This window comes from Pelophylax lessonae, assembly GCF_965119305.1.
Source record: "Pelophylax lessonae genome assembly, chromosome: 9".
NCBI lineage: Eukaryota > Metazoa > Chordata > Amphibia > Anura > Ranidae > Pelophylax > Pelophylax lessonae.
The window spans coordinates 244,673,962-244,781,691 of NC_138776.1; the positions used below are offsets into that span (position 1 = coordinate 244,673,962).

General features: G+C 42.9%; 1 protein-coding gene across 1 annotated transcript; it reads left to right on the forward strand.

The window, feature by feature from the left end:
• Positions 1–7,329: 7,329 nt before the first annotated feature.
• On the forward strand, positions 7,330–77,083 carry LOC309564346 (membrane-spanning 4-domains subfamily A member 8-like; the record flags this gene model as incomplete). Its single annotated transcript, XM_082268972.1, has 7 exons — positions 7,330–7,414; positions 36,472–36,755; positions 41,150–41,260; positions 52,158–52,214; positions 58,092–58,253; positions 62,735–62,854; positions 76,976–77,083. The coding sequence occupies exons 2-7, from the start codon at positions 36,477–36,479 to the stop codon at positions 77,081–77,083; spliced, it is 837 nt and encodes a 278-aa protein (XP_082125098.1). The 5' UTR covers positions 7,330–7,414; positions 36,472–36,476.
• Positions 77,084–107,730: the final 30,647 nt, after the last annotated feature.

Sequence of the window (107,730 nt, forward strand, 5' to 3'; positions counted from 1 at the left end):
TTGCAATTTAGCCCTACGATAGGCCTTTTTGAGACAGGTTTGTGTGTAGCCTCTGGTGGTCAATCTTGTTCTAAGTTTATCTGCTTCCAACTTAAAAATGGGATCTTCAGAGCAATTGCGCCTGAGTCGCAAATATTGCCCGTAAGGGATAGACCTTATTAATGGGGCTGGATGAGCACTAGTTGCGTAAAGTACTGTATTGGCAGCGGTAGGTTTTCTAAACAATGTGGTCGTGATATTGCCTAATCGATTTTTATTAATTGTGATGTCCAGGAAGTCAATGGACTCACTATTATAGTTTAGGGTAAATGAAAGATTAAAGTTGTTCCTGTTCATGGAGTGAACACAGTCCAGGAGTAATTCCTCGCTGCCTGTCCAGACAATGAGGACATCGTCGATGTACCTATGCCATGCCAATATGTGCTGGGTATATTTCAAATGTTGTTCCTCAGAGAGGAAAGAACGTTCCCATTCCCCCAGGTACAGATTGGCGTACGATGGGGCACAGCATGTCCCCATCGCAACGCCCTGTACCTGGAGGAAATGGGAACCATCAAAGGAAAATACATTACGGGTGAGGATGTATTCAAGTGATTGTAGAATGAATTTTTGTGTAGCTGGGGAATCTGAATTAGATTGTGTGAGGGCATGTGCGATTGTGCGGATACCCTGCTGGTGGGGGATGGAGCTATATAGTGCTTCAACATCTATGGCCACCAGCAGGGCATCCGCAGGGATCGACATGCCCTCCAACAGCTGCAGAAGATGTATAGTATCCTTTACAAAAGAGGGGAGAATTTGTACAAATGGATACAATTTGCTGTCCACATATCTACTTAGATTTTCAGATATGCTGCCCCTGCCCGAGACGATGGGTCGTCCCGGGGGGTCGTTTTTGTTTTTGTGGACTTTGGGCAGACTATAGAACGTGGGAATAGTAGGAAATTTGATTCTAAGGAAATCCCAAGTGGTTTTGTCTATACAATCTGTTAAGTATCCATTGTCCACCAAAGCATAGAATTCTGCGAAATACTTATCAATAGTAACTCTGGATATTTTGTGATACCAAGTTGAGTTATTGAGGATTTTCCAGCACATATTGGCATATTGTTGGTTATGCATAATGACAATATTGCCCCCCTTATCAGAGGGCTTGATAGTCAATTGTAATTGTTTTGTGAGAGCAGTAAGCGCCTGGTTTTCTTCTATGCTAAGATTGGAGGCTCGAGTCTGAGGAGAGAGTTTGATTTTCTCAATATCTTGAGATACCAACATGACAAAAGCTGCCAAATTGGTATTGCTATTTAAAGCGGGAAATTTGTCCGACTTTTTTTGGAAACGGTTTGTTGCACCGGATTGAGGATGTTCGTTTAGTAATGAGTCCAAATCGATCCTGTCTATTAAGTCAAGTCCATCTTGTTCCTCTAGTAAGGCGATTAGTGTATCTAATGCCTCCGTTTCTAATTTTTTGGTTTTGGGTTGCAATAACTTGGGGTTATGTTTCTGGGCGTGTTGACTTTGTAAAAGAATTTTTCGAGCAAATAAATTTAAATCTTTTTTGAAAGTAAATTTGTCTATCTCAGTAGTAGGACAGAAAGTGAGGCCTTTACGCAGTAGAGATATTTGGGCTGGTGACAGAGTATAGTCTGAAAGGTTGATGATATCGCTATCATCACTAGGGGATATAACAGTATGATGATTAGACATGATTGAATTTCATGAATGATCCTCAAATTCCGTGTTGTCTGCAGCCATAGCATGCGTAGTGTCTGTGATTGCTATGTGTTTAGTTTCTAATGTGTTCTTAACCGGTAAATTAATGTGAGCTAGGCGTCGTGTATCTGATGGGAGTGGAGGCCCTGAGGGGGTTGGGGGGCGTTTGCTCGCATTTGTGTTGTCATCTTGGGCAAAAGATCTTTTTGTTTTAACTTGTTTGCCCCTATTATGGGTGGGCAGTGAGGATGAGGACAGTGAAGAGTTTATAGATGAATTTGAGCCTAGATTATGATCGGCTCTGGTTAAATCACGTCTTTTGGGACGGGGTTGTGTTTGTCGTTGATGCCATTTATAAGCCTTTTTGTCACGGAAGGCTATTCTATCCCTACAGAGCTTCTGCTCCTTTTTGTTGATGTTCAGTTTGATATTTTTATCTAGTTGATTTTTGATATTGTTTTCCAAATTGATAAATTTAGGGGTGTCCAAATGTGTCTCCAATTGTTCATAAAGTTTTTCAATGGTCAAGTCTAATCCCTTTATCCTCTTATGGTATTCTTCAATGAGGAGGCACATCATGTTCTTTGAACATAATTGTAGATTTGCCTCCCATTTGGATTTAAAGATTTCATCGAGATCCTCAATAGTTGGAAAAATTTGGACTCTTAAACCTAAGGGGTTAAGATTTTCTCTATTGTATGTTTCGAAATTATCAATGTGGAGATATAGGTTGGTTTTCTTTTCTACCGCTTTTTTTAATTCGAAAATCAAAGATTCAATTTTAGTGCCCTGAGCTTCTTTTTTGCTATGTTCTCTATAGGACAAAAGAAGACTATCAAAGCCTGTACCCCTGAACATGATGTCTATCTAAAAATTGTGTAGATCGTAGAAATGAAAAAATGAAGATAATATAGCAAGCGTATTTGGATATGATAAACTATGAATCCAGACTATTAATATGTGGGTCAACTGTTGGTTAGAGCAAACTCGGTAAAATAGAGTAGATGGAAAAATTGCTTGTTTTGCCTGTCTGTGGTCGTCCCCGGAGGCGGGGCTGTATATACAGAGTGGAGAAAAAGATTGTATGTTAATCTAGGGCAGATATCAAGGATAATAAGACAGTAGAAGGAAGGAAGGTGAAAGCTTTTTTTCTCACGTCACCCTAATGGACCCTAGGTCCTGGGGGTCCCCCGGGTCTAGAATAGAACTAGGGGGGCCATCCAGGGCCCTGGGTACTTCGGGTAGACGAGCACACAATAAGGTAACCTTATTCAAATAGTAACTAGTATTTCATTAGGGTAGTAACTCAAATGGTAGCACTAAAAGATTTTTCTTTTTGTGCATATAGAAATAATAATCAAGTATAGAAAACACAGAATGCGAATGAGGCGGGGAAGTGGGTGTTTGCCACCCTGGATAGTCAGAAAAGATAAATTCGGATTCTGTGTTTTAAACCTGGAATCTTGCCAACATCCCTAATAAATATGGAACAATGAATAACCCCTGAGGATTGGGACTTTCAACGGCAAGAACCAGGACTTGAGTATGAAAATATATAAATTTTATTACACGTATTACAAAAATGAAACATACATAATCACATATAAAAAATATATGATAAAAACAAGGTCATAGATACGTCTTGGAACCAAGAGGGTCTGAGGTGTCTGGATCGGACTAGACGCGTTTCGGTCCAATTGCCTTTCTCGATAGTCCAGAGAACACCAGAGCTCAGACTAGGAGCATAAAAGGTAACAGTGAGTATGATGCAAATGGTAAGTATGGAGTTAGATTTCACATGTATTAAACAATGTTAGAAACAATATATCACATAATTCATTATACACAGTGTTTGTCGTATTTAAATGTAAAAAGGGGGGCAAAAATGCCTTTATGATAACATACCAGATATGTAAGACCTCCGTGGAATCCAGGACGTAAAACCAAAAGGATGGGCCTTGGTGGATGAGAAAAAGGCCTTCAATTGTCTATGGCCGCAAGTAATATATGTCAATTAGGCTGGGTCTATGCAAGATAGGCCCAGAACAATTTGTTAATATTGTATGTGCTTCCAAAGGGGATTTGAATGGTTATAAGCCAAATACACAGTGGTTTGGCAAATGACAGTGAAAAGAGAGCTCCCCGATCAGAAATTCCCACGAGGATCTCCAAGGTGAGGTCAAAAACACACAGGTCATCTAGATGGTTGTGGAAAAGAAAAAGTAGAAGGAAAATTATATGGAATATATCCATAATAAAGATTAAAATGAGAAAATGGAAAAAAGAAAAGAAAATATTGTTGATAGTGACTACCTGTAAATCAGTAGTAGAATGGAGGTGTCCCCCGATGGATATATGGTGCTGGGACGTATCCAGCACTAAATCCCTGTTGACATAAAACATGTCAAACATAAAAATATATGGAGTGTAAGAGAATTAGCAGGTAGGAGGTGAAAGTAAGGATGGAGAAGGCCTCATTTCCCAACGTAAGTCCTATAGTTTACAAAGGGGAGAGGAGGAAAAAAGGCTAGGTGGTGGGGAGGAATATAGGAGCAATATATGGCCGAGGATAAAAGTCACCAAGTGAGGGAGAGATGGTACTAAATGGAAGTCCCAAAAGGTGCCCAGATACCAGAATAGATGTTAGCAAAGATTCTATGGCAGATGCAAGTATCACAAAAATAGTTCGTGGTGTCCAGAGAGAGGATAACTTACCTGTACAGCCCTGTGTGTTTGAGTAATGGCGGCGCGCTCTGAGTAGAGCGCGGTCCGCCATTAAGTACGCCGGCGCATGCGCCGGAGCCTGCGTCTAAACTCCTCCCAGGACGTGTGTGGACCAATGGAGGTCCCCCGTGTCCGGAACGCACAGACGCCGCCCACACATGGTTGGCCGCGGCGTGCGTTCCGGGCACGCCGACGCACAACATCCGGGTCCGAATCTCCGCCCACGGCGGGATCAGGTGACCGGTGATGGGGCGAAAAGACGCCCCTGTGTGCGCCGGGGGGAAGATCTGTCCGGTGAGCATCACTGTCAATAGTGTAAAGCTGCGGCTGAGGGGGCGGAACCAAAAAGAAAGACATCAAAGCAAGGCAAACTCTGTGTTTACATAGAGGAGCAGATATGAGAAATAGAATACAATTGATATCGGGTACTTTGAAGTGGCATTCTATTAAAGAAGGAGCAAGGACCACAACAAACGGAGTGTATTTGATAGCCACACAATGGTACTTATACGCTGTAATATGTGATATATGGTAGAGGGTAGTAATAGATAAAAGAGCAAGGCAAATAATCCAAAAGGACTAAGGTAAAAGTATATGTAAACAACGAAGTTCACAAATATTGGGACTGAAATAGAATGAAAACGTATGGGATGACTACATCCGTTGAAGAAACAGATCTATGTTTTATTTGTCAGGCAAGATCCATATAGAGATGGATCTATACAGTATAGAAAAGTTTATCCTGTATATATGGAAGAAAGGAAAGGAAAAGATCATGTCCAATATATTGTGGGTATATGGATATATTTAGTGATTTTAAAGTGGAGCAAATATTACATTTAAGGACATTAACCCATAGTGTCGTCACCAAATCATGTCCTAAGGGACTTATATTATGGATCCCATCCTCCTGATGAGAAACCCTCAAGAAAGGGCTTGAAGCTAATGCTTTCATTGAGTCCTGGGGGGATGGTAGCCCTGAGATTATGAATCCATCTAGATTCCCTTGGCCAACCATGTGTGGGCGGCGTCTGTGCGTTCCGGACACGGGGGACCTCCATTGGTCCACACACGTCCTGGGAGGAGTTTAGACGCAGGCTCCGGCGCATGCGCCGGCGTACTTAATGGCGGACCGCGCTCTACTCAGAGCGCGCCGCCATTACTCAAACACACAGGGCTGTACAGGTAAGTTATCCTCTCTCTGGACACCACGAACTATTTTTGTGATACTTGCATCTGCCATAGAATCTTTGCTAACATCTATTCTGGTATCTGGGCACCTTTTGGGACTTCCATTTAGTACCATCTCTCCCTCACTTGGTGACTTTTATCCTCGGCCATATATTGCTCCTATATTCCTCCCCACCACCTAGCCTTTTTTCCTCCTCTCCCCTTTGTAAACTATAGGACTTACGTTGGGAAATGAGGCCTTCTCCATCCTTACTTTTACCTCCTACCTGCTAATTCTCTTACACTCCATATATTTTTATGTTTGACATGTTTTATGTCAACAGGGATTCAGTGCTGGATACGTCCCAGCACCATATATCCATCGGGGGACACCTCCATTCTACTACTGATTTACAGGTAGTCACTATCAACAATATTTTCTTTTTTCCATTTTCTCATTTTAATCTTTATTATGGATATATTCCATATAATTTTCCTTCTACTTTTTCTTTTCCACAACCATCTAGATGACCTGTGTGTTTTTGACCTCACCTTGGAGATCCTCGTGGGAATTTCTGATCGGGGAGCTCTCTTTTCACTGTCATTTGCCAAACCACTGTGTATTTGGCTTATAACCATTCAAATCCCCTTTGGAAGCCCATACAATATTAATAAATTGTTCTGGGCCTATCTTGCATAGACCCAGCCAAATTGACATATATTACTTGCGGCCATAGACAATTGAAGGCCTTTTTCTCATCCACCAAGGCCCATCCTTTTGGTTTTACGTCCTGGATTCCACGGAGGTCTTACATATCTGGTATGTTATCATAAAGGCATTTTTGCCCCCCTTTTTACATTTAAATACGAAAAACACTGTGTATAATGAATTATGTGATATATTGTTTCTAACATTGTTTAATACATGTGAAATCTAACTCCATACTTACCATTTGCATCATACTCACTGTTACCTTTTATGCTCCTAGTCTGAGCTCTGGTGTTCTCTGGACTATCGAGAAAGGCAATTGGACCGAAACGCGTCTAGTCCGATCCAGACACCTCAGACCCTCTTGGTTCCAAGACGTATCTATGACCTTGTTTTTATCATATATTTTTTATATGTGATTATGTATGTTTCATTTTTGTAATACGTGTAATAAAATTTATATATTTTCATACTCAAGTCCTGGTTCTTGCCGTTGAAAGTCCCAATCCTCAGGGGTTATTCATTGTTCCTGTTATTTACTATGATGAGTATGTTACCCAAATAAACATCTTTTCCTCCAGCCTTGGTGTGTCAGATGGTACAGTTTTGTCTGAAGGTTTATTGTCACAAGGAACCAGGGGACCCAATTATCCAGCAGCTCCTTTGGGGGTAGCGCTATCAAGATTTTCCATACATTTTTCACAAATTAGATTAGTAAGAATATTTGTGCTAGGCTGGTAATTTTCAAATGTTTATCCAAAATTCAGTAACAAGACAATGGTTTCAAGCAAAGATCAAAAGGCAGCCTACCAACGCAGGTAAGATTTTTATTAATGGTAAATGATGTAAGGTTTTTGCTAGTTTCAAATGGCATATTTTTACATATACTTTGTACTTTGTACTTTAGCTGCTTTGCATATATTACAAGCTCTGTACAAAGTGTATGAATACTTCCTGAAACCGTTATCATTAATATAAGAGAGCTAAAGGTACTAATAAGTTAATATTTGAAGCTGCTGTAGCTGCATCTACAGCTAAAGAACACTTCCTGAAACCTACATTTGGATCGAGACTTAGAACGCACCAAACAGCGAAGCCGTGAGTATAAAAGTAATGTTTATTATATAGCACTGTTGTCTATGGCCAGCTTTTGGCAAAGTTTTTATCCTTCCTCCAATGCACATGGACACTTAGAATTGATGAATACGACTGACCCATACTAGCTATATGCTTGATCCACAGCCAGGCACTATATAACTATTACTACAGTCCTTAAAGGAAACCTATCACAAGAGAATCACGGAGGCTGTTATTGCTGATCATTCCTTCTGAAAATGCTAGTTCCCTGGCTGTCATACTTGTACATTGTGTGTGTGAACCTGTAGATTAGAGGTGCTGAAGTGTAGCACTGTATTTTGTTTTTTTTTTCTTAAAGCTTGTACACACTATAAGAAAATTGGAGGAACATTTTCGTCTGAAGAATTTTTCACTGATGCGTTTCATCATATATGACTTCCTCATAGGTTATTGCCAGAAACAACCTATGAGGAAGTCATGTATGATGAAACGCATCAGGCCCATGTTATCTGTCATCCGCCATCATTCCTGTTCTTACATGCTGGTTTACATGGATGTTTGTAAGTTGTTTTGATGCCCCTTTTTTATAAATTCGATTGTAAGCGGTATCATACTATGTTTGTGTTGATTGGCTTACTTCCACATACGGATACCATACTGGGAGATATAGCCATCTCTGTTCAAGAGTTTATCGCCATCTTTTGAAAACATCCTTGGGAACAGCCATTTCTTAGGAGATCCATGGATAATTTCAAGTTTGATTGACCCATTTGCTATATGGTACTTAGGTCCATATCGTCTGGTGAGCGCATTGAATATTCACTGTGTTGGTGTCGGAATTCTTTCCTATATGATCACGTGTGCAAGTTTTGATGGTTCCACATTTATGCTTCAATCTTCAATACTTGGGACTCACCATTACTTATCAACATTTTTCACTTTTCTATCATTTTATGATACACTTTTATTGGACTGTAGGAGTCATTTTAGCGCTGCACTTTTTTGTATAAGTGTTTGGACAACTTTATGTTGGTTGATGTCCTGGCAGCTTTATTTACATGTTAGTTCGCGCAGTATGATTTATTATACATTTGCGATTTTTGTTTACTGTGTACGATTTTTGTAGAAGAAAAATCAGAAAAGAAAGACTGCGCATGATCAGAAACAATAAACAACAAAAAAAACTGTCATACGAGAATTTTTGTACACATTTTCGTTCATTGGTTGTGAATTGCTGTGAAACAATGAGGAAAAACAGATGATTGTTCGCCCAATTTTCTTATAGTGTGTACCCCACTTTAGATGATAAGAAAGTTGAACAGAGGGGTATACGATAATAATAATAAACAAGCTGCGCTAAGTGATCAAAAAATTAAATACACAGTAAGTCCCGGTTCACACTAGGGCGACATAGGGAAGCTGCGGACCCGTTCTAATAGGAGAGACACAAGTCGCTCCGACTTAGAAAAAGGGTCCGGAGCTTCTTTGGGGTGACCAGGAGGTGACCGCCATAGACTTCAATGTTATGAAGTCCGTGGCGGCCGCGGTGCGAAGTAGCGTCGCCCCTATGTGAACGGGGCCTAATGGTCAAATACATTGATAAATAAACAAATAGTCTCTAGTGAAAGTCCACAAGGCCCATTTAGAAAGTGTGCCACAGTGTGTGAAGATAAATAAACTGTGCAATAAATCCATCGCAGGTGCTCAATCCACCACCAATATCAATTCTACTTACCAGAGACCAATTAATATGGGGCTTAAAACATCAAGGCAGGGGGAGCAGCCAGATTCCAATCAGCCAAGGTAAGCTTGGGGAGATAGCAAAAAGGGAAAGGAAATATGGGACTTTAAATGAGTACAGCTAGATATATATGTTTGATTGAATCAATAACATAAATATCATATAGGCCCCCGAAGGAGGGGACCCATAAAATGCTGATATTCTATGTATGATTTATGATTAGTAATATCACATACATAAATATAAATAATAAGTCATATGTATAATCCATATAAAAAATAATAATTATAAGAATAACATATTAAAAATCAATAATAATGTATAATAGATTTATTGTGACGGCACATTCTCTATAGGTACACAATCTTTACGTATATAAAAAACTTGATAAGACCCAGAAAATGGGGACCCATAGAGAGCTGACACAAAATCAAATATCTGATTTCTGATTCATAATTAATAATATAACATATATAAATACAATGAACAAATCACATGTACATATCATATAAATGAGAATAAATACATTGGTAATACATTCAAAATAATTTATTTATAAAAAGATTTCATTTGAAATTCTAATTCAATATAGGTATACAATCTTGAAATGTAGAAAGCTTGAATAAATTGTCTGAGTGATTGTAGGCTCGACGCGTTTCTTGGACCTCCGTCCATTCATCAGGAGCATAAGAAAATAGATTGTATATCTAGAAGTGTAAGTTTCAATTATACCGAAATATTAGTATAAAAAAGGAAAGGGGAAAAAATAAAAATAAAAATATAAATAAAATTAAAAATAAATGGAGTAGAACACTAACTTGAATCGTGTCATATCTCCAAAAAAGTTCAATCCCAGAGAGGAGGTATAGGGTCGAACCGAGAAATGCCTGACCCGGGGCTGAGGCATGGACGAACATCCGACAAATATGGGGAGGAGCAGCAGAGAAGTAAAAACTCAATGTGAGAATAGATAGACAGTGGATTGACAGAAGACTCGTCAGGGCATGGTATGGTATGGACTCCGAAATGAAATCCGAAATTATATAATATCATATATTTTTTGTTTGGTTGTAATAATTCTTGTAAAATATAAAAGTGAGGCTCGTATTAATGAAGGGGATACGTTCATTTTCAGAGAGCTCTATATATGATGTATAAATGAATAAAAGTGGGTGAGCCATCAGAGAACGTAACAAAGATGTAAGCAACCAAGAAAATGCCCAAGAGAAGCACCAAGAGAGTAAAAAAGTGAGGTTACAATCTTCTGAGAAGGGAGTAAAAAATTGGAGATGAAAATATTCATGATGAAAAAAAAAATATATATATATATTTATATATATCAATTAGTTCCCGATATAGAGGGTGAATTAAAAAATATAACAAATAAGGAGAAGGTGAAAAAAAAGGTGATAAAAAGAGACAAAGGTGGAGTATGAATCCAAAGTGGGGCATGTATAGGTCCATTCTATGATGACCCATACTGCAAAAAGGAAGGAAAGTGCATAAAAACAAGAAATAAAAAGAAAAATGGGTTAAACACCAGAGTACCACAGAAAAGTGTTCACTTGGAAAGAAAAGTAAAAATAAAAACAATAGAAGGTGTATTCCCACAGTGAACCACACGTTGTTAATTTAAAGGTGAACCATGCTCAAAAGGGTTGTGCATAAGGAAAAATAAGAAAAATCGAATATCAGATTGAAGAGCCGAAGGAAGCACAGAGGATATGTGCAAGAAATCACCTTAGTGTAGTGTGAAAATGAGAGATGAACCTCTAGCCAGCCTGCTTTCCCCAGAGTGTCGATGTGGGTCCACGCCAACGCCATGCTCACCTTTAAATTAACAACGTGTGGTTCACTGTGGGAATACACCCTTCTATTGTTTTTATTTTTACTTTTCTTTCCAAGTGCACACTTTTCTCTTTGTGGTACTCTAGTGTTTAACCCATTTTTCTTTTCATTTCTTGTTTTTATGCACTTTCCTTCCTTTTTTGCAGTATTGGTCATCATAGAATGGACCTATACATGCCCCACTTTGGATTCATACTCCACCTTTGTTTCTTTTTATCACCTTTTTTTCACCTTCTCCTTATTTGTTATATTTTTTAATTCACCCTCTATATCGGGAACTAATTGATATATATAAATATTTATATATATATTTTTTCATCATGAATATTTTCATCTCCCATTTTTTACTCCCTTCTCAGACGATTGTAACCTCACTTTTTTACTCTCTTGGTGCTTCTCTTGGGCATTTTCTTGGTTGCTTACATCTTTGTTACATTCTCTGATGGCTCACCTACTTTTATTCATCATATATAGATCTCTCTGAAAATGAACTTATCCCCTTCATTAATACGAGCCTCACTTTTATATTTTACAGGAATTATTACAACCAAACAAAAAATATATGATATTATATAATTTCAGATTTCATTTCGGAGTCCATACCATACCATGCCCTGACGAGTCTTCTGTCAATCCACTGTCTATCTATTCTCACATTGAGTTTTTACTTCTCTGCTGCTCCTCCAATTTTTGCCGGATTTTCGTCCATGCCTCAGCCCCGGGTCAGGCATTTCTCGGTTCGACCCTATACCTCCTCTCTGGGATTGAACTTTTTTGGAGATATGACACGATTCAGGTTAGTGTTCTACTCCATTTATTTTTAATTTTATTTATATTTTTATTTTTCCCCTTTCCTTTTTTATACTAATATTTTGGTATAATTTAAACTTACACTTCTAGATATACAATCTATTTTCTTATGCTCCTGATGAATGGACGGAGGTCCAAGAAACGCGTCGAGCCTACAATCACTCAGACAATTTATTCAAGCTTTCTACATTTCAAGATTGTATACCTATATTGAATTAGAATTTCAAATGAAATCTGCTTTTTATAAATAATTATTTTGAATGTATTACCAATGTATTTATTCTCATTTATATGATATGTACATGTGATTTGTTAATTGTATTTATATATGTTATATTATTAATTATGAATCAGAAATCAGATATTTGATTTTTGTGTCAGCTCTCTATGGGTCCCCATTTTCTGGGTCTTATCAAGTTTTTTATATACGTAAAGATTGTGTACCTATAGAGAATGTGCCGTCACAATAAATCTATTATACATTATTATTGATTTTGAATATGTTATTCTTATAATTATTATTTTTTATATGGATTATACATATGACTTATTATTTATATATGTGATATTACTTATCATAAATCATACATAGAATATCAGCCTTTTATGGGTCCCCTCCTTCGGGGTCTCCCCTATTTGCTCTGTAAGCTTGGGGAGATGTCCACGACCTAGGTGACAACACTCACCCCAACCTCACGGTCCACAGATGAATAAGGCAGCCGTCATGGAATATAAAACAGTGAAGGCTCCATAGTGTAAAACCATTAGGCAAACTTTACTGTATAAGAGAAAGCACACTTACAATAGTGCAGAGTATACGCACTAAAAAATCAAGGTCACTGGCCGGCAAATCCGCCCGTCCTTCCTGGTTACGTGGGTGACGTCGGCACGCCGCGATCAGACGCGTTTCATCACAGCTGACTGCTTCCTGGGGTACGGGCGGCATGCTGACGCCACCATATATATAGAAGCACAATGCAAAGGTACCGCCTCAGTCTGAACCGCGGGGACTCACCACAGACGCCATCTTAAATCAGGGAAAAGATGCCAGTCTATGTGTAATTATCGTAATAAAAACTAAAAACAAAGGAATTTAAATAAAAGGTAAGGGCCATGAAGGCTCCCACTGTAATTCCAATGCACGAGGTTAATAAAATTATGAAATATCTTGCAATAACCAAACTTTATAAATAAGCTGTCACCTCTGCATTAAGGAATTAATCTGCATATAGTACCAAGTTACTTAAACGGGTCGAATCATAAACCCCGAGCTTGAATACTGCATAAAATATCAATGCATAAAAAAATTACTGCATAAAAAACTAATCACAAGGATGACTAAATAAATTCCAAAAACATTAAAAAATAATAAGACTGGCTGGCACCCTGTGTGGTGGCTGGCACGTACAGGCCCAGGGCCTGTGGCTGGCTAGCTGGTACAGTCAGGAGTCAGGACTCGGGCAGGGCCTGTGGCTGGCTGGCTGGTACACAGTGGGTTTGTGGGACTGGGTTGCTGGCTGGCACCGGGCAGCTGTGGGTGGTCGCGATGGCTGTGTTACAGAACAGATACAGAACGTGTGTCAGAGTGTTGGTCACTGTTATCACTTATCACTCACAGAACAGATACAGAACGTGCGTCAGACTGTTGGTCACTGTTCATTCACTAGATGTAGAAGAACTCACTGTCTTGACCGACCGCCTGTGAAGCATGCAGACTCCAGTGTGGCCGCAGAGGGTAAAAGACACTGTAACGAGGCTGAGGGAGGCGGCCTAAGAGCTGTCCAGTGCGCGGAGTCGCGTGGCGCAACATACGCGATGACGTCACGAAAATATTGTCAATATCGGTAAATACAAAGGCTGATACAGATATATCAGGGGAAGTGCATATCAACCCCCGATATATCGGTGTTGCCAATAATCGGTCAATCTCTAATGTTTACCCACTTGCACTTATACCCCCTTCTTAACCAGGACAATTTTCAGCTTTCAGCACTGTCACACTTTGAATAGCTATTACTCAGTCATGCTACACTGTACCCATATGACTTTTCTTGTCCTTTTTTCACACTTTTTTGCACTATAAATAATAAAACAAAAAAACGAGAAATTTGTAGAAAAATGCATTTTTCTTTATTTCTACTATAAAATTTAGCAAATTAGTAATTTTTTCTTCATTCATTTTGGCCAAAAGTTATACTGCTCTATATCTTTGGTAAAAATCCCCCAAATCAGTGTATAATATTTGTTCTTTGTGAAGGTTATAGAGTCTACAAGTTATGGTGCCAATCATAGAAAATTGATCACATCTGATGTACCGACGACTAGGGATGATCGAACGGTTCGGGTCCACCATCGGTTCGGCCCAAACATTGGGTGTTCGAGGTTCGGCCGAATTTAGAACTTTTTGCCCAAAAAGTTCGGAATTCGGCAACCAGAACCACCCAAAATGCAATGCTTCAGGAAATGGGCTTTAAAAGCCCGTGATTGGACCAGAACCATTAGCAAAAGCCAATTGAGGGGGCAGGAGAATGCTAGGAATGTGATTGGAGTGACTAGGGGGTCCCTAGACTAATCATTAGTGAATACGCCCCCCAGTATATAAGATCGCCCCCGCCATATTCCCAGCATTGTTATACTGGACATGGAAGAGAGTGGAAGCAGTTCTGTTAATTTTACTTGAAAAGTGTCATTTAGCTATTTTTAGTGTGAGGAAAGGGATATCTAGTGTAGTTAGAGTGCTCCTTTACACTTAAGTTAGCTTCAAAAATTTAGTTTCTGTAGGGAAAGTGTTAAGTGTCAGGGGACCGTAGTGTAGTGTAGGGTTAACTGGCAGTGACTGCTATGGCAGGGTGACAAAACCCTTCCATAGCAGGGTGACCGCTATAGAGAAATGATAATTTCTCTGAGTTGCTTCGGGACAGGATTATGGCTTCTCACCAGCAAGCATTTTTTATGCTGCAGGGGCTGCCACTGCCAGTGCTTTTTTGAGGACATGTTTGATGTCAGACATGACATCTGAACATGTGTATAGGGGGTATATATAGACATATATGTCTGAATATATACCCCTAGACATATATAGGTGTGATAGTAGCAGAAATAAATGCTTGCGCTAATGAAATCATTTACAGTAATATATTTCTGCTACTATCACACCTATATATGTCTAGGGGTATATATTCAGACATATATGCCTATATATACCCCCTATACACATGTTCAGATGTTTTGCCTGCCTCAAAAGAACCCCAAAAAATGCCAAAAAAAACGCTAGCGTCAAAAAAAAAAAAATGCCCAGGTGTGTTTTTGCTGGCATTTTTTGGGGGGTTTTGGAGGCAGGCAAAACATCTGAACTTGTGCACAGTACCACTATACACAAGTTCAGATGTTTTTTCTGACTGGAAAGAACCCAGAAAAATGCCTGCTTTGAAACCGGCAAGGTGTTACAGCAGCGAAGCCATATTCCTGTGCTCAAAGTTTTTTAATACAAACAATCCTTTTTTTTCTGGTTCTGGACATGCTACAGAGCTGAAACTTCACAGGTACACCTTTTAGACCCCCCAGACACAAAATCAAACAAAAGAAGTTCTTAAAAATTGTCATTTTTGATAAAAAAAGCCAATTATTGAAAAATTAAAAAAAAAATAAAAAAAATAAAAAAAAGAGATTTTTTGATTTTTACTTTGGATTTAGTATCTGGGGGGTCTAAAAAGTGTACATGTGAAGTTTCAGCTCTGTAGCATGTCCAGAACCCCCCAAAAATTAGCATTTTCTTATAATTTTTATTAGAACAGGAATACGGCTTCTCTACGGCTCTTTTTCTTGCATTTATCGGGCATTTTTGGAGGCAGGCATGACTTTTTTTGGATTTAGTGTCTGGGGGGTCTAAAAAGTGTACCTGTGAAGTTTCAGCTCTGTAGCATGTCCAGAACCAGAAAAAATATCATTTTTCAGTAGAGCAGGGATGGTGGGACCCCTCTTTTACACTTATATGATATTTTTTGGGGGGTTCTAGACATGCTACAGAGCTGAAACTTCACAGGTACACCTTTTAGACCCCCCAGACACAAAATCACACAAAATAAGTTCTTAAAAATTGTCATTTTTGATAAAAAAGCCAATTATTGAAAAATTAAAAAAAAAATAAAAAAAAAAAAAAAAGAGATTTTTTTATTTTTACTTTGGATTTCAGATCTGGTGGGTCTAAAAAGTGTACATGTGAAGTTTCAGCTCTGTAGCATGTCCAGAACCATAAAAAAAAGATTGTTTGTATTAGAAAACTTTCAGCACAGGAATATGGCTTCTCTGCTGTAACACCTTGCCGGTTTAATAGAAGGCATTTTTTTGGGTTCTTTGCAGTCAGGAAAAACATCTGAACTTGTGTATAGTGGTACTGTGCACAAGTTCAGATGTTTTGCCTGCCTCCAAAACCCCCCAAAAAATGCCATCAAAAACACACCTGGGCATTTTTTTTTTGACGCTAGCGTTTTTTTGGCATTTTTTGGGGTTCTTTTGAGGCAGGCAAAACATCTGAACTTGTGTATAGTGGTACTGTGCACAAGTTCTGATGTTTTGCCTGCCTCCAAAACCCCCCAAAAAATGCCAGCAAAAACACACCTGTGGATTTTTTTTTTGACGCTAGCGTTTTTTTGGCATTTTTTGGGGTTCTTTTGAGGCAGGCAAAACATCTGAACTTGTGTATAGTGGTGTATATACACACATACATATATTTATATACACACCTAGACATATATAGGTGTGATAGTAGCAGAAATATATGCTTGCGCTAATGAAATCATTTACAGTAATATATTTCTGCTACTATCACACTTATATATGTCTAGGTGTGTTTATAAATATATGTATGTGTGTATATATACCACCATACACAAGTTCAGATGTTTTTCCTGCCTCAAAAGAACCCCAAAAAATGCCAAAAAAAACGCTAGCGTCAAAAAAAAAATGCCCAGGTGTGTTTTTGCTGGCATTTTTTGGGGAATTTTGGAGGCAGGCAAAACATCAGAACTTGTGCACAGTACCACTATACACAAGTTCAGATGTTTTTCCTGACTGCAAAGAACCCAAAAAAATGCCTTCTATTAAACCGGCAAGGTGTTACAGCAGAGAAGCCATATTCCTGTGCTGAAAGTGTTCTAATACAAACAATCTTTTTTTTTTTCTGGTTCTGGACATGCTACAGAGCTGAAACTTCACATGTACACTTTTTAGACCCCCCAGATCTGAAATCCAAAGTAAAAATAAAAAAATCTCTTTTTTTTTAATAATTTTTTTCAATAATTGGCTTTTTTTTATCAAAAATGACAATTTTTAAGAACTTTTTTTGTGTGATTTTGTGTCTGGGGGGGTCTAAAAGGTGTACCTGTGAAGTTTCAGCTCTGTAGCATGTCCAGAACCAGAAAAAAAGATCATATAGGTGTTAAAGTTAAAGGAGGCTCCCGAACCACATCCCTGTTCTACTGAAAAATTATCTTTTTTTTTTCATGGTTCTGGACATTCTACAGAGCTGAAACTTCACATGCACACCTTTTAGACCCCCCAGATGCTAAATCCAAAGTCAAAATCAAAAAATCTCTTTTTTTTTTTTGATTTTGCAATAATTGGCTTTTTTATCAAAAATGACAATTTTTAAGAACTTTTTTTTGTGTGATTAATAGTTAATGGGGCATGACCCAGAACCCTAGGCACTTTTTAGGGGCATTTATTCGGTTTTGGGGCTTCAAAATGGTGTTTTTTGATTACCGAAGTTCGGGTCCCATTGATTTCAATGGGGTTCTGAAATCCGGGCCGAACTTTCGGGAAGTTCGGATGTTCTGGCCGAACCGAACTTTTCAAAAGTTCGATCATCCTTACCGACGACCTATCTCATTCCTTGAGACACTAACAAGCCAGGACAGTACAAATACCCCCAAATTACCCCTTTTTGGAAAGTAGACATCCCAAGGAATTTAGTAGGAAGCATGGTGAGTTTTGTAGTGGATCTGATGGCACTGTAGGGAACTGTAGGGGCACTGATGTGGCACTGAAGGGAAGGGCACTGTAGTTGCTTTGATGGCACTGAAGGATACTTATTATTAGCATTTGGACATGCCCCATTATTGACAGCTAGGTGGCAACCTAGTCCAACTTGTGAATAATTACGAGCTTAAGCTACTGACATCTGTAAACAACAAACTTTCAGTTTAGTAGGGAAAAATCTAGTCTGGCAAACCTGAGAAAGTTCTCAGAGCACTACCTGCAAGTTAAATATGATATAAGAAAGGTTGGTAATGGTGCTACCCATAAGAATAAAAAGAGCACTGTGTGTATAAAATACCAAATACACAGAAAAACAATCTAAAGTGCAATGTGCCAGTAAATAAAAGAGTCAGGGTTGTGATCTCCACAGACCCCCAAAAAGTGTTCAGTGTATTGTGCTGCTATACTGTGAGAAAACCGAAATGTGCAATAGGTAATAAAAATGGAGGTGCACAAGGCATGATATCAATTTATTATAATAAATAGTGCAGGTGATGAATAAAATAATTATATAGTGCACAAATCTTTATAAAACATATAAGTACTGCAAAGAATAAAACAGATAGGTAGTGTATATATATATATATATATATATATATATATATATAGAATTTTCCTTAGTAAATAGGAATTGTATTGTGAACAAGGTGAATAAGAAAAGTGAGAGATTTATCAAAAAAGTTTGTATATAATGTCCACAAATGAATGAGATTAAACAAGAGATTGTTCCTCAAGATAGAAAATAAGGAGTTTATGCACCTATGTTGACCACTAGGTGTCACACTATCAATACGTCCTGTACAATGAAGCCAAAAACTTTGACAAATCCGAGGGGTTCTTCAGCTTCTGATGAGTAGATGCTTGTGTAGATGAATCGCTCTAAATGCTCAAGCAAGAAGAAACCCCATAAAAATTGTATACTACTCATACTTTTCATAGCCTTGCATTCTCACTCAGTAGGCTGGTCTGGATCAGTAGAACGCCAGGAAGCTTCCGCGTTCCATGGCTCAGGCTCCGATACTGGAAGTGATGTATGACGTTAGACTCCACCCTACGCATTTCGTCATAGGATGTCTGCTGCCAGCAAGTTGCCTGGCTGTTATGCTGATCCATAGGATACAATACTTTGAGTCAATTATCTGGAACAGTAATGCAAATCAAAAATTCAGATTTTTCTCTGACTTTAGGCATACGTGTTTTGGGTCAGTAATCCAAAAATGTTCTCCAATAAACTTGCTCTAGATTTTCTTGAAGAATGAACTATTGTACATGAATAATTTGTATCCTTATGTCCTGGCAGCAGGTGGAGCTGTTGTCTCCTTCTCACATGGCTTCTGGGCTCACCTTATCTGCTTTGGTTAAACAAAAAAAAAAAAAAAAAAAAAACATTCTACTGTTTTCATCACTGGATCGACTTTTGGATCGACTGCCGGGTGCTGCCGCCGCTCTATTTCCATTCACTCTAAGGGAAACCAGCAATGAATCCTTTTGGCTTCACAGCCGATTCCCTACTGTGCATGCGCATTCTCATTGGCTCGGCGACGGGGAAAGGAGAAAGTGGACGGAACTTCTAAGGGACAGCGCCATTGTGCTGTCTCCCGGTAGTGGAGAAGGGTACCTGTCAAAAACAGGTACCTGTTCCCCTCTCCCCCCTGAAAGGTGCCAAATGTGGCACTGGAGGGGGGGGGGAGGAAGCAGATGAGCGGAAGTTCCACTTTTGGGTGGAACTCCGCTTTAACAAAGCTCACACACAGTTCAGTTTATATTTACCTATTTTAGAGTGTAACTTTAGCCAAGTAAAATAATTTTACTAAAAAAGGCAAAACAGTAAAATCACATCCACCCTGCAATCCATTATTGGTTACGCTACTCATACGGCCTACAATTTACAGCAACAATAACGTTCTCAGCTGGTAAGATTTCTGTTTTAAATGCTGTCCAGTTTACTGTCCCCCATTTGCACTTTGTTTCAAGTTGAAAACTCCTAAACATATGTATAAATTATGTAGCACCCTCCTAGATAGGTGCTAGGAAAAAGCATTGTTATGGTCCATCTGCTTATCAGGGGAGCCTGATCTGTTGTTTTTGCCTGTTGCATGTGCCCAGGTGTAAGTCACTTGGCCTGTTGGACAGTGGAGGAAACCCAGCCAGTGGTACACTGGCTTTTGTGGCAGTCCCAGTGGGAGGGCACCCTTGCAGGGCATCTTGGGATTGACCATAAAAGCTGAGGGCACATGTGACAGGGTGTCTGTGGCAGGAAGCAGAGTCCCAGGAGGGTGACGGCTGTCTCTCCTCCTGCTGTCTGAGGAAGGTGGTCACAGGCAGTCGGCCTAGTGAGCCAGGTGTGGAGCTGAGCCTGAAGGAACCTGTAAAGCTGATGGTGGAGCTGCTGGCAGAGTCATCTGGGAAAAACAGTGTCCGTGAGTACCAGGGGGCCTGACAAGGGGTCTGCCCAGCAAAAGGGACCACTCCAGTGAAGTCCGAGACCAGAAGGTCAGCTCACACAGTATTCCAGAGTAAAGGGGGTGCCAAGTAGAACCCTGAAGAGTAGGGTTAAAGGGGGTGGCAAACGGGGCCCTGAAGAGGAATTCACTATGCAGTTCGCTTATTAACTACTTCACTTCAGTGGCAAGGTGAAGCAGCGGCCTTGCCGCACTCAGCATAGTTAGAAGTCCTAAAATTGTGCATGGTTCATCCAGTTGGAGAATCCCACTCATCCCTTCTCCTATCCAAGTTCTACAATAAAACAACAAAAAACAAATCCCCTGGACTGTTTTCTGACTGAGCCAAGCACTAAGAGTACCTTGAATTACTAAGTTGTTGCTATGGGTAACCCGGGGGAATTCGCACTCAGCAGCTCCCACGGGAGTAGTGATACAATTATATAGGGGTTGATTTACTAAAACTTGAGAGTGCAAATCTGGTGAAGCTCTGCATGGTAGTCAATCAGCTTCTAACTGTAGCTTGTTCCATTAAGCTTTGACAAAAAAAAAAAAAACTGGAAGCTCTCCAGTTTTAGTAAATCAACCCCTTACAGTTCGGGATTAAAAGTACCATTTCAGTGTTTGCAGATAATGTAGTTTTTTTTCTAATGGAAATCATATTTACCTAGGTGGATGCAACATCTGCCCCCCCCCCCCCTTTGGCTCTAAGACTGAGTGTCTAAAGACCACTGATCGCTCAGTTCTCAGTGCTGTCTCCTCTCCCTAACCCCCCCCCCCCCACTGGAGCACTAGGCTGTGGAAGGGGCGGGAGTGGCTGGTTAAGGCCTATGGGTGGATCTGGACCACGTAGTCCTGATCTTTCCCCAGCCTGGACTAGCTCTGTTACAGCAGCCAACTGTGGGCTTTTTTGCTGGGTTGTTTTTTCCTTGCAAGAGGGGTCTATTGCTGCTGGCAGACACATTCTCTCGGGGTGTATTTTTTCTGTGGTGGTTCTATTGTTACTTGGGGGACTATTGTTACTGGGGGGTCTTTTTTCGTTGCCTTGGGGTCTATTGTTGATGAAGGGGTGTTTTGTTGTGGGATAGGCTGTTGTTGCTGGGGGGCTATTATTGTTGGCTACAGGGGATCTTTTTCACTGCTGTTCTTGTTATTGTAGCGGTACCCCTAGATCGGGCTGTTTTTTCTTTAGAGGGTCCTGTCCCCACCCGAGCCCAGACCCAAGGTCACCCCCCCCCATTTAGACTAGGGAACTCCCTAAATGGCCACCAGCAGCTTAACACTCCATCCCCAGCTTTCACCTGAACAACTCCTCCACCGCCGGGCTGACCCAGAGTATTTAAGGGGGCCTACCCCCTGGCAACCCAAGTTGGGGATTGGTCAGGGCCTTCAGAATACTCCAGGCAGCTCCACCTAACCTCCTCTCCCATCCTTCTGGAAGTTTCCAGTAAGTTCGAGAAGTAGGGGGGAGGTTGTGAGTCATCCAGCTCTCCCTGGATTTCTGCCTAAACCAGAAAAAAAAACACAGACAGGCTTGGCTGCCAGCCAAGCCTGCACAAATTTATCTACACTAAAACAAAAAAAAAAAAAAAAAAAAACGATATACACTTCTAGCACACTAGAGGGTGCTACATTATCATTAACAAATTCAATACAAAGCAACCCAAATGAAACTTAATTCTGTATTCCCTAAAGAGGGCTATACTGGGAGGTGGAACAAAGGAACGGTGCTCTGAGCTGGGTAAGGGTTGAAGACAAGGGGTAGAGAGTAATAGATGACGTCGCAGCGACGAAACGCGTAGAGCGGCAACACAACGTCATTTGTCACTTCCGGTTAGGTGGTTTCGGTCCGTGGAACGCGGAATCGCCGGACGGCCGAACACCTGGGAACACCCGAGAAGCTGAACGTGAACTTCCTAACAGTGAGTTTATACCATATTTTCCCCAATATACAGTTTTACTATACCATGGAAGTTTCTCTGTCTTTTGTATACTGACCAGGGATGGAGAGGATGATATAAACCCTGATGAACCGTGGGAACTTGCTATACCTACTTGTAAGGATGATCGAACTTTTGAAAAGTTAGGTTCGGCCAGAACATCCGAACTTCCCGAAAGTTCGGCCCGGATTTCAGAACCCCATTGAAATCAATGGGACCTGAACTTCGGTAATCAAAAAACACCATTTTGAAGCCCCAAAACCCAATAAATGCCCCTAAAAAGTGCCTAGGGTTCTGGGTCATGCCCCATTAACTATTAATCACAGAAAAAAAAGTTCTTAAAAATTGCCATTTTTGATAAAAAAGCCAATTACTGAAAAAAAAAAAAAGAGAGATTTTTTGATTTTGACTTTGGATTTAGTATCTGGGGGGTCTAAAAGGTGTGCATGTAGCATGTCCAGAACCATGAAAAAAAAAAGATAATTTTTCAGTAGAACAGGGATGTGGGTCGGGACCCTCCTTTAACACCTATATGATCTTTTTTTCTGGTTCTGGACATGCTACAGAGCTGAAACTTCACAGGTACACCTTTTAGACCCCCCCAGACACAAAATCACACAAAAGAAAGTTCTTAAAATTGTCATTTTTGATAAAAAAGCCAATTATTGAAAAAAATTATTTAAAAAAAAGAGATTTTTTGATTTTTACTTTGGATTTCAGATCTGGGGGGTCTAAAAAGTGTACATGTGAAGTTTCAGCTCTGTAGCATGTCCAGAACCAGAAAAAAAAGATTGTTTGTATTAGAAAACTTTCTGACAGGGGGTTGGCTCCGCTCCTGTAACACCTTGCCGGTTTAATAGAAGGCATTTTTTTGGAATCTTTGCAGTCAGGAAAAACATCTGAACTTGTGTATAGTGGTACTGTGCACAAGTTCAGATGTTTTGCCTGCCTCCAAAACCCCCCAAAAAATGCCAGCAAAAACACACCTGGGCATTTTTTATTTTTGACGCTAGCGTTTTTTTGGCATTTTTTTGGGTTCTTTTGAGGCAGGCAAAACATCTGAACTTGTGTATAGTGGTATATATACACACATAATTATATGTATATAGACACCTAGCCATATATATGTGTGATAGTAGCAGAAATATATTACTGTAAATGATTTCATTAGCGCAAGCATATATTTCTGCTACTATCACACCTATATATGTCTAGGTGTGTATATAAATATATGGATGTGTGTATATACACCACTATACACAAGTTCAGATGTTTTGCCTGCCTCCAAAACCCCCCAAAAAATGCAGGCAAAAACACACCTGGGCATTTTTTTTTTTTTGACGCTAGCGTTTTTTGGGCATTTTTTTGGGTTCTTTTGAGGCAGGCAAAACATCTGAACATGTGTATAGGGGGTATATATACACATATATGTCTGAATATATACCCCTAGGCATATATAGGTGTGATAGTAGCAGAAATATATTACTGTAAATGATTTCATTAGCGCAAGCATTTATTTCTGCTACTATCACACCTATATATGTCTAGGGGTATATATACACATATATGTCTATATATACCCCCTATACACATGTTCAGATGTCATATCTGACATCAAACATGTCCTCAAAAAAGCACTGGCAGTGGCAGTCCCTGCAGCATAAAAAATGCTAGGCTGGTGAGAAGCCATATTCCTGTCCCGAAGCAATTCAGAGAAATGATCATTTCTCTATAGCGGTCACCCTGCTATGGAAGGGTTTTGTCACCCTTCCATAGCAGTCACTGCCAGTTAACCCTACACTACACTACGGTCCCCTGACACTTAACACTTCCCTACAGAAACTAAATTTTTGAAGCTAACTAAAGTGTAAAGGAGCACTCTAACTACACTAGATATCCCTTTCCTCACACTAATAAATAGCTAAATGACACTTTTCAAGTAAAATTAACAGAACTGCTTCCACTCTCTTCCATGTCCAGTATAACAATGCTAAGAATATGGGGGGGGCGATCTTATATATTGGGGGGCGTATTCACTAATGATTGGTCTAGGGACCCCCTAGTCACTCCAATCACATTCCTAGCATTCTCCTGCCCCCCCAATTGGTTTTTGCTAATGGTTCTGGTCCAATCACGGGCTTTTAAAGCCCATTTCCTGAACCATTGCATTTTGGGCGGTTCTGGTTGCCGAATTCCGAACTTTTTGGGCAAAAATTTCTAAATTCGGCCGAACCTCGAACACCCAATGTTCGGGCCGAACCGATGGTGGACCCGAACCGTTCGATCATCCCTACTTGTAAGGAGAGAAGCAGCTTGATAATCCCCATTATTTCACAGATCGCCATTTAAATATCGTTCTGGTAAGAGGCCATCTTGGTTTCTGCATGCATGGTGAAGAGCACATTTCTTTTGTGTGGTCACAAGGAGTGGTTGTTTGGAATAATATATATCTTGCACTTACCTAATATCCGCCCGGTAAGGAGGAATTTCACCAGGTGGAGGGATTTCAACACTATTAATTGAATCATCACCTTTATTTACACCTGTTTATATGTCACCATTTTTATAATCAAAGGAGTTTCATCACTTTGGACTTTGGGACTTTATGATTATATTTGTTTTTGTCACATTTATTTGTTCATGTTTTATTGGATTTAGTGCACCATCCACATTCACACATGGTATATAGACAGGCTAGGGTAGTATATAGACAGACTAGGGTATTATAAGGGCAGGCTAGGGTAGTATAAAAAGCAGGCTAGGGTAGTATATGGACAGGCTAAGGTAGTATATAGACAGACTAGGGTAGTATATAGACAGACTAGGGTAGTATATAGACAGACTAGGGTAGTATAGGGACAGGCTAGGGGAGTGTATGGAGAGGCTAGGGGAGTATATGGACAGGCTAGAGTAGTATATAGACAGGCTTGGGTAGTAAATAGACAGGCTAGTTTAGGATATAGACAGGTTAGCTTAAAATATATACAACTTCTGCAAGCTGACATGCAAAAAGAACTACGCTTCTCTGATAAACGGCTGCATGACAGGATGAATAGCTTGGAAGGCCGCACTGATCATATACAGCAGCACCTATCCACCGCTGCTGTGGCTCATAATAGTGTAGTGAACATACAAGATGAACACTCAGATGCGATCAGACAAATTTGCCTCAAAATAGCCGACCTGGAGGACCGCTCCAGGCGAAATAATGTTAAAGTCAGGGGGGTGCCTGAAGCAATCACACCTGCTGACATCACCCCTTACCTACAACAAATGTTTCGCAAAATCATCCCTTCACTCACTACGCAAGATATGCTCATTGACAGAGCACATAGGATCCATAAGCCACAGCACCTACCTGACTCGGTCCCTAGGGACATCCTAGCCCGGGTGCATTTTTACCACACAAAAGAAAACATAATGAGAGCTGCCCGCTCTATGTCAACCCTGCCTGAGCCGTTCACTAAAATGTCACTGTATAATGACATCTCAGCAGCCACTGCACAAGCCCGCAGGGCCTTCGCCCCGATCATCTCGGTTCTGACCGAACACAAGATAACCTACAAATGGGGATACCTGACTAAACTACTAGTCACTTACCAATGTCAGCAAATCTCGATTCAAGGATGTGCTTAAACGGCTTCACAACTGGGGTTTACTTTCTGGCTCCCCTCCAAAGACCCCTGTAAGCAGATCCTCCTCTAGGATTCCCAATACATGGTCTGGAAGAGACAAACGCTGAACTGCCTGGTACACTCAAGTCCTTAGGTACCCTACTGGGGATGCCACCAGCAATCGCTGGACCACTTCTGTGACATGAGGAACCACTGCACTTTTATTTTTCTCACCCCGCCCTACCGTCTGAGTGTGCGAAGCACAGAAAGTTGTTTTTTCTCAGTTCTACACCACAAATTGTTTGTAACCTAGTTCTTAAGCTTATACAACCTCTACAGGACACCCGTCTGCCCTGTAAACGCCAAACACATTTTTGTTGATTTATTGTATCTTTTGTTTCTTTTTTTGTGATTTTAGGAGATTTATGCACTGCCTACTTGTTTATCTCTTCAGTATCGGATCTTGGTGCCACCTTGACACTCTCTCATTCCCTTACCATGACACTCAAATTCACCTCGCTTAACGTTAAGGGCCTCAATAGCCCATTTAAAAGGTCCCTGCTTTGGCCAGAGGCAAATGCCCAAAAGGCTGATATCCTGTGTATACAGGAAACACACTTCTCCTCAAATAATCCCCCGCTTTGCACCCACAAATCTTATCCTCACATTTTCCACTCCCAGGCTACCAAAAAGGCCAAGGGAGTAATGATAGCAATACGCTCTACAGTAGCCTTCACAGAATCCCACGTTGAATGAGACCCCTCCGGGAGGTTCTTAATTATCTCTGGAACTTTTAACAATATGCCTCTAACAATAGTTAATGTTTATACTCCGAACACACACCAGAAACCCTTTTACAAATTAGTACTCCAAAAACTCCAACATGTCCCCAGAGACCAACTTGTCATCTGTGGCGACTTTAATGGAGTACTGGACCACTCGCTTGATACCTCCAACGCCAGGCGGAGGAGATCCACAGCCCTTTCCTCCATTGTCTTCTTGGAGGACTTATATGATCCCTGGAGGTGTCAACATGGCACTGAGAAAGATTACACCTTTTACTCTAACTCTCAGAGGACCTACTCCAGAATCGACCTCTTCCTTCTGTCTAAAGTACTACTACAGTCCGTTAAGACCTCCTCCATTGGGTTGATTATGTGGTCTGATCATGCCCCGGTATCTATTACACTTACCCAGAGTTGTATAAAGTACTCGAAACCCATACTTGAGTAAAAGTACATGTGCTCGATCAAAAAGTGACTTGAGTAGAAGTGGAAGTGCTCAATCAAAAAGTGACTTGAGTAGAAGTACTAAAGTATTCAACATTTTTTGTACTTAAGTATTGCAAGTAGTTTATTTAAAAATTTTGCTACTCAATTACTTAAAGTAAAAGTACCAGTAGTTTTGAAAAAAAAAATTGCTACTCAAGTACTGAAAGTAAAAGTACAAGTACTGTGTTATGTAGCTATTAAAGAAAGAAGTCAAAAGTTTGAACATCATATTGTTTTTTATTATTTCAAATGCAGCTTTTATTTATACATACAGTAGCATTTATTTTCGTATGCGCTGATAATACACCTTCATGAAACCTGCCATCTACTGTTCTGGCAGTGGTAATTTTTATAATTGTAACGAGTAACCATGCAGCACAAAAAAAAAATATTGGAGTAGAAGTATTGAAATCATCGAAAAAATGTAGTGAAGTAAAAGTGGAAGTAGGAGAAAAAAATTCTACTCTAGGAAAGTACAGATACCGCCTTTCGGTACTTAAGTACAGTAGTGAAGTAGTTCTACTTAGTTACTATACATCTCTGCACTTACCACCCAGCCACTAACCTCCTCGCATCGGCTGTAGCGGCTGAACTCCTCTCTCCTGAGCTCCAAGGCCCACAGGGAACAGGTCGATTTTGCGATTAGGGACTTCTTTAATCTCAACTCTGGCTCTGTCTCGAACTCTTCCTTGTTATGGAATGCACATCAGGGCTGTCATAAGAGGGACACTGCTGAGCCTGGGAGCTCTGGAGAAAAAGAAACGTACAGAAACTCTTAATTCTTTCCTAGATAAAATAAGAGATTTGGAATTCCGTAATAAGACATCCCCCTCATCTGACCTACATGATGAACGAGATGCGAACTTAGCATTCAGGCTTTCATTTCTACCTCCAAAAACTTAAAATGACATGGTACTCTCAAGGAAATAGAGCAGGGAAGATGTTAGCGCAGCAATATAAACGCAAGGTAGCGCAATCCAAGATACCCTTCCTCTTGGACCCCGATGGCCATAGAATAACGAACCCCAAAGATATTGCTAACTGTTTCGGCTCCTTTTATTCTAAACTTTATAATCTTCGCAACTCTCGCACAGAACCACGACCGGACCGCTTAGTAATAAAAGACTTCCTTTCCTCCTTAGACCTCCCCTCCTTGACCGCTGACCAGGTGTCCTCGCTATCCCAACCCTTCTAGATTCAAGAAGTCCAGGACGCTATAAAATCGATCCCTGCGCACAAAGCCCCCGGCCCAGATGGTTTTAGTAATGAGTATTATAAATCCTTCCTCACATCCCTAGCCCCCCATCTATGCAATTCCTTAAATAAAATCCTTGCAACAGGCGAAATCCCTCCCGAATCTCTTGAGGCAGTCATCACGACTATCCACAAACAGAACAAACCTTCTCATGACCCAGCAAATTATCGCCCCATTTCCCTCCTTAACACTGACCTCAAGATATACTCCAAACTTCTAGCTTCTCGTATCGCTCAACACATGCCTACTCTGGTGCACCCAGACCAAGTGGGTTTTATAACCTACCAACAGGCCTCTGATGGAACGCGAAGGTTTGTGGATCTTGTTCACTGGGCAGAGCATTGTCAAACGCCTTCTCTGCTGATCTCATTGGATGCAGAGAAGGCGTTTGATAGAGTACACTGGGGGTACCTGGAGGAGGTTCTGGTGAAGTTTGGTATCACTGGCACCTTCTTGAAGGTCATACTAAGCCTTTACTCTTCCCCGAAGGCTAGGGTCTGGACGTCGGGCATTCTGTCCGACTCCTTTTCTATCACCAATGGCACCCATCAGGGGTGCCTACTCTCACCCCTGATTTTTGCCTTGGTGATAGAACCCCTTGCGCAGGCAATACGGTCAAATCCCCAAATTTCTGGAATCCGTTTAGGAGAGGTAGACCATAAAATAGGCCTCTATGCGGACGATGTCCTTATCGCCCTCACTGACCCAACACACTCACTTCCCGCTCTCTGTCATGAACTTTAAAATTTAGCGCAGTCTCTATGTATAAACTGAACCATTCCAAATCCGCGATGATAGGGATTTCACTATCCCCTGCCCTTAAATCAGAGATCTCTGCGTTGTCTCCCTTCTCCTGGGCCCCAGGCTCCACTATGACCTACTTAGGTATACAACTTACTTCCCCAGCCTCCATGATGCGACGTATTAACCATGCAACTCTGCTTCAAAAACTCCAGTCGACTTGTCGTGCCATGACTTCTATTACAGCATCATGGGCCGGTCGAATAGCCCTGGCCAAAATGTTCCTACTCCCGCATGTCCTTTATTTTTTTCGGACCCTACCATTGCCACTTCTCTCGGATGATCTATCCAAAATCCAACGCATACTTAACAACTTTATATGGGCGTCCCGGAAACCTCGACTGAAAGCAACTGTTCTGTGCATCCCCACTGCATACTCGGGGCTGGGAGCCCCCGACGTCAAAGCATACTATAAAGCAACTATTTTGAATCAGGCCAGGCAGTGGTGGGACTCGCAAACACAGGCCCCTTGGGTCCAAATTGAATCTACTGCAGCAAATGGAGCATTAGACCTACTCCTTGCAAGTGGATGGATATCCACGCACACCCCTCATTTCTTTCTACCTACGATGGCTGCTACTGTCAAGACATGGACAGCTATCTGCCAACAAACCCAAGGGATACATACTGAAGCTCTTCACCGGCTCCCCTTATTATCGCTACAACTCATATCACCGAATTTACCAATACGCCACTGGCATTTGGCCGGTATCACCACAATTGGGGAGCTCTTCCTCCTTCAGACGCTCAAGAGCTTCCTCCAACTTTCATCGCTTTATAACCTTCCCAGTAAAGACTTTTACATATACCTCAGAATTCGCCATCTTCTCTCTGGTAATCGGGGAGGAGGATGTCCGAACACCAAAGAAGTCCTTTCATTGATTACTAAACAGAAAAAGAACTCTAAAGGCATATCTGACTTCTACAAACTCTTGACTTCTCCCCCCTCCACTACCAAGCTTGAAGCAATGACCTTTTGGGAACACAAATTACAACTTTCTAGCCAAGCAACGACCTGGTGCCGCGTTCTCCGGCGGCCACTTACTATATCCAAAAACATCTCACACTGGGAGACGATTATGAAAATTTACCATAAATGGTGCTACACCCCGGACAGACTAGCTGCTATCCCGCCCTCTTGCTCTCTGATGTGTTGGAGAAATTGTACTGCAACCGGTGACATCTTCCACATATGGTGGGAATGTCCAATAATCCGCCCTTACTGGAACATGGTTTCGTCACTCATCTCTACTGTGACTGGCCCTCTTTGGTCTCAGTCCTCTTTCGCTGCCCGACAATTATCCTCCAATCACTCACCATATTCTAAGTGTTAGCTAGGGCCTGGAAAAATCCCTCCTCGCCAACCTTTGAGGCGTTAATCAACTCCATCAATGACCATTGCAACATGGAATACCTCTTCTCCATGGCGCACCTCACAGAGGAGAGATTCCGGGAGCATTGGTCGTTATGGCTATCTTACCCCAAAAGCCTAAACATTTGATTACCATTCTCTTAACGCACTCTGACTCACCCGGATCTGCCCGTCACGGCGATTTAACTCTGGACCAGAGAGGACCATAGTGGCACCCATACTCACGTTAATATCACATTTTCTTACCTATCTATGCATATTCACTTGATACCGGATATAGGCACAGTCTCTCTTTGATTGATTCCTTCTATTCCATTCTCTTTTACTAATACCTGCTCTCCTTATTATTAGTTGTGTTAAACACTTGTACTTTGCATATTGACTGATCCAAGCTATGTACTTTCATTGCACCAGCTGGCTGATTGCCACATTTTTATTCCTCTGGAACGCATTGTTCACTTCTTTGTTGACTTGATGTATCAATACTTAAAACCAATAAAATGCTGTGAATCACGGCTTGGCAGGAAGACTTGACTGAAGAAAGACAGCACCAGGATGTGTGAGTTCAATACCCCGAGCTGTCAATGACTTTAAATGAAGCAGAGGAAGAAGTAGCATAGGAAAACAGAGACAAGGACTTGCACCAACTTTAGACTTCGGAACTTGGAGACAATGGAGGAAAAGGAAATGAATATTGGCATTGTGACTTACACTATTGCTGCATGTTCTGTAACGAATGTTGCGCCCTTCACAGCTCCTGAAATAGAACACAGTGGAAGTCTGACTTCAATAATGATAAAATAAAATCTGGTGTTTAAAAAAAAAAAATCAAAAAAAAAAAAATATATATATATATATATATATATATATATATATATACAACTTACATCATCTGCGGACAGCGGACCAGGCCCTGGTGTCTGCGGCTGCAATTACACCTGTACTGACATCAGGTCGATGGGGTCTCCTCAGCCTCTCCCCCTTCACAGTCAGCTGACATCTGGTACCCACCCCATTGTAGGACACAAGAAGAGGGAGATTGCGTGCTGGATACCAAGATTTTCACAAACTGGTCATTGTTACACCATCTCTCCAGGGTTAATTAAAGCTTGTTTTTCCATGGTTTTATTTTTTCAATAAAGGAATTGTCAAAAACTGCCTCCTGTCATAAACTGCCTCCTGTCTTTATTTTTATTTTTTTACACTTTTTTTGGTGAATGGGTAGGGGTATAATGTACCCCATACTCATTCACATATCGAGGGGGCTGGGATCTGAGGGTCCTCTTGTTAAAAAGACTTCCAGATTCTGATAAGCCCCCCTGCCTGCAGACCCTACAACCACAGCCCAGAGTTATCATTAAGACACCCCCTCCCTATATTGAGGGCATGTGGCCTGGTATGGTTCAGGTGGGGGCGATTGCTGCCCCCCCTTTCCCTACCCTGCCAGGCTGCATGCTCAGGTAAGGATCTGGTATGGATTTTGGGGGGGGGACCCCACACATTTCTTTTTTTTAATTTTGGCATGGGGTTCCCATTAAAATCCATACCAGACCCAAAGAGTATTTTTTAACACTTTTGTATTGCCGGCAATGGTATTTTATTGCCGGTAATTTAAATGTCTTTTTTTTTTTTAATGTCAGTTTTGCTGCAGCAGGTTCTATCCACAGTACAGATGCGCCACTTTACAGGCACAATAAGGGGAGCCCCCAGGCATTATATTTAAAGGATTTTTTATTGTTTCACTTTAAACATAATTAAAATCACTGCTCCTTTAAAAATTATATTAAAAACCTAATTTTTTTTTGCATTGATACATGTCCGCCACGGCAGTACCCGGACCCCCATGCATTTTTTAAGGCCCAGTAGCTTGCATATAAGTCTTTAAATAGGGAATTTTGATTTTTCAAGTTCAGGTCCCATTGACTTCAATGGGGTTAGGGGTTTGGTTCCAAACTTCTGCGATGTTCTAGAATTCTGGCGTGAACTGAACCGGGGAGTGTTTGTTTTATTTCTAATTTCCCCCGGCAGCCGGAGGTTCAACGCAGTCAAAAACCCATTTAGTTCCGCCATTTGCTGAACCCCCCCCAAAACAGCCAAAATTAAGTACGACCCAGGGTGAAAAGCCAAACCGGCTGCTCAGCTGGTGTGTCCCAAATTGGCACAGACTAGCTGTAAAGTCAATTAGCAACTGAGACAGATTTGTGTATTTCAACATTCAAAACCAATCTGAAAAAAGGTGATAACCCAAAGGTCCAAGTCCATGCAGCGCACAACCATAAAAACGTCCATAAAAGTCTATTGGAGCAAAAAGATATTCTTAGACATCAAACGTGCTAGTTTTATGATACAATGTGGGGAGTTTTTAATATTTGGGTCCTTTTGTGTGCTACTGATTCTGGTCAGTGTAGAGAATCAGAGTTTAAACTCTACAAAGAGCAGGATCCATAACTCATACCGGTTTTGACAATTATTATGAACAAAATCCTACTGATACTAATTAAAGTCGTTGTAAATTCTCAGGGTTTTTTACCTTTATGCATTCTATGCATGAAGGTAAAAAACCTTCTGTGAGCAGCAGCCCTTTGTAGGTGGTGCTTGACCATAGCCCCAATGCAAAGGAAAGAAGTAATTAGGAACTTGTTTCCTTTCTAATTTCCTGTGGTCACCAGGGGGAACAGCTGTCAGATTGGATGCAGGTTAACACACTGGTTTTCAGGTTTGGCATGCAGATTGCAAGTGGATAGTGTAGGGACAGTTAAGGAGATTATTTGGAGGTAGGGAAAAGTTCTGGAAGATTAGGGACAGTGCAGGTATTATACCCTTTCTCGGTTTTAGGAAGCCTCCCATTTGGGTGTGGCCAGACCGCATTCCTGCTCCTCATTGCAGATGCTGTCTGCATCATCTCAGATACCTATCCACTTCTACAGTTTCGTAAGTGGTTCCAGTCAGCTGTGCCTACCCGCTGGGCCTAAATGTGCATTGTTGGAACATTCTAAATAACCTGTTCTCATTCACCTTGGCCTCTGAATGTTCTCTGCTTGCCAACATTTAATGCTGCACTGTTGAGCAGTGTGTGATTCTAGCTGATAGAATGGTTAAGGGAATCTCAGAGGAATAAGGAAATCCCCTAAACTACCACACACCCATCTGACGAATTGGGAATTCGTCAATGCTAACAAACAACCATCTGAAGAATGGGGAAATCACACAGGCTACCACACAACCAACACAGTGCATCAGATTAGATGCAACATATAAATTTGCTTGCACGTGTCCAGCCAGCTAGATTTTGGGTCTTTTGGTGGTTGGTGGAAAGATGCTGTGAGTGGGTGTCTGCAATAACTATAAAAGCAATATTGCTTTGTTTAGCAAACCTGTAGCTGATAGTGAGAGTAGTGTGTGTGGTCTGTGAATCCTGTGTACCAGTTTACTTGAGAGCAGAGTGTACCGACCAGAGGTGTCAGAAGTAAGGTTTCCCACAAGCCTGTAAATTCTAAATGTTGGCAGATTAAATATTAGCATGTGCATGTTGTGTTTGTAGCTGCTACCATTGTCCTCATTGGAGGAAGCTTGGGGTTCTAGTAATAATTGGCCATTCTGGTTAACTTCCAAACAGGAGTAACCGTGCAGCTCCCTCGTCTATGTATTCCCTCTGTAACTCCCTGATCCATGACATGCTTTAATAGACATACAATGTCAATATGGACAGCTGAAAATGTTAAATTTAACCTACAGTCACGCCCCTTCTGCACCTCATATGATGTCTATGTCGGCTATTTTAGTGACCACACCTTGGTCTCAAGCTCTACTCCATTGGTATTAGAATGAGAAAGATATTAGAAAAAGTTGATTAAAGAAGGTTGTTCAAATAAAAATAAAATGTTCTCCTTCACACCTCCTAGGAACCATCCAAAATGTGCACTTTCTGTATTGTAGGGTCTATAGTGTAGCTTTGTTTGAGAGCTTGTTAAAGGTTCTCCACCTTTGTCGGGTCCCTGCTGAGAACTGTTTAGAAAAGAGTTGTCTTCCTATCACACACCAGTGCCTACCTGGTAATCCTGGGAAACAGAAATGAACATAAACTGTGACCTTTCATAGAGAAAATGGTTCTGTGGAACTAGTTCTGACAAACCACAGCTTAGCCAGTTCACCCAAACCTATTTAACTCTTCCTTTTGAGGAGTGCTTGGTATGCCCTCAGGTAGGAAGACTGTATTGTACTGACTGTAGGTTACCTGCTCCTTACCAGTGATCTTTGATCACCAGTTTTAGGAGGATCCAATAGAGATCCCACTTATATAAGGACAGGCAATTCTGGGGTAAGTGTACCCACTGTAATGTCAGTGCTCTTAACTAAAAAGTGTTGTATTTATTTATAAGGGTAGAACCTGGTACGGAAGTGGAGACCTTTGTTATAAGAACAGTAATATCTCAGGGTCAGGTATTCCTGTCCTTGTATTCTGTGACCATATTTTTTTACTAGTTCACTTGAAGCCTAACACCATCTTAACTTGCACTCCAAATAGTTAGTTTAGGCCAAGATGGCATGCTTGACGGTGGCGTAGGTGGTAGATTACCAGGCTTGCAATTGTGTGGTCGTGGGTTTGATTCCTTTGGCAAGCAGGTGATAATACATTGCTGGCAGGGAGAGGGACTTTTGCTTTTTACTGTGGATGACCCCTTTGGGGGGTTCGTTACACAGGGAGATAGCCGAGAAGTGGTTGCAAACAACAGTTTGGTTTATTCATGCAATTTTCTTCACACAAGTGCAAGCGTCAAAAACATCCAAAATAAAATAAAACACAAAATAAATCCTTGCCACTGTGGGCGGCTACCTTCTCACACACAGGAACCTACCTAAGGAAGTCTGTCCCCAACCTACTGTTGGGCAGACTTGGCTGATCCTACAGCAGACACTCAATAGTCCATGTTTTATCTCTTCACACAACAAATGTCCATTGAACATGTCCCTTTTCTCTTCACATTGAACATGTCCCTTTCTCTTCACATAGAACACATTCCTTTGTTTTTCTCTTCACCCAGAAAATGTCCTTTTTCTCTTCACATAGAAATAGTTCATTTATTTCTTTTCACATAGAAACAATCCCAGACCTCACCTTGAGTAGTCTTCAGTCTTAATTCATTTTCCCTTCACACAGGAAATGTCCATTGGTTTCTTTTCACATAGAAACAATCCAAGGCCTCACCTTGTGTAGTCTTCACACTTTTTACCCTCCTCAGTGCACATCGCTTCAGGACTCAGGTATTCCTCTCCCATGCTCACACAGTGTCAGGAGGCACACATCTGACTGTCCTCCTCTACTCACACAGCGTCAGGAGACAGCAATCCTTCTCCCATGCTCACACAGCGTCGGGAGGCACACATCTGACTGTCCTCCTCTCCCCAGCTCACACAGCGTCAGGAGGCAGCAATCAATAGGACTTCCTCTGGACAAATTATAGAGGCCTTAATTTCCTCATTCTGAATAGCTGAATGGTTTTCAACTTCTTTACACCTTCCTGCTGCCTTTGCAGCCAACACCCTATAGTAATTGGTGAATTGTCTAAACCAAGCAGAAGTGTATCTCCCATCTGTGACAACATCCACAGATTTACCTGACTTCCTGTCACAATATATATATATATATTTTGTCGCTTGTTGTTGTTGCAGAGCAGTCTGTCCTCCAGGGGGCTCTTTCCATTGCCATTCCCTTCAGGTGCTGGCTCCACCCCCGCGTCATGCAACTTTTCAGTCCCAAGTTGTCATACAAGTCGCACAAGTGTCAAAGGGGCCTTACTGTATCCAAAACTAAAAAATAATTTTTGTATATTGGAATCCCTCTCCTAATACAGTGGCTCAGTAAAATATTGTCTCATTGTTGTGTTAATATTTTTAGAAAGGCATACAAAATTCTGGTTTTAACTTTTTAAAATTTTTTTTATATTTTAGATTTCATGATGTCAAATCCTGCGAGTCAAGGCGTACCTCCTCACTATGAGACGATAATGAGCAGCACTCCATCTGCAGTCCCTGTGTCAAATGTACCTGTGGCATCTTTCTTACAGAACGTCAGTCCTCCACCCCCTACGTTTTACATCACTCCTTCAACCCAGACCTGGAGTGTCCCCACTGTGGCACCACAATGGCAGCTGTCCACCATCATACCCCAAAATATGGACCCATCTTTACCATTTTTCCAACAATTTCTGAAGGGTAAACCAAAGGCTCTGGGAGTAAGTATTAAAGGTGATCAAATGGCACACAGTTTATACAGGGAGCCCAGTAAATTTTGAGAACCACATCTAAAGGTGTACCTGACCTTTTGCAATAGACAATATGATGCATGGGGGGGGGGGGAGTAGAGATGGAGATACAGGTATGTAGCGCAGACCCCTAATGGGCCCTGCAGATTTGTCCCAGGATCTATTCCCAATCGAGTGTGAAGCAGCAAAAAATAGCTCTCACAGCACAATGACCAGGCAGTAAGTATCTTTTTAGGGTTTTATGCTGGTTGAACTTGCTTGGGGTGCAGAGTAAACCTTGGGATGCTGCAAATTTAGTGCACACAGTAGCAGAGGACACTCTGGTTTAACTTGACTTTTTAGGGTAACTCCCTTCTGGACTAGCAATAGGTGAACAAACAACTCGGGGGTCTCCAAACATATGAGCAGTCCTAAGTCAGCAATTCTGGAGCACGCGCTCCAAAGGATAAGAGACAACAGTCACTAGGAACTCTCACTCTAGCCTATACTCACAATGTCCCCATGTACTTGGATGGCTTTGTCCAATTTCATCCAGACACTTTTCCTGTGAGTCTGCTGGCCAGATCCTCAGTGAACCCATTTAAATTTTCTCCAGCTCCACAGCTGAAAACAGAAAACAGACTCCCCAGTTCTCCCTAAGCTTGGGCCTTGATGAACTTCTGCAGACTTCAGCTAATCTGCCCAGAAGGTCAGCAGCCCTACCGACTGGGCCTTCTCCTCCAGAACAAAGACCCTGCAAAGACCCAGACTATTTATGTACCACCCAGGTACTACTAGGTATTCTCTCCCCCAAGGATTGGCTGAGACCACATCAATTTTCAGGCCCAGGGTCCGCCTCTTCCAGCCCACTAAATTCTAGAAGCCACTAGAAGGCAGTAGAAAGTAGTTGAGTCTGCAGCCAACAAGACCTAGAACAGTGATGGCAAACATTGGCACCCCAGATGTTTTGGAACTACATATCCCTTGATGAACTTCTGCAGACTTCAGCTAATCTGCCCAGAAGGTCAGCAGCCCTACCGACTGGGCCTTCTCCTCCAGAACAAAGACCCTGCAAAGACCCAGACTATTTATGTACCACCCAGGTACTACTAGGTATTCTCTCCCCCAAGGATTGGCTGAGACCACATCAATTTTCAGGCCCAGGGTCCGCCTCTTCCAGCCCACTAAATTCTAGAAGCCACTAGAAGGCAGTAGAAAGTAGTTGAGTCTGCAGCTAACAAGACCTAGAACAGTGATGGCAAACATTGGCACCCCAGATGTTTTGGAACTACATATCCCATGATGCTCATGCACTCTGCAGTGTAGTTGGGCATCATGGGAAATGTAGTTCCAAAACATCTGGGGTGCCAAGGTTCGCCATCACTGACCTAGAACATCCGAAAATAATCACACACAACAATTACAGAGGAGCTCAAGAACTAGATTTACCTGAACCTCTCTAACAACCTATTCTAGGAGGGTTCTACAGGTAGATCCTTAGAGATACAGGACCCTGTGCCTATGCATGGCATACCTGTAACTCAGTAATCCATTTATTACCACGCTCCATGCCCGGTTCTTCTGAATTGACTGAAAGCGGCCCCCAGCAGGTACCTCGCTGTCAATCTGCAGCTACCCATAGCCAATACACAGATGGGGAAAGTATTCCCCGCTGGGTGTGAAGGCAGCCCACTTACTATGAGGAATAAGGAAAGTAGGAGACTGCACCATCACATGACCATTGAAAAAACATAAAAATAAAAGTATCAAAAAATGTTTGTTACAAAAGTAATAGTGTTACACTTAAAATGCTGTCTGCTTTAATTTAATTGGCTTGAGTAACATTGTGCTCACAAATGCTTTAAGCTTTACTTATAGCATGGCAGGCCCTACCATGGGTGCCACTGGGTCCATTGGATCCAGGCAGAACTTGGACAGGGGTGGCAAATTGACTCCCAAGATTTTTTTTCCAGCAGTTTTTTGTGTCATCGGTTTGCGGTGCGTCACGGGCAGCATTTCCCCATCTCATACTGCTGCGCGTAGTATAAACTGATGAGTAGGAGGAGGCGGAGCTTCTCCTCCAGCGCATGTCCCTCACGTTATCGTGGTGTGCGCAATGACGGCAAACATCAGCGCACTCCATCTCAGGCAGGGCAGGCTGGATCTTCTGGGGGGTTGCAACGGCAGACACAGGAGTGAAAGGAGGACTGCGGACAGACATTGGGTGTTTGGTGGACCGGTCTGGTGGAAGAAGATAACAGTATATAATATTTTATATTTATAGAAAATATTGGATGTGGGAGCAACATTTTATTCTTGGACCCAGGCAGAACAATGTCTTGGGCCAGCCCTGATTTATAGGGTTTGACAGTTTCTAGAGCTGAAGAAAAAAAGGCGGTATAAATAGAATAACCTCCTACGTTTAGTGCGCTTGCAACTTGTGTATAGATAAATGATATATGTGTATATTATATCACACGCTAAAATTGTGCAAACAATGAAATACGTGCAAATATTATTGTGCAAACATATGTTACATCCAAATATTAAATACAAAGATTTATGGAATAAATAAATAAAAATGAAGTAAATAGATATATAAATAGTGTCCACAGTGAATCAGTCTATATGGGGTATTGCACCATACATATAGGAAAAAAAATTGGTCCAAAGTTCCCAATATTAATATTCCAAATAGAACAGGGATGAGGCGGTGGTAGGAATGTTCATAAGGGTCACCACAGTGCTCAAGAGGGGTTTGTCAGAAGGCTCACCAGAATTGTTGGATCCCCTCTAACCTTACGGTAGGGGGATCATTCAGGCTTATAGAAAGGTGAAGTTTCTCTCTCCAGGGCTTGAAGTAATGTAGCTGGTCCTCACGCTACTTCTGGGTTTGAGATCCCCTTTGATGCACTCCGTGGTCAATCAATATTAAATTAAAAAAATATAGGAAGCCTCATAATGAGATCCATTTAAAAAATATATATTTTATTCAGAAAATAATCTGTCATATAAAAAAATGAGCATGCATAAGAGACAGATTTAAAAACTGGACTAGTGTAAAAAAAAACCCATAAAACAATGGGAAAAAGTTAATAATGAGAAGGCAGGCACGGACGATTGGGATCACTACGATGCAGTGAGAGAGAGAGACGGGGAACGCCAGCTTCCGCGTGCATTCCACTCCGTCCTATCCAACTACCGGTCACATGCCCCCTGCGTGCGTTCCAAAATCCAAAAAAATCTGTCACTGAGAAGACCCGCCTGCTTTGTTTACATAAGCAGGCGGGTCTTCTCACCTTTCCATGACGATCGGGGGAGGGAGGCGGCAATCACCACCTCTGCTCCTCCGGCCCGACTCACGCTGTGTCGAGTTAGCCTCCGGCAGCGCGTTGTAGGTCTACGCCACTGGACCCAGGAGAGCCGCACTGCCGCAGTAGGATTACTGTGAGCAGTCGGCAAGTGGTTAAAGGAGTTGTAGAGTCAGAAGGTTTTTTATCTTCATGCATTTAATGCATGAAGATAAAAAGTCTTCTGTGTGTGTAGCAGCCCCCCCCCCCATCTCCTAATATTTACCTGAGCCCCATCTCTGTTCAGCGATGTCCATGAGTCCCTTTGCCAACCGGGACTCTCCCTCCTGAGGCACAGCAGTGGCACCATTGACTCCCACAGCTGTCAATCAAAGTCAGTTAGTCAATCAGGAGAGAGCGGGGGCGGGCCGAATGGCAGCTTTGTGCCTGAATGGACAAATGGAGATGCAGCTCGGCTCAGGTACCCCCATAGCAAGCTGCCTGCTGTGAGGGCACTTAGCAGGTGGGAGGGGCCAGGAGCACAGAAGAGGGACCCGAGAAGAGGAGGTCAGTGTTAGTATTTCTAAGAGACAGGGTTTAGGAAGGTTATTGTCTTTTTACACTTCAAAAGACTGGAAAAAACATCCTTTGTACTACAATTGTCTTATGTAAGGTTGTGTTGTATTAAACTTCGGTGTCTTATTGAAGAGTTAAGCTGCCTATGGTTAGTGCCAAGTCAGCAAGTGATCATACTGGCTGGACAGAATGGGTCTTAATATGTATGTCAAAGCATTTATGAACAGAGTAAAAAGGCATAGGTTTATACTGGGCTAGATATAAGGCTGTACAGGGATCCCATCAAAGGACACATGAGGGTCAAATTGATTTCTGACTTTTGGTACGACCCAAAAGAATGAGAAAATGTTATTTGTGGAACTTGAACTTGCCTTGAAAGAATCCCCATCTGGGTTGAATCATCAACTAGGCAAATCTATTCATTTATCTCTAGCAGACTATTAGATATCAATGGCACTTAGCAGAGTATTGTGTAAAGCTGCATCAAACTAATTAAACCTCATTCTTTCCCCCCTTCAGATTCTGGTCATTGTGGCAGCCATCTTGGAGATTTGCATTGGCATTGCATTGGCCTTCACCATCTTTACCACCACGTTTGTAATTGGAATTCCTTTTTGGGGCCCTGTGTTTGTGAGTAGTATTACAATTTGCTGTTTGTGTTGTATTCCACTCGTGCAAAAGAACACCGACCTGCAATATCACCTATTGGCCAATCATAGATTAGCTTTCACCAACGTAGCAGGGGAGAGTTTGAATCAAAGTGAGTTGTTGTTGCCTGTGTCCTCTTTGGAGAGTTTCCCCTCACTTCCTGTCCTGGTGACCACTGCCCTTTGATCACTGGGATAGGAATGAAGTTTAATTTCTGAATAAGAACAAAGACAAAAAGAATAGCCTGAAAAAGTTCTAACTATTTCTTATGCTATCCAAAAATAAATGTGACTAGAGTTTAATTTAAGATGATCATAAGTCAGACATCCCAACCTGCCAAAACTCATTTCAGGGAGGTGGCAAAGTCATTTCAGGGAGGTGAGCCCCCCCCCCCCCACACACGCCGCCGCCCCCCCCCCCTCACCCTACACGCACGCTTGTGCCGCACCCCCCCCCTTTCCAATTTAACACTACCAGAGAATAATAAAATGAAATGTAATCAGTATACCTGGTCACTGATGCTGGTACTGTTCACTGGTGCTGGTAACTGGTGCGGGTACTGGTCACTGGTGCTGGTACTGGACACTGGTGCTGGTACTGGCCTGGTCACTGGTGCTGGTACTGGTGTCTGGTACTGGTCTGGTCACTGGTGCTGGTATTGGCCTGGACACTGATGCTGGTACCGGCCACTGGTGCTCGTACTGGCCTGGTCACTGGTGCTGTTACTGGTCTCTGGTACTGGCCTGGTCACTGGTACTGGCCTGGTCACTGGTGCTGGTTCTGGCCTGGTCACTGGTGCTGGTCACTGGTGCTGGCCTGGTCACTGGTGCTGGTACTGGCCTGGTCACTGGTGCTGGTACTGGCCTGGTCACTGGTGCTGGTACTGGTGCTGGTCACTGGTGCTGGTGCTGGTCACTGGTGCTGGTCACTGGTGCTGGCCTGGTCACTGGTGCTGGCCTGGTCACTGGTGCTGGTACTGGCCTGGTCACTGGTGCTGGTACTGGTGCTGGCCTGGTCACTGGTGCTGGTACTGGCCTGGTCACTGGTGCTGGTACTGGCCTGGTCACTGGTGCTGGTACTGGCCTGTCACTGGTGCTGGTACTGGCCTGGTCACTGGTGCTGGTACTGGCCTGGTCACTGGTGCTGGTACTGGTGCTGGCATGGTCACTGGTGCTGGCCTGGTCACTGGTGCTGGTACTGGCCTGGCCACTGGTGCTGGTACTGGCCTGGTCACTGGTGCTTGTACTGGCCTGGTCACTGGTGCTGGTCACTGGTGCTGGTACTGGCCTGTCACTGGTGCTGGTACTGGCCTGGTCACTGGTGCTGGTACTGGCCTGGTCACTGGTGCTGGTACTGGTGCTGGCATGGTCACTGGTGCTGGCCTGGTCACTGGTGCTGGTACTGGCCTGGCCACTGGTGCTGGTGCTGGCCTGGTCACTGGTGCTGGTACTGGCCTGGTCACTGGTGCTGGTCACTGGTGCTGGTACTGGCCTGGTCACTGGTGCTGGTCATTTGCTGGTACTGGTCTCAGGTGCTGGCTCTCTGGTGCTGCTCTCAGGTTAGGTCACTGTGCCTGTCACAGAGTGGGGTGTCACGATGATTGGTCCCCCGCGCGCCAAAATGCCTCCTGGAGTAGAAGATGTGGCTGTAGTAGAGAGCAAAGACGCTGCTTGCTCTCTGCAGCTCCTCCCACAGGCGGAGTGCATGACTCATATCACTCCGCCTGTGAGCCAGCACTATTTCAGCTCCAACATGATTTCTCTGTGCAGTCTCAGCTTGCTGACAGCTGACACACTCTCTGCCTGCATCGATGAGTCATCTCATCTGACTCACTGTGACAGACTCACACACACAGCCGGGATATTGCCCTGAGCTCGCGGGTGTCCGTGAGCTCAGGGCGGAAAGCGGGAGTCTCCCGCGACTTGCGGGAGACTTGAGATGTCTGATAAGTGAACATTTTCCATTTAAATACGTACATGCTTCCAGCATATTAAGTCCCTGTCATGTAATAAATGCCGATTGTAGCCAGGAGCTGGCTAGTATTGCCTGCCTTATCAGGAGACACTTTGCAGCACTTACTGTAGTGTAGGGTGACCAGACGTCCCCGGTTTCTGGGGACAGTCCCTGGAATGAGAACACTGTCCCCAGAGCCAATCTGTCCCCAGATGTGTCCCCGGATTGCAGGGGCGGGTGCTGAGGCAAAGGGGGGGGGGGGTGCCGAAGCCAGTTGCATACCAATGGGGGCAGTCCGCCCCAGATGCCACACTTTGGGGGGGGGGGGGGGAGCCGGCGTCCCCTACTGTTTCAATTTTAATTTGAATTGCCGGGTGCCGCTGTCACCCAAAGTCCCGCCCCCTTGTTGTTTGGCTCCTTTGATTAAGGTGACCAGATTTTTAAAATGAAATCCAGGGACATATTTTTTTTTTATTGGCAAATGGTAAACTATTGTATAAGCATATTTTCCTCAAATGATATATGCAGTGTATGTGCTATTTGTTTATTGAATTATTGTATGATATACATGTTATTTCTCACATTTCCTATATTGAGAAAAAAAAAAGATATTTCTTAGAATTTTTTGAGATATGACTACCAAATGTTATCAAGATAAGATAGAGAAAAAACAGAGTGCAGAGTTCAGGAGTGAGTTGCATAAAGAATGCAAGTCTCAGCTGTGCCCATCTATGCAGCCTGACCAGTGCTCAGCACGGCAGCCTCACCAGTGTCCAGCAATGCAACATCACCAGTGCCCTTCCAATGCAGCCTCAACAGTGCCCTTCCAATGCAGCCTCACCAGTGTCCATCCAATGCAGCCTGCCCAGTGCCCATCCAATGCAGCCTGACCAGTGCCCACCCAATGCAGCCTGACCAGTGCCCAGCAATGCAGCCTCAGCTGAGCCCATCATCCAATGCAGCCTCACAAGTGCCCAGCAATGCAGCCTGACCAGTGCCCAGCAATGCAGCCTGACCAGTGCCCACCCAATGCAGTCTGACCAGTGCCCACCCATTGCAGCCTGACCAGTGCCCACCCAATGCAGCCTGACCAGTGCCCATCCAATGTAGCCTCACCAGTGCCCATCTATGCAGCCTGACCAGTGCCCATCTACGCAGCCTGACCAGTGCCCATCTACGCAGCCTGACCAGTGCCCATCTATGCAGCCTGACCATTGCCCAGCATTGTAGCCTTACCGGTACACAGCAATGCAGTCTCACTGGTGCCCAACTATGCCGCCTGACCAGTGCCCAGAAATGCAGATTCACCAGTGCCCAGAAATGCAGCCTGACCAGTGCCCAGCAATTTAGTCTCACCAGTCCCCTGCAATGCAGCCTCACCAGTGCCCAGCAATTTAGTCTCACCAGTGCCCAGCAATGCAGCCTCACCAGTGCCAATCCAATGCAGCCTGACCAGTGCCCAGCAACACAGCCTGACCAGTGCCCAGCAACACAGCCTGACCAGTGCCCAGCAATGCAGCCTCACCAGTGCCCAGCAATGCAGCCTCACCAGTGCCCAGCAATTTAGTCTCACCAGTGCCCAGGAGTGCAGCCTCACCAGTGCCCAGAAATTTAGTCTCACCAGTGCCCAGCAATGCAACCTTACCAGTGCCCAGCAATTTAGTCTCACCAGTGCCCAGAAATGTAGTCTCACCAGTGCCCAGAAATGTAGTCTCACCAGTGCCCAGCAATGCAGCCTCCCCAGTGCCCAGCAATGCAGCCTCTCCAGTGCCCATCCAATGCAGCCTCACCAGTGCCCAGCAATTTAGTCTCACCAGTGCCCAGCAATTTAGTCTCACCAGTGCCCAGCAATTTAGTCTCACCAGTCAGGCTGCATTGGATGGGCACTGGGCAGGCTGCATTGGATGGGCACTGGGCAGGCTGCATTGGATGGGCACTGGTGAGGCTGCATTGGAAGGGCACTGGTTAGGCTGCATTGGAAGGGCACTGGTGACGCTGCATTGCTGGCCACTGGGGAGGATGCATTGCTGAGCACTTGGCAGGCTGCATAGATGGGCATAGCTGAAACTTGCACTCCTGAACTCTGCACTCTGTTTTTTCTTTATGTATCTCACTCTTGAACTCTGCACTCTGTTTTTTTCTCTATCTTATCTTCATAACATTTAGTAGTCATATCTAAAAAAAACTAAGAAGTATCTTTTTTATTTATTTTTTTCTCAATGGAGGAAATGTGAGAAACAACGTGTATATCATACAATAATTCCATAAACACTTAGCACATACACTGCATATATCTTTTGAGGAAAATATGCTTATACAATAGTTTACCATTTGCCAATAAAAAAAAATATGTCCCAGGATTTCATTTTAAAAATCTGGTCACCTTACTGTAGTGAGACTGTTACTCTCTAGTACCCAGCTTAGACTCTATGTCATTACATCCTGCCAGAAGGGTGAATAATACCAGAGACTGAAACAAAGCATCTTGGGATCTCTAGTCCAAGGAACCAGGTTTTGCACTCAAGTCGGACTGTAATGGACTACAAGTACCAGCCGGCTGAAGAGGAAAAGGAGAATGCTGGGAGAGGTAATAAAAAGCCTGGCTACAGTAACGCACTCAAATATATTTTAATAAACTAACCAATTAAGTTTTGCTATAACTCTCCTACCTCTTTGGAGGACCAAAGATTTCAAGTGGGGGAAGATGTAGCCAGGACCTGGCTAATATTGCCTGCCTTATCAGGAGACAATTTGCAGCACTTATTGTAGTGAGATTGTTTCTCTCTAGTGCCCAGCTTAGACTCTATGTCATCACATCCTGCCAGCAAGGTGAATATTACCAGAGAGTAAAACAAAGCATCTTGGGATCTGTAGTCTAAGAAACCAGGGTTTACACTGAAGTCGGACTGTAATGGACTACAAGTATCAGCTGGCTGAAGAGAGAGAGAAAAATGCTGGGAGAGGTAATAGAAAGCTTGGGCTAGGCCAAGATCGCTCTCTTGGGACCCCGGCCTGAATCTGAAAGCAAGTGACTCTGTGTTAGACCATGCTGTGGCCGAGTCTCGGCCTGTGCTACTGAGAGAGAGTCGTCATTCGTGTGTACAGAAGCATCCACTGCCAGCTACTTCTGGTCATCCAGCAGCAGCCTGGAAGCCACTTTTGTCACATCCACGCCAGGTCCTGTTGGGCAGCAGCGCAGCGTGACATGAGGTCAAGCGCCAAACATTTGAGCCAGGTTCTGCAGAGGCCTGCTGTTGAGTGTTCACATCATTTCCCAACCTGCCCAATTTCCTTAACAAAGGACACTGAATGCAGACACCGTAGCTGTTTGCCTGAAGTAATCTGTAGGAGACAGATTGCTACACTTACATTCAACTGAGCAGCCAATGTTCACCCTGCTCATCCAGACCCTGAAAGCCTACTTTATCTCTTCCTGCTTGTCAAGCCACTTCAAGTGCATCACTAAAGAGCTAGCTTAAGACACAAGATATCTTCTCCTTTTGAGAGACTACAACATATCTTCCCCCCACAGGGAATAGGTGCTATTGACGCCATAACGGCCTAAGTTTACACCCAAGACTCACTGAAAGAGCGAGATTAGACGTAAGGGTCATATTGATTTAAACTGAATTGAATACAGTATCCAAACGGTTCTTGGGACTGTGGAGTTGGGTTATAGAAGGGAGTGGTCTGACATAAAAAAAGGGTCATTCCTCTGTCCTTCTCGGCCTGCATTCATTGATCTCAATTTAGATTGAGTCTGTTTATTTTGTGTAAGTGTTCACTCTATATATATATATATATATATATATATATATATATATATATATATATATATATATGTATACAGTATCTCAAATAAGTGAGTAAACCCCTCGCATTTTTGTAAATATTTTATTATGTCTTTTCATGTGACAACACTGAAGAAATGACACTTTGCTACAATGTAAAGTAGTGAGTGTACAGCTTGTATAACAGTGTAAATGTGCTGTCCCTTTAAAATAACTAAACACACAGTCATTGATGTCTAAACCACTAGCACCAAAAGAGAGTACACCCCTAAAGTGGATATGTCCAAATTGTGTCAATATTTTGTGTGGCCGCCATTATTTTCCAGCACTGCCTTAACCCTATTAGGCATGGAGTTCACCAGAGCTTCACAGGTTGCCACTGGGGTCCTCTTCCACTCCTCCATGATGACATCACGGACCTGGTGGATGTTAAAGACCTTGAGCTCCTCCACCTTCCAGTTGAGGATGCCCCACAGATGCTCAATAGGGTTTAGGTCTGGAAACATGCTTGGCCAGTCCATCACCTTTACCCTGAGCTTCTTTAGCAAAGCAATGGTCGTCTTGGAGGTGTGTTTGGGGTCCTTATCATGTTGAAATACTGCCCTGTGGCCCAGTCTCTGAAAGGAGGAGATCATGCTCTTCTTCAGTATGTCACAGTACATGTTGGCATTTATGGTTCCCTCAATAAACTGTAGCTCCCCAGTGCCGGCAGCATTCATGCAGCCCAGACCATGACACTCCCACCACCATGCTTGACTGTAGGCAAGACACACTTGTCTTTGTACTCCTCACCTGGTTGCCGCCACACACGCTTGACACCATCTGAACGAAATAAGTTTATCTTGGTCTCATCAGACCACAGGACATGGTTCTAGTAATCCATGTCCTTAGTTTACTTGTCTTCAGCAAACTGTTTGCAGGCTTTCTTGTGCATCATCTTTAGAAGAGGCTTCATTCTGGGACGACAGCCATGCAGACCAATTTGATGCAGTGTGCAGCGTATTGTCTGAGCACTGACAGACTGACCCCCCACTCCTTCAATCTCTGCAGCAATGCTGGCAGCACTCATTACTCTATTCCCAAAGACAACCTCTCAATATGACGCTGAGCACTTGCACTCAACCCCTTTGGTCGACCATGACGAGGCCTGTTCTGAGTAAAACCTGTCCTGTTAAACCACTGTATGGTCTTGGCTACCGTGCTGCAGCTCAGTTTCAGGGTCTTGACAATCTTCTTATAGCCTAGGCCATCTTTATGTAGAGCAACAATTCTTTTTTTCAGATCCCAGAGAGTTCTTTGCCATGAGATTCCATGTTGAACTTCCAGTGACCAGCAATAACACCAAATTTAACACACCTGCTCCCCATTCACACCTGAGACCTTGTAACCCTAATGAGTCACATGACAACAGGGATAAAAAATGGCTAATTGGGCCCAATTTGCACATTTTCACTTAGGGGTGTACTCTTTTTTTGTTTCTCTGCCACCAGGATTAATTGTCATAGTAAATATTCTGCAAGTTTATGTTACTAAATTATGCTCTTGAAACCTCAGTAAACAAGATTCATCTGTTTCATTTGACTGTGTGTGTCTCTAAGTGTCTTTGGCCCCAATAGGAATTAACCCAGGGTGTCAGAGATTTCGGAGGACTTGCAAGGTCAGGGCAACCGGTGGGTACAAATCCATCAAGCAGCCCTCATGGGGGTAGTGCTACACAATATACAGGCTAAGCCTTCTAACATGGATTTTTGCTGACAGCTCGAAATTGGCACCGTTGACAAAACTTTGAGCAGTTGGTGGGCTGGCTGTTGATGTATAATGACTGCAGTATATGGGAGGGTCTATAGCAGTCTTTATCAACATTTTAAACTTTAAACAGTTTTCAATTTTTGTGTAACCCTTGCTAGATCCATTGGTGGTGGGTAAAAAAAAATGTCCCTTGCATTGGTGGCCCTTACAAATACAGACAGTTAAAAAGATTATTGGTGGCATGCCATTTACTCTGCCAAATGGTATTGGCTCCAGAACTAAGCAGACACCATCAGATGGGGGGGGGGGGGGTCATCAACTCAAGGAACTTGTAGCAATTCCTGGAAGAACTCTAGGGTTCCATGGAACCTCGGTTGACAATGGCTGATCTAGAGAATTTACTTGAAGAGATTGTTTAGGTTAGAGTCCATTTTAAGGGGTTTTAATACCTGTTATAGGTTTGCAGTAAGCCTGCATTTTTGCTAATTAAGGAGAAAGTGACAGATCCTTTGAAAGCCCATCTCTTCTACTACGAATACTTACTTATCCTGCTAGATCCCTAGCTAAGTAATATTGTGTAAGCTCATTGTCAGCCTGTGTTGGAACTTGCATTAGGTTCAGGACCTTCTCCACATTCCCATAAAACAGAGGCAGGGACTGGTTTTTGGCAGGTGAGGTTCAATTTTAGTCTCATCAGACCACCTTAAATGCACCTTGAAGATTCTGAGGCCACATAAGAAAATGTGCTATGGTCAGATAAGACTGAAATTGAATTATTTAGGCTCAACACCAAATGATATTTCACAAATGCAATACAGCTCACTATCTAAATAACACCTTTCCTACAGTAAAGCATGGAGGTGGTAATATCGTTGGGGTTTTTGTATCCCTGCAGCAGGGACTGGAGCACTTGTCAGGATAGAAGGAAAAATGGATGGGGCAAAATACCGTCAAATTCTTGAGGAAAATCCACTGCCTTCTGCCAGAAAGTTGTCAATGGGAAGAAGGTTTAACTTCCAACATGACAGTGACCCAAAGCACACAGCAAACATGAGCACACAGTGATTGAAGGATAAAAAGTTGAATGTCCTTGCTTTATTTTAGTCAGAGCCCAGACTTAACCCCCATGTGTGGAATGATTTGAAGACTGCAGTCCACTAATGGTCATTGGTCATTATTAAAATGAACTGAACTTGTTAGTAGAGACATCCCACCAGACTAAAGGTTGTAATTAAAGCAAAAGGTGGTTCAATAAAATACTGACATAAGAAGGGTGATCTTTTTTCCAACTGATTCTGTTTTTGAATTTTTATTTTTTTCTGACATGCTTGTGTTGTATCTTTCACTTGGATGGTATATGTTGCACTAAAAAATAAATCTGGATAAAACAAAAACTGGGAGAGATTCTTTCCTGTGCCCACTGTACCTAGGGTTGATGTGTAGCTTATGATGCATGCCAGTTCTAGTTATACATACCTGGAGAAAACTCACTGCACCTTCCTGGGTACTTACACTTAGCAGGGGGTCCCAGAATGAAATCCCCAAAATCCATGCAAAAAACATTTGCCTTGACAAAGGAGCTGCACTTTAAAACGCGTTGCCTAGCAACCTCCCACACCACTCTTCTACCCGGGAGGACCTCTATCTTGATCCCTGCACAGCATGGAAACTGAGAACCAGCAGCTTCAGTGATACCTCTTCCAGCACTCTCACTTCCATTAGCCAGCTCCCCCCACCAGCTCATCTGGCTCTGCCACAGGCCACAGCAAACGGGTGCTTTTTGCATGGAGCTTGTAGCCTTCATTTTGGTAACCCCAGTTAAATGTAAGTGCCAAGCACTATCAGTTTTGATATCTACTTTAAAACTTCACTTGCTAAACCTCCGCACTGGTGTTCTATCTTCTGCTAGTTGCATGAAAGTCAGAAGCATTTGTGCAAGCTGATCAAATGGTCACTATAATTTTTAAAGAGATTAATTCCTGTATCACCAGCTCCATCTACTGTCCAAAATGCAGCACAGTTTTCACATTAAAGTGGATGTAAACCTTCACATAAACCCAGTGAAGTGAACAGCCTCAGGTGTTGAAATGAAACAAATCTCCCTGCATACATTTTACATGTATATCTGCTGTCTTCAGCGTTCAAGACTCTTTAGAAAGTGCACAATTGTGTTAAAAAATGTTTATTTCTGTTTCAGCAGTTAGATGGGAGTCTGGGCATACACTGTGTGTGAGCTGATTGGAGGAAAAGCACACACTCCCCCTCCAAATAGGCAGATGAACGAAGAAACGTGCAGAGCTGTACTGTGAAGAGACAAGCTCCCTGCTAATCTACCTCTAAGTTATCTCCCAACACAAACTTTCAGCTGCTTTTATCTCCTGTGGACAATGTGGGCTATGTGGGACTTTAAGTGAGACACCGGCAGGTATGCCCAGCGTCTCCATTCCTGTATCGGAAAAAAACAAATTGAAAAGGATTAAAAGAGGTGCATGGAAGCCAGCCAGCCCCCAGTCTGATGTACTCACCCTCCAGTCTGCCACTAACCAAGTAGACCTGTCTCGATATAAATAAAGAACAGGGGTTTAGTTGACACGCATTTGGAAACGCATGTGTAAGCTGCAGAGCCACGACACGGCACCCTGTTTTATCTGCAGTCCCTAACACTTTTAAATTTGAGTGTCTCCACTCTGGGAGCACATGGCTGCTAATGGGTGGATAGGAGGCAGGTGGGAGGGAGCAGCCCAAACTTCCCCCAACCCACCCCCATCCATGACTGGTCTGGTATCTCAATGCTCTAGTAGCAATGTTCTTAAGATGGTGCAAACTGAAAACGACCAGCTAAGAAGCATACACCTCCAACCCCTTGGCGGATGCAGTGTAAAACACAGATTGGGACTTTATATGAGGCAATTTGCCTGTATAGCTCAATGCCTCCATCCCTAATTTCATAAAATATTTGGGACTTTACATGAGACAAGCAGGTCATGCTATGGTCTCCATCCCTATATATGAAAAAACTCTTAATCCTTTTCAATTTGCTTTTATCTCCTGTGTCAGAGAACTTGTCAGAAGTTATCTTGCTAATAACAGAGGAACGAAGTAGCAGAGAGACACGGGACTTAGGGCATTGTCAAGAGATAAGTAAACACTACAGATATATGTGCCCAGGTCAAATTTCATGAATGGGGTTAACATCCACTTTAAGGTATTTCAGAAAACTAGACTGCATTTAGGTCACTAGATGGAGCTGACAGTATAAAAATTTCTCTAAAAAAAATAGAGTGACATTTTATTCAGTTTGCTTAGATGCTTCTGACATTTGTGCAACTAATATTTTAGAATAATATGCGGTTGTGTTCTTACTTTTTTTTTTTCTGTTATTGCAGTACATCATTGCCGGATCTCTGACACTTGCCGCTCAGAAAAAACCCAATATCTGCTTGGTGAGTTTTTATTTTTTAAATTTTTTACATAGCTGGAAAGTAACATTGCTATAAGGTATTGGGGAACAGGTAGCGGGTACAAAGCTCCCTGGGATGAGCAGTCTTTCAGGCACAAAATCCAGTGAGATAGTGACAAACAGTGCGATGTTTATTGGTGCTTAATACAAGTCTATATACAAGTGCTGTACAGTGTTGTAAGTGTAGCACCCTCCTAGGTAGGTGCTAGGCAAAAGCATATGTGTGACCCTGTTCTGCTTATCAAGAAGGCCTGATCTGTTAGTTAGCCTGTCACGTGCTTCCAGGTGTGACCTGTTGAGTCTGGGGAGCCTCCCCACTGTATCCAATGAGGGATCTTGTTGGACAGTGGAGTCAACCTAGCCAATAGCACACCAGGGTTTATGACTGTCCCAGTGGGTGGGCATTGCTGCAATGCATCCTGGGATTGGAAATAAATCCTAAGGAAGCATGTGTCAGGGTGTCTTTTGGCAGGAGCAAAGTCCCAGGAGGGGGTGGCGGCTGCCTCAGCCTCCTGCTGAAGTGAGGAAGGTGGTCCATGCAGTCGGCCTAGGGACCAGAGGTTGAGCTGTGCTGCAGAGGATCCAGTGTGTGCTGACCAAGTGGAGCTGTTGGGCAGAACACTTCTGGAAAAACAGTACCGTGAGTACTCAAGAATCTGCCCAGGGGTCTGCCTAGGAGAGGGGACCACTCCAGAAAGGTCAGGGGATCAAGTAGCCAGCTAACCCAGAGTGTTGCAGTAAAGGGGGTGCCAAGTAGTTAAACCCTGAAGATAGGGAAAAAGGGGGCACCAGGAAGGGCCCTGAAGTTGCTCAGCAGTGCAGTCTTCTATAAAGGAAAGCTACCTCAGGAAAGGAGTACCTTAGGAAGCTAACAGGACTCTTACACAGTCAAAGGCAAAAGTAAAGTAAGCGGCCTAGCCGTGACTAGCTCAATCAGCGTTAACCAGCATCAGTCAGTGTTAACCGGTTGCCGACTGCTCACAGTATATTTACTGCGGCAGTCAGCCCCGGCCAGGCAGAGTGATGTAGGTCTACGTCGCTCGCCTGTCACTCCTTTTAGAGCCAATAGCGGGCGAGCGCGCACCCGCCTCGGCTCGTTCACAGAGGAGTGCGGGCGTGTGACCGGCGGACCTGATGTCCGCCGGTCACACTACGATCGCCGGTACAGCTGGAGAAAGACAGAGCGGCTTATGTAAACATGTCATTCTCCCCTGTGTAAAAATGAAGATCAGACGGTTTTACTATGTAGAACCGTTGATCTTTGTTTTTACACTAGGGGACATGTCCCACTACAGTAAGAATCACGCCCCTAGGACACACTTAACCCCTCTCTGTCCAATACAGTTAACCCCTTCCCTGCCAGTGTCATTTTTGCAGTAACAGTGCATATATATAGCACTGATTACTGCAGTGATGTCACTGGTACCCCCAAAAGTGTCAAAAATGTCAGTCAAGGGTCCGATCTGTCTGCCGAAATGTCGCAGTACCGCAAAAAAAATCGCAGATCGCCGCCATTACTCGTTAAAAAAAAAAAAACACCAAAAATGACAAAAATCTTTCCCTTTGTTAGTAAACGCGATAACTTTTGCGCAAACCAATCAAAATACGCTTTTTGCGATTTTTTTTACCAAACATATGTAGTGTAAAACAATGTTAAAAAATTTTGATTTTATATTGTTATTTTTGCAAAAATTACGCTCTTTTTTTTGTTTATAGCACATGATCAAAAAATTGCACAGGTGATCAAATACCACCAAAAGAAAGCTCTGTTTGTGGGAAAAAAAGGACGTGAAATTCGTTTAGGTACAGCGTCGCACGACCGCTCAATTGTCCGTTAAAGTCATGCAGTAAAAAATCGCAAAAAAAAAACCCTGGTCAGGAAGGGGGTAAAATCTTCCGGGGCTTAAGTGGTTAACCAGCATCAGGCTACCTATAGCGCTTGGTAGTATATACACACCTAGGTGATGATGTTTAATACAAGATTTCAAAAATGTAATATTTGTGTACCTGTGGTAAAATGAAATACAATCCTAGTGTTTATGTATTAACTGATTCACACCATAAAAAACATCTAATTCATTAAAAAAATCAATAAATATATACAGTATATATATACAGTGGTGGATAATTAAATAAATATATAATAGTCAGATATACGGTGTTGGTGGCTTATTTTGATCAAGTCCATAAAAAGTGACTACAGTGACAAAGTTCAAAATAGAATATTTCTTGTGCAAATAATGCTTATCCAACTCAAAAAGTGTAGGTGTTTAGCGTGAAATTCGGTCCACTTTGTAACAAAAGTGCAGCTCTGGTTCCTTTCCACCGTGGTAAGGTAAGGGTGGGTCACTTACCAAATAGAGTGGGTCTTGTATGCTTTATAGCATCAAGACCAGTATAGCTTTAATAGCCTCCAGGATAATAGGAATCTCCTCGTGGCTCTGCAATCATGGGATGGATGGGACGGTAGGTTTCCTCCTCTCCTCTCACCTCCAGTGGCGGCCGGTGTGTTGGGGGGCGCAGGGGCGCCGCCCCCCCTATCCATGCGCCCAGCCCCCTAATCTGCACGCGGGGCGTCGGACACATGGAGTTCAATGGGTTTTTTTTTTTTTTTAATCACCTGATTAGAGCCAGAGGCTCTAATAGGCTTCAGAAGAGGGTGGACCCGGGGTGCAGAGCAGTGCGCCCCGAGCCCACCCATTGTGTGACAATAGCGAATGAAAATTCGCTATTGTCACAAGGATCCTCCTGCTGGCCAATCAGGAAGCGGGTCTCGGATTGGCCGAAAGGCAAACGCATGCCATTGGCCGAGGAGATGCCGGGGGACTGAGGAGAAGCCGCCGCTGCGGGTAAGTCTCTCTTCATTGAAGGGGGAATGGCACACTGGTCCCTGCATTGAAGGGGGCACGGCACGCTGGTCACTGGATTGATGGGGGCGCAGCACGCTGGTCACTGCATTGATGGGGGCACGGCACGCTGGTCACTGCATTGAAGGGGGGCACGCTGATCACTGCATTGATGGGAGGCACGCTGGTAGCTGCATTGATGGGGGGCACGTTGGTCACTGCATTGATGGGGGGCACCTTGGTCACTGCATTGATGGGGGCACGCTGGTCACTGCATTGATGGGGGGGCACCTTGGTCACTGCATTGATGGGGGGCACGCTGGTCACTGCATTGATGGGGGGGCACATTGGTCACTGCATTGATGGGGGTACGTTGGTCACTGCATTGATGCACGCTGGTCACTGCATTGATGGGGGCATGCTGGTCTCTGCATTGAATGGGGGCATGCTGTAGTAACTCTGCATTGAATGGGGGCATGCTGTAGTAACTCTGCATTGAATGGGGGCATGCTGTAGTAACTCTGCATCGAATGAGGGCATGCTGTAGTAACTCTTCATTGAATGGGGGCATGCTGTAGTAACTCTGCATTGAACGGGAGCATGTTGTGGTAACTCTGCATTGAATGGGGGCATGCTGTGGTAACTCTGCATTGAATGGGGGCATGCTGTAGTAACTCTGCATTGAATGGGGGCATGCTGTAGTAACTCTGCATTGAATGGGGGCATGCTGTGGTAACTCTGCATTGAATGGGGGCATGCTATGGTAACTTTGCATGGAATGGGGGCATGCTGTGGTAACTCTGCATTGAGTGGGGGCATGCTGTGGTAACTCTGCATTGAATGGGGGCATGCTGTAGTAACTCTGCATTGAATGGGGGCACACTGTAGTAACTCTGCATTGCATGGGGGCACACTGTTGTAACTCTGCATTGAATGGGGGCACACTGTAGTAACTCTGCATTGAATGGGGGCACGATGTAGTAACTCTGCATTGAATGGGGGCATGCTGTATTAACTCTGCATTGAATGGGGGCATGCTGTAGTAACTCTGCATTGAATGGAGGCACGCTGTAGTAACTCTGCATTGAAGGGGGTACGCTGTAGTAACTCTGCATTGATGGGAGCACACTTTACTTTGATTACTAAAGGCCCCTTTCACACTTTTGTGACCTCAAAGTCATGCAATTTTTTGCCACATTTTTTGCATTTTGAGCACCAGCCGCCACTGCTCACCTCATTGGATATGGGGCCAGTATAGGAAGAAAGAAAGGTGCTCCGGATAGTGTAGTATTTAAAACTTGGTTTTTATACCCATTCCATGGGTAAAAGAATATTGCAAATACAAGTAAAATGGCAAAAAAGGTCATTAAAATATATAGTAAGCGCCGTTATAGGCCGTTTGTGATCGTGTGTGCTAGTACCAAGCCAGCTGCAGAGTGGTGAGCGGGAGATATCCGGCTTGCGTTCCACTTGACGTCACACGTCATGCTGTGCGTTCCAAATCTTTATGATTATGATATAGCTGAGCTAGACTGATTCGTAGTAAGTGTAGCACACTCCTAGGTAGGTGCTAGTGAGAGAGTATAGTCTGAGCTCTGTTTGCTTACCAGAGGGGCTGCAGGTAAATATATTGTTCTCTGACTACCAGAGAGCAGGATCTGTTAGTGAGGTCTGCTCATTGTGCTCAGGATGCAACTCATTCTGTCTAGAGAATGTTTCACACTGGTCCAATAGGGAGGCATATTGTCGGCATAACCTATCAGGCTCTGCCGACAACTAAAATATCTCTTTGGGATGGAATGAAGCTTTGTAACTAAATTAAAGCGGTATTAAACCCAAAAGCAAACATTTATTATATGGAAGCTTACCAATTCTTAGATGTGATGGCTGCATTTGTTTTCCTTTTTTAAGCTTTCTTTCATTTCCCCCTGGTGATCTGGCTAGTAAGTCTGTTGTTCTTCAACAGAACAAGCTGTCCTGCAGATGTAGCAGGTAAAGGGGTGGTGCAAACTGCAGCCCTGCAGTTGTTGTGGAACTACATGTCCAATGAGGCATTGGAAGACTGAAAGTTACAAGCATGAGTCCCAGAGGCAGAGGCATTATGAGACTTGTAGTTCTGAAATGGCTGGAGGGCTGTAGATTGTGATCAGCTTTTATTTATTGTTGTAATCACTTTATCACACAAGGAGGAAAAATCAGGGGCGTAACTACAGGGGTTGCAGGGGTTGCGATTGCAACCGGGCCCCATGCTCCAGGGGGCCCGTGTGGCTCCCCTGTACACCTGGATAGGAGGGGGGGCAGCATGTAGAGAAATCACTGTCCTCCTTTTTCCTCCTGTAGTTGCAGGAGGAAAATGGAAGAGATTGGTTCCTCTGTATGCTGCCCCCGCCAGTCCTCCTATCCAGTTCACTTGTATTCAGCTGTCTCTGGGCCCCTGTGTGCTCCCCCCACTGTGCTCCCTCCCCTCTCCTGTTGGCTGCTGCAGGGGATGTGTCATAGTCAGTGACAATGTAAAAAATAAAATAATATAAAATGAATAAATTAAAATACCAAAAAATAAAAACTACTGACACCAGTGGGTGAACTTCCAGGATCGCAAAGGTCACACTTGCAACCAGGCCCTGGCATTCCACCACCGTGGGGAGGCCCCAAGATGGCAGGAAGGAGGCCCACTGCAGACTGTGAAAAAGGGCCCCTCAACGAGAGTAAAGGGCCCCAGGATCAGTGGGACGAGCCCCAGGCTTGAAGGGAAGGGCCCCCGGCCAGGGGTCCGGGGGCCCTTCATGGTTTTTTGCACCGGGGCCCTGAAGATTCTAGTTACGCCTCTGGGAAAAATAGTTTGTTGTATCTGCTTAGAAAGTATTAACTTACTAAAGTCATGATTGATAAGCTGCAATATGTGTCATTTTTGGTTTTGAGTTTAATACCGCTTTAACACTTTGCAACCTATATGAATAAGGCTGTTTATGGTATTGTTGTATTATTAGTTTATTCTTCTTGTTTTCTCTTTACAGATCAATGGATCTCTGGGACTGAACATCATTAGCTCCATTTCTAGCATGATAGCTGTGATCTTAAACATTGCTGATTTATCAAGCATCTGGATCTACAGTGGTTACGATAACTGTAACACTATTGGGAACTATGAACCTCAACAGCCATGCGAACAGAAAATTGTAAGTGCTATTCTGTTGATTATATAAATATAATATACAGTGTTTTATTTCTTTAATACATTAATCACAAAAAATATGTATGCTGATCCAAATATTATATACTATACTAAAATGGACAAGGTTGAATATAATACAACAAATATAAAATCTTAACCGGTTGCCGACTGCGCACAATATATTTACTGCGGCAGTCAGCCCCGGCCAGGCAGAGTGACGTAGATGTACGTCGCTCGCCTGTCACTGGTATTGGAGCCAATAGCGGGCGAGCGCGCGCCCGCCTCGGCTCGTTCAGGGAGGAGTGCGGGCGTGTGACCGGCGGACCCGATGTCCGCCGGTCACACTACGATCGTCGGTACAGCGGGAGAAAGGCAGAGCGGCTTATGTAAACAAGCCGCCGGTCATTCTCCCCTGTGTAAAAATGAAGATCAGACGGTTCTACTATGTAGGACCGTTGATCTTTGTTTTTACACCAATAGACCTGTCCCACTACAGTTAGAATCACGCCCCTAGGACACACTTAACCCCTCCCTGTCCAATACAGTTAACCCCTTCCCTGCCAGTGTCATTTTTACAGTAACAGTGCATATTTATAGCACTGATTACTGCAGTAATGTCACTGGTAACCCCAAAAGTGTCAAAAATGTCAGTCAAGGGTCCGATCTGTCCGCCGCAATGTCGCAGTCCCGCAAAAAAAATCGCAGATCGCCGCCATTACTCGTTAAAAAAAAAAACACCAAAAATGACAAAAATCTTTCCCTTAGTTAGTAAACGCAATAACGTTTGCGCAAACCAATCAAAATACGCTTATTGTGACACTGTCAGAAAAGGGGTTAACACCAGGGGAATCAAAGAGTTAAATGTGTGCCTAGGGGGTGCTTTCTAAAAATGTGGGGGATGGGCTTGCTGAATGTACACAGAGACCCGTGTTCCTAAATAAGAGGAACATAGAATCCCTGTGTTCATTACCGACAGTACAGCGGTCTGTCGTGTTTACAGACCGCCATTTTGTCTCCACGGGGAGCGATCACGGGTGCCAGGCGGTCAATTGGCGGTCAATTGGTGAATGCGTGTGCCATCGCTAGCGGTCCCGCAAAATGACGTACAGGTACGTCATTTCACGGGACAGAGCCGACCTGCCGCAGTATAAGTATGGCGGTTGGTCGGCAAGTGGTTAAATACCAAGATAAATGATAAAATGCACTCACATGTGGTAAGGAAAGCTATAGGCAATGTGCCAAAAACTTCCATCACTTGGCATTGTATCATGGGTTCCAATGGATATGGATGGATAGATGTATAGATATGCCAAGAAACCAGTTGCTGAACTACCAAAGTTGAAAAGATTGCACTTGTGACCGGTGCCTGGCGTTCAGCCACTGTGGGTGGGGGGCCAATACCTGGCATCTCCCCCTGTACCTCCGGCTGGCAGTTTACTATGCAGTTGATAGGGGGAAGGGGAGGATTGGCATCTCTGTGGGGTCCATGGCATCTCCCTTCAGCTAGAAGTTCCCTTCACTCTACACAGTGGAAAGGGGATGTAGCGGCTTCAGTGCACAAGCAGATCAACTCACTTGTCTACTGAATCTGTTGCCTGCCCGGATCACAGGCTTCTCCCCTCTCCACTGTATAGAGTGAAGTGAACTGCTAGCCAGAGGGAGATGCAACGGGCACTACAGAGCTGCCTAATACCCCCTACCCCCTCCACTGCAGAGTCAACTGCTAGCTGAAGGGCAAGAGGGAGATGTCGTGGGCACTATATGGATCAATGGGAAGGGTCCCAGGACCAGTGGCAAGGGCCCCAAATGGGGTCAGGGAGGCCCTTCATGGTTTCTTGCATTGGGGCCCTGAAGGTTGTAGTTACGCCTCTGCAAGAAACACTACAGTATAGCCTCTCATAGGATGAAAACCAGGAAGAAGTGTTTCTTGGCATACATATCCACCCAAGACCATCCAGAATTGACTATCCATTGGGACCCATGATATAATGCCAACTTCTGAAAGTTTTTGGCATATTGCCTGTTGCTTTTTTTTACTACATATGAGTGCATTTTTACTATTTATCTTTTTATTTAATAAATAATACTACACTTAGGGCTCATGTACACATGGCAGTTGAAAACCTCTTCCGAACTCTGGAAACTTGACAGCTGATAACCGATGGTGAAAAACGTCCATTTTACAGCTTTTACATACAGAGGTTTATGTGAGTTAAGCAGCAGTTAAAAGCATTTGAGGTTAGAAATGTTTTTTAAAATTAACATCAGGAGTCCCTCCCAAATGCCCATAATGCACGAAAAACAAGTAATTAACTATTTCAGCCCTTCTGTAAAAGAAGAGAGCAGTGTGCTTGTAGATGTCTTATTTTTTGTGCTTCACTATGGGTCCAATCATGAGCATGTATGAGGAAATGCTGCTGATGATGCTATTGCTGAGGCTCTGAAGACGAAGAAAATTGTATAAGAGAACCAGAGTTTGTCGCTCCTGGACTCATTCATGGATGCAAACAGCAGCATGTGGTGAAATTTGTGTATTTTTAACATTTTTATATGTTCAAAACTTAGCAGAAATGTTTTGCTTGAAAATGTAAACGCTCATAAACACATTTTACCGCGGTTACACACGGTTGCAAGCATTTGGCGTTTGAAATGCCAGTAAACTACAGTCCTGAATGCAATTTTTCTGCTTTCAAAAAATGCCTGTAACCTCAACGGCCTCTAAACTACGATAAATGACTGAGTGTACACATAAGATAATATAGAGGAGACTAAAGGAGACTTCAGAGAGTTCAGGGGCTGCTGAAAAAAAATGCCCAATTGCTCCCAAACTTCCGTTTAGCAGCTGTAGTGTACATGAGGACTTAGAACAACCCACTCTCCCTTTGGCTTGTGTTTGTGGAAAATATAAGGTACAGAGAGGCCCGGAGTAAAGGAAAGAAGAGACATGGATGGAGGGCCGGCATGACAGGGGTTAAAGGGGTTTGGGACAAGTAGGAGTTTTCAGCCCAGTACGATGGAAAATATAAGTGATGGGACTTTTAATTGGTGTTTTGGACAGGAAGGGGTGGAGCTACAGGGAGAGGTCAAGCTAGGGGCCTCAGGAAGTCTTCAGTCAGAGGAAAGCTGCATTGGAGAATATTTCTCACCCTCCCTCCCATTTTCTTGTACTTCTTGTTTTTTCTGACTTTTGGTTGTGCGGTCCATCGTCCTTGTTTTTGGTTTTTGTTTTAACAGAGGCTTTCTTCTTTTGGGGTGGTTCTTTGTCATGGCAGCAAGCGGGGTACAAGGTCCTGGTAGGTTAGTATGGTGCAAACTTATACTTGGTAGGGACCCGTCTGAGGTACGGCTCCCAGATGGTGCAAACTTATACTTGGTAGGGACCCGTCTGAGGTACGGCTCCCAGATGGTGCAAACTTCTACTTGGTAGGGACCCGTCTGAGGTGCGGCTCCCTGATGATGCAAACTTCTACTTGGTAGGGACCCGTCTGAGGTACGGCTCCCAGATGGTGCAAACTTCTACTTGGTAGGGACCCGTCTGAGGTACGGCTCCCAGTAGTTGGTATATTGGTACCTGCGACTCGTTGTCTCCGAGCCGGTGCTTTGGTGGCTGGAGGCCTAATTAAGTCGGACGCAGGTACCTCCTTCTTTTATGGCTACCGGGACCTTTGAGGCTCCAGTAAAAAACTGGGTTTAACATGTTATTTACCTGTTATGTATACAGTTTGTTAATAAAAGGCTGCTATGGCCATTTAACTCCAACCTGTGTTCACGTGGTTATTTATAATGGAGGAGGAGAGTGATGGTCAGAGCAGAATGGAGACAAATCATCTTTAATCCCTAGTTATGAAATTTGTTGTTATTTCACGGGTGCATGCAGTTTATTGGGTATCTATTTACTTGACCCAACCTCATATTTTATATTTTAACAAAACTTTAGTCATTTATTGTGTTTTTGTACCCTAAACTTAACTCTCATAAACAGGTGCACTAATATCGTGTGACAAAAAATTGGAATTACCACTATTTGTCTCCCTAGGGCAGTGATGGCGAACCTTGGCACCCCAGATGTTTTGGAACTACATTTCCCATGATGCTCAACTACACTGCAGTGTGCATGAGCATCATGGGAAATGTAGTTCAAAAACATCTGGGGTGCCAAGGTTCGCCATCACTGCCCTAGGGTGTCTGATTTTAGAAACTATAATGTTTTGGGGTTTTTATGTACAACAAAATCTTCAGGCCTAAAATGATTTTATTTTGGGCATGTAAACTAAAAACAACAACGCAAAAACAGCTCTGGCAGTGAAAGGGTTGAAGGGACCATAACCTGAATAATGGAGAAAGATACCTGCCATCCAGGACACATCCCCATCATCCTGCACAATATACATTATAAACTACAAACTAAAATATATATATATATATATATATATATAAGAATAAACCACTGATTTACTAACAGTTTTTTGTTTGTTTTTTCTACAGAATGGTGGTTATGCTGTTCTTTCTTTCCTGCTTGTGATAAATTTGCTGCTCTTCTGCGTCACCATTTCCACCTCTGTTTTTGGATGCCGGTCTCTCTCAAAAGTACAAAATGTCACCCAGGTAAGAGACGCACGGGATTACTGTAAAATAAAGTTTCAAGTCAAGGCACCAGCATAGTCTATCATCCACCAGCTTTGGAAACCCCCTTTGCTTTGAGATCCTTGTCCCAGCTCTCCTCTGTGACCATAACTAGGATTGTGTTTAGACATCACCCTTCTCTAGGTGCTCATGAATGGTAACATCACATGCTCCACCTCTTTAAATCAGATGATTTATTTCGTAGCAAATATAGAATAGGTTGGGTTGTAAACTTAAAAGTCTACCTGTATGTATTGGACACCTTCCAATGGGGATCTTGTTACTGTGACAACTGTGAGGTTTAATTGTATATAATAAATCATACTGCGCTAACTGACATGTAACAAAAAGCTGCCAGCACATCGACTGAGATAAAGTTGTCCAAACGTTTATACAAAAAAAAAAAGTGCAGCGCTATAAGGACTGATTGATGCAATGATAGTGTATTAAAAATATTGAAAAAGTGAAAAAAGTAAATGAATAATGGTGAGTCCCAAGTGTTGAAAATTGAAGCAAGAATGTGGAACCATTAAAACTTGCACACATGATCAAATAGGAGAGAATTTCCACACCTTCAAAGTGAATATTGAATGCACTCACCGGAGGATATGGACCCAAGTACCATATAGCAAATGGGTCAATAAAGCTTGAAATTATCCAAGGATCTCCCAAGGAGTGGCTGTTCCCATGGATGTTTACAAAGGATGGCGGTAACCTCTTGAAAAGGGATGGCTATGACTCCCAGTATGGTATAGTTATGTGGAAGTAAGCCAAACAACACAACATAATGTAATGCAGCTTACAATAAAATTTGTTAAAAAAAGGGGATCAAAAAACCTGCAAACACCCATGTATGTACAGTATGTAAACATAGGAATGATGACGGGTGACAGATAACGTGGTTCTGATGCGTTTCGTCATATATGACCTCCTCAAAGGTTATTGCCAGTACCATGGTATTTATAATGTCTAGATTCCGGTATTGGTGATCTCACCTGTGTAGGAGCACTTTCATTACTGTGCCTCGCCGTGGTCATCCAAAATGGCATCGGCATGCAGTCCAAGCCTCGTTTTGGAGTGAAGCGAGCCTAGATATGGACATAACTTCCGGGAATGTGCGGCATGCGGCTCAGGCCTCGTTGTGAAACAAAACAAGCCTCAGTATTGCCATTATTACCGGGAACAAACCAGGAAGTCAGTCATTATGAGGACATGTAAACTGAGCCTTGCTCTGGACAAAACCAGCTTTACTTCCATTATAGTTGAAAACATTTTTTTTGCAGCCGTCATCATGCTAACGGATATTTGGGTGATCTGAACCATCCCAAAACATTGTAACAATGTATTAACATACCTAAATAGTGATTAATCTAATAAAATCAAAAAGTCAATTGCATGATACATAGAGAAGAGAATGAGCAATTAAATATTGATAAAAATAAAACAACATTCTCATATAATAGAGTGCTAGAGCAGAGTAAACATAAGAAAGAAATATAAATATATAAAAGAAATCGGTGGTCATAGAAAAAAATCAATTTAATTCTTTTTTTTTAATAAAAAACTTTTTTTTTAAATTGTATAAGCTGTTGTTATCAATATCATGAATCGTAAATAGGTCTAGGAAGCATTAATGAACGCATTAATGTCCCACTCAATGTTAAGTCCATTTGGCTTGTATGACTGTAGGGTGTAGATCCAATAAGTCTCTAAGCGCGAAACTCAGTGCTTAGTAGATCCCCCACTCCATGGAGCAACAAAATGATCAATAATTTGGAATAGAGTACCTTACCTACCAAGAACCTTATAGTAGCAGAACTACACTCAGAATGGGACATAGCATTCTTGGAGCAATATGTTTCAGAATCCATGGTCCCTAGAAGTTTAAGATGGGAAGTTTCCCCACAAAGTGGGGATTTAGCATTAGACGCTTGGTTTTCATATTTTAATGACTCCGGTCTCAAACTTCTAAAACATTTATTGGATATCAAAAAGAATAAATTGGTGACTTTAGAAAATTTAAAAAAACAAAAAAAGTATTCTAGAGATGTCATAGATTATAAAAACAGAGAAGTTTTTCAGTGGGAAAAAAATATCTTAGTTAACAGACCAGAAGGTGAGGTCAATACTGAGGTAACAGCAGGGGATATAATAGGAGAGGACAGGTCATCCCAAACCCCTATGAATCAATCAAACAACAAACCCGGGGGGTTTAACTTTAAAAGGTAATCCTCAAAAAAAAAAGGAGGACGCCCCAATGAATTTGCCCCTAACCATCACAATCAATCTTCCAACTGGAATGGCCCACAGAGGAGGCGATCCAGTTCTTTAATATGCCAATCCACCCAGGGGCAATTGGCATTCTAAAGATAATTTCAGAAGGGCATCGTCTCCACCCCCCTATAGGCCTCAACCCAATCATGATGCTCACACTCCACAACCATACAATTCCAGAAATGATGGGGTCAACACCCATAACAGATTTTCTCCCCTAAGACAACAATCCCATAGAGGGGGATCCTTATCCATATATGGAGGGAGATTATGATGATCGCAATATGTCACCGTATAATTACAGTCAAGAACTCCCAGGACCTAGTCATGGTTGGGGTTTTCCCCGGGAATCCCACAACAGGAAAAGGGGTCCCGAACAAAGGTCCGTTCATGGTTCGGCATTACTGCTGCCAAAAATTGACATATTTATGTGAATGGGACCGTACTGCAAACACAAGCCAAAAGCTAGCCATTCAGCTGTCAGGTAAAAAAAAAAAAAAACGGCATTCAGGAGGTTACATTATTTAAATACATAGCTCCCAACTGTCCCTGATTTCGAGGGACTGTCTCTGATTCAGAACAAAGTCCCTCTTTCCTCTTTATTTGTCCCTCATTTTGGTCTGATCTATATAGTTGTATATAAAATGCACTTTTTATTTTTCAAAAAGTGTTTCCCAGTGCTAAATCTTTCATCCAATTTCTAAATGTCTGCATTTGTAAATTTTAAAAGCCAATATAAAGGAATAGTAACGGTAAAAAAGAACTTGTGGGCTTAACCAATCATTTTTTGTATAATTCTCCTTTAAGGGGCGTGGTAGGGGGTGTGTCCTATGCCTACATACTTTTGCTAATAGATGTCCCTCTCTCCTATTTCAAAAAGTTGGGAGGTATGCCACTGCACCTGCTCTGCTGTGAAAATAGACCCACAACAGACCACTCTTAGGGTAAAAACAAGCCCTAAGAGTGGATCTCATCTCACTTTAGAGAGATTTTCTCCTACTTCCTATTGCATCTCCAGTACAGGAACTGAAGTGGAATCTCCCCAGCAGGACAAAAAATAGGCAAAAAATTCCCTTGCAAGGGTTTTTAGCCTTCTCTATCTGTCCAAGACTTTAAAACATATGTGCTATACTTACACTTTATGGATGGAGCTATTGAAAGTGTAACCAGAGGCTAAGCTTCTTTTTTTTTTTTTTTTTTTTTTTTTTTTTTTAGATCTAGATAGAGTGGTGAGGGGTTGGAATCACTGTTTTTTTTTATTGCTCTCCTCATTAGGGAGATGCAATCTCGTTAATTGTCCTGATCACCTATGTCACCAGGAATGTAAGTTAGGGTAAATCCCAAATTTTGAGTTGCTACCAGAACAGGAAGAGAGGGGAAATCTTCCAATGGTGACACTTACTCCCACAACAGCTATCTAAGAAAGGATTTCCTTAACATTGGAATGAGATCCTCTCACTTCCTACTGAGTCTACAGGAAATGAAGGGAAATCCCCTGAGACACAGATGGTACAAAAAAAATTGGTGGGGGCTTTAACTCTTACTCTACTTACTCTATCCAGAATTATTTTTTTACCTTAAATTTACTTTAAACATACACACCACTAAACAAGACTCCACCTCGGTCCCTTCCAATGGTTTAAGAATGAGTTTGCCAACCATCACCTAAAACTATCATATCAGATTTCAGTAAACTAAAGCCCAACTCCAGCCAAATGTTTTATTCTGTGTTGTATAGAGTTGGGAAGTTAAAACCTTTATCAGATTTATTGCCGATTGTGTCTCTAAGATGGGAAATCTCTCCAATGGGGGCACAAACAAAACAAAAACAGATTTTTAGCAGGATGAGGTCCAGGCCTTACTGATCTGATGACAGCTCCCTTACTTTTCTATGAGTATCACAGGCACAGGAAATGAGGGAAAAATTCCCCAACGTGGTCACAGATGGATATGAGAACCTGGTAGGCTTTAAGATTTATGAAACTTACTGACCACATTTATTTTAATTCAAGGGGGTAATAATTAGGGATGATCAAACGGTTCGGGTCGACCATTGGTTCGTCCCGAACATTGGCTGTTCGAGGTTCGGCCAAATTTAGAACTTTTTGCTGAAAAAGTTCGGAATTCGGCAACCAGAACCGACCAAAATGCAATGGGTCAGGAAGTGGACTTTAAAAGCCCGTGATTGGACCAGAACTATTAGTAAAAGCCAACTGAGGGGGCAGGAGAATGCTAGGAATGTGATTGGAGTGACTAGGGGGTCCCTAGACCAATCATTAGTGAATACGCCCCCCAGTATATAAGATAGCCCCGGCAAATTCCTAGCATTGTAATACAGGGACATGGAAGAGAGTGGAAGCAGTTCTGTTAAATTTGCTTCAAAAGTGTCATTTAGCATTTATTAGTGTGAGGAAAGGGCTATCTAGTGTAGTTAGAGTGCTCCTTTACACTTTAGTTAGATGCAAAAAATTAGTTTCTGTAGGGAAAGTGTTAAGTGCCAGGGTGACCGTAATGTAGTGTAGGGTGAACTGACTCTGACTGCTATGGCAGGGTGACCAAACCCTTCCATATCAGGGTGACCGCAATAGAGAAAAGATTGTTTCTCTTATGTCACATTCAGAGCACTGATATGACTTCTCACCGGTCAGCTTGCTTTTTGGCTGCAGGCGTGTATAGGGATTTTTGAGCACATGTTTGGAGTCAGGCATGACATCTGAACATGTGTATAGGGGTATATATACACACCCATGTATGTATATATACACCTGCACATATATAGGTGTGAAAGGAGCAGAAAACTATACTTGCGCTAATTAAATAATTAACACCAATATGGTTACGCTCCTATAACACCTATATATGTGTAAGTGTAAAATACATATAAGGGTGTGTGTACATATATACCCCTATACAGAAGTTCAGATGTTTTGCCTGCCTCCAAAGAACCCAAAAAAATGCCCAAAAAAACGCTAGCCCCAAAAAAAAAAAAAAAAAAACGCCCAGGTGTGTTGTTGCTGGCATTTTTTGGGGGTTTTTGGAGGCAGGCAAAACATCTGAACTTGTGTATAGTGGTATATATACACACATACTTGCATGTATTTTTACACTTACATATATATAGATGTGAAAATAGCGAAGCCATATCCCTGTTCTATAAGTGACCTAATACAAACGATCTTTTTTTTCTGGTTCTGGACATGCTACAGAGCTGAAACTTCACAGGTACACTTTTTAGACCCCCCAGATACTAAATCACACAAGAAAAAGTTCTTAAAAATTGTCATTTTTGATAGAGAGCCAATTATTGAAAAAAAAATGTCTTTGGATATATATATCTCTTTTTTTTATAAAAATCTCATTTTTTTTTTTCATTTTTTCAATAATTGGCTCTCTATCAAAAATGACAATTTTTAAGAACTTTTTTTTTGTATAGTATTAATAGTCCCTGGGGCATGACCCAGAACTCTAGGCACTTTTTAAGGGCATTTATTGGATTTTAGGGCTTCAAAATGGTGTTTTTTGATTACCGAAGTTCGGGTCCCATTGATTTCAATGGGGTTCTGAAATCCGGGCCGAACGTTCGGGAAGTTCGGATGTTCTGGCCGAACCAAACTTTTGAAAAGTTCGATCATCCCTAGTAATAATATGTGAAGCTTCAGATGTTCCCTAAAAGAAAGGACATATGTGCCCATATAAAAATTTAAAAATCAAGAAAATGTACTAATGTAACAAAGAACTTTATTAAAATGGCTGTATTTCATTCTCAATCCCAATCCCAAAATAGAACCCTCAGATTAAAATGTACAGGTGCATCTCAAAAAATTAGAATATCATCAAAAAGTTAATTTATTTCAGTAATTCAATTCAAAAAGTGAAACTTTATTTCAAGCATTTCCTGTTTTTAAATTTTGATGATTATAGCTTACAGCTAGTGAAAACCCAAAATTCAGTACCTCAGAAAATTAGAATATTACATGATAAGACCAATTAAAAAAATAATTTTTAATAGAAAAACGTTGGCTTACTAAAAAGTATGTCCATGTACAGTATGCACTATACCAATATTTGGTCGGGGCTCCTTTTGCATGAATTACTGCATCAATGTGGCTTGGTTTGGAGGCGATCAGCCTGTAGCACTGTTAAAGGTTTTATGGAAGCCCAGGTTGCTCTGATAGCGGCCTTTAGCTCATCTGCATTGTTGGGTCTGGTGTCTCTCATCTACCTCTTGACAATATCCCACAGATTCTCTATGGGGTTTAGGTCAGATGAGTTTCCTGGCCAATCAACACAGTGATGTCATGATCATTAAACCAGGTATTGGTACTTTTGACAATGTAGGCATCTCCATAATACTGTTCATCAGAGGAAAGCATGAAGTGCTCTAGATTTTTCTGGTAGAGGGCTGCGCTCAATTTGGACTTGATAAAACACAGTGGACCAACACCAGCAGACAACATGTCTCCCCAAATTGTGATGATTTGGGGAGCAATGTCATCAGCTGGTGTTGGTACACTGTGTTTTATCAAGTCCAAAGTCAACGCAGCCTTCTAACAGGAAATTCTACAGCACTTCATGCGTCCCTCTGCTGACCAGCTTTATGGAGATGCTAATTTTATTTTCCAGCAGGGCTCAGCATCTGCCCACACTGCCAAAAGTACCAATACCTGGTTTCATGATCATGGTATCACTGTTCTTGATTGGCCAGCAAATTCACCTGATCTAAACTCCATAGAGTATCTGTGGGGTATTGTCAAGAGGAAGATGAGACACCAGACCCAAGAATGCAGAGGAGCTGAAGGCCGCTATCAAAGCAACCTGGGCTTCCAAAACACCTCAGCAGTGCCACAGACTGATTGCCTCCATGCCACGCCACATTGATGCAGTAATTCATGCAAAAGGAGCCCCGACCAAGTATTGAGTGATTACTATACTGTACATGGACATTCTTTTCAATAAGCCAACTTTTCTGTATGAGAAATTATTTTTTAAATGGTCTTATATACTGTAATATTCTAATTTTCTGCAATAATGAATTCTGGGTTTTCACTAGCTGTAAGCCATAATCATCAAAATGAAAAACAAGAAATGCATGAAATACATCACTCTTTGTGTAACGCATCTATATAAAATATATGAGTTTCACTTTTTGAAATAAATTACTGAAATAAAATAACTTTTTGATGATTATTTTTTGAGATGCACCTGTAATCCACCATATTCCCGGGAAGGAACCAATGTAAGTGGCATAACTGCTTTAACAGTGTATGACCTAAGGGTCCTAAAAGACTGTTGATTTTGGAGAAACTGAAAAATGTAAATTGCTACTAAACCCACAACAGTAAAATCATGTTTGTTATACTCACTGTGGAATCTAAGGGTTAATCCTCCACATTGTGAAAAAAAGGCTGTTTGATCATTATCTTCTCTGATCTTCCCCTTATCCACTGTCCCCAATCCATCTCCTGATAAGGCAAAGCCTTTGGAGTCACTCTGCATATGCTCAGTTTGGTGTGTATTGCTAGAGAGTTTTTTTTTTTTTTTCATGGAAGGATGCATGTGATTGGCACAGGGCCAATCATCACTGTCCAGTCAGAGGATCAGGAGTCCTGCAGCCTCATTGGACAGTTAGAGGAGACTGAAAACGCCTCCTACAAGCTTTAACTAGACACTGATAGAAGTTACAAGACTGCTATATACTGCTGATGAGAAAAAAAAGTATTTAGCAGTTGATATTTACTAAAAGGGTTTCATTTTTATGTTCTGTGGGAGATCAGATGTAGTGAATGCAAGGTCCTGGGTTTAGTAACACTTTATTATAAAATTGCCCAAAAAAAATAATATTCAACAAGTCAAAAGCTACCAATGCTAATTCCTTCCTTCGTCAATCAAAATGTCTCATGAATGCAACCCTTAGATAGTCCATAGAACATGGATAATGTGCATGAACTTGTGCATGTGCATTAATCTTATGCATGAACTTTACCAAGTAGTCCACCACAAGATCAAAAACATTCAGCAAACATCTGCCATGATGATAATTATACTTCACCCCAACAAAAAGTATTTTTTGAGATGATCCATTCTGTGTAAAAAAAGTCTTCCATATTGCATGTCCCTTAACATTGAAATATAAGCTTTGTTTCCGATAGGCTTTGATGAATCTCTTGTACTAGCTTGACCTGTGGTTACCGACTCCCTGATGGCTTTGTCGATCTGAACCACATCAGTGGCCCGGGACTCCCTCCGGGCACCCTTCCTCTCCCGCATAACCCCCCCCCCCCACTGTTTTGCCCTTCCTCTCCCCCCCCCGTCCTTCTTGCCCCTCTTACTCCCTTCTTTTTCTCCCCCCCCCTTGTTGCCTCGAGTTGGCCGCTACCTAATTTGTTTCCCTATTGTGGCTGGACCACAAACTTTTGCTGCACTACGGCCTCCCTTTTTGCCCTACCCCCAGCCGCCCCTGTGCACTGTGTTTATCCCTTGTACCTGTATTCCGGGCGCCCAGCTTGCCCCTTTCCTATTCCTTAACCTGATTGTTATGCTACTACTTGCTGTTCATGATGTAATTTTGACGTGTATTCATCTGTTATGCACCACTGTTACCTATTGGTATTGTTTTGTACTACATTCCTTCTGCCTTAATAAAAACCGTTTGAACAGAAATATAAGCTTTGCATATTTCACGTGATGCAGAGAAGAATAATGCCGCTAGCTGCCGGTATCGCCAGTATGGCAACTTTCTCAAGCGTATCCAGAATTGCAGTGTATAGCATGTGTACATGTGATTTAAAATGACGCCAGACAAGGGGCTTTGTCATACACATAGCATTGTGCCACATATGAATGATGCGATGTAACAACACATGCACGTGGATGAAAAAATCTTGTATATAAAACAAAAGGAAGACAAATCCAATAAAAGGCTTTTAAAGCCAACTAAGTTGCTATGGTGCAGTCATTGGACTTCAAGACAAAACAAAGACTGCATAATTGTAATATTAAAGAAAAAAACAATATACAGTAGAACTTACTGAAAACAATTTTTTTGAAACACCTTGTTCCATTTTCCGCTTCCACTTTTTCTACTTCTAAAAAAAAAAAAAAAGAGAAAAAAATTCTCCCTCCATATTTCAAAATTTTAGGGTGAAATCTAAGAATTGTCTAAGAGACAAATTTATTAGAATTATTTAGACCCAGAAAACTTTGGGCCCCTAATTTAGAGATCCACCTGCTCTCCAATGTCAGAATATGCAGTGCCTTAAAAAAGTATTCACACCCCTTGCAATTTTCCACATTTTGTCATGTTACAACCAAAAAACGTAAATGTATTTTATTGGGATTTTATGTGATAGACCAACACAAAGTGGCACATAATTGTGAAGCGGAAGGAAAATGATAAATGTTTTTTCAATTTTTTTTACAAATAAATATCTGAAAAGTCAATACTTTGTAGAACCACCTTTCGCTGCAATTACAGCTGCAAGTCTTTTTGGGGATGTCTCTACCAGCTTTGCACCTCTAGAGAGGGACATGTTTGCCGATTCTTCTTTTCAAAATAGCTCAAGCTCTGTCAGATTGGATGAAGAGTGTCTGAACAGAAATTTTCCAGTCTTGCCAGAGATTCTTAATTTGATTTAGGTCTGGACTTTAACTGGGCCATTCTAACACATGAATATGCTTTGATCAAACCATTCCATTGTAGCTCTGGCTGTATGTTTAGGTTTGTGTTCCTGCTGGAAGCTAAACCTCTGCTCCAGTCTCAAGTCTTTTGCAGACTCTAACAGGTTTTCTTCTAAGATCACCTTGTATTTTGCTCCATCCATCATCCTATTAACTCCGGCCAGTTTCCCTGTCCCTGCTGAAAAAAAGAATTCCCACAACATGATGTTTCATGGTGGGGATCATGTGTTCAGAGTGATGTGCAGTGTTAGTTTTCTGCCTCACATAGCGTTTTGCTTTTTGACCAAAAAGTTAAATTTTGGTCTTATCTGATCAGAGAACCTTCTTCCACATGTTTGCTGTGTCCCCCACATGGCTTTTCGCAAACTACAAACAGGATTTCTTATGGCTTTCTTTCAACAATGGCTTTCTTCTTGCCACTCTTCCATAAAGGCCAGATTTGTGGAGTGCACAATAGGGATGATCGAACGGTTCGGGTTGACCATCGGTTCGACCCGAACATTGACTGTTCGAAATTCGGCCGAATTTAGAACTTTTTGCTGAAAAAGTTCGGAATTCGGCAACCGGAACCGACCAAAATGCAATGGGACAGGAACTGAGCTTTTAAAGCCTGTGATTGGACCAGAACCATCAGTAAAAGCCAATTGAGGGGGCAGGAGAATGCTAGGAATGTGATTGGAGTGACTAGGGGGTCCAGAGGCCAATCATTAGTGAATACGCCCGCCAGTATATAAGATAGCCCCCGCCAAATCTCCACCATTTTAATCCAGGGCTGTGGAAGAGAATGGAAGCAGTTCTGTTACTTCTGCTTCAAAGTGTCATTTAGCATTTATTAGTGTGAGGAAAGGGATATCTAGTGTAGTTAGGGTGCTATTTTCCACTTTAGTTAGCTTCAAAAATATAGTTTCTGTAGGGAAAGTGTTAAGTGTCAGGGTGACCATAGTGTAGTGTAGGGTTAACTGACACTGACTGCTATGGCAGGGTGACCAAACCCTTCCATGTCAGGGTGACCGCTATAGAGAAAAGATTGTTTCTCTTAGGTCACTTAGAGAACAGGGATATGGCTTCTCGCCTGTCAGCCTGCTTTTTGCTGCAGGCGTTTATAGGGCATTTTTGAGGACATGTTTGGAGTCAGGCATGACATCTGAACTTGTGTATAGGGGTATATATACAAACACACATGTATGTATATATACACATACAGATATATAGGTGTGAAAATAGCAGAACCCTATGCTTGCACTAATGAAATTATTAACACCCATATGGCTCTGCTCCTATAACACCTATATATGTGAATGTGTATAAATACATAGAAGTGTGTGTGTATATATACCCCTATACAGAAGTTCAGATGTTTTGCCTGCCTCCAAAGACCCCAAAAAAATGCCCAAAAAAACGCCAGCGCCAAAAAAAAAAAAACCGCCCAGGTGTGTTATTGCAGGTGTTTTTTTGGGGCATTTTTTTGGGGTCTTTGGAGGCAGGCAAAACATCTGAACTTGTGTATAGGGGTATATATACACACACACTTCTATGTATTTATACACATTCACATATATAGGTGTTATAGGAGCGGAGCCATATGGGTGTTAATTATTTCATTAGCGCAAGTATAGTGTTCTGCTACTTTTACACCTATATATGTGTATGTGTATATATACATATAAGTGTGTGAATATATACCTCTACACAGAAGTACAGATGTTATGCCTGCCTCCAATAACCCCCCAAAAATGCCCAAAAAAAACGCTTGCTACAAAACTGGCAAGGTGTGAAAAGAGCGGAGCCATATCCCTGTTCTATAATTGCCTAATACAAACTAACTTTTTTTTCTGGTTCTGGACATGCTACAGAGCTGAAACTTCACAGGTACACTTTTTAGACCCCCCCCCCCCAGACACTAAATCACAAAAGAAAAAGTTCTTAAAAATTGTCATTTTTGATAGAGAGACAATTATTGAAAAAAAAAAATGTCTTTGGATATATATATCTCTATACACAAGTTCAGATGTTTTGCCTGCCTCCAAAGACCCCCAAAAAATGCCCAAAAAAAAAACGCCTGCAATAACACACCTGGGTGGTTTTTTTTTGCGCAGGCGTTTTTTGGGGCATTTTTGGGGGGTCTTTGGAGCCAGGCAAAACATCTGAACTTGTGTATAGGGGTATATATATATACACACACACACTTCTATGTATTTATACACATACACATATATAGGTGTTATAGGAGCGGAGCCATATGGGTGTTACAGTCAGGTCCATAAATATTGGGACATCAACACAATTCTAATATTTTTGGCTCTATACACCACCACAATGGATTTGAAATGAAACAAACAAGATGTGCTTTAACTGCAGACTCTCGGCTTTAATTTGAGGGTATTTACATCTAAATCAGGGGAACGCTGTAGGAATTACAACAGTTTGTATATGTGCCTCCCACTTTTTAAGGGACCAAAAGTATTGGGACAGATAAACAATCATAAATCAAACTTTCACTTTTTAATACTTGGTTGCAAATCCTTTGCAGTCAAGTACAGCCTGAAGTCTGGAACGCATAGACATCACCAGACGCTGGGTTTCATCCCTGGTAATGCTCTGCCAGGCCTCTACTGCAACTGTCTTCAGTTCCTGCTTGTTCTTGGGGCATTTTCTCTCCAGTTTTGTCTTAAGCAAGTGAAATGCATGCTCAATCGGATTCAGGTCAGGTGATAGACTTGGCCATTGCATAACATTCCACTTCTTTCCCTTAAAAAACTCTTTGGTTGCTTTCACAGTATGCTTTGGTGTTGCTGAGCTTACCGTTGCATTCTTTCTTTTTAAGGATGTTCCAAACAGTTGATTTGACCACACCTAATGTTTTTGCTATCTCTCTGATGGGTTTGTTTTGTTTTTTCAGCCTAATGATGGCTTGCTTCACTGATAGTGACAGCTCTTTGGATCTCATATTGAGAGTTGACAGCAATAGATTCCAAATGCAAATAGCACACTTGAAATTAACTCTGGACCTTTCATCTGCTCCTTGTAAACGGGATAACGAGGGAATAGCACACACCTGGCCATGGAACAGCTGAACAGCCAATTGTTCCATTGCTTTTGGTCCCTTAAAAAGTGGGAGGCACATATACAAACTGTTGTAATTCCTACACCGTTCACCTGATTTGGATGTAAATACCCTCAAATTAAAGCTGAACGTCTGCAGTTAAAGCACATCTTGTTTGTTTCATTTCAAATCCATTGTGGTGGTGTATAGAGCCAAAAATATTAGAATTGTGTCATATTTATGGACCTGACTGTATATGCCACTTTGTGTTGGTCTATCACATAAAATCCCAATAAAATACATTTATGTTTTTGGTTGTAACATGACAAAATGTGAAAAATTTCAAGGGGTATGGATACTTATTCAAGGTACTGTATTTAAAAAAAATCATCCCCTCTTTCACTCCTATGAATCCCATCAAGAACCCAGAAAAGGTGGATGGTATGTTATCATTGTGAATGTATAAAGTATAGACGATTGGAGATTTTTGGAGATTTTAACACCATAAATGCCACTGTACTAAGAAGGAGGTGTTAAATAACTCCCTCTTTGTTGCAGTTAGCAAAATGTCTAGTAGTCAAAGTTTTTACCTTCGATAAATCAATCTATTTGCCAGTGTATACAAATTTGCAACTTGAACTGGCCCCACAGTTATAGGGGCCCTTAGTTCGACAGCATAATTGGTGATTTCTACAAAAGTGACCAAAGACTTATTGATCCCCCATCGAGTGTGGAAGTATACATGTAATAGATGGTAAGGGAAAGGTGTCACAAGTATGTAATAACTGGATAAGGTAATTAGAGCACCACAACATCCACCTACGTTTCCAGCACCAAAAAATACACTACCTCAAACAAGTTCCACTATTACCGGATCTTCCTGGAACCACACCCGGATTGTTTTTAAAAGCATAGTAATACAATGAATAGAGTGAGGCCTCATCTTGTTTATTATTATTTTTTTTGCGGATTATGTTCATGACTATAAGAGCTTTCCTTTAGAAATTTGTCCTCATACCCTCTAACCTTAAACCTTGGTCAATAAATTTTGTCTTCTTTCTCAAAAATTATATCCTTTAATTTAATGTTTTTTTTTCTCTTTTCTGAAGGTGTACATCTTACAGAATCCTGGTGCCGTTCCCATTCCTGGAACAACCACTTATGCTCAATCCCTACTGCCACCACCGACTTATTCAGACGATGTAGTCAAAGCTTGACCAATCCATGAATGAAGAGCACCTGTCACCTACATATTTTATGCATAGATCAGCTTTCTACTGGATTGTTTCCTAATTATACATCACTAATTCAGCAATATCAATAAATTCTTAGGTTGTTTTTCTAAAAGTCATTTCTATTGCCAACAATATTTCTTAATGTGTTGGACTGACCAGGTGGTGGGACTCGACCTGAGAGATGGGGATTGTATACTTCGCCTTTACCAGTACCATTTGTCTGCTCTCAGACTATGTTAGTCCTTCATTTCATAATGTTATCTTTTTTATATTGAATCTTTATCAATTGTCTTAAATATGACTATTCTTTGCTCATAGCTATAGGTAGCAGATATGAGTGTATGTATTGTATGTATTACATTGTTGCTTTCTGTATACTACAATATATTCATCTGACCTTAATTTTAGTGTGCTGGATTATTTATGGTTTTATTGATAGTTCTAGGAGACCTTTTAGAGCAGACCTTATTTGACTTATATTTTGGGCAGACTAAAAAAAACTTTTTGAGATTTCTTCAGAGGGATTTGAACAAAGTACAATAGAAAGAAAAATGTTGCCTTTCTAAAAAAATTACATAAATCAGACTAATTAGTTGGTTTTGGGTTGGTTTTGCCAGGCCTAGACTTCTTAAATATCCTAAACCCTACCAGCAAGACATACTTGCCCCGTGGAAGGAACAAAAACAACTTGCTTTTTACAAAAGCTGTTTTTTAAATTCTATTTATAATTTTGAATTTGAAGTACAACGAAAAAAGGGGAAAGAAAAACCCCTAGGGGTAATAGAACTTTTAAAAGATGTTAAACTGTTAATCTAATGAAGAAATATACAATACTTGAATGTATAAAAACATACAAAATTTATTATGGTGACATATAAGAAAGATTCAATTCATAAAAACCATCACATGAATGAGTAGGCACAAAAGTGCTAGACAGCATTCTCCTGAACCAAAAGAGCCCATAAATGGCCCGACAAATGCCAGGATCTGATATCTGTGGGTCACAAGGACAAACAACCTCCTATGCCTGGGTCAAGAGGGTTCTGATGTGTAGATGCCAATGGATTGTGAAATGTCGGGCCATTTATGAGTTCTTTTGGTCCAGGAGCATGCTGTCTAGCACTTTTGTGCATACTTATTCATGTGAGGGTTTTTATGAATTGAATCTTTCTTATATGTCACCATAATAAATTTTGTTTATTATGGTGTTTATCAACACATGGCTGCACTTCCCCCAAAACCACATGGTCAATTGGATATGCGGCAGCCATCTTTAAATTCACGACATCAAAAGCTCACTAAATCACCTGTGAGTGAGAGATATTATTACACATGTATGGGTACATTTGTCATGAAGCAGTTAAAAATATCCACAACTGATACAGGAGGGATATGATCAACAAGTATAAATACATAAGGGGTCCATATAGTGAACTTGGTGTTGAATTATCCACTTTAAGGTCATCACAGAGGACAAGGCGGCACATTGGGGAAACAAGAAACATTGGGGAATCCAGAGCTCCGAGTTTTTTGTTCCAAGCGGACAAAATACTGTTCTGGAACAGTCTGGAGTGGAATTGCACATAAGGGACTGCTTTGAATGAGGACACCATCTTGCCTAGCAGTCTTATGCACAACTGTATAGAGGGAAACTACCACCCATACCAGACCCTTCAAGGCCAGAACCTTTTTTGGTGGCAGGAAAATCTTGGCTTGAGTAGTATCAAGAATAAGACCCAAATATTCCAGAATTTGAACAGGCCTTAAAGCCGGCTTTTCTAGCTTTTCTAAGTTTACAACCTAACTCGGATTTTCTAAGAACTGGTCGGTCTGGGAAACATCCCATCTTAGACCTGGTCCTGACTGATTTTTGATCAGCAGGTCATCTAGGTAACTTATTACGGAGATGCCCTGAGACCATAGAAGAGCCAACAGTGGGGCCAAGACTTTTGTAAACAACCGAGGGAGGAGCTGTGGCCACAAACTAAAAATGGGACTGCCCTACTGCAAAACGCAAAAACCTCTGATGGAGCCTGAAAATTGGTATATGCATCCTTGATATCTATGGAAGCCAGAAAATATCCTCTTCCTAGAGAGGCTGCCACAGAGCAGATTGATTCCATGCGAAAAGGAAGAATGGTCAGTTACTGGTTCAGACAGTGGCGGCCTGTGCATAGGGGGCGCCAGGGCGCCGCCCCCCTACCCCTAAAAAAAAGAAAAAAAAAAAAAGAAAAAAAAAATTACAAAGCGAACAAATAAAGTTGTAAAAAAAAAAAATTGGGTTCGCCGGCCTCTGTGAAGGAACTGGTGGCTCGGGTGGGGGGGTGGGGTTACGTCCCAGAAGAGGCGCCGATTGGCTGCCTTCTGGGGGCGTAACCTGGGCGCAAGTCTTTGCGATTGGACACCCCCACTTTCTGATATCCTGGCTGTGATTGGTCCAGGTTAACAGCCTGGACCAATCATCATCCAGGACATCCCATGGCCCCATACTGACCCCGCTGACGTCACGTCGCGTGCGTCAGTCACGCTGCCGCACCGAGTCTGAGACTAGTGGACGGACATGGCGGGAGACAGGAGTGACGACGGCACCGGCAGAGAGCGGAGAGGAGACCAGTCACCGGACCGGAATCGGATCGATCCGTACAGACCACCACCGGTAAGTATCTTGGATCCCTCGAGACCGCTGGTCACGGAGTTCCTAGGCAGCAGGTGACAGGTCCTTACAGCGCCATCGCCAGGCCACCGCGGCTTCTTCCCTGACCTGCTCCTCCTCGCTGAGTCTGACGGCGGGCGGGAAGTACACCTCTGGAGCCACTGAAACTGGGTCCCACTCCAGGCCAGCATACGGTACGCACCTCTCCTGCCCGGGGGCCCCCCTTCCCCTATAGTCTCCCCGGAACTGCTGCTAGCTGACTCCCCTGCAGCCACATCCAGCCAGCCACCTCATCCACTGCATTTATGGGGACATGCTGGTCACTGCATTTATGGGGACATGCTGGTCACTGCATTTATGGGGACATGCTGGTCACTGCATTTATGGGGACATGCTGGTCAGTGCATTTATGGGGACATGCTGGTCACTGCATTTATGGGGACATGCTGGTCACTGCATTGATGGGGATATGCTGGTCACTGCATTGATGGGGATATGCTGGTCACTGCATTGATGGGGATATGCTGGTCACTGCATTGATGGGGACATGCTGGTCACTGCATTTATGGGGACATGCTGGTCACTGCATTTATGGGGACATGCTGGTCACTGCATTGATGGGGATATGCTGGTCACTGCATTGATGGGGATATGCTGGTCACTGCATTGATGGGGATATGCTGGTCACTGCATTTATAGGGACATGCTGGTCACTGCATTTATGGAGACATGCTGGTCACTGCATTTATTGGGACATGCTGGTCACTGCATTTATGGGGACATGCTGGTCACTGCATTGATGGGGATATGCTGGTCACTGTATTGATGGGGATATGCTGGTCACTGCATTTATGGGGACATGCTGGTCACTGCATTGATGGGGACATGCTGGTCAGTGCATTGATGGGGACATGCTGGTCACTGCATTGATGGGGATATGCTGGTCACTGCATTGATGGGGATATGCTGGTCACTGCATTTATGGGGACATGCTGGTCACTGCATTTATGGAGACATGCTGGTCACTGCATTTATGGGGACATGCTGGTCACTGTATTTATGGGGACATGCTGGTCATTGCATTGATGGGGATATGCTGGTCACTGCATTTATGGGGACATGCTGGTCACTGCATTGATGGGGACATCCTGGTCACTGGCACTGCATTGATGGGGACATGCTGGTCACTGGCACTGCATTTATGGAGACATGCTGGTCACTGCATTGATGGGGACATGCTGGTCACTGGCACTGCATTTATGGGGACATGCTGGTCACTGGATTGATGGGGACATGCTGGTCACTGGCACTGCATTGATGGGGACATGCTGGTCACTGCATTGATGGGGACAAGCTGGTCACTGGCACTGCATTGATGGGGACATGCTGTAGTAACTCTGCATTGAATGGGGGCACGCTGTAGTAATTCTGCATTGAAGGGGGGCACACTATACTTTGATTACTGAAGGCCCCTTTCACACTTTTGTGACCTCAAAGTCACACAATTTTTTGCCGCGTTTTTTGCCACAAAGCAATGCCTATTCGATTTTTTCTGTTTGCGCCCCCCCAAAAATTTTGAGCACCAGCCGCCACTGGGTTCAGAGCTTTGAGATCTAGAATGGGTCTTACCTCACCATTTGGTTTTAGCACTGTAAAAAGATTTGAGCAAAAACTCGTGAAACTTTCGCTGGTTGGAACCTCCACAATGACGCCCTGCACTCACAAATGTTCCAGGACATGGAACAAGGACTTCTTTTTTTACTGGGCAAACAGGAAAATTTAAACCCAGAAACTGAGAAGGAGGAAACTCTCAGAACTCAATCATGTAGACCCGTGCCACTGTGGACAAGACCCACCTGTCCTCCACCACTCCTTCCCAAGTTTCTGAGAACTGTAGGAGCATCCCCCCCCCCCCCGTGAACGAGTGGGGGCACCCCTTAATAAGGCGGATTTGGAACCTGATTTAACAGGCCTTTGGAGCCAGGGTTTTTTATGACCTTGATTTTGAGGTCTTCTAAAGCCTGATGGCTGAGGCCGTCTGAACTGCTTAGAAGCTGTTGTGTTAGGAGGTAGCATAACACTTGGCGCTTTAAAAGATGGATGTTTAATCCTTCTAATGCACTTTTTCCACCTGAAATCTTCTGGATGTATTTATCCAGATCCTCACCAAAGAGACGCTCCCCATGGAAAGGAAAAGCTGCTGATCAATTCTTAAGCCATAGTAGTCTGCGCGTCTGAACAGAGAGAAGGGCAACTCAGGAAATCTGTTGGGTAGAATCATTAAGGGCATCTACCGCAAAATACAAGGCGCAAGGAAACTCTGCCAAATCTTCAGAAGACTCCGCTTGAATAGGCAGACTTCTAGTCACCCTTTTAAAAGGATCCTTTAAGGATTGGCAAACTCCTATATCCGCTATAGCTGGTCGAACAGCAGAGCCAGTGACGGCAAAGGTAGCTTTAACTAAGGAAAGACTCCAAATTTTTATCTGCAGGACCCTTAAAAATCTGGTATTATCAATAGAACAGGTCAAATTCTTGTTCACATAAGAAATAGCAGCGTCTACCGAAGGCATACACCACTTACTCTTGAATTTCTCCTCCATAGGATAAAGCAAAGAAATCTCTTTGGAGGCATGAACAACCTGTCAGGATGATCCCGATCCTCATACACCAGCTGTTCCAGCAGGGGGTGTAAAGGAAAAGCCTGGGAATTCTACTGAGGGTGCAAAGAACCAAAAGAAGAAAAGGAGGCTTCTGACATTTCCAGAGGAGGTAATTTAAACCCTGCCTGAACCATTTTGGTAAGGGACTGAATCAGTAGCCTCTGAGAGTGAAATTCTGAAAATGGTTCCTCAGAATCTGAGCCCTCAGAACAGAAACCATCCTCAGCCTTCTCCACTTCCAAATCATTAACAGCTACCTCTTTAATGTCTCCTGCCTAATCTGGCCCTAAACCAGAAGCCTCTGCAAGACCTTAAGAGCCTATGAGCTCTGCTGCATCCCTGCTGGGCCCGGGTACAGGAGAGTGGGAACTATCCCTTTTCCCTCCCGCCCTGTGAAACAGAAGCAATCATTCCAGCTAATGTAACTTCAAGCCTAACCAAGGCAGATGCCAGTTCATACTTAGTAACATAGGTAGACACTGAGGCATTGTATGTAGCAACAATACCTGATAAGCGTAATGGCTCAGACTGACCAGTTGCTTCAGGCCTCTCAGAGGAAGATAGTACAGCAAGAGCCAAACTAGAATATGTTGCACAGAAGGTAGACAAAAACTGTGATCCAGCACTGTACAGCTATCACAGAACAACTGCCCTTCTCTTACCATGTAGCCAAGCCCAAGTCTCCAAATTCACATGCCCAAACAGAAACTGCAACCTGCTCTGTGTCCCATAGGTCCCAGTTAGCAGCTCAGCTCACAGTCACATCCAGCCAGCAGCATTGCTTATATGAGGTGATCCACATGCATCCCTGTGACATCATCTGTGTGCGCCCATAGAGATATATGGAGAAATAGCCCAGCTGATCAGACACAGAAGCAGTGTTAATTTCGTCGACTAAAACCGACTAAAACGTTTTCGTCGACTAACACAATTCAGATGACTAAAATACGACTAAAACTAAAATGGCATTTTAGTCTTAAGACTAAAATACGACTAAAACTAAAATGGCATTTTAGTCAAAAGACTATAACTAAAACTAAATCGAAATTTGCTGCCAAAAATTAACACTGGTGCATGCTCAAAGCATAAATAATAACATATTAGATTTTTCACTCCAGGACCAGCAGTAGTATATAATGAGTTTGGAAATTGTAGAGAAATGCTTAAATAATGCATTAAAAATTACAATTGAACTACACCCATTTGATTATAGATGACTAAAATGAGTTTTAGTCGACTAAAATGTAGGGCGTTTTAGTCGACTAAAATATACTGGAGTTTTAGTCGACTAAATACGACTAAAACTAAAACACTTGCAGAAGACTAAAATAGGACTAAAACTAAAATGCCATTTTAGTCCTAAGACTAAGACTAAAACTAAATTGAAATTTGCTGCCAAAATTAACACTGCACAGAAGGTACCTAGGCATGATACATTTCTGCCAAACAGCGACGTATAGTGGGCAAAGCATGGTACTACAGCCCAGGACGGAAAATGTGCAATTCTTTCCCTGCAAACTCTTTTTTTTCTTAAAAGAGAGGGAAAAAGGAACAGGCTTACCAATCCCGCCGCAGGGTCCTATACAGGACCCAAACTTCACCCATCACAACGGGCTTTGTCAATCAGACCTTCAAGGACCGGGTCCCCCTTTTTCATGGGGTCCACACTCTTGGACCTCTAGAGCACCCTGCTGGCAAACTCCTTGGGATAATAAATAACTAGGGTTCCATTTATCAGGGTCCAGCGACCAGATGGGTCAAATTACATGCAAAACCCCGTGTCTTCTTAGCCGAGGCTCGGGTACCATCCACTTAATGCTTAGCCATCTGAATTTATCCGATCAAAACTCCCCCTTACTGGGATATCATTTAAGATTGAAGAGCTTTATGACCACCACCTTCAAGACACTGGCGATAAAAACGGAGGTTCTTCCAGTATGGGAGGGGTTATATAGGAGGAACTTTCTTGTCTATTGGTTGCCAGTGTCCAGTCACCTAAAGGTAGCATATAACCGAGATAGTCATTATTACTGGCTCTGTGTTCCGTGATGTACGATAAAGAAATATATCATAATTTATGTCATATGGGTACAGTGCTGCATGACTGCACAATTGTCATTCAAAGTGTGACAGCTCTGAAAGATGAAAATTGGTCTGGGCTGGAAGGAGGTATACCGAATGTTCCCAGTAAGCAAGTGGTTAATCAAAATACATTGCTCTTTCAGAACAATGTCTGGAACAACCCATTTTACTCCGATTTTCAGCGAGAAATGCACTATACTCAGCATGTATAACATTTGCTGTCTTCATCCTTAAATAAGGGCCACCTGTTTGACACCTGTTATTTCACAGACTGAATGACCTCACTAACTGAACTCCACACTGCTATTTTTTTTAACACGTCCCTTTCAATTAATGATTCAGTTGCACAGAATCAGCAGCATCCATGTCACATAATTTATACCAAAAACAGTGATTGATCTTGTTAGTAATGATGAACTGCTATTATTTTCAACACAACTGTACTTTACTTGTTTTGCATGGTTTACCACCTTAGGTATGTATACAGTGCATCCGGAAAGTATTCACAGCGCTTCACCTTTTCCACATTTTATTATGTTACAGCCTTATTCCAAAACTGATTAAATTCATAATTTCCCTTCAAAATTCTACAAACAGCACCCCATAATGACAATGTGAAAGACGCTTGTTTGAAATCTTTGAATTTTTTAATTCAAAATAAAAAATTAAAAAAAAAAAAATCACATGTACCTTAGTATTCACAGCCTTTGCCATGACATTCAAAATTAGGCTCAGGTGAGGTGCATGCACAACGGCTACCTGCATGGACGTGTGAGTGAGGAGCTCCGTCCCGCACCGGCACACATCAGCCCCTGCTAGCCCGCGCACAACATTGAGCACCCACCAGAGGCTCCCCCACACATTGGGCCACCCCCGGGCACTTACCTATGCCGGGAGGATCCGCCAGAAGAGACCTCTCCCGCGCCCTGGGCTAAGGGCCGCTCCGGCCTGACACCTCCAAGATGGCCGCGCCCATCACTCCGGCGGGAGGACACTGCGGGGGGACAGACACAGAGGACATCTCTGACCCAGTCAGCACCCCACAGCAGCTCCATGCTTCCCCACGAACTGTGAGTAACCCTCCATTGCCTGATTACTCCCCTGCTTCCACCGAATCCTTTATTGGGAGGACCCTGGAGTAACTTCTATTATCCCCTATGGCGGACCCTGCCTCCAGCCCAGGCCTGAACAGTGTCCTGCAACTGGGGTTCCCGAACGCCCCCACTGATATGCACAGCCTCCTCTCTACCTTCTCTAAAATGCCGGCAAGAGGTTTATCACATACTGCTGCCCAGATCATTTCTACTATACAGGGTGATCTTCATCATTTAGGCTCTCGCATAGAAGCAATAGAGCAAAAAACCGACCACACTGTTGCACGGATGAACCAAAACTCTGCTAGAATTCAGGATCTCCAGGACCAACTGGAAACAGCACTCTCTAAAATAGATGACCTGGAGAACAGATCCAGACATTATAATTTTAGGATCCGAGGCCTCCCAGAATCCATCACAGATGCGAAGGCTTCTGTGCAATCTTTCATCTCCCGTATTATCCCGGATATCCCTGCTCATCGCCTGGAACTGGACAGGGCCCACATATCCCTCCAAAAGGAAAGTCGGCTTACCCAGGGACATAGTGGTTAAGCCACATTACTATTCGGTCAAGGAGGAAGTTATGAAACACTCCCAGTCTTCAGACCAACTCACTCTGCTGGGCCACAGTATCCAAATTTTTGCGGATATTTCACCCACCACAATTCAACGGAGATGCCCTCTCAAACCTCTCCTCGCTGTCCTATCCCAGAAAAATATTAAGTACTGGTGGTCTTTCCCCTTCCGCCTGAGTTTTTCCTACCAACAAAAGACTGTCGGCTTCTCCTCCATCTCGGAAGGAGAGAGCCTGCTTTTACAACTTTGCCTCAGCTCCCAGGATTCATCAGCTGTGTCCTCTCAACGACCCTCTTCATCTAAGCGGCCCACCTCTGGGAGCCCCTTGGTCTCGTTGTGGCAGAAACAGCAATCCAAGAAGTCCAAGGAATCCCGTCCTCCATGAGACTGCCCCTGACTCCCTGTTTTGCTCTTCTCTTTCTTCCACCTTGACCTACGTGCCCCTGATTTTTTGGACCCTTTCGCAGTGTTTTGACAATCATCTTCAAGAACTGCTGCCGTTTTCATACCCTTGCGGGTATTTTCTCTTGTTCTCCGTCCCCCCCCTTAACATTTTTAATTTTTTTAGGGGGGCTTTCTGTTCCTTTTTGTCCCTCTGGAACGTTCCTCAATTTTGAGGCACCAAAAGCTACATTTATAGTAGATGTTTAATTATATTGTTTCTTCGGTATTCCTTGGCGAATGCGCAGGAGACTCCCCGGAACTGCTTTGGCCTTCTGGTGACCTCTCGGTATTTACGATCACTCTCCGGAGTCGGTTGGTTGGACCCTCCTCCTCTCTTGGAGCAGTGGGAGGTCCACATCATTTGTTGCTATACTTGATGTTGTTCAGTTGGGCAGCACGGATGGGGTGGTTCCCTTCCCCCCGTCCAGTGCTGTTCCTCCAGTTGTTTTGGGCATTTGCCGGTGCGGTTGCCATGCACCTCCATTTGCTCCGGTCGATTCCACGAGATGGTTTTCTCGTGCCCCTCCAGAGCATCTTCAGGTCTCTTTTTTGGAGACCTGCTTTTCACTTCCTGGCCTTTCCGGCGGGGACCCATTTGTCCCGTGGTAAGCCCAGGTGTGGCTTCATGCCACCACTGTTTTTCCTTTTTTGTACACTTCTTATGCAATGGTATATTTTGTGCATCATGTTAACACTTGTGCTCTCTTTTGTCTTCTTGACTCCCTTTCTCCCCCCCCCCCCCCTTCATCTCTTCCCTTTTCTTCCCCCCTTCCTAGCTTTTCCCTGTTTCAATTGCCTTCCTGTAAAGACAGTCTGGCTCCTCCTGCTCCTCCTCCATCTTCCAGGCTCCCTCTCCTACCAGCTCGTCTTGGGTCTCCCAACAGCGTTCTTCTACCACTGGATGGATGGCATCTCTTGATCCTCATCCACCTTCTCTGTGTGTAGCTTTGCATTATGTCCAGGGACTCAACTCACGACCAAAAGACATAAGTTATTCCAATATTACCATTCCATGCACCTTGACATACTACTTTTACAAGAAACACATTTCCCCAACACTTATAATCCCTCTTTTGTCCACCAAAAATACCCCTTATTCTTTCTAGCAAACTCAGACACTAAAACTAAGGGAGTGGGCATCTTCATCTCCAGTAATGTCAAATTCACCCCTGATAAGACACTAAAAGACCCTGAAGGCAGATATCTCCTCCTTACGGGGGAAATTAATGGGCAACCTCACACCTTCTTGTAATATTACGCACCCAATAAGGGACAAGCTTGCTTCTTCTCTGAATTAGCCAAAATAATCTCTGACAATGCAGTGGGTACCCTCCTTATGGGTGGGGACTCGAACTTGGCCTTCGATCTCCGCCTTGACAAATCCAGACCACGTTCTTCCCCATACAGACAACCCTCTAAACAAAGCCTCCGGGTCGCTAAGACTGTCTCATCCTTGGGCTTAGTGGATATTTGGCGAGAACTCAACCCAAAATCGAAAGACTACACTCACTTCTCCGCCCCACACCAAACATATGCTCGCATAGACCATATTTTAATACCTACCCTTGCTGTTCCTCAGGCCTTAAAAGCTGGCATCAGAGACACTCCCTTATCGGACCACGCTATAGTGTTTCTTTCCCTGACTTCCTATTCCCACACCCAAGGACCTACATTTTAGAGACTTAACGAAGCTCTTCTGTTGAACCTGGTACATTACACTATGAATGACAAGGATATAAAGGAGTATTTCCTTTTGAATGACATAAATGATATCTCCCCTGAATCGCTTTGGGCCGCTCACAAGACCGTAATCAGGGGAAAACGTATACAACTTTCCTCCAAACTTAAACGTGAAAGGCAAGTTGATGTAGCTAAATTGCAGAAATCCTTCCTTTCTATCCGTAATCTTCACAAAAAAAACCCCACCAGAGACACACTGGCGCAACTAGATGCAGCCCACCTAGCTTTAAATTTAGCACTCACTACTGCTGCTGAAAAACACATTAGGTGGACGAACGCCAGGTTCTATTCGGAACAGGATAGAATTGACTAGATAGAAAAGACTCCCTCACCCCGTACCTTGTTAGGTTCTTTAACAATCTGAGATCAGGTGCTCCACTGGACAGAGACCTCAATTTTGCTTTGTTGACTGTTATTCCCAAGCATAACAAGGATGCCAGTGATGTTTCCAACTATCGGCCTATATCCCTGATGAACAATGACATCAAAATCCTTACGAAACTTTTAACTAATACATTATCTTCCTTTATAGCTTTATACGTACACAAGGACCAGTCAGGTTTCATCCCAGGGAGGCAAGGATTTGATCAAATCCGCAGGGCCATTGATATTATCTCCCTCTTGGTCTCAGCTTGGGATGGGAAATCCCCTCGCAAAGGCTTTCTCCTTTCTCTGGACCTCCAGAAGGCTTTCAATGCAGTCTCATGGCCATATATATTTGAGGTGCTTTGGAGATGGGGGTTTGGCCCCCATTTCACGATTACTCTAAAAGCACTTTACTCTCTCCCATCTGCCCGGGTCTGTCTTCAGGGCTGTTATTATGACCCCTTTCCGATTGCCAGGGGCACGCGTCAGGGATGTCCCCTATCACCATTGATCTTCGCAATAGCGATTGAATCACTGGCTATAGCGATAAGACACAACCCGGATGTACAGGGCGTCGTATGCGGAGGGCTGGAGCACAAATGTGCCCTATTTGCCGATGACTCTTCATCACCAACCCCCTGGTATCTGTCCCCAATCTCCTTAAAATTCTACAGGCTTTCAGTAGAGTCTCGGAACTCTCGGTCAACATGACTAATTCTTGTGCCCTGAATGTTTCCCTTGACCCCACCGTCCTTCCTGTGGTACAATCCAATTTTCCCTTTAGCTGGAGCACCAGCTCTATCCCTTATCTTGGTACACACCTGCACACCTGACCCCCACCATTAGCTCTATTTATAACCCCAATTACCCCCCCCCCCCATTAAGAAACTCAAAGCTGATTTGTGTACGTGGTCTTCTCACACCTTGTCTTGGTTAGGCAGGGTCAATGCTATCAAAATTACATTCCTCCCCCGTATCCTGTATCTATTTTGGTCCCTCCCAATCCCAGTTAAAACAGCCCACTTGACGGATCTTCAAAATGCACTTGTTAGGTTTGTTTGGGGATCGAAAGGACATTGATTCTCTAAATCAACCCTATTCGGCTTTGGGCCCAAAAAATGCCCAAAAAAACGCCAGCTACAAAAACGCCCAGGTGTGTTTTTGCAGCAGGCATTTTTTGGGCATTTTTTGGGGTCTTGTGTATGTGTATATATACATACATGGGTGTGTGTATATATACCCCTACACAGAAGTTCTGATGTTATGCCTGCCTCCAAAGACCCCCAAAAAATGCCCAAAAAATTGCTTGCTACAAAACCGGCAAGGTGTGAAAATAGCGGAGCCATATCCCTGTTCTATATTAATTCTAATACAAACAACCTTTTTTTTTTCTGGTTCTGGATATGCTACAGAGCTGACACTTCACAGGTACACTTTTTAGACCCACCAGACACTAAACCCAAAGAAATCTCATTTTTTTTTTCAATAATTTTTTCAATAATTGTCTCTCTATCAAAAATGACAATTTTTAAGAACTTTTTTTTTGTGTGATTAATAGTCCCTGGGGCATGACCCAGAACCCTAGGCACTTTTTAGGGGCATTTATTGGGTTTTAGGGCTTCAAAATGGTGTTTTTAGATTCCAGAAGTTCGGGTCCCATTGATTTCAATGGGGTTCTGGAAGTTCGATCATCCCTACTCAATCACTCTACTAGTAATTTAACTGCTAAGATTGTCTATGTTGTACTTAAGATGTTTCCCTCTATGTATGGGATATTATATCGTCATGTTTTTTGTGATTTTTTTTTTTGATGGTTTTATATAGACTATTTAATAAAATGTTATATTTTTAAGTATTTAGTGCCTCCAAAGTCCACGTTTCTTTCCATATAGTTTTCCAATTTTCCATTAGGATGTGGCTACACAGACGCCCAGGATACCGCTACCTGGGAGCGTACTTAATTGATCTACCTGTGTAAGTGCCTAACTTTTCTTTCTTCATTTTTAGGTTGTATAGAATTCTAGTGTCAGTTAGCTAGGATGCTATGTATGTAAATTACTCACCAAAACAGGATTTTATTGGTGGGGGTTGCATTGCCTATCCATGCACGCAAAGTGTATTATATTGTATAGCAGAGAAACCTATATTTTTTCACTTAATTTATTCTTCTAAATTCATTCTTCCCTCTTTCCAGGTTTGTGGGATACTCCTAACTTTTTGTAGGATTTTTGTAGGGAGCGGCTGCCCCAGAGCCAATGGGACTTGGCTCATTTTGGTGGGGGGTGGATGTAGCACCCTCCTATACAGGTGCTAGATTAAAAGCATTATTATGCTCCATCTGCTTATCAGAGGAGCCTGATTTGTTGAATATGAATAGTTTTGCCTGTTGCATGTTCCCAGGTGTGATTCACTGGGTCTGAGGGAGTGTCCCCACTGTATCCAATAGGGGAGCATGTTGGACAGTGGAGTAAACCCAGCTAGTGACACACGCTTTTGTGAGAGTCCCAGTGGGAGGGCACTTTTGCAGTGCACCCTGGGATTGCTCATAAAAGCCAAGGGGACATGTGACAGAGTGTCTTTGGCAGGAAGCAGAGTCCCAGGAGGAGGGTGATGGCTGTCTCTCCTTCTGCTGTCTGAGGAAGGTGGTCACAGGCAGTCGGCCTAGTGAACCAGGTGTGTAGCTGAGCCAAAAATGATCCTGTAAAGCTTACAGTGGAGCTGCTGGCAGAGTCTTCTGGGAAAAACAGCGTCCGTGAGTACCAGGGGGCTTACCAGGGGGTCTGCCCTGGAAGGGGGACCACTCCAGTGAAGTCAGAGGATAACAGGTCAGCTCACACAGTGTACCAGAGTAAAGGGGGTGCCAAGAAGAACCCTGAAGAGTAGGGGTAAAGGGGGTGCCAAGCGGGGCCCTGAAGATTGATTCACTTTACAGTTCGCTATTAACTACTTCACAACAGTGGCAAAGTAAAGCAGCGGCCTTGCTGCATTCAGCTACAGTTAGAAGTCCAAAAATTGTGCATAATTCATTCAGTTGGAGTATCCCACTCATCCCTTCTCCTATCCTAGTTCTCAATAAAACAACAAAACCAAATCCCCCGGACTGTTTTCTGACTGAGCCATGCACTTAGAGTACCTCAGATTACTAAATTGTTGCTATGGGTAATCCAGGAGAATCTGTATCCAGCAGCTCCCATGGGAGTAGTGCCACATAAAAAAATACATACAATATATAAAATGTCTATCATGACGCTGTGCCATACAAAGTGGCCTGACGCCATCTAGTGGGTATGTAGTTAAATTAAAAAAAGGGGCTCCACAAAGAAATATTGGATAAGAAAGTGAAATAAAGGTGGTGATATGCTAATATACATCTGTGAGTACATTCTAAATAGAGAATATAAAATACATAGAAGTAAATGGATATTAAAAAATTGTAGAGTCCATATGAATAAGGTGTATAGGGGAATAAATATAGATGGCTAACTCTGTCTGGTGTGTGTCACATATATAGTAAATATAGATGGCCGCCGCCATCTAGCGAATGTCTCGAATATTACCAAATAGCTATTACTTAACCTATAAAGGTGTAGTACAGGAGTTCCCAAACTGTGGGTCGCGGCTGCATTTCAGTGGGTCGCCGGCGGATTTTGAGCCAGAGCTGCCCAGGCATCGGCAGCGCACTGTGTTCCGAGCAGGCAGATGGGGCCTTGAGCTCCACTGACGCTCTGACCCCGCCCCTTGCTGTGCGCGCTGTTCTGTATGGGCGGCAGCGCCGTATGGCAGGCGGCGCCTCGGGGAGTGGAGCCATCAACAAAGTGCAGTGCATCGCATCAAAGCTGAGCACCAGGACCACTCACCAGGTAGGCCAGAGTCCAGACACTGCTTGATGGCTTATTTTAGGCCTGGTTGGTGACCCACATTTGCACAGGCATAGCAGCCTATTGATTCAAATGGGCTGCTATACCTGCGTTTTCTGCTAAAAAAAGGTGCATGCAGAATTTGTAAAAATGCAGTGGCTGGGAAATCCATCCTGCTTTTGCACCAATGCGACTTACCTGCAGTTCCTGCACATGAAAAATTTGTTTTTAAATGCTGGGCCCACGTATATAAAAACACAGAAAGCTTGCCAGTGCAGGAACTGCAGGTAAGTCGCATGGTGCAAAAGCAGGATGGATTTCCCAGCCACTGCATTTTTACAAATTCTGCATGCACCTTTTTTCTGTGGAAAACGAGGGCATAGCAGCCCATTCAAATCAATGGGCTTCTTTGCCTGTGCAATTGTGGGCCGCCAACCCGCATACATGTGAACCAGGCCTAAAGCAGTAGTAAAGTAATTTACAAATAGAAACTGCGATGGGCGGTCGGGAACCATTTAAGTCATACCGCACTAGTATAACACTGTGATGTGTAAAGGAGCACTATGATGTGAAAATGGCTGCAAGTGGGTCCCGAAAACATAACTGTATTCAGAAGTGGGTCTCGGCCCAGTAACGTTTGGGAAGCCCTGGTGTAGTAGATATAAAATCCAAAAGCTACCATAATGTATGGATGTTTATGCTAAAAGATATCACAAAAAACCAAAGGCCCAAAGATAATTTAAAAATAAAACATGTGCACTATAAGTGTAAATATAAGAAACTATATGTATTAATATTAAAAGATCTTATTAGAATACATGGAGGTTTCGTTTATTAAATAACTAATGACGTGGTAAGTCTAGGAAGCATGCATAAAACGTTAAAATGCCAACAATGAATGGTTTAAATGAAGCAACTTAATTTTAAAATTATTTCAAATGTAGGATAGTACAAAAACAGTAACTCACCCTAGCTCCACTGCACTGTGGGAAGATAAAGAGCTAAGTGTCGGTGCTCAGGCTGAACGTCCAAACCAAATGTTATATGAATAAAGCCGGCACACGAAAAGTCTTCTTCCAAGTAAAATGCTTTATTCCAACATGGATAGCGGTGACAACATGACAAATGCTGACGCGTTTCGGCTTTACGCCTTCCTCATAGCAATTTTACATGGAAGAAGACTTTTCGTGTGCCGGCTTTATTCATATAACATTAGGATAGTACAAGAGGTTTAAAGGAAAAAAGGGGGTAGATTTGTATTTGTAGGGGGATAAAGTGCAAGATGAATTGTAAATATATGTAGTAGAGGACCTCTTGATGGTAGTGTGTTCCCAATAGGGAATTCATGGGCATAACAAATCCTATAAATCAATAATCATGGATAAAACAATTTAAATCTATGTCTAAGTTACGGCCTAGAGGATGTAAAGTATTGAGCTGGTAAATCCAGTGAGTTTAGTTTTTTTGACACTTCTTTTTTCATATGTAGCACCCTACAAGATAGGTGCTAGGTAATAGTATAGTGGGCCTGTCATGTCTCCCAGGTGTAGTTACTGAGAGGGGAGTTTCCCCACTGGCTCTGTGAGAAGATTTTCATTGGGCAGTGGAGGAAACCCAATCAGTAGCCCATTCAGGCTTTTATCTACCCCAGAAGGCAGATTCTGCCGCAGAGGATTCTGGGAGTGGGTATAAGTTTGAGGGGAACGGATGAGGCAGTGTCTTTGGTGGGAAGCAGTGTCCCAGGAGGGAGAGTATGAATGTCTCTCCTCCTGCCAGAAGGATTGGGTGTCTTGGGTGGCTGCCTGAGAATTCAGAGAGTGCTGAGCTGAGCTGCAGAAGGGATCTGGTGTGCCGAGGACCAGTGGAGGAATAGGGGTTCAGTTCCAGGAAAGCCTGCCAAGGTCGTGAGTACTGTGAACTGCCCCTAGGGGTCTGCCTAGTGTAGAGGGGACCATTCCAGAGAAGGTTCCAGGGATCCAGGAGTCAGCTAGCTGTTAAAGGCGGTGCCTAGTCAGAGGACCCTGAAGTGTTACAGGGGGTGCCCTAGTCAGAGGACCCTGAAGTGTAAAGGGGGCGCCAGCAGTTGGGCCCTGAAGAGTCAGTGTGCAATGTACAGTTAAGAGTTAAGAGTTGCAACAGCACAAGCAGTGACATGGAGCTATCTCAGTCAGTGAAGGCCTGAAGGGAGCTGTTCTGTGACTTTTGAGCTAAATCGAGTGTCGGGAGTCAAGTGTTCTACAGTCCTGGATCTTCTGAGTTAACAAACAAGTTAAAATTGAAGTTCTAGCACAAGTTCAGCATAACAGTATCTTTAAACGCCAGGAAGCGCTGGTCGGCATTCAGCTGGCGTCAAGACAGCGCCAACGGGCATTTTTCTGTATAGTGTCCCAGTGAAACCTAGTTGAACCAGAGGAGTATCTCACTCATTCCCTTCCCCCCCATCCCCAAAATACAATAAACAAAACAAACCAAAGATGCCAGAATGGTAATTGTCTCAGTTCTCACACTTGGGTTCACAACTTAAATGTGTTGGAAGTGTCACCGGTAACAATGGCAGACTCATATCAGGCCCAATGCTTGGAAATATTGCTACACATATCACATCCTCTCCAGTGGGGTTTGATTCTATCAATACCCCCAAAACCTCAGTTTGGATGGATCCTTGTTGTTTTTCTCTTTGAAATGTCTGGATACATGTGTCTGGTTTTTGAACCCTATTTTGATTTTATATATATATGTTCGTTAATTCTCTTGTATAGGCACCTGGTTGTTCTGCCCACATATTTAAGTCCACAAGGGCACATTAGTAGATATGTTACAAATTTTATACCATCTGTACCTCTAAATTAGGTTATTTTTAATCAGCTTTTTTGGTATTTCTACATACTTGGCATTCTCCACATTTAAAAAAAAACATCCCTATGTAAAAAAGGTTTTCTGTTTGGTGGGATTATGAACATTTTTGGCCATCATGTTTCTAAGTCCTGGTGCTTTTCTGTAGATGAAAGTAGGGCTATCAGGTAATAGATTTCTTAGAGTGTGGTCTTTCAAGAGAATTGGCCAGTATTTCTTTATACTTTTTTCCACACTTTTGTAGTTAATATTATAGCCCGTGATGAATGCTAGTTCACCTCTATTAGGTTTAATAGTTTTGTCTTTTAGAAGTGTAGCACTGCCCCCCTAGGGAGCTGCCGAGAGTGGATTCCCCTGGGTTACCCATAGCAACAGTCTGTAAAACTTATCACTTTAAGACTTGGCTCAGACAATGAACTGTCCAGGGGATTTGGTTTTTGTATTTTATTTTAGAACTTGGATGGGAGAAGGGATGAGATTGAGTGGGATACTCCAACTTGAACTATGCACAATTTATGATGGCAACTGACTGCAGTGTATGTGGCAAGGCTGCTGCTTCACCTTGCCACTGAAGTGAAGTAAAAGATATGTTCCTGAATGAATTCCTCTTCAGGGTCCTAACCTGGCACCCCCTTTCTCACTTCTTGTGCATGCTAGCCCTTGTCCACTGACTCTCCACTGGAGTGGTCCCCTTCCTGGGCAGACCCCCGGAAAGTTTCCTGGTACTCACGGAAAATGTTTTTCCCTGAGTTGCTCCACTCGTCAGTATCCTGGACCTCCTGGCTCAGCATCACACACTTGGTCCACTAGGCCGACTGCCTGTGACCACCTTCCTTGCTGACAGGAGGAGAGACAGCCGGCAGGGTGGTCTGCTCTAGGAAGAGTCCTGGTGGTTCCAAACTTCTTCCATTCACGGATGATGGAGGCCACTATGCTCATTGGGACCTTCAATGATGCAGAAATGTTTCTGTACCCTTCCCCAGATCTGTGCCTTTATACAATCCTGTCTCTGAGGTCTACAAACAATTCATAGGACTTCATGGCTTGGTTTGTGCTCTGAAATGCACTGTTAACTGTGGGACCTTGTAAAGACAGGTGTGTGCCTTTACAAATCATGTCCAATCAACTGAATTGACCACAGATGGACTCCAATCAAGTTGCATCGGTAGGATGATCATTGGAAACAGGATGCACCTGAGCCTAATTTTGAGTGTCATGGCAAAGGCTGTGAATACTAAGGTACATGTGATTTTTTTTTTCATTTTTTTTATCTGAATAAAAATGCAAAGATTTCAAACAAGCGTCTTTCACATTGTCATTATGGGGTACTGTTTTTAGAATTTTGAGGAAAATTTTGAATTTAATCCATTTTGGAATAAGGCTGTAACATAATAAAATATTGAAAAAATGAAGCGCTGTGATTACTTTCTGGATGCACTGTACACGTATCTAAGGTGGTAAACCATGCAAAACAAGTAAAGTATAGTTTTGTTCAAAATAATAGCAGTTCATCATTACTAACAAGATCAATTACTGTTTTTGGTATAAATTATATTTCTACATGGCAAATAATTTACTAGTAGTAATTTACTATTGACTGTTTCTCTGCTAAGCTGAGCTGCTAACCCGGGACCTATGGGACACAGAGCACTTTGCAGTTTCTGTTTGGGCATGTGAATTTGGAGACTTGGGCTTGGCTACACGGTAAGAGAAGGGTAGTTGTTCTGTGATAGCTGTACAGTGCTGGATCACAGTTTTTGTCTACCTTCTGTGCAATGGGTTCTAGTTTGGCTCCCGCTGTGCTATCTTCCTCTGAGAGGCCTGAAGCAACTGGTCAGTCTGAGCCATTACGCTTATCAGGTATTGTTGCTACATACAATGCCTCAGTGTCTACCTATGTTATTAAATATGAACTGGCATCTGCCTTGGCTAGGCTTGAAGTTACAATAGCTGGAATCAGTGGCGGCTGGTGCTCAAAATTTTTGGGGGGGCGCAAAAAGAAAAATGTAATAGGTATTGCTTTGCGTCAAAAAACGCAGTAAAAAATTGCGTGACTTTGAAGTCATGGTACAGGCATGGCATACGTGATGGTACAGGCATGGCATAGGTGATGGTACAGGCATGGCACAGGTGATGGTACAGGCATGGCACAGGTGATGGTATAGGCATGGCACAGGTGATGGTATAGGCATGTCACAGGTAATGGTACAGGAGATGGTATATGCCCCCTTTCAATGCAGAGACCAGTGTACATGCCCCCTTCAATACAGAGTTCAGCGTGCGTGCCCCCTTCAATGCAATGAACATTGTGCTGTGCCCCCTTCAATGCAATAAACACTGTGCTGTGCCCCCACAATGCAGAGTTCAGCGTGCATGCCCCCTTCAATGCAACTGTGCTGTGCCCCCTTCAATGCAATGAACAATGTGCTGTGCCCCCTTCAATGCAATAAACACTGTGCTGTGCCCCCACAATGCAGAGTTTAGCGTGCATGCCCCCTTCAATGCAACTGTGCTGTGCCCCCTTCAATGCAATAAACACTGTGCCGTGCCCCCTTCAATGCAATAAACACTGTGCTGTGCCCCCTTCAATGCAATAAACACTGTGCTATGCCCCCTTCAATGCAATGAACACTGTGCTGTGCCCCAACAATGCAGAGTTCAGCGTGCATGCCCCCTTCAATGCAACACTGTGCTGTGCCCCCTTCAATGCAATAAACACTGCGCTGTGCCCCCTTCAATGCAATAAACACTGCGCTGTGCCCCCACAATGCAATGAACACTGTGCTGTGCCCCCTTCAATGCAATAAACACTGTGCTGTGCCCCCTTCAATGCAATAAACACTGTGCTGTGCCCCCACAATGCAATGAACACTGTGCTGTGCCCCCTTCAATGCAATAAACACTGTGCTGTGCCCCCTTCAATGCAATAAACACTGTGCTGTGCCCCCTTCAATGCAATAAACACTGTGCTGTGCCCCCTTCAATGCAATAAACACTGTGCTGTGCCCCCTTCAATGCAATAAACACTGTGCCCCCTTCAATGCAATGAACTCTGTGCTGTGCCCCAACAATGCAGAGTTCAGCGTGCATGCCCCCTTCAATGCAACTGTGCTGTGCCCCCTTCAATGCAATGAACACTGTGCTGTGCCCCCACAATGCAGAGTTCAGCGTGCATGCCCCCTTCAATGCAACTTTTCCGTGCCCCCATCAATGCAGAGTTCAGCGTGTGAGCCCCTTTCAATGCAGAGTGCCACAGCATTGTCCCCAATCACTGCAGAGCGCCACAGCATTGTCCCCAATGATTGCAGAGCGCCACAGCTTTGTCCCCCAATGATTGCAGAGCGCCACAGCATTGTCCCCCAATGATTGCAGAGCGCCACAGCATTGTCCCCCAATGATTGCAGAGTGCCACAGCATTGTCCCCCAATGATTGCAGAGCGCCACAGCATTGTCCCCCAATGATTGCAGAGCGCCACAGCATTGTCCCCCAATGATTGCAGAGCGCCACAGCATTGTCCCCCAATGATTGCAGAGCGCCACAGCATTGTCCCCCAATGATTGCAGAGTGTCAGCGTGCGTGCTCCCTTCAAACTTACCTGGCGGCGGCGCGGCTCAGCTTCTTCCTCCTCTTCTGCGGCGGGTCCTTCTCCCTCGTCGTCTCGGCGGCGGGAACCGGCGGGCGGCCTCTCCTCTTCTCTGAGCGGCGGTGACGGTGAGTGATTGACGCACGCACCGGCACCGCCCCCATTGCGACGTCAGCGATATCCTGGATGATGATTGGTCCAGGCTGTAGACTGGACCAATCACAGCCAGGATATCAGAAAGTGGGGGTGTCCAACCGCAAAGACTTGCGCCCAGGATACCCCCCTACCTCCCCAGAAGGCAGCCAATCGGCGCCTCTTCTGGGAGGTAACCCCACCCCCCCCCAGCCACCAGTTCCTTGGGTTCAGGCCGGCGAACCCAATTTTTTTTTGAACAACTTTATTTGTTCGTTTTGCTTTTTTTTTTTTTTTTTTTTTTTTTTTTCGTTTTTTTTTTCTTTTTTTTTTAGGGGTAGGGGGGGCGGCGCCCTGGCGCCCCCTATGCACGGGCCGCCACTGGGATGATTGCTTCTGTTTCGCAGGGCGGGAGGGAAAACGGGATAGATCCCCCTCTCCTGTACCAGCAGGGATGCAGCAGAGCTCCTAGACTCTTAAGGTCTTGCAGAGGCTTCTGGTTTAGGGCAAATAATTTACTAGTAGGTGTAGCAGAGTCATAGAAAACCAACAGACCTAACGGTCATGACATGCATGCTGCTGATTCTGTGCAATTGAATCATTAATTGAAAGGGGCGTGTTAAAAAAAAATAGCAGTGTGGAGTTCAGTTAGTGAGGTCATTCAGTCTGTGAAATAACATGTGTCAAACATGTGGCCCTTATTTAAGAACGAAGGCAGCAAATGTTATACATGCTGGGTATAGTACATTACTCGCTGAAAATCTGAGTAAAATGGGTCATTCCAGACATTGTTCTGAAGAACAGCGTACTTTGATTAACCACTTGCTTACTGGGCACATTCGGTATACCTCCTTCCTGCCCAGACCAATTTTCAGCTTTTAGAGCTGTCACACTTTGAATGACAATTGTGCAGTCCTGCAGCACTGTACCCATATGACATATATTTATTTTATCATACATCACAGGACACAGAGCTGGTAATAATGAATATCTCGGTTATACGCTACCTTTAGGTGATTGGACACTGGCAAACAATAGACAAGAAAGTTCCTCCCATTTAACCCCTCCCATACTGGAAGAACCTCTGTTTTTTCGCCTCGTGTCTTGAAGGTGGTGGTCATGGCTGTTAAACCTCTTCAATCTTAAATGATATCCCAGTAAGGGGGCGTTTTGATCAGATGAATTCCGATGGCTAAGCACTAAGTGGATGGTACCCAAGCCTTGGCTAAGAAAACCAGAGGTTTTGCATGTAATGTGACCCATCTGGGCGCTGGACCCTGATGAATGGAACCCTGGTTATTTATTATCCCAAGGAGTTTGCCAGCAGGGTGCTCTAGAGGTCCAAGAGTGGGGAGTCAATGAAAAAGGGGCACCGGTCCTTGAAGGTCTGCTTGACAAAGCCCGTCGTGATGGGTGAAGTTTGGGTCCTACATAGGACCCTGCAGCGGGACTAGTAAGTCTGTTCCTTTTTCCCTCTCTTTAAAAAAAAAAAAAAGTTTGCAGGGAAGGAATTGCACATTTTTTCTCCTGGGCTGTAGTACCGTATTTCGATCAGCAGAAATATATTGTGCCAGTGTACCTTCTGTGTCTGATCAGCTGGGCTCTGTTTCTCCATATATCTCTATGGGCGCACACAGATGACGTTACAGGCATACACGTGGATCGCCTCATATAAGCGATGCTGCTGGCTGGATGTGACTGTTTCTCTGCTAAGCTGAGCTGCTAACCGGGACCTATGGGACACAGAGCAGGTTGCAGTTTCTGTTTGGGCATGTGAATTTGGAGATTTGGGCTTGGCTACACGGTAAGAGAAGGGTAGTTGTTCTGTGATAGCTGTACAGTGCTTGATCACAGCTTTTGTCTACCTTCTGTGCAACAGGTTTTAGTTTGGCTCCCGCTGTGCTATCTTCTCCTGAGAGGCCTGAAGCAATTGGTCAGTCTCAGCCATTACGCTTATTAGGTATTTTTGCTACTTCCAATGCCTCAGTGTCTACCTATGTTACTAAGTATGAACTGGCATCTGCCTTGGCTAGCCTTGAAGGTAAAATAGCTGCAATGATTGCTTCTGTTTCACAGGGCGGGAGGGAAAATGGGATAGATCCCCCTCTCCTGTACCCGGGCCCAGCAGGGATGCAGCAGAGCTCCTCCTAGACTCTCAAGATCTTGCAGGGGCTTCTGGATTAGGGCCAGATTGGGCAGAAGATGTTAAAGAGGTAGCTGTTAATGATTTGGAAGAGGGGAAGGCTGAGGATGGTTCTGAGGGCTCAGATTCTGGAGAACCATTTTCAGCATCTCACTCTTAGAGGCTACTGATTCAGTCCCTGACCAAAATAGTTCGGGCAGGGTTTAAATTACTTCCTCTTTTCTTCTTTGGGTTCTTTGCACCCTCAGCAGAATTATCAGGCTTTTCCTTTACATCCCCTGCTGGAACAGCTGGTAAATGAGGATTGGGATCATCCTGACAGGTTTTTCATGCCTCCAAAGAGATTTCCTTTGCTTTATCCTATGGAGGAGAAATTCAAGAGTAAGTGGTGTAGATGCTGCTATTTCTTATGTGAACAAGAATTTGACCTGTTCGATTGATAATGGCCAGATTTTTAAGGATCCTGCAGATAAAAAATTGGAGTCCTTATTTAAAGCTTCCTTTGCCATTGCTGGCTCTGCTGTTCAACCAGTTAGAGTGGATATAGGAGTTTCCTTAAAGGATCATTTTAAAAGGGTGACTAGAAGTCTGCCTATTCAAGGGGAGTCTTCTGAAGATTTGGCGGAGTTTCCTCGCGCCTTGTGTTTTGCGGCAGATGCCCTTAAAGATTCTATCCAACAGATTTTCTGAGTTGCCCTTCTCTATGTTCATATGCGCAGACTACTATGGCTTAAGAATTGGTTGGCAGCTTTTCCTTTCCATGGGGAGCGTCTCTTTGGTGAGGATCTGGATAAATACATCCAGAAGATTTCAGGTGGAAAAATTCATTATTGAAAGTTAAAAGAAGGATTAAACATCCATCTTTTAAAGCTCCAAGTGTTACGGTACCTCCTAACACGTCAGCTTCTAAGCATTTCCGACGGCCTCAGCTGTCAGGGTTTAGAAGACCTCAAAATCAAGGTCATAAAAAAACCCTGGCTCCAAAGGCCTGTTAAATCAGGTTCAAAATCCGCCTTATGAAGGGGTGCCCCCACTCGTTCAGGTGGGGGGGAAGGCTCCTACAGTTCTCAGAAACTTGGGAAGGAGTGGTGAAGGACAGGTGGGTCTTGTCCACAGTGGCACGGGGCTACATGATAGAGTTCCGAGATTTTCCTCCTTCACGGTTTCTGGGTTCAAATTTTCCTGTTTGCCCAGTACAAAAGAAGTCCTTGTTCCAGGTCCTGGAACATTTGTGAGTGCAGGGCGTGATTGTGGAGGTTCCAACCAGCGAAAGGTTCACAGGTTTTTACTCAAATCTTTTTACAGTGGTAAAACCAAATGGCGAGGTAAGACCCATTCTAGATCTCAAAGCTCTGAACCAGTAACTGACCATTCTTTCTTTTCACATGGAATAAATCTGCTCTGTTGCAGCCTCTCTAGGAAGAGGAGATTTTCTGGCTTCCATAGATATCAAGGATGCATACTTCAGGCTCCTTCAGAGGTTTTTGCGTTTTGCAGTAGGGCAGTCCCATTTTCAGTTTGTGGCCACAGCTCCACGGGTGTTTACAAAAGTCTTGGCACCAGTGCTGGCTCTTCTAAGGTCTCAGGGCATCTCCTTAACCACTTTAGCCCCGCTCACTGTGCCTCTACTGCGGCACAGTGGCTCGTTCCCGTCCGTCGCTGGACTCCTCCCCTTGTGGGCGGCGCTCGCGCGCCACCGAAGGCTCGCTCCCGCTGTATTCAGTCACAGCGGGATTTGGGCCAGGGGAGGAGCAGTGGCGATCGCCGCTGCTCTTCCCTGGTCGTCGGGGAATCGAGTTTGGAGATCCGCCCGCTTGTGTAAACAAAGCGGGAGGATCTCCTAAGTGACAGACAGTGACAGATTGCAGGGTTCAGCATAGCTGAGCATGTGATCTGTCCCTGTGTCACTCAGTCACCTCCCCCCACACACGTTAGTAAGCACGAGGCATACATTAACCCCTCCCTCTCCAATAAAATTAACCCCTTTCCTGCCAGTGTCATTTTTACAGTAACAGTGCATATTTTTAGCACTGATTACTGTAGTAATGTCACTGGTACCCCCAAAAGTGTCAAAAATGTCAGTCAAGGGTCCGATCTGTCCGCCGCAATGTCGCAGTCCTGCAAAAAAAAATCGGAGATCGCCGCCATTACTCTTTCCCTCAGTTAGTAAACGCAATAACTTTTGCGTAAACCAATTAAAATGCACTTATTGTGATTTTTTTTACCAAACATAGGTAGCAGAAAACAAATTGGCCAAAAATTTTGATTTTTACATTTTTTGGGGGGGAAATTTCATATAAAAAAATTTGAAAAATATTGTTATTTTTTCAAAATTTACGCACTTTTTTTTTTTATAGCGCAAAATTAAAAATCGGACAGGTGATCAAATACCACCAAAAGAAAGCTCTGTTTGTGGGAAAAAAAGGACGTAAATTTCGTTTGGGTACGGCGTCGCATGACCACGCAATTGTCAGTTAAGTCGCACAGTGCCGAATAGCAAAAAGTGGCCTGGACGTAAGACAGCAAAATCCTCCAGTGGTAAAGTGGTTAATGGGTTACCTAGATGACCTGCTGATCAAAACTCGGTCAGGACCAGGTCTAAGATTGGATGTTTCCCGGACCGACCAGTTCTTAGAAAATCCGAGGTAGGTTGTGAACTTAGAAAAGCTAGAAAAGTCGGCCTTAAGACCTGTTCAAATTCTGGAATATTTGGGTCTTATTCTTGATACTGGCAAAGATCAGGCAAATATTTTCCTGCCATCAAAAAGGTTCTGGCCTTGAAGGGTCCGGTGCGGTTGGTAGTTTCCCTCTATACAGTTGTGCATGAGACTGCTAAGCAAGATGGTGTCCTCATTCAAATCAGTCCCTTATGTGCAATTCTACTCCAGACTGTTCCAGAACAGTATTTTGTCCACTTGGAACAAAAACTTGGAGCTCTGGATTCCCCAATGTTTCTTGTTTCCCCAATGTGCTGCCTTGTTCTCTGTGATGACCTTAAAGTGAATAACTCAACACCAAGTTCACTATATGGACCCCTTATGTATTTATACATGTTGATCATATCCCTCCTGTATCAGTTGTGGATATTTTTAACTGCTTCATGACAAATGTTCCCATACATGTGTAAAAATATCTCTCACCCACAGGTGGTTTAGTGAGCTTTGATGTCATGAATTTAAAGATGGCTGCCGCATATCCAATTGACCATGTAGTTTTGGGGGAAGTGCAGCCATGTGTTGCTCACCTCACTCACAAAATGACCTGTGAGTGGTAAAGAGGAATGATTACATCCTGTAGATTGTCTCTGGTATACAGGACTATAAAAAGAGTCCATAACATGAGGAATAGTCTGTTTTTTTGGAGCTGTGGAAAGACTAAGCATGCAGCCAAGATTTCTTATGGTCCTGTTCCACCAGCTATCCAGTGTAAGCTGTTGACATTCAACTACCAGAGCTAAGTATTATTTGACCTTTCTTTGGAATATTGGAAATAGGAGTGTATGTTTGAGTCTTGTTAATGTTTATGGCAACTTTTATGTGTAAGAAAATTGATGTATTTTGATGTCCAGTAAAGTTTTGTTTTATGCTTTTTATCAAAACTGCTCTTGGTGTGTCTGTTCATTTTAAATATTCACTAGATATTTCAGTGGCTGTCAAGTATACCTTCATTATACTGTAAATTTTGTTGTTCCCTTATTTGATACACCCCCTTAAGCCCCGTACACACGCACAGATCGTCGTCATACAAATGTTCGTCTTTTCTCCCCGGGATGTCGGTGTCTGTTGAAAAGTGCAAAGACAGCACAAGGACAGCACAAGAATTTTGTCCGCAGACTTCAGCTGACTGCAGAAGTGATGTCATGTAATGGTTAACTTTCCCTGTGTTTTTTATTTTCTGAGCATGCCCAGTCTTGCAAATCTGCGGTCTGTCGGCTGATTTCTGTACTGACAGGCGAACAATCGTCCGTTCTGGTGTCCGCAGACAAAAATTTTCATGTTTGCAAGAAAGACTCTTGTCCGCGGATTGTGTGCAGACAGCTGTCGGAGGCACCATACTAACACGCGTACAATCGGCAGATCTTTCGTCCGCCGACGTTTGTATGACGACGATCTGTGCGTGTGTACGGGGCTTTAGTCTCCTCTTCGCAGGAACCTGCACAAATGCCTGTTAATTTGCCCCACCAACTCGCACTGACATGCGGGTTTGAAATCGTTCAGCTGAACTCGCACAATTTCAAACCTGCCCTCAGTGTGAACGAGGGTTCAAACCTGGAAGTTGATTAATTACTATGCACAGCTGCACCAGAATCTGTGCGCACCAGTTTTAGAAAATCTCTCATCCTTATTTTGTTAAACCATGTACTATACTATTATATCATGTAATGTGAAAAAAAAAAATGAAAGTGGTGTATGTTTTGCATTTTGGTAGTTTGATTTTCTGTTGTTTTTTTAATCTGTGTTATTTATTATATGTTGTATTTTAATTGTATGGATATGTATTAGAGTGCAATTTAATTTGTTTTATTTAGTGTTAATGGCTGTTATTGGAAATTGTATTATGTGTCTTGTTCATTGTTGTGATCTTTTGTTGTCTTTGTTAAGTGTGGCATACGTTGCAATAATTTAGCTTTGGGATCAATAAAGTATACTGAATATGAGGGCTGTACTGAAAGTATGGAAGAGCCCTGGGACCATCATAAAAAAAAAAAAAGAATTCAAAGGTTTCTGAGCTTGAATTTTTATTTTTTTTTTACAGAATTCTGAGTTTGAAAGTCAGAATTCTGGGTTTGAAAGTCAGAATTCTGAGATTAAAAGTCAGAATTCTGACTTTGCAAGCCAGAATCATTAAAAAATCTCAGAATTCTGACTTTTAATCTCAGAATTCTGACTTTTAAACTCACACTCAGCCAGAATCATTAAAAAATCTCAGAATTCTGACTTTTAATCTCAGAATTCTGACTTTTAAACTCACACTCAGCCAGAATCATTAAAAAATCTCAGAATTCTGACTTTTAATCTCAGAATTCTGACTTTTAAACTCACACTCAGAATTCTTTCATAAATGTTAGCATGGTCCAAACTTGTAATCTCAGAATTCTCACTTTCAAACCAAGAATTCTGACTTTCAAACTCAGAATTCTGTAAAAAAAAAAAAAACATTCAAGCTCAGAATTATTTGAAAATTATTTTTTATGATGGCCCCGAGGAGGATCTTTCTAGCGCAAACTTTGTACCATCTGGTAAGAGGCCCTTATGTGCCACTAACACAGGGTGGAATTGCAGTGGAAGATTTCCTCCTTTCAACTGGCTATATTGAGTTTATATTTGCACCTTACTATAACCATATCTGGTAAGGAGGAAAGCCTGATGGTGGTGGGAGTCACTACCATATCTGGTAAGGAGGAAAGCCTGATGGTGGTGGGAGTCACTTTATGTATCACCTTTGAACATCACTAGAAGTTGATTTCCAACACCTCATTTTTCAGCGATTTGATCACATTATTATTGCACTTTGTGGACACTTATTGGTTTTTTAACCCTTTATTGTTTTTTCAACCTTTATTGGTTGTTTCTAACCACTTTACACCTAATGGACAATTATTGATTTTTTTCACCATTTATACAGATATCATTTGATTTTTTATCACTTTATTTTTGTTGCGATTTATATCTATTGCACACACCTCACTGTGTTGATTCACTTGAGTACCATTTTTTTAGCGCACCTATTTTTTCAACAATTTTCACTACTAGGTACAGTCCAGGTAGCAGCTTTACCATTATCAGCGCACCCATATACTTTTTACATAAGTCAAATAAGGTCTGCTCTAAAAAGGTCTCCTAGAGCTATCAATAAACCCATAAATAATCCAGCACACTAAAATTAAGGTCAGATGAATATATTGTAGCAAACAGAAAGCAACAATGTATTACGTACAAATATATATATATATATATATATATATATGCAGTACAGACCAAAAGTTTGGACACACCTTCTCATTCAAAGAGTTTTCTTTATCTTCATGACTATGAAAATTGTAGAGTTACACTTCAAGAGGTAGACACCTGAAATGGTCTTCCAACAGTCTTAAAGGAGTTCCCAGAGATGCTTAGCACTTGTTGGCCCTTTTGCCTTCACTCTGCGGTCCAGCTCACCCCAAACCATCTCGATTGGGTTCAGGTCCGGTGACTGTGGAGGCCAGGTCATCTGGCGCAGCACCCCATCACTCTCCTTCTTGGTCAAATAGCCCTTACACAGCCTGGAGGTGTGTTTGGGGTCATTGTCCTGTTGAAAAATAAATGATGGTCCAACTAAACGCAAACCGGATGGAATAGCATGCCGCTGCAAGATGCTGTGGTAGCCATGCTGGTTCAGTATGCCTTTAATTTTGAATAAATCCCCAACAGTGTCACCAGCAAAGCACCCCCACACCATCACA